At 43.9% G+C, this 128975-nt stretch overlaps 2 protein-coding genes across 10 annotated transcripts; one reads left to right on the top strand and one right to left on the bottom strand.

Moving 5' to 3' along the window:
• Window positions 1-8469: 8469 nt before the first annotated feature.
• LOC148515003 (uncharacterized) lies at window positions 8470-76370 on the bottom strand. Of its 9 annotated transcripts, none has more exons than XR_015879439.1 (5): window positions 76072-76370; window positions 67128-67181; window positions 44732-44898; window positions 17912-18556; window positions 8470-8906 (listed from the first exon to the last, which is right to left on the bottom strand). XR_015879439.1 is itself a non-coding variant. In XM_088480715.1 (4 exons), the coding sequence occupies exons 1-4, from the start codon at window positions 76179-76181 to the stop codon at window positions 8848-8850; spliced, it is 390 nt and encodes a 129-aa protein (XP_088336841.1). In that variant the 5' UTR covers window positions 76182-76366; the 3' UTR covers window positions 8470-8847. The 9 variants fall into 9 exon arrangements, 6 of the variants coding, with proteins under 6 accessions (XP_088336841.1, XP_088336840.1, XP_088336843.1 ...); XR_015879440.1 differs by lacking the exons at window positions 8470-8906; window positions 17912-18556 and adding exons at window positions 35215-35300; window positions 36118-36206; XR_015879441.1 differs by lacking the exons at window positions 17912-18556; window positions 76072-76370 and adding an exon at window positions 75903-76027.
• LOC148515002 (G protein-activated inward rectifier potassium channel 1-like) lies at window positions 56217-102749 on the top strand. The gene is made up of 3 exons (XM_088480710.1): window positions 56217-57100; window positions 93711-93927; window positions 101994-102749. The coding sequence occupies exons 1-3, from the start codon at window positions 56435-56437 to the stop codon at window positions 102593-102595; spliced, it is 1485 nt and encodes a 494-aa protein (XP_088336836.1). The 5' UTR covers window positions 56217-56434; the 3' UTR covers window positions 102596-102749.
• Window positions 102750-128975: the final 26226 nt, after the last annotated feature.

Genomic DNA, 128975 nt, shown 5'->3' with positions numbered 1-128975 from the left:
GTCTATGTGGAATTTCAATGATATGAATACAACTAGCCATGCTCGCCGTTCCGAAACAACTACACGCAACCACATTTGCGGAAACATGCAATTGCTAGTCTAAGCAATTGCATCACTCATAGGGAAAATGATTTATAAACAATTTAGATTGATTTATTTGACTGATATTTCATTTATCTTTAACAATACTTATATATTGTTTTCCAAATATTTTATTGGTGAACTACATATTACATACAAGCATATGTATCGAAATATAAAAAATACATATACAGAGCAAAAACCTTAATAATTAGATACAAGAACATGTTCAAAAAACTGTAATAAAAACATTCAAATGGAGTGAGAGAACCACATGCGATCCACTACACCATGCAGAAGCATATACAGTATATCTCAAAAGGTATTGTATCTGGTGGAATAAAAAGTTATAACTTAAAACGGAGGACGACCAGAAGAGGGCGTTTCTAAATTATACTATGAGGGTAACATCACCACCTTACGGAGAATCTCCTTCACAGACAAAGAAAGAGTACATATATATGGTAACCAGATTGTGAAAAACTTTTCGGCTTTCTTTTCTTTATTTATTGACATTTAAAAACCAGTCCATATGAAATAAATAAGAAATGCGTGGCATTAGCAGGGTTAAGGTCAGGGTGTCTGAGGAAATCCATTGGGAAAGAACTGTTTTTTCCCCACTGCAGCAATCTTAGCCAATAAAATACGCTGCCCTAGGGAAGGTCTAGACTGTCGGGAAGTCAAATAAATATCCCATAGGGCCCATTCGGAGATATAATAAAGGACATACCCAGAGCATCTTTAATTTACACTTCAACAAGGGTCCAAAAGTTTGTGACTTCAGGGCAACTCAACATACAATGGTAAAGGTCTGCTTCAGGTGCGTGACACTTGAAGAAAGCAGAATCAGTCGTGATGCCCATCAAGCAACGTAATTTGGGGGTAATGTAAGCTTGGCGTAATAGCTTATAATGCATTTCTGCATAAGAAGCAGAAATAAGAGTTTTATTGAGACGCATAAAGGCAGCAAGTATAATTTCAAGAGATATGGTTGGGAAATCGTTTGTCCATCTGGACATACCTGTCTGTATTTTGTCTATCTTGATTGTACGTTTAATATGTTAATACAACAATGAGGTAGAGCAACCCCTCCCGGAGCAGCGACGCAGCACACCATCCAGCACATGCGTTCTATCGGCAACCGACAATTTAGAAAGTAACTTGGTCACATAACTGTGATTTTGAAAATATACAAACAAAGGGACAGGAAGAAAGGGAAGCATTTCTTCCAAACGTTCAGCTGTCTCAAGTTAGGGTACACAAGTACAAAACCTACCAGCCATATCACATCACAACAAACACGGAAAGATTACAAAATCAAGGAGGTCATCACGTGCGACAGTGAAAATGTCATATACCTGTTAGAGTGCCCGTGTGGCCTCCAGTATGTAGGTCGCACCATAAGAAGCCTAAAAACTAGAGTAAATGAACACATAAGGAACATTGTCAAAGGATATGACAATCATAGTGTGTCAGAGCATTTCAAGAATCAACATGGATGTAATTTAATTTTGTAGGAATAGAGAAGGTACAATACGGATCGAGGGGAGGTAGGTGGATATTTGACCTACACACTTTAAACCCTGAAGGTCTAAACATTGACCCATAAAGGAAAATAAATATTAAAATAAGGGACACATAGTGACCGAAGCAACTGCTCCATTAAAATTAAGAGTTTAAGTCATCTAGGAGTTTTGCTATGTGATGATGACACGTGGCACCCTATTAATCAGTTCCATGCAATACAATCACACGAATGAACCCTTAATATTCTATCTACTCTAGCTCAATTTTGGCAGAAGAGTTTTTACATATCCATCCATAAGGGGGTCAAATACAAAGAATATCAAGTTTTTTACATGTAAGGTAGTCATTTGATTTAAATATAACTAATTTGATACATAATGAATATGGTACAAAAAAACAAAGAAATGTGTTTCACGATAGAGAGCAATCATACATCATTGTGTATATAGTCAAAACATGATGTTGCTGCACAAGTAATAGCTATATATCAGCATTCAAATGTAAGTGGGGAACATTCACTGTGTATATCAATCAGTATATTATCACAATATGGTGCATAGATACCATATGCAATCGGGGTACATTCATTGTACATATCAATCAGCACATTATCATAATATTGCGTACAGACAACTACAACACAGCTGTTCCCTTTGCATGAGATCGGACAGAGGATTGAACTGTATGGCTATGGATTTCATAAACCTAACAAAGATGGCCGTTGCCATGAATAAAAACAATATCACCGTGTCACGTCTGAAACTGGAGAAGAGGACGTGGTGGGCCTCAGTTGGGGAAAGAAACGGAGACGAGGGGCCTGGATGTACGTTCTCCTCATCAACAGGTCTTGAGTGTTGGCGAGACCTGGGCAAAGGTGCGGAGTCTAACCCACAGGATGGTGTTCGCCAGTGACCCCCCCAATTGGGATGTGGGCTTAGCTGCACCCCGTGAGCAGGTCACGGTCCTTTGACCAGGTACCCAAGCCCTGCAGGGATAGAGACACTACACCCGTGGCCCAGCGAGGATATGCCTGTTAGGCACAACACAGTCCCTGAAAATACTGTATAGACAACAACTTGACACGAGGATCAAAAACGTCAATAAGGCTTTCAAAGTGGGAAGCGACTCACGGTTACTTGAGACGTCACCAGAGATAGAAGGCACATGGGTAGAGGTGGTAAATGTTGTAGCACGGATGTCCACGGGAGACGTGAGGCACACAGGTGGGGATGATCACACTGCTGCACGGGTATTCACCAGAGACGTAAAGGCACACAGGTAAAGGTAGTAACACTGCTGCACGGGTATTCACCAGAGATGTTAAGGCACACAGGTAAAGGTGGTAACACTGCTGCACGGGTATTCACCAGAGACGTAAAGGCACACAGGTAAAGGTAGTAACACTGCTGCACGGGTATTCACCAGAGATGTTAAGGCACACAGGTAAAGGTGGTATCACTACTGCTGTACGGATGAATAGGAACCTGGACCGGGAACTCACTAAGGCACGCTAGGAGACAACCGTTGTTCAGGCAATTTCCCATAACCTGTGGGACAGTTTTATACCCAGGGGAACCCTTAGACAGGTGCACAGCATCAGCTGGAAACGAGCCAATCAGGAGGAAGGATCCAGTCACATGGGCCAACTGTCATGGCGGTGCCCATGTCCGGATTTGAGATGCCGGACACCATCCCTCCAGGAAGCCACAGCAAGCAGGGAGAATCCTCAGCTTCTCCCCCGCCGTCGCGCAGGCCGACCGACCACCCAGGAAGACAGGGGAAGCCAGCAGTGCGGTAAGCGGGCGCCTATCCCCGGCTGAGCCCTGACACACCGACACTAGAGGACAAATTTCAATGTACAATTAACATAGCGCTAGAGCTGGAAAGGGATATGTCTAGTCTACTATCACGAGCACCCGCCAGTACGAGCATCCGCAAATAGACGGAGGGCTCGGCATCATGTGACCAGCATCCACGTCACTGAATACACGCTAAGAGCGCAACCCGGAAGTGCGGCCGGCTGTGGACCGCGGTCCGATTAGTGGACCTGACAGTGAGTATAAAAACTTTAACCATTGTAGCCACACTCCATTTGCCCTTGAAAAAGTCCCATTTTTGTGGGATGAAACACGTTGGGTCACACCTGTCATTCACACAGGACTATACTTTTATTGACCTATCCAATTGTACTATTGGCACGCAATAACAGCAGCTATCCATGTTTTATACCTTTGTCAATTAGAATAAAGGAGTTTATAATACAGTATACACTCTGCCTGTGTATTCTATATACACACACCTTCTTAATATACAATACATCAGCCCCCACATCTGCAAGCACACCGAGGGAGTGCAGACGGATTACAGACTGAGGACCAGCAGAACAGTATTCCACTGCGGACCAGCAGAACAGCATTTGGTAAGTCACTTACACCTACGTACTTTCTGCAATCATAGTGTCCACAAAACATCCTGATTCTGCACCCATTATTCCCGAGGTAATCGTGAAGATTGATGCAAACCAACCCACTTAAGAAGTCACAACCCATAGAGGACTATGGGCCTTATTCAGACCCGGTCGCGAGTGCTGAGGGCTCACAACCGGGTCGATGTTTGCCCACTGGGTATGCACACATCGGAGCCGGCTCCGACGTGCGCATGCGCGAGACCCGGCTAGCGACGGGCGCTCCGTTGCTACAGGTCTCGCATCAAAGGGGCGAGCTGTCGAAGGTGATTGACAGCTCGCCCCGTTTGGGAGGCGGGCAGGGGGGGTGGCTGGCCAAATGGAGGCGTTCCCGACGGAACGCTTGCCGTTTGGGGGCGGCCCCACTGACATCAGCAATGATGGGGGGGGCGTTCCTTCCTCCTAGCTGGTGGTGCTGGTGGCGTCACGTGACCGGGATTTCCGGACGCCTACCCGGAAGCGAAGGAGGAACGCAGGCCAGCGGTCCCCAGCACCACCAGCTAGGAGGAAGGAACGGTCCCCCCCTGCGACTAACCCACAGAAGGAAAGCTGTGGCCAGACTGAACCAGCCAACATCCAGGCAGCCCAGTGTGCCCAACGATCCGGCCTCATCAGGCATGTCGTTTGCAGCCCACACTGCAGGGAAGCCGGCATACCACCCCAGCTGACAACAATCCAGCGCCCCATCCGAATAAGGCATACCGGAACTGTGGCTATCTGCAAAGGTACTTGATCCACTTCTGCCGAGACTGATTCACACTCTGTTCTCCCCCCTGTTCTGTTTCTACCTCACTCTCCAAGCTATCCAAATTATTGTGCATTAACAGCCACTACCATCATCTATAGTAACTATTCCTGGCCACGTTTCTTCAACCTTTTAACAATTTTTTTCTATATCCGATCTGTGGCCCTGATTCAGAGCCGGACGCTCTGACCAGAGCGCTCGCTCTGAATCAGGGCCATCCTATTTAAATGTGGAGCGGCCTTTTGGATGCTCGCATAGCTGTGGGTTACCACCCACAGCATATGCGAGCGTCCATGATGATGGTCGCGATGGTCAAGACCATCGCGACCATCGGGCTTGCGATGAGACCCTGCGGTAGGGTCTCGCTGCCGCAAGCCCTGGAGTGATTTGGGCTCTATCAGAGCCAAAATCACTCCCACTGACATCACTAGTGATGTCAGTGGGGCCGGACCCAGATGGTAGGCGTTCCCATGGGAACGCCTCCGTCTGGCAGCCACGCCCCCGGCACCAAAGGGGGCGTGCTGTCAGTCACCATCGACAGCACACCACCTTTGGTGCAAGACCTGGAGCGACCCTTGGCTGTCGCTGTCCGAGTCTCGCGCATTTGCACGACGGAGCTCCCTCCATCGTGCGCATGCGCATTGGGGTAACATCGACCCGCTTGCGAGCGTCCTGCGCTCGCGAGCGGGTCTGAATGAGACCCAGTGCACCTTATTGGATCGTACATATCCCTTGTTTTTCGCCACCAACCACTGACTTCATTATTATATACGCATGCCAACTAACTATAACAGCACTGCGGGACGCCGCACTCTGCCGTCTACTGCCGGTCAGGCATTTATATTCTTGTTAATACTTTATTCTGACCTACTCCAGCTGTACCATTCAGAATGTATTCACTTGTATGTTTGTATATTTGTGTGTAACACTGTGACTTTATTCTATGACACTTAAAAGTCACATACCAGTTTGATCTATAGACACACAAGCATGAAATACACCATCCAGGGGTTGAGCGCAGTAACCACTCCCTTCTATCATTAATATACAACTAGCTACACTAATCCAACAATCACTAACAATTACACACAAATCACATCTACAAACCATAGAGCGCTCAATACCCATCCAATTTGTTCATGGGAAAGCATTTTAAGTGTCTTTTGATCCAGAAGTTGATGAACCAAATGGATGCCTCTAAGATTCCATACATGTAATACATGCGAAATAGGGATAGAGCCCCTGGAAGCCCTGTACAATGGAGTAAAGAAAGAAAAACTGTTATGAGCTGAGACACCCATCTTGGAGCGAGATAGTCGCCATGTTGCACAAGTGGTAGTAAGTAAGAAATTATTAGCAACAGAAGATGGGCATGTTGTGGGTCTCATATGTAGGAGACTGGGAAGTGGAATATCTGGACAAAAAGCTTGCTCTATGCCAGTATTAGCAAATTCATTAGTATCTTGCAGCCTAAAGAGTAACGATAATTTGCTGCCACAACATAACTTCTAATACAAGGGACATTAATACCTACCAATTCTTTAGGTTGGCTAAGTTTAAATAAAGATATTCTGGGGGGTTTTCCTGACCAAATGAATCTACTAATAGCTTTAGCCAAAATTTTGAAATCAGAATCAGTTAACATTAAAGGGAGCATTTGAATAAAATACAATGACCTTGGGAAATAAATCATTTTATTAAATGACATCTGCCTATATAAGAGAGTGGTAAGTGTTTCCAAGCTTGAAAATCAACAATACTTGTGCTTAAAAGCTTAAAAGGCCTATCAGAATGGAAATATTTGTTCTCATGAAAAACTTTTTTCTCTGTGCACAGCAAACATTGATTGAAGTACAGTAGGCAAGGCTTAGGTTGATATAACTAATTACAAAGAGGAATAACCTGTATTAAGGTGCTTAGAAAATCGAAATATCTTAAATATGATTCACTATGCAAACTTTTAAGGAGCATACACTCTAGAATATATGCTCCCTGAGCGGTATCGTCTAGTGTGTCCCTGGCAGGGTGTGCTCAATGTCGTTCATGACATTGAGCACACCCGCTAAATGATATCATTAACAATATCGTTCAGCGCCTTGCTCTCTCCCCTATTTCCCAACATGCAGCAACCTGACAATATCGTCAGGTTGGCCTGCATGTTTTCCAGATGCACGATTAAAATGATGACCTGCGGGAACGCGCATCGTTGGTCGTTATCGTTCATCGTTTAGGTGAAAAAATAGATGATAAATTTAACGACAGAATGATAACGATATTTTTATTGTTCAGTCGTCCACTTTAATCGCCCAGTGTGTATGCACCTTTACTTTGTACAGTATTTGTGAATGTAACTAGCAGCTTTTTCATGTACAGCTGGCCATACACTCATAAACAATTGTTGCAATAACATTTTTTTTCTGAAACAATCAGATTAAGTCCACAATATAGCTAAACCTCTGTTTCATGATTAGAATACTGCAATAATAACAGTTGATCATAATTCAGTTAATAAAAGAGAATGGAATCCCAGGGTAGGAACTAATATTAATAGACCATGGGTAGCTTGAAACGTTACAGAGAGGTATTGTGCACATAACAAAGACATTTATAGAAACAAATTGTAATAATCACAATTAGAGGTCAGAAAGGCCAGGGTCAGGAGTTCAGAGTAGGCCGTCCTACATCATACACGTGAAAACAAAAATGGACAGTAAGCCACGAAATGGGTCAGTACCAGGAGTCGATGCAGACATAAACAGGACACAGGCACAACAAAGAATATTGGAGAAGAATCTGTCAGGAATAATACAAAGATCGGGAATAAAAAAAATACCTAGCAACAAAAGCACTACTGACAACCAAGTTTCAGAACTATACTGAGACGAGCTGGGGTTGATAGGAGCAGTATAGAAAGACAGACTAACAAGATCGATAAAACAGACAGAGCTCAGAGGGAGACAGAGACAAGCAATACAAGAACAGAAGGCACAGGACCAAAGGCTAGGACCAAGAATAAAAAGAAGAAAGTGTCAAGTACAGATCAAAATATCCATATTATGCCTGGAGAACAGGGAAAATTATCTATGAACATACAGTATAATAACAAGCTTTATATACTCCTGCCTATTTCTGGGCACTTACTAGGATTATTTAATGGGGCTGTTGGGTCTCCAGTACTAGGCCTCCATCTCAAAACAAAACAGGCCCATCAGCCTTCCATACCTCCCAATTGTGAAGTTTAAATCAAGACTCACCAGAGGGGCATGGCCTCGCAGCAAGGGGCGTAGCCTTTTGGGAAATGACAAACCCACAAGCCACATCCCCTGTTTTTGTTATGCTGGGGGCATGGCCAGTACTCGGGGAGCTGCTAGGCATGCCCCTAGTCCCTCTCTCTTTACTAAATAGATGATGTGTGCGTTAGGGTGGCTCTTATTTTAAGACTTTCTGATTATAAGTCTCTCACCCACTCATGTAGATTCTTTTCATTAGAAAATGATGTGTACCAAAATTCATTATGATCTGACCACTTTTACTACAGTATGTGCTCAAGCTATAAATGTGCATTTTGAATTAGAAATGGGTTATGCTGTAGAGTCCATACCCTGTAATAGCCAACAGAGCCATAGTGACTTAAATAAAGGTAAAGTCTTTAATAAACATTTATTAGAATGCGAAAGCTAAAGTACAGAACATATTTCACAAAGTAACATTGTTAATAATTGTTGCCCCTTTCTCTAATGGGTGAATCTGTACATCAGAGCTTGTGGTAGACGATTCCCGGATGACGTCCTTTTCATATAGGCTCTTCTCAGTTTTTGATTTCTCTATCCTTACAATTGTTGATTTACTCGTTCTTTCTGTAGCCTCTTCTTTTTTGGCAAGTACTTTATCTACTCCTATCATTGCACCTTGTCTCCCTTTCCCTCTTTGGTCTGTAAAAAACTCCTTGTCCTCTGTAATCGTCATCACCTCACACTTGTTTCTTGTTGAAGGTGATGCACTAGTTGCCATTATGACAGTTACACTTCTGCTAATAATGATGATAACCTGCTGTAGTAATCTTAGACTGTTGTACTGATATCTTCAAACCTGTGAAAAGAGAGAAACAAAAAGCATGTGATCACACCTTAAACATAAGGCAATCAAAGACAAATTTTACACATATAACTTTCTAACTAAATGAAACAAAATAGGACCATGAGACTTGAAATTCCAGACACTCTTATTTTTTCCACTATAAAAGGGATACCCGCACGCAGGGGGGGGTTCTGAGTACCCAGAACCCCCCCCCCCCTGCCTGCCGATCAATGGCATAGCACTGTCGGTTTCAGTAAGTGTAGTGGGGACCACAGTGAGTGCTACACAGTAACAAACACACCGACGCTGGCGCAGGGTAGTACACTCGTACTACTCGGCGGCGGTGTGTTGTTTTAGCAGCCAATGAGAGTCAGACAGACTCTCATTGGCTGCTGCATCACGGAGGGAGCTGGGCTGGAGCTCACTCATGAGCTCTGCCTTCCGGCTCCCGCAGTGGGTGATGGGAGAGACGTCATAACGTCTCTTCCATAGTGCCGAGCGGCAGGACAGAGGAGCGGACAGTGGCAGGTGTCTTGTGTTATAGTGTATATGTAAGGGGCACTGCATAGGGCAGACCACTACTGCAGCCACTGTATAAGGGGCACAATTGGGGGCACTGCATAGGGGGACCACTACTGGGGCACTGCAGAGGGGGACCACTACTAGGGGCACTGTATAAGGGGCATTGCACAGGGGGGACCACTACACTGTATAAGGGGAACTACTGGGGGCACTGCATAGGGACAACCACTACTGGGGGCACTGCATAGGGGAGACCACTACTGGGGGCACTGCATAGGGGGGACCACTACTGGGAGCACTGTATAAGGGGCACTACTGGGGGCACTGCATAGGGGAGACCACTACTGAGGGCACTGTATAAGATGCACTCATGGGGGCTTTGTATAAGGGGCACTACAGAGGGCACTGCATAGGGGGACCACAACTGGGGGCACTGTATATGGGGCACTACTGGGGGGACTGTATAAGGGGCACTACTGGGGGCACTGTACAAGGGGTGCACTGAGGGCATTGCATAGGGAGACCACTACAGGGGGCACTGTATAAGGAGCACTACTGGGGGGAGGGGGGTCTTTAATAAATTATGCTGTCTGTATTTATTTGCCTGCTGCATTCATGTTTTTTAGTGATAGAGGTGTGTGTGTCAGTCAGTTTGTGTGTACCCCGTCATAGGCTGAGTGGTATATATTACTGTAGTGGTCCTAAATCCTGTGTAAGCTGTATATATATATATATATATATATTTGTGGCTAGATGCTTTTCCATTGGTTCTGTAACCAAGGATATGGCAACCCCCCTTTCAAAATCCTGAGTTAACCACTGTAAGGACCACCCTAGCGTGCATGCTAAGCAGGGCAGAGGGTGATGGGGGAATCCCAACACCCCTCACTCTCACTCATTCATCAATTAATTAATTAGATAGTAAAAATGTACACAAACAATATGGTGACAGAATAAGTGGAAAAGAAATGAGGCTCTAAGTAATGCTTATGACTTTATTTTGATTTATATGCCTTTCATTAAAGCATGTCCGACGCACTTCCAGCTACTTCTGGTTTGCTTTTCTGCATGTCTTTAAATCAATTTTATATTTTATTTTCCTTCATTAGTCTGTAGTGCATGAATATATTAGTTCAAAAGAGATCAGTTCAACAGTGACACCTACCGTGTGCTCTGTAAATCATATCTACTCTGCAGTATGTTGTCCTGAAATGTACTCCATCACAAACAGTATCTTGCCAAGTAAAACATCTATCTGAGGTTAATACAAATGATATTTCTTGCACAGTATTTTGAAATTCCAGTAACCAAACAGCACATGAAGAACAGATAGTACAGTGCATTTATCTTATGCTCCAATAGCAGTTGACAAAATAAAGTAAACTTTTATAACATTGTGTCTAACTCTTGTTTTAGAGAAGTGCAGTGAGCCCCATTAATCAATCCCTGAATGTGCTGCGTTCATCTAGGGAGCTCTGACAGACACTTCTCTCTGATTGCTTGTTAGCAGTGTCTTGAAGAAGTATAACCATGAAAGTGCATCCAGCAACAGCTTTATTTATACAGTACCATGTTGCATTTGGTGGCACTGGTGAACTGCGCAGGTAGTGAATACTTACCTTAGGGACGATCAGGATTTTCACCCATGTCGGGCAGCCGCTGTCGGGAGGTACACAGGTACAGAGTAGGCACAAAGGGAATTGCTTCCTGAAGTGTTACAATGGGAGACCAGAAGAAAGATCCACAGAGGAGTAAGACGTTCTGCCGGCACTGGAGGAGAGTGGTGTTCGGGCTGACTGCACGGAGTGCAGATACTGGAGCACCGTTGGTATAGGAAGTGGACTCAGAGATATTACTAGAGTGGAGATGTACTGAGTATCCGGTGTGAAGAATCCAGATGCACCGGAGAATGGTTCAGCAATAGTACTCAATAGTGTGTACTGAGTACACAACATGGGAATCCAGATGTACCGGAGAGTGGTTCAGTAATTGTACACAATAGTGTGTACTGAGTACACAACATGCAACTCCAGACGCACCAGAGAGTGGTCCAGTAATTGTACTCAATAAAGTGTACTGAGTACACAGTGTGAATCCCAACGCACCGGAGAGTGGTACCGAGATGGTAATAGAAACAACTTGAGAGCAAGGAACAGCAACCTGGAATAGAATGACAACTAGCATACACTGGAAGTGACCACGTTGCACAGGCAACTTCCTGGTGTCCAAAGCCTACTTATATACCCTAAGGTAGCAGTTCATAGGAGTTCAGTGCCAGCTGACCGAGACTACGCTACCATTGGTTGAAGGAACAATCAGGTGATGAAGACTATCATGGCTGCACCCATGACAGGCAACCTCAGTAGCTAAGTCACAGAGCCGCACATGGAAGTCCAAGGGCACCTAAGGCAAAATCCTCAGCGCGTCACCCGCCGCCACACCTGACGTCTGACCGCACGAGAAGTCAGGGGGAAGCCGGTACTGGGGTGAGTAAAGGCCGATCCTAGGCCGAACCCTGACACATTGCTTATAGTACTACAGTTATGTCTTCTTACTCAGTGCCCACTGGTGCCTTAGGGTCTATTACCCTTCTCAATGGGAATGCCAACTGTTCATCTACTGTATTACTTTTTCCCAGTGTACAGTAGGACAAAGAGGAGACCCAAGGTACTGAGAAGCTATACTCACTATAATGAGCTAATTTAGAAGGCCCATGCAGAGTGGGCACTCTCTTGCAGAGGTTCAGGGCTTTTTTTTTTTTTTAGTTTATTACAGCTGTTTTAGAAAATCATGTAACAATAACACTGTTTTCCAGAATACGATACTAGAGCAAAACAGACTGTCCCTGAATGTAGGGAGACAGAGACTCCCTGAAATAGTAGTGATCTCCCTAACTCCCAAAAGAGTCTAGCAATCTCCCTATGTACGTGCTGGGTGTGTGCAACACAGTGATAATGTCTTCACTCTCCGCCCACAATGGAAGGTACACTAGGGAAGATCATTGAGGATGTGTGCTACAAGAAAATGGCCACTGCTCTTTAGCATACTGATAGCTACATAAGTGGCTGTGTGCATAAGGATGTGTGATGAATAGCATGAACCTGGTGGACGGCATAGAGTTAAAGGGGGTTATTTAACCCCTTTGCTGCCCTTCTCTCCCCTGTGCTGCAGTAATTTTTCCACATTTGCGCTCCAAACATTCCATCATCAATATCACTGATTTTCATGCAGTACCCACATAAATTATACTTTGGTTGTTTTTTTCAGAAGACTTTTTTATGTTTAGAAAATATCTTTAATCTTTTTACTTATTCTAATACATAAAATAAAATGTAATTAAAATGTGGTAAAAAAAAGTGCTTTTTTATTGAAATTTCAATTCAGTGAACCAGAAGCAATTGTTTTATAAATAAACACTGCAAATAAATACTTTGTAGTTCTTGCTTCTGCATTAAGGGCCTGATTCACTACGGATTGCTATTGCAACCGCATGCGCAGATTGGTCGATGGGGCCTTCTGCGCATGTGTATGCATCGCAGTGCGCATGTGCGCGTTAGCATTGCGATCACCCACGCAGAAGGAAAGCCAGCACAGAGTGATGGGAGGTCAGCGTTTGGAGGTGGAGATGGGGAAGTGGTTGGAGAAAAGCATGCATGAGTTTCCAGCCGTTGCTTGGCCACGGCGACGGCATACGCAACTTGAGTACTTACTACTTGTGACGAAGTTAGCAATTTCTGAGTAAGGTCAGACCTGCTGTAATTCTGCGCGAGGGGCCGATGTTACCCGATGTTCCCGATGTATATGCAGGACTGCAAGGTATTATGGATCTGAGGTAGTGGGCGTCTCTATGCTGGCTGTGCGACGCTTTGCAATTGCATTCAGTAGCATATTTTTGCAGCAGACCTGCATGCGTTATCACAGCTGCGGTAACGATCCGTAGTGAATCAGGCCCTTAGTCACCATTCTAAAATTGCAACCAGTGTAGGTTTTCACACACAAAAAAAACTTTTTTTTTTGGTGTGCAAATTTTCAGTCTTAATTTAAATGCTAACCTTGTGTAGGAATATGACAGCCTAACAAGTCCTACCATTAAATGAGCGGACCCTTTTTTATTTGACACAATGGGCCTGATTCTGAGTCTGATGCAAATCCAAATGCAGATGGACCCCACAGATATCTGCAAACATTACCATGTACCACAGACTAAGGGCCTGATTCAGACCTGCTCGCGAGCGGGTCGATGTTGGCCCAGTGCGTATGCGCACGAGGGAGCCGGCTCCATCGTGCGCATGCGCGAGACCCGGATAGCGACGGGCAAGCCGTCGCTATAGGTCTCGCTACAAAGGGGGCATGCTGTCGATGGTGAATGACAGCATGCCCCCTTTGGTGGGCGTGCCGGGGGCGTGGCTGTCCAGATGGAGGCGTTCCCATGGGAACGTCTACCGTCTGGGGCCGGCCCCACTGACATCACAAGTGATGTCAGTGGGAGTGCTTTCGGCTCTGATAGAGTCGAAAGCACTCCAAGGCTTGCGGCAGATGAGACCCTACCACAAGGGTCTCGTCGCAAGCCCGATGGTCGCGATGGTCTTGACCATCGCGACCATCTTTTTGGCCGCTCGCTATAGCTGTGGGTCACCCACAGCTATACGAGCAGCCAGGAGGCCGCTCTAAAATCAGGAAGGACAGCCCTGATTCAGAGCGAGCACTCTGTCAGAGCGTCCGGCTCTGAATCAGGGCCTAAGTTTGAATGTGCGGACAGATGCTCTGTCTGTTGATAGAGCACTCTTACTGTGAACTGGACGTTTCTGGGCGGGGACCATGCAATCGCACGATAGTTATCCATCTTGTGGGAGTATCGTGGTGCAGGTAAGCCGCCTTTCATGCTCGTACACAGCATCTGGAAGTAGATGGGATTTATGTTTCAGATTTATCTTTTGGGTGCAGATGGAAAAATACTGTAGATGGATGGATAATCGGAATAGACAGGTGGATACTCGCATTGGTATAAGATAGAAAGCAGGCTGCCGTAGCCGGATGGAAAAGCGCCTGCAGACGCAGAACCACTGGGGGAGATCTGAGTGTTAGATGCCCCATGTGTGAAATGTTTTTGTTTTTTTTGTGTATGTGCTATTTAAGTCATTGTTTGGTGATCACCAGATAATAACTACTAAGGGGACACATGATGAGGAGACTCCCCTCTGTCAAACAAAGATGCGCGGGTCAGATAAGGCACAATGTACCCTCACTCACATGTATGGAAAACAGTATATCTCTATAGCACTGGATGATATAGTCTAGTGAATGCAGGTGATCATCAGTCAAAAGCTGCCATGGGGCCACATGATGAGGGTTACCCCATGTGTACAGCAGCAATTATGGGTCGTGCCCTCCTGCCCATGTATAGAAATGTGTCTTCCCTAGTGCAGAGTAATATTGTCTGGTGATCATCATAATATAGCTACTAGGGCCCACGTCATTTGAAAGAGGGGTCTCCCCTATATCGAATGTGAGTGCTACCTTTGTTATATGTGCAATTAAGGGGATTATGGGGGCACATATGCCCTCTCACCCATGTATAAAAAACTTTTGTTTTCTGTAGCACATGGTAACAATAATAAATACTAAGGGTTTCCATGATTTGAAGAGGGGTCAGCACGTACACTTGCTTTCGGGACTGACGTAACAGTACATCGAGCGGCTGAACGTTAAGTGTGTATACTTACCTGAATCAGCTGCTCAGCCAGTCGGCTTTCAAGTCGTCCTGAGTGTGTACCCAGCTTTAAACTAATGGTGGGATGTACTAAGGGAGAGAAATGCGTTAAGAAACCCGAAAATGCAGTTTTCATGGGCTTTACCACATTTCTCATATGTGTTCTGGTTCTTCATGCTGGTGGCGTTACCCAATAGAAGCCTTTGGGCTTGTTTTCGGGATGCCCCCTGGGTTCCCCCTGCTGCACTCTTTCTTCTACGCATGTGCAGAAGGACACCATAGGGACTTTTAGGTGTTAAACCTGGAAGTTCCGCTATCCGAGGCTATTGCAAAGAACAGTTCTTATCGGGAGAGCTGTCCTTTGCGAGTTAAATCACATTTCTAAGTACATACAGAGATAATTAACTCTGTTATGTACCTGATCAGAGGCGGGATGTACCGCATTACAGATACAATGCTTAGTACATCCAGCCCTAAGTGAACATTCCCATTTATAGCCCAGTTACACCTACACGATCACAAGTGTAAATGGGTATGAGATACGTACAACTCTGCATTGCTCATAGTTGCATAGGTTTGGTTCTAGAGAATGCACAGTGCGAAAAATATGCACTATATGCTTGGCAAACGGATTTGTATTGAACTCTGCTTTGACAACATCATGTTTCTTTTCATTAAAATTCCTCCGTTCTGGAGCGTCTTTCCTCTTAGCATCAACAATTTTAATACTAGTCTTCCTGAAATCTCACTTTCACACTGTGTTTGGTTTGATCAGCAGCCTGCAGGGACATTTCAGGAACTACACAGCAGTGACAGCACTATTTGTATCACATTTCAAAATGTTTCAAATGTATCATTGACTGTATTCGCTTTAATAATATTATTACAAATGCTGCATAATCTGCACAGAAACGTTCCTCACGGTGATGGATTTACAAACCTGTTCTGTACATCTGTTGTCTATAATTGCCCATATTTGGGACACTCCTATGCGCAAATAACAATTGCAGATCAAATAATCTACCGTAAATCTGAATCATCTGATGGTATTTTTTCTGCATTTTTAATTAACGCTAAATGTGCTCCATATGGGAATGGGTATGAAAGACCGGCAGCTGAATAGCCGGTTAAAATCCTGAAGCCGGAAGCCAGAACGCTGAAGATCCCGACGGGTGGCAAGTATACTATCCCTACCCCTCTCCCCCCCTAACCCTCCCTCTCTGGTGCCTAACCCTAACTCCCCCCCCCCCCCCAGTGCCTAACCCTAACCTCCCCGCAGTGGTGCCTAACCCTAACCACCCCCTTACCACACTCTAAACCTAACCCTCCTGGGTGGGTGACTAAGTCTAAGCCCCCCCCTCCCCCCCGGGGTACTACAATACTTACCGGGGTTCAGACGTTCGGGATTCTGGCATTTGGGATGCCGACGCTGGTATCCTGATCCCCTTCGGCATATCGACGTCAGCATTTTGCCAAACGGCAGAATTCCGGCGGCGGTATTTCGGCAGCCGGCATGCAATCCGTTGCCAATTTAACTATGGCCCTGATTCAGAGCCGGACGCTCTGACCAGAGCGCTCGCTCTGAATCAGGGCCCACCTCCATTAAAATGGAGCGTCCTCCTGGACGCTCGTATAGCTGTGGGTCACCACCCACAGCATATACGAGCATCCAACAAGATGGTCGCGATGGTCTTGACCATCGCGACCATCGGACTTGCGAGTGAAACCCTGTGGTCGGGTTTCTCAACCGCAAGCCCTGGAGTGATTTTGGCTCTATCAGAGCCAAAATCACTCCCACTGACATCACTAGTGATGTCAGTGGGGCCGGCTTCAGACTGTAGGCGTTCCCATAGGAACACCTCCGTCTGGCAGGCACGCTCCCGGCACGCCCACCAAAGGGGGCGTGCTGTCAGTCACCATCGACAGCACGCCCCCTTTGGTAAGACACTCCAAGCGAAGGAAAGTCCTTCGCTCGCCGGGTCTCGCGCATGCGCACGACGGAGCTCCCTCCGTCGTGCGCATGCGCAGTGGGGAACATCGACCCACTTGCGAGCGCACTGCCGCTTGCGAGTGGGTCTGAATGACCCCCTATATCCCTTCCATATGTAGTCACAAAGAGAAATTTCTTTCCTGAATGTTCTGACCTTACATAACAGTTCATACTGCCTACTACTTTTTTGGAGATATGTAAGTTACTAGTACACCATCTAACACAGTTCTTCATTACTGACTTCTGAACAACCATAGTCATAGATAATAAATAAACCTGATTAGAGAATAACAGCTACTATACAGTGCTGAAAGATATTGCAGACCTATTGCTTGAGATCTAGGGCCTGAATCGGAAGCAAGGTGACTGGTGATGTATCACAAAAAGAAAAAGTTGAGTGGCGCTTATCAGTAAGCAGCTTTTAAAAGGAGAGTGTTAATCTCCTCAATAGTAAAACAATAGTAAAAACAAATAACAGCGCTAATAGGGGCATATATGGTCTCTAAAGTGGGATCTGAGAAATTCACCCTATATATAATAAAAACTATATATGGATACACATGGCTTGTTTATAAAACATTTAATAGACACATTAATATCTTATCACCTCCTATAAGGGGAGTAGTGATATATACATGCAAATAAAACAAATTGTAAAAGAAGGTTGCTGATAATCAGTGTATCAGCTGACTGTGGTGTCCCACCCTTTGATGGAAATCCCTGTGGGGGAAATATGCATAGGAAGTTTGAGTACCAGTATAATGTCCAGCAATATTATATAGATAGAGATGTTACCATTCCTGGTTACGTTAGCAAGGTGTCCTCACAATAGGCGTATCCTCATGTAATGGAGGTAATCCAGTGATGTCTCTAATCAGAGAGGTGGCTGGTCCGGGTCTGTTGGTAGTAATTCCAAACACTCTTTATCCTTATGTGGATACAAATGGGTAGGGAAATCAGCAACCAAGGCTCAACGCGTTTCCGTGTGGAAGGAGCCCACACCTTCTTCAGGAGCAAAGAAGAAGGTGAAGCAAGTAATTCCCCTGTAATCCTCCCTGGCCACCATATTGAGGACACAGACTGTCCATCCACTCAAACAGCATCTGGTGAGTTACAAACAATATTTTGATGTTTTAAGTGTAGAAACATAATTCATTCTGAAATTACACCTTTTGTTACAATTATATAATTGCAAATGAGTACAATGTTTAAACCAAATACAGCATTCAGTAAATGGTAAAGCCAATAACAAATACGGATCACTGTTTATTAATGTCAAATATGTGTATTTTGGTACAGATGTCTGTACTTATTGCAAATAAAGGCCATGGTAACATATCATTGTCTATTTCAATCCTCAGCTGCACCGCAGAGGAAAAAGGCTCCTGCCAAAAGGTGACGTCCACAAGGTGGTGGTGAATATGATGATGCTGGTGAGTTCTAAACAAATTGAAGTGATAGAAAAGTACAATCAGACCAGGCATGTACAATACTTCAACATTTCTGCCAATAACATTGTGACATTTAGGGCAACTTCCGTTTACTAATCTAAACATGTCAAAGGCAATACAGTTAGCGAACCTTTCACCATTCGCAATTATGCTCGTGGAACACTGGTATGTAAACTTGCCACTAAAGGCACCCTTATCCTCCTGTATCTTCACCATGCTTCAACTCAGGTAACTACATGAAATTTACTTAGTCACTATTGAAACCAACTGTGTACAAGCATGGAGATCCTCAAAACCTAACTTGTACAGGGCAACAGATTACTAGGGACAATGTAGTTTAGAATGAACAAGCATCATTACTTACATGTACTTTCCTCTTTTCAGGCCCTTCACAAGCTAATCTACAAACACCATCACCAATCGTCATAGATGATTCAGGGGCACATCATCCTCGCGGAAATATAACAAAACAAAATACCTTGCGCTAAATGAGGCACCTGTAATAGCTGATTCAAGTATCTCTAGCAGCCAACAGCACAAGACACGTGGAGAATGCCAATCTCCACACACAAGAAAATTTAACAAAAAGAATTGTGTAGTGCTTAGCGGAGCTCAGAAATACAAGAACTCAATCTACCAAAAAATGAATTATAATTTTTAATAATTAATAGTTAGAATCATAAATTAAAATGAAAAATTGTCAATTCATCCACATTATAAATGGCTCCCGGGAGTACATATATTGGATACAATGTAAAATTTAAACATTACACAACAGAAAATAGAAACAATTAAATCTTCCACAGTTGTAATAATAGCACTGTCTGGATAATAGTTATAATGATACTATGTAGAAGAGCTCAAAATGAACAAAGTAGCAAATAACTTGTTGTCAGTCCAGAAGCATGTATCTAAAAAGCCAGCCTTTTCTTATTGTTCCATAAGCGCTGAACACAGTAGAAAAACACAAAAGTGCACGAGTTGTTATCCTCTAGTAAGTCTCTGGACTCTTAATGCTTGAAATCGGTTGCTGAGATGGTATACTCACAATTATGAGATGTAAATAACTGGTGTCCCCATAGATTACTGTCCTGAAATATCGGGTAAAAGATTGTGAACCCACAGCGGGCTGAAGCTGCTCCATTGGCTCACGCTGCCGATGTAGCGCACTAGGAGAGTGGAGAGCAAAAGGAGCAGCACCCATTGACACAGGTAATGTACCGCTCCAATAGTTGTCTGTATTGACAGGCAGCGGACCTGCTGCATAAACGCCGACGGCAGATGGAAGATCCAGCAGTGGGAGCACTGTGAAGGGGAGTCTCACCTGAGGCCAGCCAATCACACAGCAGCTGATGGACTGGAGCAAGAGTACAGTGTTCCGGCTGTTTGGCGGCAGCAAATAACAACTCAAGCCAACCTAGGCAAGACCTCCAGAAAAGCAGTAAATCCACAATGGTGAATCCCAAGTGGGACGTCAATCCAAAAGGCAGTAGGGGAACACTTGCACAGTGCAGCGGAAACCAGCACCTGTAACTTCAACGCGTTTCTCCGTATGACACGGCTTTCTCAAGAAGCAGGTGCACATCATCATCGCGGTGGTACTGTAGATCCGGCAGAGACTGCAGAGAACACAGCTGAAGACAACATTGAGGAGCCAGAAGACTGGCAGCAACCACAGCCCACACCCAAACCTTCACCCATCCCAACTGTGGAAGAAATGTCACACTTTTTGGATCCCTTCAGGAAGATGCAGGTCAAGTTCATGATGGTGCGAACCACACAACTTGCATGCATCACAACGCAGTTGCGCAAAATTGCCCTCACAAATCGTGTAGTACAAGGTACCCCAGCCAGAATGGCAACAAATCTAGATCAGCGTATGTCCAACCTGACCAAGGCTATTTGGGCTCAAACAAAAAAGTGCATCTGGCCCAAAGAGAAACATTGGTTGCTCCAACTACATCTGCTACTAGCAGCCAAACGGTATTCAGTCAGGAAGCCGACCACCGGCTTCCCGACTGTGCAATCCCGACAGGGGACTAATGATAGGTGTCAAAATTCCAACACCTATCATCATCCCTATGCCGGGAGCCCAACGTCTGGCATACCGAATGAAGGTAAGACGGGCGCGGACAGCTGTGGGGGGAGGGTTAGGTTAGGGGCTCCCGGGGGGGGACTTAGGGTTAGGCACCCCCCCGGGAGGGTTAGAGTTAGGCTAGGGGAAGGGGGGGTAGGGTTAGGCACCCCGGGTGGGAGCTTAGGGTTAGGCACCACCCCCAGAGATGGTTAGGTTTAGACTGCGGGGACAGGGGGTTAGGGTTAGGCTCTAGAGGGGGAAGTTAGAGTTAGGCACCCCTAAGGGACGGTTAGGGTTAGGTTGGAGAGGGTTAGGTTACTTAGTTTACTTACCTGTAGGGATCTTCACTGCTTCCGGTCTTCCGATGTTGGGATTTGAACCGCCGGACCCCCAGCCAGACAACAACCCCACCAGCTTCATCTCCCAACAGTCCCTCAAGGCACAGTGTTAGAACACGTGGTGGTCTGTCTAAAGGGCCAGGTAGGGGTAGAGACAGTACACACTCCAAAAAAACACTAGTACTTAAACATGTTGAAAAATACATATTATTTAGAATTTTTGTTGAGTTCAGTAAAATATTTGGCAAAAAGGCCTATTATCTGTGATGTTTATACTACTAACATACAGTAACGTGTTTATATAGTATGAAATAACTTTTTGTATGTGCGCTGCCGTCAGTTTTGTAAAGGAAGAAATGTACAGTATATACTTTTTTAAATTAATGAAAATGTGGAGGGCGGGATTATAAGTCCCTCTATCTCCCCCAAACTCTGGTGTCTACAAAGATGGGGGAACCCTAGTTTCAAAGAGGAGAGTCCTTATAAAATATGTGACCCCGAAAAGTTTTTATCTGGTGACCACTGTGATCACCAGGCAAAAGTCACTTTATCAAATCATAGATTCCAAAGATGGGGGATATCTACCCCAATCTGGCATCCATAAATTCAGGGGCACTCAAAGAGGGAGTCTCTTCTTTCAAATGATGTGGCCTCCTAGTAGCTATATTTATATGCTTTTGTTTATAGTATACAAATTTAATGTTGTGTGTATTATTAAACTTGCAAAAAATATATATTTAATTTTTAAAATGAAATGGATAAAGATTTCATACAACAAAGAAACACAGACATTTTTTTCCACAAAGATCTGTACATTTTTTTCAGGTTCATCAATAAACAACAAAATGAATTATGCCATATGAAACTGTTAAGGATCCTACTTAATAAAGGCAACCGATTCCAAAAACCTAAAAATTAATGCTTGGTGATTGTCTTACAAACAGACATGATCATAAAGTGCCTAATGGCAGGTCACTGAGGAGCACTGTTATACAATGTAATCAGAGGCAGTCAGGGGCAGCATAGGGCCCAATTTAAAATGTACATTAGAATATTATATTAATGGTCCTCCAAAACATGAAAAAAAGACCCTTTCTGAGAACACCCAAGTATTCGAGATAATAGAATCCAAGCAGGTATCTTTTAGGTATGATATTTGCAATGAAAGGTGCACTTTATCTGCCATTGTTATAATGTAGGTGGCTAGTACAGTATGTTGTCAATGTCAGCAGTCCTCATTTTTGGAGTATAGTCATTATTTCTAGCAGCCAGTTGTGACAGCTCAGATAATGTTGATGACCCATGCCAAATCAGTAATAAGAAATACATTGGTTTATTGCTTCTAACCCTTAACAACCTTGTATAGCTTACTTAACTTAAACTAATAAATAACGACACAGACAACAAGAGCTTGGCTAAAAAAGGTCACAGCTTTCATTTATAATGAATTAACCTAACCAGGGTGGCAAAGAGACGCTGCAGACTCAGTTCTAGCTTTTACTTTGCTCAAATACTCGGGGAACGACTGACACGTCCCCCCTCTAGACGCACTAACGCTGCGAGGGTCCCACTTCCCTCCTGGGCCAATCCGAGGCGCTTCCGTACCAAAAAGCGCCCGGGTCCCCCCGTGCGGAGCAGGACAAATTCGCCAGGTTCATCGAGGGCAAGTGCCCCCACAACGTATCTTACGCCACATAAAGCCACTGAGCTGCAGCGTACTCCCGCCAAAGCCAGACTCCAAAGGAAACTGGCCCGCCACCCAACACGACCTAGCCCAAAACAAGAATTCCTAAATAAAGAAACTGAATCCAAGTCATCAAGATGCCCTCAATCAGGATTGAAAAATACAGAGTTAAATCTCCAACTAAAAGCTATGACTCACAACCAAGCCACCCAGTGACTCTGCATGACAGTCTTCTGACACATTCACCTTCTTCTTCGTCCTGTCTAATGCACCATGCTTATACACCACTCTCCAAGTCAAACTATGCACCAGCCAGATCATACATCCTCCCATTTGTCCGTAAGCCCAACAAAACCTCTCACCACGAACGATCATCCCGCACCTTTCTGCTGTCGCACATTGTTCCCTGACGGGCAACCCTCCTAGTCAGGCACATCCTATTTAGTCACCGAGGACACAAGAAAACCAAGCACGAAAATCTACATCAAACCGCGCACATCATTCACAACCCAATTGTCAATGCTGCAATCCCAGTGAGCAACAAAGTTCCGTACCATGAGTATCGCACCAAACCCAAACCATCCCGACACAACTTTAAGGAAACACATAGCAACTAAATAGCAGGGATGCATAAGAGGGGAAACAAATAACCCGAGTGAAGGGGAAAAACTAAAAAACCTACCCGTGAACCAAATTGGGCCGGATCAAGGCTCCCGGGAGGAAAAATAAAAAAATCCCTTCACCACCCCCCAATTGTTGAATGCTAGTCGTTCAACGATTGGTTGGTAAACAACGTTTCAGGTTGTCGCCAGGTGCGCAACTCATTCTAGTTGCAACTGAACATGTCTCATAGGCAGCCATTTGCACGCCCTAAACTCTGCAGGAAATGCCACCGCAATCGCTGCGCCAATTAGAAGAAATTAAGTACTAAAAACTGAAGCATAGAAACTGCCCCAATCAAAACTATGACCAAAAAACCGCAGAAAACTAAAATGTAGTGCGTAGGATAAAATTGGCCTGTACACCACCCTCGTGCTCTAAGTGAACTGAAGAAATGCAGGGTAAGATTGGCATGTAAACTCTCCTTACATTCACTAGCAGGACGCCCAACTGTAATGCACCGCGAGGCGTACCGGGCAAATGAACCTCTGTATGTTGAGAAAAAGAAACTATCCACCCCCACCTGCATGGTCTGAACTGCCCAATGAACTTGCAAAGCACCACTAATCTCCTGAAAGACAATATCTTAAACCAAATCCCTAACGAAACTAAACACTCCAAAATTGCCACTGGAAAGTTCAAATGTAAAAGCGAGGCCTAATACCCTCCTTGTAAACTCTCCTTGTGTTCACCAGCAGGGCGCCACATCTGTAATGCACCGCAAGGCGTACCGGGCAAATGAACCTATGGATGTTAAGAAAAGGAAACTATCCACCCCCACCTTTATGGTCTGAACTGCCCAATAAAAACTTGCAAAGCACCACTAATCCCTGAAAAACAATGGGCCTGATTCAGAGCCGTTCGCTATTTGCGGTCGTTCGTTCAAAAACAAGGGGTGGCTATTCAAATGATCCGTTCGCAAATTGTAGTCTGTTCACGCCTCTAAGTCTGAATGAGCGAGCAAAACATACGCTCGTTTATTTGTTAAAAACGCCCCCTGGCCGCTCGCATCCTACGTCATGTCCGCTATTTATTAGATTAATCGAGTACATCGACCAGCGTATGAACTGCTCGCTATTCTTGTGGTTGGTGTTTGCTACCACAAATTTGCGAGCAGTTCTGGCTATAAAATAACCCAGTGACGTGGTCAATGACGCTGCTGAATTAATTATGCACACCCATAATACGCCCGTTTTGACCTTTAAGCACGCCTGCGTTTGGATCTCCACTCCCCATTTTCAAGCACCTTCCCCTGTTACCACCCACATACGCCTCATTCGGTCACTCAAAATAGCAGGCACTCGCTATATAGCGTACAAACGATTTTTGGCCGCACTGACTGGTTCGCGCATGCGTACTAAAAACCGTACGCATGCGCAGATGTGCAAACATCGCTCGGAACGAGCGTACTGCCGCTAACGAGCGGCTCTGAATGAGGGCCAATATCTTTAAACAAAAACCCCGACGAAATGAAACACTCCAAAATAGCAGTTGGAAAGTTCCAATGCAAAAGCGAAGCCTCACACCCGTCAGAAAGTCACCAGCCCGTAACCACAAGCAACGCATAAAAAACCGTACATCAAAAAACCGCCGGGAGACGACGCGAACGGGGAAACCATTCACCCAACATGTCATAACTGACTGGGTATGTACATGAATACCTTCAAGCCAACAATAGATGAGCTCCCCGCCGGCGCCGCCACCGCAGAGGCTTTGGAGCCACTCCGCTATGAATGGCTCCAAACAAAGAAGTAAAGGCAATATTGAAAAACTTACCCTCCGTAGATGGCTGAGCCTATAAGCTCGCCAAAATTGCCAGGCAGACGATTACCTCCTTGGTATCATTGGGACAAGAAAACGAAGCTCAACTTGTATGTAGAAATTATTATTATTATTACTACCAGTTATTTATATAGTGCACACATATTCCGCAGCGCTTTACGAGAAGATCTGGAAATTCACATCAGTAATATAATATTCTGTAACTAAACGAACAAAACTAAATGACAACGCAAACGCAACGAGTTTCGGTCATAGATGGCATGAACTGCACCCTATTGAGTAGATTAGAAAATAATTAAACCTCAGATGAACTAACCAGCAAATTTGGCCATGAAAATTGGGAACGGCTCCAACAGCAACAATTACTCGAAAAACCTGCATCGTAAAACATGCTGAAAAATTTCCCTAAAACCGAAAAAAAAAAAAAAAAAACCTGGCCAGCCAGCCTTATTGGTAAACAAATTGCAGCAAAAATTGCCGCTGAAGTACAAATTAGTTCACCGTCAAATTGAACAAGAAACTTGACCAACAACGAAATGCTTGTTCAAACTGTGTAAACCTATAAATCCGCCACCTTTAAGCAAACAACTTACAAACCCCGTACATAATTATTATTTATTTATTTTATTTATTTATTTTTAAAATGTTTCCACTGAGGCTCAAAACCTTAAATGTCTAGTGTGATATGTGATCCATTTCCCACTACGCTACAAAAACCTACCAAACAACCATAACCGACAATCTTGACTATCTCCTTCTCCAACCTACCAACAGGACACAAAACCTACAATCATATCACGCGCAACTGGAACACCCAAAACACGGAAAAAAGGTGACTGCCCCCCAAGAGGAGGTCCAAACAGACGTCACTCCTTCCCGCGCCCATGAAGAGAATTCAATATGGACGATGCGCTACACCGACCTGGTCAGTGCCGTCCTGAACATGCGAAAATAAGAAAAATGGATTTCCCGAAATAGGTGCCGGAAACCGCACCGCCCGAAGGCAAACATTATTTACAAATTCACCTGCATACCACTTAAACCCCATGCATTGAAACCGAATACATGGAGGAAAAACAAACACAGGAAGATATCAGACCAAGGTGGAAACCGAACCCACAATCTCTTCGCTGGGAGGGAGGAACGCTAACCACTGCACTACCTGTGCTGCACAGAGCAAAACAGCCAAACAAAATGGTGACTGAGCCCAACTAGCTCCCTTGGAGCTAACCCCTGAGTCGGGAGGTAAACCCACCTATACCCGTAGGCTATCCTTGGACAGGAGCCACCCCCGCAAGTGCGGCATGAGGGCAAACGAGAGCCCAACCTACAACACATCGAGGATCATAACTCGCGAAAAATATGCCTTAATAAACCAGGATTACCCCGTTCCGAAGAGGTAATGCGGAGGCAGTCCCGTGACCAAGGAGAGTCGACGTTGCTGTTTTTTCCGCCCGCATTGGGCATCAAAAACACCCCATACCAAATTTCTGGACTAGACAAACATGTAACGACAACACAGATGTATAATAAATCCACCCATGCACTCTGTCCGCCAAATAGCCGATGGCAAAGGGGAGCATGACCCAATTTATTATATTCACAAAAATTGCGACACTCGCCTATGCCGTCTGATTTCACCCTATGACATCCCAAAATTGAACAAGAAAAATCAGCAAATCAACTTCTGAGGATCCTTATTCGCTGCAGCGCAAAACACACAGCAAAAGCTGAATTGACACAATGTACAGTACCCTTGTTTCCTAACCACTATAACTGCGTCATAAACCTCACTGTAATTATCACCTAAACCCCTTGTCTAACCGCTGCGCAACCCTCCTGTCAATCTTACGCGGGCGAGCAAACGGTAGATGAGAAACAACAAATGTCATAACAAAATTTGTGACACAATCATACTCGCCAGCACCAGGTGGACCCAGAACCTCCTCTACAATGCTTCTGCGAGGTGCCATCTTCGACGTTTTAACGTGGCGGAGCCACCATGTTGACCGACATAACCGTCTCAAAACGCACGGGATCACCAGCCACCGCAATGGAACAGCAACTGCATCATCTTGAGAAGCCAACAGAGCCAGGCCGACCTGTAACTAAAGGAGAAAGGTGAGGAGGAAAAGGGGGGTGCAAGCACCGGAGGGGAGGTGGGGACAGGCGTGAAGGCAGAGAGGGTGCATGGGACCACCAGGGGTGGAAAATTAATGGGTAGAGAGGAATTTGGAGTGCTGGAAGCAGAGACATAGAAGAGAGGTCGAGGAGCCGTGCTAGGAAAATATTATAAGGAGGCATGGATGAAGGGGCAAAGAAAGATAGCCAGAGGAAGGAAGGACAGTGATAATAAGAAAAACTGGGGGGGGGGGGGGGTGAAGCAAGGGAAAATGAACCTGCGGCTGGGGGTGGGGGAATGGGGAAGCAGTAAAAAGAAGACAGGAGGTGTGGGAGATAGGGGGCAGAGGGCAAGAGGAGGCAGAACGGCAGGGGCAGGCAGTGGGCAGAAGCTGCAAGGCCAGCTGCGAGAAAAAAAAATAAAATAAAAAGAATAATAATATTAAAGATGGATGCTGGGCTGAAATCCCACTACCAAGGTGGGACTCAAAATGGCCACCATGGGAAATGGCCGCCGGGCCTGCAGCGCGGACAGGGGCAATGCATAGCTGCAGATGAAACAATGGGACACCCCCCAGCGCGGTGGACACGGCGCGGGGGAGGTGAGTTGGAGAGTGAAGAGCCGCACTCGCGGCAGTGTGGCCGGAAAAACCGGCAGGTGGCGCGGGAGCGGTGACCCCCGCCAGTGAAGTGGAGGCTGGAGGGCAGGCAGGAACGCCAGCGGGAGGAGTGGATACGGGAGCTCCCGCTGGCGCATAGAGGGACTAGCGCCGCCGGTGACTGGGCACCAACGGGAGGTGCTCACCCCACTGGTGGGTAAGGTGAAATGGGGACCGGAGGGCAGTAACCGGCTCCCCAGTGGGAGGAGCGGAAGCTCCCGCTGGTGCCAAAACTGCATGTGCTGCCGGGGCTGGGAACAAGCAGGAGGCGCGGGAGCGCACACCCCCTAAGAAGCGGTGAAGGAAAAAGGGGGGGTATGAAAAGAACAAAGGAGCGCCAGCGGGAGGCGCGAAAGCGGGAGCTCCCGCTGGCGCGGTTAAGCGCTAGTCTGCTGCGGGAAGGGCTGGGGACCTACAGCCACGAGGGAGCCACGAGCAAGTGGTGGTGGAGGGGGGGGGGCGCATGGTGCCGGGGCTGAGTGGTACCATATGATCAATAAGCCCAAATGCAGGGGGGGGCAGAATGGAATGAACGGGCTATACGGGGAAAGAAGGAAGGGAGGGGGGGGGGCAGGACAGCCTGAACAGGGGATAAATGTAAAAGAGAGGCACCAGTGGGAATATATATACCAGGGGGGGAATGAAAGGATAAAACTGGAATGGAAAGGTAGTGCACAGAAAAAGGGAAAAACTACTCAGCCTGATAGTGTAGCCTGATAGTGTTTCAAAGATCCAGGAGCCAAGAGGCTGTCCATGCTCACACAGCCCATTATATACTGATCATCTGACCACTCCTTCAAGCAATATCATTGGCTCACCCAACCAGCTGACCAGACAGCCTTATAATCTGCCCAGTAACAAGGCTGTCATCAACAGCCATACAGCAAAAAACATAGTATTCTTAGTTATACTCACGCTTATTCCGTCTTCGTATACTATACTCTGCAAAGTTAGAACGTATGGTTAGAAGCCATTGGCAACAGAACGATTTTAGGGGGGGCAACATAAAATAGTTCTGGTGCCAGTGCCACCCCCTCTCCCCTCCCTCTTACCTGTGCAGCAGAAGTGGACTGTCAGGGGCTGTGTTTTATAGCAATAGGCTGCACCGCCGCTCCCTGGTGCCTAACCCTAACCTCCCCCTGGTGCCTAAATCTAACCCTCCTCCTAGTGCCTAACCCTAACCCCTAACGATAACCATCTCCCTAACCCCGATACTTACCTTCGTGATTCCAGCAGTCAGGATGCCAGTGACGGGATTCTGACAGGTGTTGTGATTCCGGCGCCAGCATTCTGACCGCCAGATTCGCCTCCCTCTGTACTTTAACCACATCCCAATGGGCACAGGGTCATATTTTGTGGGTGTTATTAATTTTAATAAAAAAACAGTTTGTTGGGTAAAAAATTTATTTACTTGTTACTACACTTACCATATGTAGATGACAAAAGATATACAGTATAGCAGCACTTCAGATGGCTAGATGTAAGTTTCTCCCATAATGTCAACAAATTTTAGATAAATTATTAGAACCATAACTTTGTTACATATCACCATTTTTAGACTTTGTTTTGCACAAACTTACATGTGAAGTCCTGGTGTATGATACTCTCATGAGCCTCATTCCCCCTCTATACTGACCACATCCTGAGGTGTTAAAGGGTCAGCTGGCTCCTCGCTGAATGCCTCTATGTCCCCAAGATCAGATGTATCTTGTCCCAGGGCAATGTTGTGGAGCATACAGCAGGCATTAACGGGTTGGGTATGAAATACTGATGGCTTAAAAGCCGCCGGTTCAAATCCTGAAACGGGAAGCCCGATAGCATAAAATTCCAACGCCGGCTGGTAAATATAGTTAATCCTCCCCTCTCCACCCCAAACCCTCCCTTTGGAGTGCCTAACTCTAAGACTCAGGGGATGGTGCCTAACCCTAATCCCCCCTTCCCCTAGCCTAACCCTCCCGGTGGGGGTGCCTATCCCTAAGTCCCCACGGGGTGCCTAAACCTAACCCTCCCCCCTGCGACTAACATGATAGGTGTCGTTATTTAGACGACTATCTTTAGTCCCATGCCGGACTTTCAGTGTCAGGATTCTGGTGGTTGGCATTCCAGCCCCCGGCATTCTGACTACATCCCGGCATTAACAATGTCACCAACTTTCTTTGGCTTATAAAACAGAATATCCAGACAGTAGAACCTACTCTTCAAAAGGCCAGATGTGCACTCTATAACCTTCCTGTTGGCAATGTGAGCATCATTGTATTTATGCTGAGCCAAGCCACATGGTCTCGGCAGAGGTGTCATGAGCCAGGTTTGACACCCATATATATACATACAGTTTAAATATGATACTGGTCATACCTGGGATGTTTAAGGTTGAACATGAAGGAACAGTACCAATTAATTTGGAAGCTAGTTCAAACACAATCACAGGAAGACTATTTTGGATTTGCAAACATGGGCCCTCATTCAGAGCCGTACGCTCTGAGCAGAGCGCACGCTCTGAATGAGGGCTGGGCTCCATTTTCATGGAGCGTCCTCCTGGACGCTCGTATAGCTGTGGGTCACCACCCACAGGCTATACGAGCGTGCATTGTGATGGTCGCGATGGTCGAGACCATCGCGACCATCGAATTTGCGAGCCGGAGCCTGCGGTTGAGGTTTTCAACCGCAAGCTCCGGAGTGATTTTGGCTCTATCAGAGCCAAAATCACTCCCACTGACATCACTAGTGATGTCAGTGGGCCGGCTTCTGACGGGAGGCGTTCCCGTGGGAACGCCCCCGTCAGGGAGGCACGCCCCCGGCACGCCCACCAAAGGGGGCGTGCTGTCAATCAACATTGACAGCACGCCCCCTTTGATCGGACACAACGAGCGAAGGACTTTCCTTCGCTCGTCGCGTCTGGCACATGCGCACAACGGAGCTCCCTCCGTCGTGCGCATGCTCAGTCCATAACATCAACCCACTTGCGAGCGGACAGCCGCTCGCGAGTGGGTCTGAATCAGGCCCATGGTTCCCAACAGAGATTCAGAAAATATTTACAAAAATACTTTATATTTTGAGCAGATGTCTGGTTCACTTTAAGAACATGCTCATTAGGGGGCCTGCAGTCACAAATTATCACACACCTGCAACAGCAGAATTGCTAGTGGGAACAGCAAATACTAAATATCTAGTAGCCAGCCCTCCAGCATCCGTCCACATTCAAACTTCTCCCACAGGGTTGATTGGGGCAGGATATAGGTTCATGACAAGACCTGGATAACCTGTAACTACACTAAGAATTCGGAGGTGAACATCACAGACCACCTGTACACTGGAAGAGTGGTAGTGATGCCTATTGACATACACTTCCCCCCTCAAGAGTGGTGCTCTGGTCCCAATGTGGGTACAATCTATGGCTCCCAGTACATTAGGGAATCCGGAGAGCCTATAGCAGGCTATCTTGAGGTCCTGCCACTCTGTTTCATGACTGGGGAATGAGATATATGTACACCATATTTTGTTCAAAGCACAGAGCACTTGAGTTAAATGGCTGGAAAAAGTGGCCTGGAAAATGTCCAACACCCTAGAGCTCACAGACTTAACAGAGGGCCTGATTCAGAGCCGGACGCTCTGACAAGAGCGCTCGCTCTGAATCAGGGCCCTCCTACCTAAAATTGGAGCGGCCTCCTGGCCGCTCGCATAGCTGTGGGTGACCACCCACAGCTTATGCGAGCGGCCAAAAAGATGGTCGCGATAGTCAAGACCATTGCGACCATCAGGCTTGCGACGAGACCCTGCGGTAGGGTCTCGCTGCCGCAAGCCCAGGAGTGCTTTTGGCTCTATCAGAGCCAAAAGCACTCCCACTGACATCACTAGTGATGTCAGTGGGGCCGGCTCCAGACGGAAGGCGTTCCCATGGGAACGCCTCCGTCTGAGCAGCAACGGCCCAGGCTGTCAATCACCATCGACAGCACGCCCCCTTTGGTGCGAGACCCATAACAATGGATTGGCCGTCGCTATGCGGGTCTCGCGCATGCGCACGACGGAGCTCCCTCTGTCGTGTGCATGCGCACTAGGGCACCATCGACCCACTTGCGACTCCTCAGCGCTCGCAAGCGGGTCTGAATCAGGCCCAGAGGCGCTCGCAAAAAGCGAGTGCTCGCTCTGAATCAGGGCGGGCGCTTGTTTCTTTAGTTGCGGCCTCTTGGCCACTCGCATAGCTGTGGATTACCACCCACAGCTTATGCGAGCGACCAGGTGATGGTCGCAATGGTCAAGACCATCGCAACCATCGGGCTATGCGACGAGACCCTTGCGGTAGGGTCTCATTGCCGCAAGCCCCAGTGGACTTCCTGCTCTAATAGAGCAGGAATTCCACCTACTGACATCACGAGTGATGTCAGTAGGGCCGCCCACAAACGGCAGGCGTTCCTGCAGGAACGCCTCCGTTTGCCCAGCCACCCCCCGCCCCGCCTTCCAAACGAGGCGAGCTGTCGATCAACATCGACAGCTACCCCTTTTGGATGCGAACGCCGGAGCGAGTGCTTTTTGCACTCGCTCCAGGGCTCACGTGCGCACCGCCTAACAATCGACCCGCTTGCGAGCGCATAGGGCTTGCGAGCGGGTCTGAATCAGGCCCAGAGCCTGTTGCAAAAAAGTGCAGGGCACACAATAATTTATGTAAACCAGACACTGCATAGTTACTGCCAGACAGCGGTTCTATATCCTCTTGCACCTGCTCATATAAGTTCAGAAGGTTTGTACAGTTCAGCCTAAAAAGCTGCAAATCTTTCTGATCTGACAGGGAGTCCAGGCCCATCCGCAATCCATAGGTTTGTCTGGCACGTACCTACTCTAATAGGGCTCTATATCTGGTGATGCTCCTGCGTTCTCCTCCTGCACTGCTCCTCAATAGTGAGGAGCCCAGACATGTACATCCCATAGGAATTCAGAAAATTTGCCATTGCTACACCCACACAGGTGACATGGTGGAAGTAGGCTTGGTTTATATAGTGTAAATGGGCATCTTGTGTGGTAATAGGTCTCAGACGGTGAGTAACATTAAACATTAAACTGGCATAAAATCGCTATCCTGGAATCAGTCTATTGTTTTGTGAGTTTGTTTCTGCGAGTTCTGTGCGACTTGATGACACGCAGCCTATTACATCCGAGAGATGTATATCTAACATGGAAAACACCTGGAAGGCGTTATTGTCCGGTGAGAGAAGGGTTGATGTGAGTTTAGTGCGAGTTTGCATGTTCTCATAGTCTATTACATTGGTCGAAAGCAAACACGCCCGTAACTCGCAAAACAAACTCGCATTTCTTAGAAATCTGGACCCTAATATATTTACCCCCCTGTCTGGAACCTACTTCTGAGGGTACCAAGGTAGACTCTTTATGTAACAATTTCACTTTCAACTTAGTTGATGCACAAAAGTGGCTTTTTCCTTAATTAAAAAATCTATTTCAAGATTTGTTTATTAGTTTATTTGTTATATTACACATAATGTGAATCAACCCAGCTGAATAAGGCACAAGCATTTAGGAGAGACAAGAAAAGTCCATACAGCACTGAGGGCCTGATTCAGTAAGGAACGCAAATGTGAGCACGCACTCGGCCGATGAATTTGCACTGCGCAAGCATTGTACTGCGCATGCGCGAACCAACCAGTGCGATCAAGAAAGGGTACGCAGAGTAGATGCAGCGTGCACGCAGACCCCTCTAATGATGATTGACAAGTAGTGCCATTTGTGGGCGGTGACGGGGTGTGGTCGTGCGAACGCAGGCGTGCCAGTGCGTTTCAGTGCCGCTGCAGCGGTGTGCATAAATTAGCCATTACAAGACCCTACGCAGCCTGAGCTCTCACTGCGTGCAGGAGATGTAGCAAAGTCTGCGGAAGGGTCAGTGCAACCACTAATTGTGCGTATGGTTTTGATGGTTTGCGATGTTACCGATGTTTCCGCTGTCTTGCGGACTACTCAGGCTGTGAGTAAGGGGAGGTGTGCGGCATTATGCATTGCTGGGTGTCTGCATCTTGTGCTGCGGTTGCCGTGCATATGCACTGATTAGCATATACACACAGCGGCCAAGTGCGTGCGTGCGTGCGTGCGCACATTTGCGTTCCTTGCTGAATCAGGCCCTGAATGCAGAGTGGAGGAGTCAGTTATGATTGATGCTGAGGTTACTGGTTTAGAGGTTTATAATGGAGTTGATGATGAAGTATTGGAGTTAAAGATAACACAGGAAGGAAGGGTTAGTGGTGACTGAGGATTGGGAGTTGGGGGTTAACACAGATGATGCGGATGTTGATGACTATTTCAATGGATGGTTAATTATTATGATTATAATGATGGGGTTGTGGTAATGGGATTCATTAACTCTAAACATAGCTATGACCTACAATTTCAATAAGGGTATATAGACTTTTTATATCCTCTATAGTTAATGGTACTAATTACACGCATCAGAGAAATGTCTGTGATTTGTACCTGTCAGCACTATATACACAGATATGTTGTACATGCAGGACACGAGTGTACATTAGTCTGCACTACAAATCAGACAGTATACACAGATATTTATTCATGTCTTGCATCACCTCTTTTAATTAAACAGTTACAAATGTTATTCTAAAAATTCAAATTCATTTTTATTATGCTATATATTTTTTAATGCCTATGCATGATACATCAAGTACCTAACAACAGTGCTTCAGTCCTCACGTACCTCACATCAATAATGGAGAAAGTTCTAATTGAGAATCTATTGCAACCAGTTGAAATGAGATGTGGTCATAATACCGACAGCGGGGATTCCAGCGGTCAGAATGTCGGTGCTAGAATCCTGACAACTGTCAGAATCCTGGCACCAGCATCCTGAAGGGGGCATCCCGAAGGGAGAGGGTTAGGGTTAGACACTAGGCGGCAGGTTAGGGTTAGGCACAAATGGGGAAAGGTTAGGCTTACGGTACGGGGAGGGGAAGGTTAGGTTTAGGCACTAGGGGGGTAGGGTTAGGGGTAAGGAGAGGGGGAGGGTTTGGATACTAACAGACAGGTATTCTAACGCTGTCGGGATGCCGGTGTCGGGTTTCTGACCGCCAGGATCCCGAGCACCGGCATCCCATACCCAACCTGTTGAAACAACCAATAGACAAACAAAGTGCAATGCCAGGCGCTTAAACCATAAACAAAAAATGATTATAATACCACCACGTGAAGAAATAAAGTTGTTTGTTACCTTGTTATGGGAAAATATCCACAATGTCACAAGGAAGACAGTTGATTTAATTTCTCATATATATATATATATATATATATATATATATATATATATGGTTCCTCTTTTTGTGTCCACACTGGCAATGAATGAGTATACTTCACTGGTTCCACTTGAATCTAAAAGAGAAGCATGTAACCCCTATCGTCCAAACCTCATGGTATAGGAGTAAGGGGAATACAGCAAAACAAAGACCTTAAGTAAAAGGTGAATGCACTCCAATGTAACAAGGTAAAAAATCATGTACAACTCTCTCCCCAGTCCGGATTGAATGGGCTACAGGCTCATCTACCCCGAGTCCAGATAGTTGTTGATAGGGCCAAGGTTGCAGAATCCCGGGAATAGCACCCACCAACTGGAGGCCTCCAAAGAAACCCACGCCGCTGGTCAGAGTCTACAAAAAAGGCTTCCACGTTTCTGACATATACATGTCCTGCCTCAGGAGCAGTTGAAACAAGAAAATCAATGGGCATCAAGCATAATAGTAACCATTGGAGTGCTATACGTAAATACATGTTTGTTTTGTTTATTTAAATATTTCTCTTTCCAAAGGTAATCTGTATCAATCTTTCATAGTCATAATTTAAATGAAGAAATACTGTACTCCCGCTATGGTGCGTCTATCTTCTTTCCTAATACAAAGAAGACACACTAATTCCCCAAATGCCATCCACGTCTTGCCTCAAAAAGCTTCCTTGTGTAAAGCAGTCGGTAAGCTGCTGGCAGATGTACGTTATTAGTCTACATTGTTATCAAGGTGTAGCTGAAATGATTGCTGCAAACTGCAGGGAAATTGCTATTTTAATTGACTGTGTTTTCTGCTACTACAGCAGAATGTTTAAATGACATTATCAGGCGTATACAATAAATATGTCTTCAGGCTCTTTTTTTTTTTTTTTTTTTTAAGGATTGTTTTTTTTACTTCTGTGACTGTAAAATTAGCTTTGAAGCAGATGTTTGAAGACAAGTACCTTAATTTAATACATAATTTTATTTCCTTATTTCCTTAGCTGCTAGGAAAATGTACATGATGTTCATGACAGAATTTCTCATTCAACAGCTGCCAAAGAAAACAGAATAAAGATAACACAAACAGAGACAACAATCTTAAATATTCACATAACCAAATCTCCTTTAGTCTTAAATAACACACCATTGCTCGCCTCACTTGGGCTAACGCTTGTGCTCCCGTAGTATCTGTGACATACATGTATCCAATCCTGAAGATATTATTAATACACGTATCTGTAGTAATTTTTGGAAAGGGTGGAAAACAACATCAAATGCATTTTTATGAGCATATATTTAGAAAATGAACGAGAAATAAACTTTCAATTTACTTTATCAGTCATGTATACCTCAGATAACACGTACTACACCATTTTAGTGCTATATTTTGCATGAGTTTGCACTGTACATGCTCAGTAAATTAATGCAAATGTACTATTGCAACCCTGCAAAGCATCTGGAATGCAGAGCACTGTACAACAGAAGAGGCAGAACGTGGAAGGAAAAGGACATTCTCACACAGTAAGAGCACAGTAAGGGCGTGATACTTACCACATATGTAGGCAGATGCAGCTGCTAGTAGGTATACAGTACCTTTTGCAGGCACCTGAAGCTGGTGCATAAATCCATGATGATGATGAGTAGGAGGAGCAGGAGTCCTATCATGCCCTGATATTAATAGACCATGGCCAAGCATGTGGAAATGCAACCACTCCCCATTGTTAATACCAAGATCCTCTTTACATACTGCTCCACCTCTTGATGGCATACTGATGGCGTGCCCCTACCTAAAAGTACTACTATCACTAGTACTCACATCCTTAGCTTGTAGTGGCAAAATGTGGGGGATGAAAAATGTGTGTTTTCTGCCATGACAGGCTGGGCTGGGGACTCTATGGGTGGTATACTATTAGCCCCAAACATTATTTGGGCACAAATGTATCCCCCGAGGCTATCCAATTAGCCCCGAAGTCTGGGCCAACACCGGCACTTATCAGGGATTTTTTTTCGGGACCAGATGTGTCCCAAAAATTATCCCCGAAAAGTACAGTTTTTTGCCAGCGCAAAGGCAAACACACATGGGTTAGTGTATTTTTCACAAATCCTATGTGATTTCAGGCAAATTATCCAATTTGTTTGCCAAAAACCAATAGGATAAGGTGAAAAAAAATCTGCAAAAAACAGGGATTATCGGTGAAAAATCCCAGTTTTTCACCCTGAAAATATATTGCGGCTTTGAAAACCTACATTTAAAGTGATGATTTTGAATGGCCTTTAAAAGCATGATGATTTGCTTAATAGCTTTTTATGATGCTTTACTCAAATGCATTCCTTTAAACCTCTGTGCTGAGATGGATGAATCTGAAGCGTCTGTGCAACTTTGCATATAGGAATATATACACTAATTTTACCCATGCTTTTTTTGGGTGTAATATACTCAGATTTTGTATCATCAGCCCCGTAATGTGTTTGGGTCAAAGATGCAAAAGACATATCCAGGCAAATCAGCTGCCAACATGGGCGTTGGAATGTGGGAGGGGGCAAGGGGGCGGCTCGCCCCCCCAAAACATCTCAAAGGAGCGATGGCCGCAGACGGTCAGGGGCTGTGCTTTGTAGTAATAGGCTGCATAGCCTCTGCACCGCATGGAGGAGGAGGTGTAATGTGCGATCTTTAAGTTACAACACCGCACATTATATCTCCTCCTCTGTGTGGTGCAGGGGCGGTGCAGCCTATTACTATAAAACACAGCCCCTGACAGTCTGCTTCTGCTGCACAGGTAAGAGGGGGGGAGGGGAGGTGGCACCAGAACTATTTTATGTTGCCCCCCCTAAAATCGTTCTGTTGCCAATGGTTGCTAACCATACGTTCTAACTTTGCAGAGTATTACTGATTTGGCATGGGTCATCAACATTATCTGAGCTGTCACAACTGGCTGCTAGAAATAATGACTATACTCCAAAAATTAGGACTGCTGACATTGACAACATACTGTACTAGTCACCTACATAATTACAATGGCAGATAAAGTGCACCTTTCATTGCAAATATCATACCTAAAAGATACCTGCATGGATTCTAGTATCTCGAATGCTTGGGTGTTCTCAGAAAGGGTCTTTCTTTCATGTTTTGGAGGACCATTAATATAATTTTCTAAAGTACATTTTAAATTGGGCCCTATGCTGCCCCTGACTGCCTCTGATTACATTGTATAACAGTGCTCCTCAGTGACCTGCCATTAGGCACTTTATGATCATGTCTGTTTGTAAGACAATCACCAAGCATTAATTTTTAGGTTTTTGGAATTGGTTGCCTTTATTAAGTAGGATCCTTAACAGTTTCATATGGCATAATTCATTTTGTTGTTTATTGATGAACCTGAAAAAAATGTACAGATGTTTGTGGAAAAAAATGTCTGTGTTTCTTTGTTGTATGAAATCTTTATCCATATAATTTTAAAAATTAAATATATATTTTTTGCAAGTGTAATAATACACACAACATTAAATTTGTATACTATAAACAAAAGCATATAAATATAGCTACTAGGAGGCCACATCATTTGAAAGAAGAGACTCCCTCTTTGAGTGCCCCTGAATTTATGGATGCCAGATTGGGGTAGATATCCCCCATCTTTGGAATCTATGATTTGATAAAGTGACTTTTGCCTGGTGATCACACTGGTCACCAGGTAATAACTTTTTGGGGTCACATATTTTATAAGGACTCTCCTCTTTGAAACTAGGGGTCCCCCATCTTTGTAGACACCAGAGTTTGGGGGAGATAGAGGGACTTATAATCCCGCCCTCCACATTTTCATTAATTTAAAAAAGTATATACTGTACATTTCTTCCTTTACAAAACTGACAGTGGCGCACATACATAAGTGCCGACACAGAACACCCCACTTGAAGACAGTCCCCACGGTCATCCTGGCCCAGCAGCGGAGTTCTGGCAGTCATTCTGAGTAAGCTTAGGCTGAATAATATGGCTGCCCGATGGTGATTTGATGCTGCGTTTTTTGACGCAGCACTTGGATCTGCAATGCCAGCGGTTGGCAACTTCAGACGCCTCCTGCGGTATTAGCACTTATTCGCATTAAACTGCTGCATCCAAAGACGTGAATAGCGTACAATTCTGAATCAGGCCTATAGCTGATAAATCTAGTGCCTGGTTTACTAGAACTCTTTCTGACTTGAATTCTTACAATAAAGGCTTCTTTTTCACAGATGTTATTACGTTATTAGATGAGGAATGTAAGAATGGAGACTGAGTAATCTATATGTTTTCTGAGAATGGGTAATGATCAATTAGAGAAAGCAGATGGAATGCTATCTGTCAGTTATTAATCATACTCAATAACTGACTTTCTGAAAGTCAAGTATACATTGCAGTGTCAACATTGTGGGAGTTTATAGTAGAGGATTTACTGAGCGACAACCTAGTTGTTGACAGTTTTGTAGATATTAGATGGGTTTAATGGACATTTCATCAGAGCATTAATTACTTTTCAACTGTGCAATGAATTTACCCATACCTGCCAAGAGTCTAAGGGGGTCATTCAGACCCGCTCGCGAGCGCAGGATGCTCGCAAGCGGGTCGATGTTCCCCCACTGCGCATGCGCACGACGGAGGGAGCTCCGTCGTGCGCATGCGCGAGACCCGGCGAGCGACGGGCTCTCCATCGCTCCGGGTCTCGCACCAAAGGGGGCGTGCTGTCGATGTTGATTGACAGCACACCCCCTTTGGTGGGCATGCCGGGGGCGTGCCTGCCAGACGGAGGCGTTCCCATGGGAACGCCTACCGTCTGAAGCCGGCCCCACTGACATCACTAGTGATGTCAGTGGGAGTGATATTGGCTCTGATAGAGCCAAAATCACTCCTGGGCTTGCGGCAGCGAGACCCTACCGCAGGGTCTCGTCGCAAGCCCGATGGTCGCGATGGTCTTTTTGGCCGCTCGCATATGCTGTGGGTGGTCACCCACAGCTATGCGAGCGGCCAGGAGGCCGCTCCATTTTCAGGTAGGAGGGTACTGATTCAGAGCGAGCGCTCTGGTCAGAGCGTTCAACTCTGAATCAGGCCCTAAGTTCACAGGATGCACAGTTACTAATTTTCAAGGAAAGTTTCAATTTTTGTCCCTTAAAATTAGGGGTGAGCGGGTTCGGTTTTACTCGGATCTTTAAACGGCATTTTATTGGCTATCGCGTATCATGTGTTTTGGATAGCCATTATAATAAATCCGAATTTGCGGTAAAGTGTCGATAAGAACCGAGTAAATCCGAGTAAAACCGAGCCTGCACATCCCTACTTAAAATGTTCTTATATATCAATATTGATTATATAAAATTTCACTTTTCTGCATGTTAGCTGCAAATCTTCTCACTTACTCTATTCTCTAGGATACAGGATAAAAGTTAAAAGTATGTTATATTATTTAGTGAAGAGGTGTATTTAATATACAGTTTTTATTTTTAACAATCAAATTCAGTAAAAGAGACTTGATGACAATTGCTGTGCTTGAAGATCTAAGAAGAAGGTGTCATGCATGATGTACCTGGGGTGCAGCCTGCTGGAAGAGCTTTGGTCTTAGCTGTAATAGGCATGCCTTGTATGGTTGAATAGATTGTATTTACATAAGTCCCTTGGTCTACTTCCAAAAGGGAATGTTGCCAATTATGACTACTAACCAAAGAACAGCAGAGCAATAATTAAATGAAGTCTCAAGTGTCATTGCAAAGTGCTAAACTTTTTGGTTTTGAATTTTGGACCTGATTCATTACTGATCACAACTGCAATTACGTCTGCAGATGGCCGACTGTTGCACTCTGCGCTTGCATCGCAGTGCGCCTGTGCGAAGGTCTCACTGTGCGACTGCATTGACTATGCAGACCCATCGCGGAGTGATTGACAGGAAGTGACCATTTGGGGGTTGTGACAGGGGGGGGTGGTCGGTGATATGCAGACGTGCCAGTGTGTTTGAACGCCATTACAGGGGCATGCATAAATTAGCCATTGCGATGCCTTACGCAGGTTGGGCTTTCACTGCGTGTGATGAGGTTAGCAATTTCTGAGTAAGGTCAGACCTGTTGTAAGTGTGCGTGAGGCTCCGATGGTACTCGATGTTACCGATGGTGTTGCAGACTTGCAAAGTATTACGGATGTGTGTAAGGTGAAGTGGGCGTCCTTATGTTAGGCTGCAACGGCATTGCGATAGCAATCATTACCATATTTTCGCAGTGGGACTGTGTGCGTAATCGCAGCTGTGATCGCAATAACGATCCGTAATGAATCAGGCCCTTTGTGTTTTTTGAAGAAACTGTTGTACACAAAATAATACTAAACAGCTCAGCAGAACAAAGAAATTGCTGTGGTCTTCGCTGTTTAGGATAACATGTAAGAAAGTGTAAGATAATGTATTTAGATTTAGGGGCTGATTCTGAGTCGCAGCCGCGGAAGCCTGATTTACTACCTTATGCTAAGTAAAGGTCCTATAGTCCTAATGCAGTCTTCATGCTTCTGCAAGCGGGAAGTCGCCGCAACCGCCATCACGTGTGTCAGCACTTGCACCAGCGTGATGCTATGTGCAAGAGATTGGTCAGAAACAGGCTTCCCTTCCCCATACACACAACTTAGAATTGCACAGAGATTTTGATACTTGCCTACGATACTCCCTCAAGTAAGGGCAGTTCCTTGCGCTCTTATTATCACCGTTCAGCTGCCGCCCTGAAACACCTAATTTCACGGAAAGACAGATCCGGCCATGTTCCAATAGAGTTGGGTGGGATAATAATAATATTATAGCATGACATCTGGAAAGCCTCATCTCCCCTATTTCTTGATTTCTGTCAATTGTTTTTTAAGTTTAAGGGTCAAAAGAGCTCATCCATTTATATAGCATTCAGGGGCAAAATTTGGGGTGTCCACATTCAAAATGTCATCATTCACAAAGTTGACAACGGAATGTAGACGTGGTCTGAATGTCAACATTTATGGTGTCAACATGGTCACAATGTATACATTTGACCTACAGATTAAATAAGTGCAGACCCTAAAGAATTTCAGAATTCCGATATAATTTTTCTGTTTTGGACAATTTCAATACTTATAATAATTGTTTTAATTCATTCAGGTTGCCTGAAAGTTTTCCCATTCTGCATGTTGTCTCCATCCCTGATGAAGCATCCTGACTGTATGGGAAACATGTTTTCATGTGATACCATCCCTGTTGAGAACATTCAGATCTTACCTTCATAGCGCTGGGCCGCCATGTACTTCCAACATCTCTCTAGACTGAATTATTATTGTTTTTGTTTAGATGGCTAACTTTACATTTCTTATATATAATTAGTCATTAGGTATCAGGGGCTGGATGGCAACTTTTACCTTGGGGGGCAAATGCGTGCAACCGGCCCTAACTTTTCTATCTGCAGTGGAAAACTGGGCTGTAATAGGCAATATCACATAGATAAAGTTCAGTGAGGGCGTGTTGATGGCACTGCGGGCCACAGAGTTGGTCGTAGTCTTAAATATGCCATATGACTGTCAAACAGGCAGAGGCATTTAAGGGTTTGCGTGTGACTACGCAGGACCCGTTCTGCACACTTGCAGAATGGCTCCTGCGCACACTCAGATTCCCGATGATTGGAAATCTGCGATCAGCACTGAACTTGCTTTCACTGCTGAATCAGGCCATAAATCCTCTATATGAATTACCTTTCATATGTGTCTGTGAAATTAACCTCAACTTCATCTTTTTTAATAGAATAATAAACAGCCAAACTTTAGAGGCTTATTTTATTTTAATACAAGTGATCAGCCTACATTTTATTATAGTTACATTAATTGTCCTACAAATTATTTCATTCAGCTCCTGATAAAAAGATCTTTTCATTATCTCAATTTGGAGAAACATAGTAGATGTCCCCTTAGCAAACCAAAGTGTTAGTTACATTTAATACAAAGGAAATATAATTAACATATGTTGTGTACTAAGGGCCTGATTCAGTACGGATCGCAAGTCTGCAATCGCATGCACCCGGCCGCTGCGAAAATATACATATTCACTGCCACCGCACCATAATACGAAAACGCCCAGTACTTCATAAAGATGCTCCCTTACCTCACATCCATAATAATGTGCAAGATAGCGAAAACATAGGTACAATCGAGAACCATTGGACCAATACGCAGAATAGTGGTTGACCTGACCCTCCCGCAGGAATTGCTAAACTTCCTGCATGCAGTGAGTAATCAGGCTGTGTATGGGTTTGCTGTGGATAATTTATGCACGCCCCTGCAATGCTCGGAATCACAGCAGGGTCTGGCATTGCGTGCATGTCTGAATCAGGCCCTTAGTTAGTACTATACAGGGACAGCAGGAATAGTGAGTAAAACTACTGATAGTACTGATATGGTTATGTAATGCATGTACAGTATGCATGGTATTGATTATACGCGGCTGCTTAATCGGAAGCAATTGTGCTGTGAAAATATGCTAATGTTTGCAAACACTCAGCCAGCATAGAGAAGCCCACTACCGCTTTCTCACATCCGTAACACCTCGCAGTCCTGCATATACATCGGTAACATCGAGTAACACCGGCCCATTATGCACAATTACAGCAGCCCTAACCTGTCTTAAATATTGCAAGTCTCGTCGCACACAGTGAGTACTCAAGCTGCGTACTGTATGCCGTCGCAGTGGCTAATTTATGCACGCCCATGTAACAGCGTTCAAATGTACTGGCACGCCAGCATTTCTCCGACCACTCCCCCATTACCACCCCCAAACGCTAACGTCCCGTCACTCATTCTGCAATGGATGCCTGTCTGCGTGCGTAATCGCAGTATGATCACAATGTTGTTCTGTGGACACCACTTCGGTGCATGCACAGTACGCACCATCAGCCGATCTGCGTGGGATCCTCATTAGGACATCACTAAAATGTTAGATTTCGACCGCCACCAGCATCGATTAGTCGGCAATGTGTAGTCCAACTGCAGCAGCCGCGAGCAGTCTCACACTGTGGCCCAGTACAAGCTGGGTGCTGAGCTGCTGTGAAGGAGAAGGGGCGGTGCCAGACCCGGGCCCCTCTAGCAAGCTCGGGCACGGGTAAACTGTACCCGCCCTCCCCCCTCTCGGCGCCCATGGGGAGGGGGTGGCATTCCATATTCATATTTGAAGAAAGTGATATATTTAAAGAGCATATTTTTTATCACTCATTTATGATAAAGTCATGATAAACTTAAAGAGCAACATAGTGTAGAAATAGATCAGATACACCTCCAGTGCCACACACACACACATACATACACACATTATATATATATATATATATATATATATATATGTTGGGGGGCAGACTGACACTCTGCTTCAAACATACATTGGCCCTGGGTGCCCTCTGTGCAAAAATGGTCAGTTGAAGAAAAAACAGTGGCACTCCAAGTATGATTGTAGAATAGCAAAGTTTTAGTTAGGCATGTACATCACCGACGTTTCAGAGCCGACACACTCTTTTTTCAAGGTGTACAGACAAAGACAAATAAGCAAACATACAATGAACAAGGGTGCTTACCTATATAGGAGCTTACATCCTCTGAGCTACCTGGAGCCGGAGTCGTGCTGGGCGTGCTGTCCGGGCGACGAACGGGAGTTCCACAACGATGATGTCGCGGAGCCAACGGGTCGCTATGGTAACCCGATTGGTTGCCGGAGCTATCTCCCCAGCTCCAAGGTAGGCCACTGTAAAACACAATAGATAGAAGAGTCAATCAATCGAATACAGTGAGATAGGAACAGAAGCATGGATGACACTAAATAACTAATGATCACAGCAAACTACAATGAAGACCCAACATGGCTAGAGGATCAAGAGGGTGTCAATAAGATAACGGACGTTCACCTCTCACTATAACAGAACATGACCTGCAAAGAGGTGGTAAACACATGTAGTGTGCTAAGGAAATGACAATAATGGATGAGTCAGGATGATCTCACAGAACTGGCATAGTAATATGTAACAAATTGTTGGAAGTAAAGGTTCTCTGAATAATAGAGAATGCACCACAAAAAGGTCTAACCAATACTAGCTGAAAACATTCCAGTTAAGTTTTTCATTGAGGCCGTTGGGTGAAAGAGTGTCCAGTAAGTACATCCATTTAGCTTCTAGTTTTAACAACTTACTACTCCTGTCTCCACCTCTGGGGGATCCTGGGATATGGTCAATGATGATATGTTTCACAGATGGTAAAGTGTGACCAAGGGCCTGATTCAGAGCCGCTCGTAAGCGGCAGTACGCTCGTTCCGAGCGATGTTCGCCCATCTGCGCATGCGTACGGTTTTTAACATGCATGCGCGAACCAGTCAGTGAGGCCGAAAATTGTTTGTTCGCTATATAGCGAATGCCTGCTATTTTGAGTCGTATGTGGGTGGTAACAGGGGAAGGTGCTTGAAAACGGGGAGTGGAGATCAGAACGCAAGCGTGCTTAAAGGTCAAAGCGGGCGTTTTATGGGTGTGCATAATGAATACAGCAGCGTCATTGACCACGTCACTTGGTTGTTTTATAGTCAGAACTGCTCGCAATATAGTGGTAGGAAAAACCAACCACCAGAATAGCGAGCAGTTCATACGCTGTTCGATGTACTCGATTAATCTAATAAATAGCGGACATGACGTATGATGCGAGCGGCCAGGGGGCGTATTTTTCAAATAAACGTCCGCATGTTTTGTTCGCTCGTTCAGACATTGAGGCGTCAACAGACCGCAATGAGCTAACGGTTCATTTGAATAGCCACCCCCTTTTTCTGTACGAGCGAGCTCTAATAGCGTCCGGCTCTGAATCAGGCCCCAAGTTCCATAAAATGTCTTCCTACGGGTTGATTAGAGTTCTTATTCAGCAATGCTTGTTTAATGGATGAACGGTGTACTGCCATGCATTCCCATAGAGATCTTGTCGTTTTCCCTACGTAGTAGTATCCGCATGGACAAATGATAACATATACAATGTAGGTTGTTGTGCAACTCAACATATGCTTGATGTCACAGCTAATATCTTTGTGAGGATGTTTAAATGAGGACCCTGTTATCATGTTCTTGCAAGTGGTGCAATGCAGGCATTTATAGCACCCTGGTTTTTTTATAGAAAATGGGAAGCCATCAAAGGTGGTTCCGATAGTTTTGTAATATCCGTGCGGATCAGCATGTCTCTAATGTTCCTTCCACGGGTGAAACAGGCCATTGGAGTTTTGTTTCTGAAACAAGGTAGGTCTTCGTCTGAACCGACTATGGGCTACAAAGCTTTGCTGGCTCTTTGCACCACTGAACTAGCATATTATATATATATATATATATATATATATATATATATATATATATATATATATATAAGATCGAGACCGGCACTCACTGTATGATCCACAAAAACCGGGGTGCTACAGCCATAAACAACGACTAGACAAACGACTAGACACTGAGTCATATTAATGTCTAGTCGTTTACGGGGCAAGAACCTTCCTGGCCTGGCAGGCCTGTCTCCAGGTTCTACACCCTCAGTCTTAGGTACATTCCACCGCCCAGCACCCTTCTCCCATGGAACAGTCTTACCAGTGTCTGTGGGAGTTCGCCGGTGCGCCATCGGGACTCGGTGGGGCATACTCACCAGCTCCTCAGCCACCACGTACCTCTCCACCAGCTCGACCAACTGGTCCGCGGACTTAGGGTCTGCATGGCTCACCCACTTGCGCAGAGTCACAGGTAATGATCGCAGGTACCGGTCCATCACGACCCTTTCCACGATCTGTGGTCCCGTCAGCGTCTCGGGCTGTAGCCATTTTGAGGACAGATGGACGAGGTCATGCATCTGTGAACGCGGAGGCTTGTCCCTATGGAACTCCCAGCGGTGGACCCGTTGGGCACGAACAAAGGTGGTGACTCCCAAGCGAGTTAGGATCTCCTGTTTTAGTTTTTTATAGTCCTTGGCATCAGCCAGGCATAAGTCGAAATAGGCCTTTTGTGGCTCCCCAGACAAAAAAGGTGCCACCAGACTTGCCCACTGCTCCTTGGGCCAACTCTCCCTTTCGGCCGTTCTTTCAAACGCGGTGAGATAGGCCTCCACATCATCGCCCGAAGTCATCTTTTGGAGGAAGTGACTGGCTCGTACGGAGTGAGTGGGGGTGGGAGGACCAGTAGCAACATCTCTGGGCCGGGCGAGCAGGTGCTGTACCACCTCTTTTATGGCCTGGCAGGTTTTCTCGATGGCGACATGTTGTTGCCTCTGGGCTGTCTTCAAGGCCAACAGTTGCACCCTGGTGGATTCCTGCTGAGCTCTGGTAGATTCCTGCTGAAGTTTGTTTGTCTCCTGCTGAGCTGCTGTAGCTTGGAGCAAGGCCTTAATAATGTCCTCCATTTTGTCCTGGGGTGTAGGTTGGAAGCTGAACCTTGCCTCTCTGAGCATTGGCTGACGCCTCCTCTATGGGACTCCAAGGACACAGCGTTATTTCCACACTTACAAATTGGGTGTCTGTCCCTTTAATTTTTAAATGGAAAGTTTTCCTCTTGCTGCAACTTCAGTGTGTGTTCTTGCCCGCATTCTCCACCATATTGTGACACAGTTAGGTTAGGGGGTCCCTCTCCTGGGTAGAGGACTCCTTCCTTACACAGACACACAGCAGCAGGGAAGCAGCACACCAGTCTGGATGCAAGTACAAGCTGGTCGGCGCCAGTCTTTATTGTACAATGTCAGAAATATAAAGAAAACATAAATGTAAATCCTAGCCCTGTCGGGGCACTAACTTCACAGGTAGTTCCCTCACTACCAGAACCTGGCAGGGCCTAATGCCCTCGCCAGCAACAAAAGCACAGCACAACACTCACAGTTAGGTTTCCAAGAGTCTCTGAGCAAACTCCCTGCCTGCTCTCCCAGGTGAGACACTCAGCCTTATCCAAACTAGGCTTATATTGGCCATTCTCAGGTGGAAACCCTAACAAGCCTGTTGCCAGGCTGCGAGAACCAAAACCTGCAGTGGCCATGGGTGGAGCCCTCCCCTCCTCTCACCCACAACCCCCAGGTCCCAAACTGGCTTTTCAAAAAGCCGAAACTCAAGCCTGCTACACTGCAGACTTTCTCCTGGGGGTTTAAAACACATAAGACAGGAATCTGGGACAAATGTACCTGCCACAGACCACTTTACCAATGATCCTATCACATATCCCCCCCCTTTGTTTCGACCTGTGGGGCGGAACAACTGAAGCCCCCAAACAATGAACGCGTGACAACGCGTCAGCATTGGCCAGCTGGCTTCCTGGCCTGTGTTCCACTGAAAATTTAAAAGTTTGTAACGCCAAGAACCATCTCGTAATTCTCGCATTACTGTCCTTATTTTCGGAAACTCAAGCCTGCTACACTGCAGACTTTCTCCTGGGGGTTTAAAACACATAAGACAGGAATCTGGGACAAATGTACCTGCCACAGACCACTTTACCAATGATCCTATCACAATATATAATATTATCTTGCCTCTGGGCAACTAGGATGAAGTTACAGCACTGGCAGGGTAGATAGTGCAGACTAGACTACCCAAAACTGCATTGCCCAGTCTGAATGGGTGAGCGGATGAACACCAGTGACAGTCCATAGTCTATTATAAACACACAAGCAGATGGATGAGCTCAGATCTTTGGCACAGTAAAGTATAGCACAATATAGCTACCTGCAATGCTCAATATATTTTGACAAATGTTTCAGTTTATTTTTTACTTAGAAAAAAATAAACATATAATGATCTCTATTTTATATATAATGGGAAATTTATGTGTAGATAAACTGATATTATTCTAACTTTAAAAACATTTATTGTGCAGTTTGACTTATTTAGTAAAGTGCTACAAAAGATGTTTAATCCTTTATTGTCTCCTTTAAACTTATAAATTATTATTTCCTGCATTTTTCACTTGTGTTCCTTTTTTATTTTATTTAAAGCTTGAATCATGCTGAGCCTCCTCCTATAAATAATCTGCTGTAAATGTAAAAATGGATAAAAAAATGCTAATTATTAATAAATTATGTACTCGTTAGGTGAGTTTTGTTTTTTTAACATGTAATTAGATATAGGACTTTTTATGGTTCATTTGTATGGTGCAATGTGACTTTATATACGCTTTGTCATAGTGCTGCTCAAAAGGCAACCTGTGGCACTCCAGCTGCTGTGGAACTACACCTCCCAGCATTACCCTGCCATAGTTTTGATGTTAATTCATGCTAAAACTGTGGAAGAGCATGCTGGGATATGTAGTTTCACAGCAGCTGGAATGCCAAAGGTTGCCTACACATGTGTCATATGTAAAACAGATTATATTATTAAATTATTTTTATGTTAACAGGTGATAACTTTTGCATTAACGACTTAAAACAATTTTTTCTCCCAAAAATGTTTCTGTAGTATAGTGGTATATTACTATCTTTTGGCTCTTTAAAAAACCCCACAGTGACTTGAATGGACTAAGGAGCTCATTCAGACCCCCTCGCTAGATGTGTTCGCTCGCTCCCTGCGTATGTAAATCCAGCGCACACCCAGTAAAGCAGGCAATCGCACGACAAGACATTAGAATGCCTACTATGTCTTGGCATGCGATCACTTAGTGTATGCAGACGCCCACCAGCCATTCTTAAGATTCCCACTTGCGCACGTCATTTCGTGGAAATGCTTGAAAACATTGGTACATCGAGCACCATCAGATGCGATCGCAGCGCTTGAGGTTGACTATACCGTGCTGCAAGCACTGAAACGGCATTGAAACACTCAGGCACACCTGCGTTTGCATGTCCACTCCCCCGTTTCCAGTGGCGAGCCCCTGTCACCACCCACAAATGGCCTCTCCTGTCACTCACTCTGCTGGGCAGTCTATGCGCAGCGAGCGAACGCATCCCGATCTCTCACACTGGTTTGCACACGTGCATTGCGATGCGTAGGCATGCGCAGAAAGCTACTATCGGCCAGCTACGTGCATTCGCATCATAGCGAGCGGGTCTGAATCAGCTCCTTAGCCTCACAGCTTCCACAGAATTAGTCCATCTCCATCAGAGTGCAATTGATTGGCTGTCGGCTATGACATACTGTAGGCTTGCACCTGCCCATTAACACATTCTGCACCAGTGAGGCTTAGGGCCTGATTCAGACCCGCTCGTGACCGCTGAACGCTTGCAAGCTGGTCAATATTGGCCCAGTTTGCATGCGCACGATGGAGACGGCTCCGTCGTGCGCATGCGCGAGACCCGGATAGCGACGGGCAAGCCGTCGCTCTGGGTGTCGCTACAAAGGGGACGTGCTGTCGATGTTGAGTGACAGCACGCCCCCTTTGGTGGGCGTGCCGGGGGCGTGGCTGCCCAGACGGAGGCGTTCCCATGGGAACGCCTACCATCTAGGGCCGGCCCCACTGACATCACAAGTGATGTCAGTGGGTGGACTTCTTGCTCTGTAAGAGCAAGAAGTCCACTGGGACTTGCGGCAACGAGACCCTACCACAAGGGTCTCGTCGCAAGTCCGATGGTCGCGATGGTCTTGGCCGATGGCCGCTCTAAAAATACAATAGGTGGGCACTGATTCAGAGCGAGCGCTCTGAAAGAGCGTCCGGCTCCGAATCAGGCCCTTAGTCTGCTCGACTCGCTGTGAGTTTTCTTTTATTTTTTTGTGGGTTTTTTTTGTTTCTAAACCACTGAAAAAAAAAAAAGCACAGACATTTTGTACATGAAGTACTGTTTAGGGATAAATTCAGGACCATGGACAGCTACACCTTACAGACAGTAAATTGTCTATCTGTATACTGGTGTCTGTTTATTAATATGTTGCAATAAAGCATGTGCAATCTTATTAGATTTCAGCAGTAAAGTAAACAGAATGGGAGCAAACACAGCATGGGAAGTAAGCAGCATGAGAGCACACTCAGCATGGGAAGTAAGCAGCATGGGAGCACACTCAGCGTGGTAAGTAAGCAGCGTGAGAGCACACTCAGCATGGGAAGTAAGCAGAATGGGAGCACACTCAGCATGGGAAGTTAGCAGCATAAGAGTACACTCAGCAAGGGAAGTAAGCAGCATGAGAGCACACTCAGCATGGGATGTAAGCAGAATCGGAGCACACTCAGCATGGGAAGTAAGCAGAATGGGAACACACTCAGCATGGGAAGTAAGCAGAATGAGATCACACTCAGCATGGGAAGTAAGCAGCATGAGAGCACACTCAGCATGGTAAGTAAGCAGCATGAGAGCACACTCAGCATGGGAAGTAAGCAGCATGGGAGCACACTCAGCATGGTAAGTAAGCAGCATGAGAGCACACTCAGCATGGGAAGTAAGCAGAATCGGAGCACACTCAGCATGGGAAGTAAGCAGAATCAGAGCACACTCAGCATGGGAAGTAAGCAGAATGGGAGCATACTCAGCATGGGAAGTAAGCAGAATGGGAGCATACTCAGTATGGGAAGTAAGCAGCATGAGAGCACACTCAGCATGGGAAGTAAGCAGAATTGGAGCACACTCAGCATGGGAAGTAAGCAGAATCGGAGCACACTCAGCATGGGAAGTAAGCAGAATCGGAGCACACTCAGCATGGGAAGTAAGCAGAATCGGATCATACTCAGCATGGGAAGTAAGCAGAATCGGATCATACTCAGCATGGGAAGTAAGCAGAATCGGATCATACTCAGCATGGGAAGTAAGCAGAATCAGAGCACACTCAGCATGGGAAGTAAGCAGAATCAGAGCACACTCAGCATGGGAAGTAAGCAGAATCAGAGCACACTCAGCATGGGAAGTAGAGCTGCATCTGGGGATGCTGGAGAGCATTAGATTATGCAATATTCTATGTCACACTATTAGTTACTGACACCTCAGTTCATTACATGTCTGCTTTTTTTAAAATTGTTTATTCCAAAAACCATGCCTTTCAAAGAACGGCAAAACAAATGTGTTCTGCCTATGAGTCATGTCATTTCCATATTCATACATTGAAAACAAATTTAGTCAAAAATTAGTTAGTTCAGAGAAGTTGGTTGTCATTTAAAGTCAATGAAACTTGCAGGGATTAGGCCTTGATGTTTCACATGTCAAAATGTCATATTTTTTAACTTTAATTTGATTCTCTGTTCATTGTTTTAAATGTGATAGATAGATAGATAGATAGATAGATAGATAGATAGATAGATTTAGGTTGGTTAAATATGTAGCATTTGGGTAACAAATCCTGTTTTGATTACAAAAACTTAACTGCCCCAATCTATCCCCCCCCACCCCTATATACAGTAACACTTCAGTAACATGTGTTACTTTTGTTTACATCATGTTAGGTGGGTGCCTTGTACCTCTGTACTTCACATGTTTGTCATGTGTCATTTACACCAGAAATATCCAATTACAGGTTTACAAAATCTGTTTCTTTTTCTCAAGATCTGACACAATCATAGTGACAAGGAAGTAAGTGGGAACTTTCTCAGATACAATGCAAATCATTAGTGTGCAAAAGCCGGTTTAGTGGAAGTTGTGCAGAAGGACTGGCAGAATTTCCAGTGTATTTGGGACAACTCCCATTGTGTGAGACATTCACACCAACCTTCTCTGTTAATATTATTGCTACATGTGTAGTTTACCTCAAAATGTACCTGTTGTATAATTTCAGAAGACTTTAAGATTAGAGATGAGCAGTTCGGTTCTATTCGGTTATGTTCGGATCTAAATGAACAGCTTTCCAACAATTAACAGGATCTGTCTTTTTGCTTTACTGCCCGTGCCTCTAACCCCTACACTCCCACGTTCCCTTTGGAACTCCCTGTTCTGTACAGTCCGAGAGGCCTCATCCTTGGAACTATTAAAAAAAAAAAAACAGACTTAACATTCATCTGTTTACCCAAGCCTTTGATTAATGCACATCCATCTGTCAAGAACTCAGTACTTGTCTTCCACTGTTCTATCACTCTCTTCATTTTATATTTATATCCCATGCTTCTGTATTCATTATCATTTGAAATTTTTGCTCAAAAACAAAGCTTACAATTACCTACTTAGGGAAGCACCATTTGCCACACAAAGAATCACTAGAAATATTATATTTTAAGTTGTATAAGGTTTTACTTTATTTGAAGCCAAAAATAAATCCTAGGAATGATTTTATTTCATTAGCAAACTTCAGGACACATAATGTTTGATGAGTGTAAAGCTGGGTACACACTGACAGATATATTGGCCGATCAATTGATTGGCCAATGTATCTGCTGCCTGTCGGGCAGTGTGTACCCGCGATATGTTGGTGAACATCGGCGTTCACCGACATATCGCATTGGCTGTACTGCACAGCTGAAGGACAGATATGTCTGAAGACATACCTGTCCATCGGCAGGTGTTTACGGGCAGTCGGCAGACTGCCCGTACAAACACAGTGGCTGCCGCGAGGAGGGGGGCGGGACACGCCCCCGCCTGCCGGGACACGCCCCCTGGTTGCCAGGACCTGCGGGCAGGCACAGATGATAGTTGTTCAGTGTGTACGAACAACCATCATCTGCAGATATATCTGTATAGTGTGTACCCACCTTAAGGCAGTCATTATATGTCTAGGATCCTGGCAGAGTCTCCCCAGGCCATGCACAGAAAGTGCATTCAGTAACAAATAATGACTTGCCTTAATTTGGTGTTGCAAGTACTTTCTATTGTGAGTAACAGGACGAGATAAAGTCAGAGCAAACTTTTGAAACCCTGCAGAGCACTCCATCCTGAGCCACAAATGTACAGTATGTGCTTTCATGTAAAATAACAAATGTAGTATTAAGTCATAGAATAGCAGTTTCCTCAATGTGCCAGTACACTGTGTTGCTTGCATTTACCACATGAAGCATGTACAAAGTGCATTGCAAATGTGGGTAAACACTGTCAATAACTGCCTGTATTTCTATGTACCACAGTAAACCAGGGACGTGCAGAGTTTTGACTATAAAAATTATTAGGATAATACAAACATGATATTTATAACTTATAAATATTTCCTTTGTATTGTTTTGATAAGTTTTATGGGCAAAACTCACCAAAATTGCAGCACCTCCTGGAAATACAAAGAGAGACGAGAGATGAGGCAATAAGAGCACAGCCTCAACTCTGATAGCTCAAACACTGCCTGGACCTGGGGGCTGGGCCACAAAGCAGCCAGTAAAACAGAGATGGAGGCATGCCTCACTGTGAGGGGGCGTACCTTGAGCTCTGATGGACACCTCTGATGATCAGGTGACCAGTCGAGGAAGTACTTAGGCATCGGAGACCTAACCATCGGAGCTCAGCAGCAGCACTGAGGAGGGAAGATGCAGACAGAGGAAATACACAAAGAAGAAACAGGTGAGGAGTGTCTGCTGTGGACAACAGGACACTGTGGTCTTGTAAATCACTGTGTAACAGGATAGGTGGTTTACCTGCAAACACCAGCAGCTGGCAACTCATCACTATGTAGGGACTGGCACCTTCTGCGTAAAGCTGGATGTTAGCAGCCATCGATGTTTCCTGATTCAATGGAAATACTCGTTCCATCGAATACCGGGAATTCGATGGTTGCCAGCCATTGGACGCAGCTTTCTGATGTCCATCCGATGGTTGGCTGTGAGAATAGATGCCGTGCGTATCATCTATTCTCTGTGTAGGGGGAGCCTGGGGGCAGCTCAGCATCTCAGAGAGTGCTGGGCACGACACCACAGTGACGCAGACGGGGGAGCCGTGAGGTTCCGTCCCTTTCACACAGGCTCTACCCCCTTTTCATGTGAAAGTATAACCATTGCGATGGTTTTACTATCGAATCGTGGCTAGGTGCAATCGCATTGCATGACTCACTACACACATATATGAACAAAATATATGTATTCCTGTCACATTGATTTGCAGAATTGCTTAATAGGAAAAGGGTTTTAGGTTAGCATCTTAAGATAACTTTCATTTACTGGCTTGTACAAGTATATACTGTACTGTATCCTCCTGTAGCTTTTACTAAACATATTGCTTTATCTTTCTGGCTTTCTTCTGTAAATTTCAGCCATTCCTTTAAAGGAACAGGCAGCGCAATTTATTTTTAACATAATGGGATATGGTACAAAGCTATTCCTTGGGTACAACTACATACAATGCGGAGAACGCAACAGAGTTGTGTCAATGGAGATGTAAAACAATCAACTGTGATAATATAAAGACATGGCTGAAAATGCACAGACCGAAGCTAGACTGACAAAGCAATGTATTTTGTAGGAGTTGCCAGACAGCATGAACATATTAATGTCCTTTGAAGGTGGAAAACCTCCTTTAAGATAAGGTAACCAGATTTACCATACTACAATAATAGCTTCACGGAAAGCCAGAAAGATTTTTGTCTTTGGCCACAATTTGGGGGCTTTCTGGCTGGAGTATCTGGACCATTAAATAACCTGGCTGCTGTGTAAATTCCATATTGCTTCTGTGTTCTTACATATGTTTTATTCATTGATCACTGTATCTGTATGTCCCACAGCCAGTCTTGTTTGGCACATTTATGACTCAGTATTACATGACAACAATTTAAATTTGATGCACATGAATTTATGTCTGTTTTCTTTAAAATATCTATCAAATATGAGGTGCAGTAAAACGTGTATGTGTGTACTTACAGTATATCAATGTACATATTATTAAACACGCGCACACACACATATTTTTATTAATGCTATTTATAATCTAAATAATTGAATACAGTACTGTTAAATTTTTAGAATAGTACATACAGATGGGCAGAAAACAATACTATACATTGTTAGAAACAATCTAAGTTGGACAACATACAGTATCTGTGTAATGAAACAATTGTCCTGTATTGTGTTTTAAAGGTTTTTTACAGTCATTCTTTCCAGATACATTCACACAGATATCTGTATCTACAGCACCACCTAGTGGATCACTATATACATATTTGATTACTTTTTCCATACTGGAATTCCAATGATTGGCTTCAGGCAAGCACACAGAACACGTCCACATTGCGCTCTCTTGAGCAGGCTGTGAACAGTATCCTCCTATTCCATGCACACATTCAGAGCTCTCAGCTAAAGGGATAAGCAACCAGCCTGACTAAACAGGGCGATTCATACAAAGATTTCTCAGAACTCTGTGCCCAGTTGCTGAATGACAACAGTTCTAGAGATGCAGACAAATAAGAATTATATGCAGGGTTGACAGAAAAAAAAAACTTTCAAGCGGACACTAACAGTTTGACCCCAGGAAAATAAAAAAAGATGTCGGCATTGAGAAGGAAATTTGGTGAAGAATACCACGTCGTAACAACTACAGTGGGAGGTGGATTCTTTCCTTCTGTTAAAAGAAAAAGGCAGAGGTTTGTAGACAAGAATGGACGTTGTAACGTTCAGCATGGGAATCTAGGAGGAGAGTCCAGTAGATACTTGTCGGACCTCTTCACCACCTTGGTGGACCTCAAATGGAGATGGAACCTGTTAATATTTATTTTAACGTACACTGTGGCTTGGCTCGTGATGGCTTCAATGTGGTGGATTATTGCCTACATCCGAGGTGACATAAATAGGGTTCACGATGATAATTACACTCCATGTGTTGCCAATGTCTACAACTTCCCATCTGCGTTCCTCTTCTTTATAGAGACAGAGGCTACTATTGGGTATGGTTTCAGGTACATCACAGAGAAGTGCCCTGAAGGGATCATACTCTTTTTGTTTCAGTCCTTGCTGGGATCTATTGTTGATGCATTCCTCATAGGCTGTATGTTTATAAAGATGTCACAGCCAAAGAAGAGAGCAGAGACTCTAATGTTCAGCCACAATGCTGTCATCTCCCAGCGTGATGGCAAATTGTGTTTGATGTTCAGAGTAGGTAACTTAAGGAATAGCCATATGGTCTCCGCTCAGATTCGATGCAAGCTTATAAAGGTAAGAACACATTTACTGTATTGCTATTTAAACAGAATTGGTATCATTTTGATCAAACTAACTCCCTAGTTCCTGACTTTCTAAACATGACATTATCTGTGGGTAATATGTTCTTATTCACTATGAATTATTTTATATCTGCTGAGTTCTTGCTTTACATTATAGTAAAATTTGCAGCTAATTACCCAACAAGTATATAAAATTTTAATATTTTAGTATATTAGCTCATTCTGTGCTATGTGGACAGTTTTATAGTACAGCATTCTCAGGGGAGATAATACAGATTTATAACACGTCATTATGTCGAACTAATTCAGAAATCAAATTATGAGATTGTTTTTTTTAGTGTTAGTTCATATCAAGTGGTAAACTGAGTATGCATATCCAGGAGTGCTGCAGCTATGTGGGATTTATATATATATATATTTTTATATAGATTTGGTATTTTGCATAAAATTAGATATAATGTCACTATACTATGCAATTCTGTGTGGCTCATTTTGGGCACAATGATATATTATTTACAAATGGATGATCACATCTCTGGGGCTCTTTTTTATGTTGTGGACTCTTGTGCATTGGGATAGAATTATCTCATATAGGGTTGAGATGTACACTTGTGCTTGTGGGCATATCTCACACATGCTTCCCAGGACCAGGACCCCTCTTATTTCTGTCTGGATGATTATAGATTGTAGAGCTCAGAATGGTGCAGACGCTCTGCCCAGCCCCCATCACACACAATAGTTTAACATAGTTGGACATTAAAATAAAATAATTTGTCTATGTAACAGGGGGTAACAGGCGGTGGGGCAGTGGCAACTGTCTGCACTATTAGGCTTCATGCTTTCTATAGTAATCCAGCTTGAATAACTATGGAATCTCTTCAAAGCAGAAATAAGGGCTCACGTCATGAGGACCTATTATCATACAGGTAGAAAAACGGGCAAAAGTGAATGTCTCAATTATAAATTGGTGTGGTATACATTCATGCCAAGTTATTGTATAATATACTTTTATAATAATGCTACATACGATATTATGTTAATCTATGCAGCTCATTCATTACAAGATGAACAATGTACTTTAATGTTATTACATGGTTGTCATCCATTAAGCAGTTAATTATATTACCTTAAAAAAATGATCTAGCGCCGTCTTACTGTTTAGAGCCCACTATTTACAGTGTTTTATCCATGTAAAGATAAAGCCGTTCTACTCCAGGCAGTGTTTATTTGACTACAACGTATCGTGTATACTTGTGTTCATTAGTCACACAGTGGATTATTATAAGGTGTTACCTATCCATGCCCATAGGCATGCACAGAAGCGGCACAGGGGGTGCCACAACAGGACTCCCCTAGCCTCCCATCCCCACCCCACCCGGTCATGGACAACTCTCCTCCCCCCAGGACATAGACTATTCACTTGGGCGACCTGGGCGGTGAGTAGTGCATATCCACAAGAGGGAAGGGGGAGGGGGTAGTCCATGACACGGTGGGTGAGAGGTCTGTTTGAGGCACCCCCTATGCTGGTTTCTGCGCATGTCCATGCCATCAACTACTCCTTGTGACTACTCTTTCAACAACCTTACTCTAGGTCACTACCTGAGTTACACAGTTTAATTAAGTTTGGAATCATCAGCAATATACAGGCTCACATATCATGTGTGACTGTGACAGGTTCTGCGCCTCCTGCTGCCACACCTCTGTAAATGATCAGGTCATTACAATCTTGAACCTAAATTTTGCACTACAGTGGACACTTTCAATTACTATTTTTTGTGTTCATTTCATTATCACATATGAAGATAATTAGAGGGGTAAAAGAGGAAAGAGCCAATTTGGAGAGAGGAGAATATTTTTATTTTCTAAAAAGGTGACCTATTCTAGAACAACCCTCCCATCTATGTAGGTCACTACAAAATTACCCCCTTTGGCAGTTAGATGGGTGTTCTTAAAGTTGCAGGTGCAATCTGGGGAAGTCCATATAGAAAAACACACCAAGACTGCATGTTCATTCTTAGGTGGGGATCTTGGAGACCCCCAATAGGCACCTTTGATAGAAGACAAAAATTAAGCTTTCAGGGCAAGCAGAATAGTCCAAATGACTATACAGACCATGCCAGAAAGGAGGAAGTACATAAATAAGGCACATGGCCAGTTTGGGAGTGATGGTCAAAAAATGAGGTGTTCATTCCCCTCACACTGCCTGTCATGGCGGGTTTAATCTGATTGTTAGCTCCTGCTCTCCTTTTTTGAAAGCCGCTTCCAGATCCATACAATGTTTGTTTTTGGTCTAAGATGGATAAAAAAAAAATTGTATTTAGTGATGCAAAATATTAAAGATGTATCCCACTTGTACGTACATGAGCTTCAATTAGGACTTTTTTAGCAATTGTTCAGCCAAATCATTGGACAGCTAGCCTCACTTAGTAGTGCTGGGTGTATCCTGTGCTTAAAAATCATAAAACTACATACATTACATACATCTTTTTGTTTTTAATACTATCCTTTCTAATAAATACCAATTTTGACCTTTTTCTAAACAACCATAACTGAATCTCTGACTGTTGACAGCATTAATTTCCACAATACATATATATCCCCATGTAAGTGTCAATCACCTACTTGTATATATATAAATCTTATTCTGTGTCTATTGACAACTATACAGCTCCACTTTACTTTAGCTTGTCATACAATGCAAGATAGTCGAGCAGCCAACCAGATGACTGGTTTGAGTAATTATCTTTCAGTAAAATACAAAGGGCCTGATTCAGAGCCGTTCGCTATTTGCGGTTGTTCGTTCAAAAACAAGGGGTGGCTATTCAAATGATCCGTTCGCAAATTGCAGTCTGTTCACACCTCTAAGTCTGAACGAGCGAGCAAAACATACGCTCGTTTATTTGTTACAAACGCCCCCTGGCCGCTCGCACCATATGTCATGTCCGCTATTTATTAGATTAATCGAGTACATCGACCAGCGTATGAACTGCTCGCTATTCTTGTGGTTGGTTTTTGCTACCACAATCTTGCGAGCAGTTCTGGCTATAAAATAACCCAGTGACGTGGTCAATGACGCTGCTGTATTAATTATGCACACCCATAAAACGCCAGTTTTGACCTTTAAGCACGCCTGCGTTCTGATCTCCACTCCCCGTTTTCAAGCACCTTCCCCTGTTACCACCCACATACGCCTCATTCTGTCACTCAAAATAGCAGGCATTCGCTATATTGCGAGCACATGAATTTCGGCCGCACTGACTGGTTCGCGCATGCGTATAACGATCCGTACGCATGCGCAGATGTGCGAACATCGCTCGGAACGAGCGTACTGCCGCTAGCGAGTGGCTCTGAATGAGGGCCAAAGACTGCAGCGCTAGAGAATAAAAAATATTGCAACTTTATATATAATCACATATAGAAAATGACATACATTGTAAAAACATGAATAATTAAAAGAGCAATATATATAGAGCAGTGAGGTAGTATAATGCCCTGAGACACTAGTCAATAGTGATTGAGCTCATAGCACTGGTGAATGGTGCACTGGTGCAAGTCCAGCATTGAATAGACTGAGTACAATTACCCGCTTTTAAGAAATGTTCCAAGGATAACCTTCATTAGCGATGGTCCCACACTGAGGAAAGTCCAACGCAGAGGAACAAAACCTTGTGGTGGTAGATGCTCAAAGTCCAAATACCATGGAATATATCCAGATAAAGCCAGTGCTCGGTTGTGTTGTAATCCAATAGTAAGTGTCCAAATGGTATCAGGGTATGCAGACTTGTACCAAGTGCACCATTCACCAGTGCTTTGAGCTCATTCAGTATTGACTAGTGTCTCAGGGCATTATACTACCTCACTGCCTGCTCTATATATATTGCTCTTTTAATTATTTATGTTTTTACAATGTATGTAATTTTCTATATGTGATTATATATAAAGTTGCGATATTTTATATTATCTAGTGCTGCATTCTTTGTATTTTTCTATTTGTTCAGAGACTGACTATCTCTAATCTGCAGCTGCTTGGAGCAGCAATTCATGACAGCGCCCTTCTATAACCCTTTATAGTCCAATTCACTAATTATCTTTCAGTGCATGGAACTGAATGATAAATGTATGTATCATTTGGAATTCAAACCTGTCCGATTCACCTGACCATTGTTCAGCAGACTCTAGGTAGTGAATGGAAATCACCTCCACAAATCGTGCAATGTATGGAGTCGCTCTGAATATCGTGTGGTCGTTCCTCCCCTCTTCCATATCAGCTGTTCAGAGGTCTATGTCCAGCTTTATTCTGCAAGTTGGATGTAACTCTCAGGGGTGTATTTACTAAAGCATGGGTTTTTAGAAGTGGAGATGTTGTCCATAGCAACCAATCAGATTCTAGCTATTATCTTCTAGGAAGTGCTAGATAAATGATAAGTACAGCAGAATCTGATTGGTTGCTATGGGCAACATCTCCACTTCTAAAAGTCTCTGGTTCTGTGTGCTGAGTAAGTTATGATGAATTGTCAGTGAGTATTTAGTCTACAGGTGAATTTGCCTGTCTCCATAGTGTAATCCTTTAAAAGCTTTTGTTCAACAGCAAAATAACCCAACAATGGGCCTGATTCAGCAAGGAACGCAGTTGCTTATACACACGGAATCAGCCGATTGTTACATTCTGCGCATGCACGAACCAGTCATTGCGATCGGGACAGCAATCGCAGTGACTATGAAGACCCATCTCAGAGTGATTGACAGGAAGTGCCGTTTGTGGGTGGTGATGGAGGGTTGTCGGCAGAACGCAGGCGTGCCAGTGTGTTTTATGCTGTTGCATGGGCGTGCATAAATTGTCCACTACAATTCCCTACGCAGCTTGAAGCCTCATAGCGTGCGCTGAAATGAGCAATTCCTGAGTAAGGTCTGACCTGCCTTAACTGTGTGTATGAATCCGATGGTACTCGACTGCACCGATGTTTTCGCAGTCTTGCCAAACATTATGGATGTCCGTGTAGGTGAAGTGGGCGTCCTTATGTAGCGGTGCGGCTGCATTGCAATCACTAGGGATTTGCATATATTCGTAGGAAAACTACATGCGTACGCTATATTACAATCCTTGCTGAATCAGGCCCAATGTTAGTTGAAAATCCAAAACTGTGTTAGCTAATTAGTTCCTCTCTTAAGTTTTTTTTAACCTGATAATTATTTTTGACCAAGATAAAAAATAAATATGCTTCCTCTAAAGAAGACACCAAACAATTTTTTTTTTTTTTAAATTGTACTCAAAATAGCAAGGTTTATTAAATAACACTGTATGAAATATTGTATGTAGGTGTTTGATTTAAAACTGAATTGTTAGCAGCATGCATAAAGAAATTGACTTTAATGGCTCTTCTGCTTGAGCAGAGAACACGCTTTCAGTGAGAGCTGCCTTTCAGTCTAGCATGACAAATTTTTATGCAAATGACGAATGAAGCTACATTTGAGTAAAAATGTTGGTATTCCCAATGGACTATGGGCCTGATTCAGAGCCACTCGTAAGCGGCCGCTTGTTCGCTCCGAGCGATGTTTGCCCAACTGCGCATGCGTACGGATCGTAATACGCATGCGCGAACCAGTCAGTGCGGTCGAAATTCATGTGCTCGAAAAATAGCGAATGCCTGAAAATTTGAGTGACAGAAAGAGGCGTATGTGGGTGGTAACAGGGGAAGGTGCTTGAAAACGGGGAGTGGAGATCCGAACGCAGGCGTGCTTAAAGGTCAAAACGGGCATTTTATGGGTGTACATAATTAAAACAGCAGCGTCATTGACAACGTCACTGGGTTATTTTATAGCCAGAACTGCTCGCAAGATTGTGGTAGGAAAAACCAACCACAAGAATAGCGATGAAGTTCATACCCTGGTCGATGTAATCGATTAATCTAATAAATAGCGGACATGACGTAGGATGCGAGCGGCCAGGGGGCGTATTTTTCAAAAAAACGACCGCAAGTTTTGTTCGCTCGTTCAGACCTAGAGGCGTGAACAGACCGCAAAGAGCGAACGGTTCATTTGAATAGCCACCCCTATTTTCTGGACAAGCGAGTGCTAATTGCGTCCGGCTCTGAATCAGGCCCTTTGTCTCAAAGTATTGATTACAAAGTTTGATATCAAACTCGGTGCTTTGTCACGCTGTTATGTGAAACGTTCAAGATATTTTAAAACACTTCTGAGCTTTCTCAAATCTATAACATGCTAAAGCTCTTGTGGGCCTCTCAGAAGAAACACTTGTGAATGCTTCTTTGCGCAGGGATGTTGAGGGAGGGATTATGTAGTGGGCAATGATGATGCTTAGGAGGGGGGTGAATGGGTTTGAGGATTGATGTGGAGCATAGAGAATTGACTTGAGAGGGGACACAGGAGTGAAATAAAGAAGAGGCTTGAGGTGGGGATAGATATGGATTACGATGTGTCTAGAAGGGGGTGTAATGTCTGTAAGAGGGGATGAACTCACTGTAAAGAGTGGGGGGAGGGTTGGTATATGGTCTGCAAATTATTATTGTATATTACAGTATATAAAAATATTTTAAAGTGCTTCTTGCACATACAGTGGAACTGTATCAAAATGCAATCCTTATGCTGGCCATACACGCTGCAATTATCGGGACGATCCGCCCGATATCGGCGGATCGCCGCGATAATTGTAGCGTGGGGGGGCGACCGAGGGTTAAATATTGCTCGGTTGGGCATGCTGGATTGTCCAGCATGCCCGTCCGATGCGATATTTACCCGGTAACTGTCGGCCGCATCGGGCAGTGTATGCTCAGCGCGGCCGACAGACAGACATTTCCTGTGTTCCTTCCTACGGAAGGAACAGGGAAATGTCTCCTCCCCCGGGGGCGGAGCGCAGATGTCGGGCTATACACTGTAAGATTTCTCTCACAGTGTATGCCGCGGACATCTGCGGCTGGCAGCCGGCCAGATAAAATGTCTGTCGGTCTGACAGACATTTTATCTTGCCGTGTATGCCCAGCATTATACAGATCAGAAACTTGAACATCAAAGCTGTCCTGTCTACCAACCTTAAGTATCCCTAAGCACAAAAACAAATCTTCTAAGCTACAAAAATGAATTGATGACCAAATGTGTCCTGAGAAAGTCTTCTGTTTTATTCCATAAAACCTGGGCATTTTGTATTTGATCTGCACTCTCTCACATTTCTGGAATATAGTTCTTAATCCATCCAAAATTCCAAATGCCCTTTTAGCACTAAGTTTTACACCACCCTTAGGGCCTGATTCAGACCCGCTCGCTAGATGCCCTCGCACGCAGCCAAAGTATGCAAATCCCGCGATCACATGGGAAGGCATTAGCACGCCCACTATGTCTTGGCGTGCGATCGTGGTATGTCATTAGACGCTCACTTTCCCTTACTGTTACACGTCATCTCCAGGAAGTGAATGCAACAATAGGTAACATCGGATCCAATACGCAGCACTTGTGGCTGACCATACCCTACCGCAAGCACTGCAAGTGCTTCATTGTGTAATTCAGCCATGTGACATGTATTATGACGCTGCTTCTTAATTATGCACGCCTCTAAAATGGCATTAAGATGCTCAGACACGCCTGCGTTCACACCACCACACCCCCGTTTCCATCGACCATCCCCAGTCACTACCCACAAATGGCTCGTCCTGTCACTCATTCTGACGAGGTGGCTATGTGCTGCGAACGAATGCTTTCCGATCGCATGGACTAGTTCGCGCACGTGCACTGCGTCTTATACGCATGCGCACATTGCAAACATCAGCAGGCTACGTGTGAACACAGCCTAGCGGACGGATCTGAATCAGGCCCTTATTTCCCTATACTATGCAATGTCTGGAAGACTGCTGAATTTCAGGCAGTTCTCTTGGATGCCTGAGAGAGTAGAAAACTCTCCTGGACCCATTCCACGTCCCCAGAGAAGTGTGCAGAGCAGGGTTGTAATTAGACAATTTGCTGAAAATCGCATCATTATAACCTTTCTCCCCACTGTGCAATGCTATGAACTGTGCAGAGCTGGTCTGCTATAGTGGTGTCACCCCCTTGGATGGTGTGACCGAGTGACGAACAGCGCTTATAGCTGGTGCATGCCACTGTGCCAGGCAGAGGCGTTTCTAGAGAGGAGGGGGCCCATGTGCAGTCTCCAACACAGGCCCCCTCCTCTCAGTACGGCGGCCGGCAGCGCACTGAGCTGTGTGGAGTTATAGACTCTGGGCACTAGAGTGTGCCCAGAGTCTATAGAAGTATGCGCAGGTCACCAGGAAAATTGGCGCGGTGGACATTTTCCCTGTACTGCGTATGCGCAAACGGCGGGAAAATGGCTGTGGCGGCCATTTTCCAGTCGTTTTTACAGCGCCGGACCCCTGCGCCGACGTGAGACTCCGGAGAGGTAAGTAATACTATGGGTGCAGGTTGTGCTGTGCGGGGCACACCCTGCACCCATTATAGCATTATAGATACTTCCCTGGTACCTGGAGAGAAGCAGATGGCTGCCCAGCAGCTCCCGGAGCACTGGGCAAGTCCCAAGCGTGACAAGAAAGGGTGTCACGCCCTCAAAACGACATGCATCAGGGCGTGGCTTTGTTAGCATGATGGACACTTACCTTTCATGAGCGCGCACGTCTTCTGAGTGCATGTAGATTCATAGGAGAGGAATACAGCGCACTGGTTGTCACCAACCCCAGTGATGCCACTGGGGGAGCTGCTGGCCGGATCTCAGTGCAGCTCACTCATCATTCAATGACATCGAGTCAGCTGTGCCTGTGTTCCTAGCACAGCAGTGCAGGACAACGGGGGCGGGATCTACAATGATCCCTCTTTCAGCAGAAGAGTGGAGGAAAGCCTCTTCAAATGCCATCTGAAGATAGTGTGGCACCCCACCAACACCCTGTGTTCCTACCCACGCTGATGTGCCTCTATGGAAATGTAAAATATTAATGTGACTCCTGCCATTGTCTAATATAGGGCATGATTTAACTGGTTTCATTAAGGTTCAGGGACTGTTTGCACTGCCCCCTCAGTGGTGGTGGACATCAGGGGACCAGTGAGTACTGTAGCAGGCTCAAGGATTTGACCTAGAGAAAAATGGCAGTTGCTGTGAGCAGTTGGTGAGGTAGCTGGACAGGAGAAGGGGCTGCGCTGCCTTGATGCTTACCTGAGGTCTGCGGCCATACTCCGGGACGAGCAGCGGAGGTCTCTGAGGCGGGGAACATCCAATGGGACTAAGCTGTGTTATATGGGGAGGTTCTGAGAACAATCAGCATAAGAGAGGTGTGTCGGACGACCCCCAAGGGAGTGCCTCAAGCGGAGCTGCAGAAATATAGAGACTGAGCTTTTAAAGGAGCCAAAGGTTGAGAGCTGATACTGGAGGGGTAAGAAAGCTGCTGCAACTTCCCAAATAGACACTCAGTGACATTGGCGCTTATTAACTGGAGGCCTACAGTTGTCCACCGCTACATATGCACAGCTGTTCCTGCAGAGATCAGCGTGGGGTTTATAGACTGCATCATAATAGTAAGAGTAACCCCCTGATACCGCATATTGGAGGGTAGGTACAACAGTTACCAGCAGTGTTAGGGGGACACTTCAGTGCCAGCACCTGTAATACTATGAGTATGAAGTAAGGTTGCTAAGCAGAGAAGGAACTGACTGTAATACCAACACCATCACAGCAGGATCATTTACAGAGGATTACAGTATTGCATTAAATACAGACAAGTACTGTAGCTGGAGCAGTTTAAGAACTATTCTTCATTTCCCGGGCAACGAAGGGTGCACCCTATTAACTATTTCAGCGCTGAACTAGCAGTGTATGAGACATGTAAAGTGCAGTAGTGTGAGGAAAACATTTTCCTAAAAAGGTGTATAGAAAAACAAGTTTGCAATTGTATTCTTGATGTAAACTTATCCGTTTATCATACTCACGTAAGGTTTTTTGTATATATTTTAGAGATGTTAAGGGAATTGCAAAATCAGTCATTTGTTAATTGCCACTAGAGCATACTTACCCATTTATAGTTTGCAGATTCGAAGTCCAGAGTTCGCTAGTGATCTGCAGGTTCCTGAAAAAATAAAATAAAACAAGAGTGTTAATGTGTGTGTTACTGTCTACTGAAATGCATTGTTGATATATGCCAAGTGTTTCTTTGTTCTTGCAAAGTATAATAAACATAAGAAAGGATTCACTATTGCCATCTTTACTGCTATACTATATTGTATGATTACATTGTGAATAAACCCATAGTATAGGGTATCACAATAGCTTTAGTTTAGAAGAGCTGCCTCTAAAAAAAATGTTTACAATTGAAGCATGGTAAATCTGGACTGATCAAAATTCCCTCTAGAGGTATGGGAAAAGTCATTAGCAATAGGAAGGGATGCAAATTTTAGGGCATGGAGGAGATTTTGGTGAAATACCTTTTGATACATTTAAGTGATACTAAAATAATGTGGAAAAAGTGTGAAAACATCTGTTTTCGCATTATTTTAATAAAACAATTATTGATAATATGTCCCTATACAGCATCATGGGTCTCATTTATGATGTGTGCTTGATACAAAGAAGAAAATGCAGCTAGATTGCCGGCACCCTGCACATTGGAGATCCCCCACACTCAACCCTCCACAAACTGGAAATTTGCCTAGGCTTGCAGTGAGGTCAAAATATATGTAAAGGTAGTCACTGCACAACTGTTAACATCACATCTAAGGGTTTATTTATGAAGTGTCGGGTTGTAAAACCCGACACTTTTGTTCGTGTTTCTGCCCGATAATTAAAAGGGCAGTACTTTTACTAACAAGACACGGCTGGTAAACGCTCTCCCCTTTTAATTATCGGGCAGAAACACGAACAGAAGTGTCGGGTAGTACAACCCAACAATTCGTAAGTAAACTCCCAAAACTCCACGTTCCTACTAGTTTAGTCCTACCCCTTTCAGGAAAGTACCATTTTAATTTTTATCTTAAAATACTACTTAGTTTAGCTTCAATCAATAATTAGATTGAGAGAACAACACCTGTTTTTATTACACGTAGCACCTTTGTGTGTTTGAAGATTTGGTTTACACAGATCTAAGTGTGCTTAACCACTGTAGTCCACCTAAAAGGCACAAGATTAATCACATTAAACGTATAGGATGAGATCAGAGGATTTATTTACTAAGTGTCGGGTTGTAAATCCCAACACTTTTGTTCGTGTTCATGCCTGGTATTTAAAACGGCAGTGCCAGCTAGTAAAATCACTGCACTTTTAAATATCAGGCATGAACACAAACAAAAGTGTTGGATTAGTGAATAAACCTAATCTCTGCCAGATGGTGTAAAATGAAAGTAATTTTGAGCATGGTATTAGCCCAAAGAAATGTTTTCACTCTGTCCAACTTATTCCCAACTTTTTCTACTGTACATCACCAATTAGTTGCATGGCACTATCAAAGATGGTTTAGTGTTCAACTTTGGGAAGAATAGAAAGAATGTATACATGTTAAAAGTAACACATTTCAGTTATACCCCTTTGACATGGGAATGCCGGGTCGCACTTATTGCCGGGTCGATGACGTCACCACCATCACGTGCCGAAGAGATCATCTCCAAGTGCCGGCTCTTCCTATGCAGTGAACAGGACCTGTGTCGCATAGACCCAGGTTACCCATTCACACTGCACCGCGAGCCTGCTCTTTACCAGGGTTGAAATGCTGGGTAGCTCGACCCGGCTTATTTCAACCTGGCCCTTTCACACTGCACAATAATCTGGGTTGTTGCCCATTCACATGCAATAACCTGGGTTACTGCAGTAAGTGTGAAAGGGGTATTACAGAATAATATGGGGTATATTCAATTGGCCACTTGATTTTTACAGTAAAAATGACTGCAGACATCGCAACTAATTTTTCATTACCGCAGGTATGCGCACTCCTGATACCCACTGTATCCAATTTAATAAAATTGGTCGCAAAGTTTTTACCGCAATAACCCACTGGGGAGAAAAAAAAAGTGTTGGCAGTGATAAAAAAAATACCTCTCTGATGCCCGGTCTCTGCCCCAGAGCAAAGCACCATACCCCTACAGCCTGGGAAGGTCTCACCCTGCTAGGGGTCTGTCTCTGGCTGCAGCCCCCCTGGCAGGTGGATGTTATTGGCTCAGTTCCCAAGGATGGGCTCATGCTTCTTCCTTCCTTCCATGGTTAGGCAGCAAGTAAATCCTTCAGAACAGCCAGAAGCAGGGTTGTACCTGGGCAACATGCATGTCTCACACAAGTGCTGCAGCGCTGCTCTGCGATCTAATTATTGGACCAATCAGGCTAATTAAAAACTTGCAATTGCCTAATTAGTAATTAGAGGGGGGTGACCAGGGGTTGTGAAGAAAGTCTCGACAATTTTTTCTTAAAATAACGATTTTAAGAAAAATTAGACTTGCTCTGAAGCTGGTAGAAAAAAGCTGCAGTAATTTCTATAGAAATTACAGTGTCTTATTTTCTCTGCTGTCATTGCGTTTATTTCTTTTTTAAATATTGCCCGTAATTGAAAATGCCCTTATGATTCTGTTGAACCAGTTCTAGACTGAAGAGTATTTTGGCCCTGTAAGCTCACCTACTTCTCTGCCCATGTAAATTATTAATGATGAATAGATAGTTGCCCCACAAAGGCTGTTGTGTAAAACATAGCCACTAGCTTCCAGGTTTTTTTTTTTTTTACAGTACTGTAAAAAGAACCCGAAAAGACACTACATTGGAATTCAATAGTAAATGCAAAAACAAATGATTGACACACAAATATGTAATGAGCAATAATTCACAGTATATAAAAACTGTTATAAAATAACTAGTTATATAAAACTAACAAATATATAAAACAGGAAAGGAGGTGATGCAGCACATGCAATTCGTTACAACTAACACATTTGGAAGAAATCAACACATTTTAATGCTACCCTTGATTAAGAATGTAATATATTCTAGTCACGTTTGCTTTTAACAATTATAGTGCACGTTGCATTACTTGCCCAGATTGTATGCAATCTGGGGAAAACAAAATTAAAGCACAGCATCATATAAAACTGTGTGTGTGCTGACGAGGGGACAAATCCGTGTAGGGTTTCTTTTATATAATACACAACAAGCCATATTTTTATACCACTTGACTTGTGCACTGCAGACCTAGGAGCAGAGTTGTTCAATCGTTCCCTGGTCAGGGAAAGATTGGAGTTGGAAATGTGTATATCTGTCAGTCTATTCTCCTGTTCACTCAACTATTAATTTCATGTCCCTAGTTCAGTCCACCACTGCAGAGACTGTCTGATCTCAATGTAAGAAGCTCTGAGACAGCCTCCCATTGCAGAAGACGATTACAGATTCAGTAAAATACCATTTTAATTCATTGTGCCTGTTTCTATAAGATGAAAAAAAATCACTATCCCAAAAATAGAAAGTATTGCATGGAAAATAATAATATTGTTATGTGTATACATACATGTTTGTATGTGTATATATATGAGTATGTAGTCAAAATATATTTACCAGCATGTCGATATGGTTTGATTGTCAACATTCATTATGTCGACTTAGATGTTGATGGTCAAAAAGTCAACATTAACAATATCAACATTGACATAATGTTGACATTGTAAATGTTGACAGGCACAATTTCGACAGCTCATGTTTGTGTTAGGTCTAGGCTGCTGTTAGGGTTAGGCTGCAGTTAACGTTTTTATGCATTTGGGCCAAAACCTAAGTCAACATGACGACTATCTACATTATGTACCAACACCAATATATGTATGTGCGTATATATGCATGTGTATCTATTTATCTATTAGAGATGTGCACAGATCCCCATATTTTTATTTTGGTTCTAAAACTTCATCGTGTTTTGGTTATTCATTTCTTTAAAAATTTATAAAAATAGCTAAAATCATGTAATTTGGACCTTTGTTCCTACAGTATTATTAACATCAATAACATTAATTTCCAGTCAGTATTGACCACCTCACAGCTCACAATATTGTTTTCACCAATATTGGCCAAATGCTGCTGCAAGCAGGCTGGCTAAACAAGGGGCATATCTATAATGGGTGCAGGCTGCACCAATATTATCTAAAACTTACCTCTCTGTGGTCCCACGTCGGGGGTCTCAGCGCTGCTCAAGACGCATGAAAAAAAATTTCCGGCGTTTTGCGTTTGCATACTGAGGAAATCACTAGGAAAATGGCGGCCGCGCCATTTCCCCGGCGTTCTGCGCATGCGCAGTAGACTCTGGGCACACTCTAGTGCCCAGATTCTACTGATGCTGTGGTGGCCGGCCAGCCGTGTCAGTCAGCTGCTGGCTGCCGGGGAGAGAGGAGGGGGCACCGGATGGGGAATGCACACGGCACCCTTCCTCTCTTAAGACATCCCTGGAATAAACTAAGCGACAGAGCAGCTGCACAAACACTTGGCAGTTTAAAAGAGTATACAGATATATCCTTCCTCGTCTATAGTCCTTGTGTTATGAATCGCGTTACACAAGGCGCATGAGAGCCGTCGGCTCCCACTTGACTCAGCCAGCATCGGGCATCTTTTCACCGCAAATGTGTCTTATTCTCAATGGGATGTGAATAAGACACACAAGCAGACTACACTAATTACAATAATATACGGCATGTGTGTGTTCTGTGTGCGACCGAGTCTGTAAAATCATCACAATGAAACGGGGTGTGGAAAACAGCCACTGACACTGTAACGTAGCATTTCCTTTACAGATACAGCTGCAGTCACACACAAAACATACACATGCCACATATCAAATTGCATCTTTGGCGAAAAGACACACAAAAAAATGCTTGGCATGACTAAACTCACACGGGACTAGGAGCTGTTTAATGTGATGCAGCAACAATGACGTGGGACACATTTGTAGTATATCTAAGAATCATAGTGGTACTGCAGTGGAAGAGAGGATGGCAGTTTAATAAACTATACGACTCTATAGAATGTTTTCATTAATCATGAACTAATATCCTAAAAGTAAAAGCCTAGTAGAAAATATAACATATTACCAGCACACTTCTCCAGAGCCGCTAGTTTAGATGCTGCTAGTAAGTTGTAACAGCTAAATAGTTACATTTAAAAACAAAAATGCCCCCACAAATCAATAACCATCCCTGGACCTCTGAGCCTTGTCTGGTATTAGATAATAGGGGGAAAAAAGGCATGGGGTTCCCACTATTTTGCAATAACCAGCCGAGGGATAACGCTAAAGCAGGGAGACAGACAGCTAGGTGTCCTCCTGCCATAGCATTAACCAGCCCCAGACTGGTCAGCCCAGGGCTGGAATCCTTTGGAAAGTCAGAATCCCAAAAACATGGGGTCCCCCCTCCCAAGGGACAAACAGCCCTGGGATTAAAGAGCCGCACCCCTGGTGGTGGTGGGTGCAGGGATAATAATGATTAAATAGTTAATAATATTGTTCTTTATAGCCTGCAAGTCACTGCAAACCTGCCTCGGGACACACACATCCCTCTTTCACCAATTTATTACAAAATTCAGCGATCACAACATATTGGTTCCAAGTACCATACCGACACTTGGCAAAATAAAAAGAATTCCTGAGGACTGGCCTGTTGCACACCTGCAGCACAGTCTGACCGGGTTACTCTTGGTCACTCCATAGAAATGATCCATAGAAATGAATAGGAAAGCGCTGATTGGCCAAACAGTGCTTCCCCATTCATTTCAATAGCAGTGTCCACTAGTGACCTGTCATTTCACGTTGGCATTGTACAGTGCCTGCCCATGGGGTTCCGCTCGGTTTGTTATTTTACAAGACCATTGGTTGCCTACTTGGAATGAAGAGGAGGTCTTCAAGGAGGATGCGGTGAGCATCCTGACAAGTATGATGCCGTCTGCTGGAACCCCGGCATCAGAATCCCGAATGCTGAGACAACACTGGCGCCGAAATCCCGACATGATTCGGGATGCTGACGTCGGGATCCCGGCAGACGGCACCATGATCGTAAGGACACTGCGGAAAGGTTAGTATCAGCCGTGGGGATGACGACTTAGGTTAGGCACCCCGGGGGGTGTTAGAGTTAGGCTGCGGGAGGGGGGAGGTTAGGGTCTGGGCAGGGGGAGTTAGGTTCAGGCACCACCTGGGGGGTTTAGGGTTAGGCACTAAGGGGGGGGGGGGTTAGAGTTAGGCACTAAGGGGGGAGGGTTAGGTTTAGGAACTTACCGGAGGGGTTAGGGTGCAGGGTAGGGAGGGTTAGTATTAGGGTACAGGAAAGGAGGGTTAGGAGGTAAAAATGACAGGGGAACAGTACTCACTGTTCCCCTATCGGGATTTAAACCTTCGAGATGCCACTGTCAGTGTACTGACAGCCGGCATCCCGTCCATCTGTATTTCATACCAATTCTCTTCAAGGATTTGGTAAACATGAATTGGTTTTGGAAGCTGTTTTTCAATAACAGATTACAACATGCGATGTGCGAGCACTGTAGTTATTTTAAGATTTTATTTTCCATATGGACTACAGGTACCAGCAGGCCCTTAATGTCTGGGCATGCTGGTACTTGTCGTTCAACAAGTGCCATCACGCATATAATGAAGAATATTAGTACCTTTTTTTTAACGTTAACTCCACACCCACCAACCCTGGGCTACTGGCTGTTCCTTGATGGTGAGACCCCATTTTATTTTTGGGATCTTGTCTTTCCAGGAATTTCAGCCTAGGGCTGACCAGTTTAGTGTGTCTCCCTCCTATAGTGTCAGACCTGCTCCCACACCAGGACTGTTTCAGCCTGCTCCTGGTTATTGGAAAATAGGGGGAACCCCACACCATTCCCCCCCTCTTTTCCAGTACCAGACCAGACTCCAAGGTCTAGGGCTGGTTATGGATTTGGGGGGAACCCCATGCATTTTAAAGTTAACAATTTCTTACATTTTTAACACACAACAAAGCCTGCACCGTTTACGATCTGTGCAGTGCTTTCACATTGCCCACAAAGGCGGAGCTGCTTCAGGGAGGATTAGGAAGTAGAATATGACAGGGAGGGACTTATATGCAATCTAAAATATGCTACATCCGACATTTTCAGGATTATGACTTTTTGCCTCATTTTGAGATCCAAATTCGCTGGGGTTCGGCTTGACTCGGAACCCCCAAGTTCAGGTGTGGTTGATTTTCAACAAAACCTCATATATATATATATATGTTCACCAAACAGAACATATGAAGTCCATTGGGGATATCAGCACAAGGTCAAGGCATATAGGGATATCAATATTGCAGTATGCCCAAAGGGAGTAATACATTTCAGCCAGACATGAAAGGCTATGCAGTATACTCATCCATGTAATGTATAAGGTCACAAATCCCCATGCAGCATTGCACATCCGACAGCAGCCGTTTCGGTGTTAACCTAAAACCTTCATCATGGGCATAGCAATAACAACCTTCACCCCAAGCTAAATACCTGCACGCTAAACTATAATCAGACTCACCTTTTACCATGCATGACACCTGCCCGCACCATGGCGGAAGTGCGCCCCCGGGACCACTTGTCAACCCGAAGTGCCAAAGTTGTTGCCCGGCAACAGTAAACAATCTGACGTCAGGTCATGTGATGCCTGTACGCAAATAGCGGGCATAGTGTGTCAGGCTCCTTAGTAGACATGGAAACTATAAACAAACCTCATACCACGTGGTGTCCATCAATAAGGTGGACAAAGCGTGGAATTTAATAGCGCTATTCAAAGATCTGCTATCACAACAAATATAGATAAAACTATGGAAGACCTCAATAAACACCGATTAATAAGTATGTGTTTCTTTATAGTAGCATGCAGGTATAAGCACACAATAATCAATATACAAATGGATCATAGCAGAAGATGTAATAGGTACAAAAAAATTAAAATTAAAAATTACATAAAATACAACAGTCAAAAAAATCAATATGCAAGAATCTATATATAATAAGACCACCATCAGATTAACACCGTGAGCTCTAGACAATCATAAAAAGCTATTTAATGATAATGCCTCATTAAGACCACACGGATCTACTTATGAGAGGTGGAGATCGCAATAAACTTTTACTCCAAAGGGAATGTCTATGAATCAATCGATTTAATACAGTAGCTCTGTGTGGTCTTAATGAGGCATTATCATTAAATTGCTTTTTATGATTGTCTAGAGCTCGCGGTGTTCATCTGATGGTGGTCTTATTATATTATTGTGTGCTTATACCTGAATGCTACTATATAGACACAGCGGTTGCAACGCTGGGAGAGGGGAGCCTGTGTCAACTAGCTTCTATTAACTAGTTTTGGCAAATGGGAGCTAGTTGACACAGGAGTCTGGGGGACAGGCTAATCCTTCGCGGCTGTGATACCCCAAGACCCAGCTGATCCCCGGAGAGATTACCGTTGACTGACCGGAAGCAGCATTTGCATATACACAAAATGTTATTGTGTTTTCCAGCTCCCCTCTGGTAGTTTTAATCTACGCTGCAGCCCCAGCGGAGCAACCACCACTGGTTAACCATAGATAGGGATTATGATTAAATATTTGTAATGATATATTATTCCACAAATATGTATTAAATGTGTGTACTTATACATAAATGGTGGTGTGGACTAGAATATGCTAGAACATTCTGGTTATCTGGGACGGATTTGAGCCAGTGCTACAGGCTGTGCACATGGAGACTGATAAAAAAAAATAAAAAATCTGTCAATTGGCCTGAGGTAACAACTGAGACATGAGGGAGCCTTATATACTCCCTTAAATATGCGGGAGTCAGGTACCTGATGTAGAGAGACAGAGCCCGTGCTCTCTAAAGTGGATGGGTATGGCGGCTGACACAGGAGGGGGAATGAGGAGAAGCGGCGAGTGGCGGCAATTGAGTGGGGGATCAGAGCAGCTATCTGCTCCCTTTAAGGAGAGAGAGAGATAGAGAGGGTTGAGAGATCTTACCTGAGGGGAGGAGTTCGGAGCAGAGAGAGTGCTGGAGACTGTGGTCGGAAAGGAGTAGGGGGAGCTGCAGTAGCACTTCCAAAGAGGGATTTAGGAGGAGCAGAAGCCATCAGGAGAGGTCTGTAGAATTACAATGCACTGCAGTCATACGGTAAGCTACCAGGAACATTACATATAGTACATCTCTGCATTATTTCATAAAGAGGCATAGACTTAAATATATCTCTTCTTAAAGTTCTCTCCAAATGAGACTTTAGAAGCCACAGCAATAGTGATAGTAAGGAACTGCTAAATTAGAATATAATACTGCCAAGTAGTTCCAATATTAGGATATACCTCCAGAAAAGGAGGACTCAGTTGTACACCGCTGATCAAGATAGCGCTGACACCCAAATCAACACCACCCCACCCATGGGCTGACTTGTCCTGTGGTGGTGGTGGTTTGGGATACCCCCACTCACCCGCTGCCTTACTCAGCATAGCAAGTGGTTAATAGATGCTGTTCACATGCTCGGGGTATCTATGCACTGGAGAGAGGGACGTTGGGCATGCCCAGCAGCTACTGGAGCGCTGGGCATGCCCCCAGGATGACCAAAACAGGGTTGAGACTCGCCTGTACTGCATTTCCCGTGAGACCATGCCCATTTTCATGAGGTCACGCCCCATTTCCTGGGCGAGCACAAATGCCCCTTTTCACATTTAACAAAAATTGTGAGGTATGTAAGGGGTCATGAATATATTAAGCATCCAATAATAACTATATATACATTATATAACCAGTAGGACACAGAACTGAGCTTTCTAAACACACACATTGTCCCACATGTTAATATGCCTATCTCTTCTTGCTGGCAGCGGCTTTCTGGTCTCCGCGGTCAAGTGCACGGACTGAGCGCTCAGATCCACGCATACAGTAGACTTGGTAGGAGAATCTGCTGCCACTGGACATGCGCAGCAGCAGATTCATTTCGCCCCTCATACTTTGCTTCATTATACTGTATGTTGTGACCGCAGCTCTAATAAAACCTTTATAGATGGAGAAAACTTCATGTCACAGGGGGCTTCTGTTTTCTGCTTCAATCAACGTTGGAGCCTTTATATGTGTAAGAAGCAGCATATTCAAGTGCTAAAATAATTTCTGCTATTGTGAACATCCCAATGATCTTATTGCCATGATCATAAACAACCACATGAAGGTGATCTGACCCTACAGAAATGCACTTTGAAATGCTAAAGTGAATACTGTATGTTTTCTGAGAAATACACATCTTGTAACATTTAGGAGCCAGATGGCAAAAGTTTTTAAATTATTAGGGGTAGATGTACTAAGCCTTGGAGAGAGATAAAGTGGGGAGAGAGCGAAAGTACCAACTAATTAGCTACTTTTTTCTAACACAGCCTGTAAAGTAACAGTTAGGAGCTGATTGGTTGGTACTTTATATCTCTCCACTTTACCTCTCCCTACAAGGCTTAGTACATCTCCCCCATAGAATGATTTTTTACTTCTTGAATGTTTTTAAGATTTATCAGACAACACAGTCTTTTAATTGGTGAAAAAAATATATGTATATATTTTTACATGTTAATTGAAAAATACATAATTTTTTATTAATATATATTTTTTTTCTGCAACATGCTTTGTGTCATACATCTACAGTACTTGTCTGTTGGAGAAGTCATCGAACCTTTTGTCTGAACAAACAATAGAATAGATGAGCTCCCTTCTGGATGTCTGCCTTACATGGGACTATTCAATACTGCATCGCGCAATGCTCGGCTGCACACATAGCTGCCTAATATGGAAGGCTGTACATTGCCGCTTTTCTGCTAAATTCTATTGAGTGTGAGGACAAATTTGTGATGTTTATAGCCATGACGTGACGTTTACAAACGGCACATCGTGACTGGCGCGCAAAATAGAATAAGCACTAAAGTATTCATTCAAACAGAACTTGTCAGGCAGCCCATATAGCAACCTAATACATTCTAGAAACATTTAACCCTCTTTGAAAATATTCTCTTAATATTTATCTATCATATGGGCTACATTCGACCACCACATGTAATATAGCAGGAAAATAATATAAAGTACAATATTTTGCATATTATATTATCATGCAGCTTAAAAGCAAATGTACAAATGGCCAATGGCTGCAAAGTGAAGTTTGAATTGAATGGGGGCATATAATAGGTTAACACATTCATGATTAGAAGTGGTATGTACCATAATGGTACAATTATTATTCTGCATCAGCTTTCTTTGCCAGAAATAATAATATGCAGAAGATCTAGGGATTTAATTTGGTAGCATTATACATGGGGAGAATTCAATTAGATGCAAGGTTTACCACTCGGGGAAAGGCTCTGTGTTTCACACCCGGAGCTATTCAATTAATCGCCATTTTCCCCGCACCGTAAACCATGACTTAACACACGCTAGCCCATAAATTCTGCGCACAGTGCTGGAATCTATGGGTTTCTCTGCGCATTAATATGCAGAGAAAAATCCTCCCTCTTAGGCTTAGTGCATGGGATTCCCGCAGCTAACTGAATCAGGCAGCACATTCAATTATCTGTGGGATAAACCCAACGCCTCATTGAATCACCCCCTATATATTATATATTTTTTATTTTATGAACAAAACAACCAATAAGCTGTCATTTATCTAGCACAGTCTTTGAAAGGACAGTTAGAAGATGGTCGGTTGCTTTGGGCAACGTCTCCACTTTTTCTCTCTCCAAGGCTTGAGACATCTCTCCCAGGGAAGAAAAATACAGATTTCCTGAATTAGTGGATCTCTGGAAAGGTATCCCATAATTGCATCAATTAGTTCTTCCAAGTATCAGGGTTTATCAGACGGAGGTGTAACTAGGGTTGCTGGTGCCTAAGGCAAACTGAAAAATGGCGCCTCCTGGCAGCTGTTTCAAACGGTCCATTTGTATTCCTATATTAGTTCTCAACAACACTGGAAACACAAATTCAGGGAATTGCGAGAGCAATGCAAAACATCAATACGTCAGTGCATACTGCGACCCCCAAGTGAGTTATACCCATTTTTTACCCTACTGTATTTAAAATTTTATTTATGTAGTATCCCCTTCTAGTATGTGATACTGTGAAAGACATTCTATTTATCACTTTCTTCCACTGTGAGACATTCTCCAGGTGGTCCAGGTACCCCGTTGAATTTGTACTATCCCTCAATAACATATGAACTGATTAATAAATATACATTTTTCCAATACATTGGATGGACATTCCTATGTTATGTTATATATGTTAGTCCATCATCAAGCCTCGATTTGAGAGACTGAAGTTTCAAGAATTGATTCAACCCAGATCATTCCTAAGGTGCAATGTTCTAAGCAATATCTCTGTCAGACCACAGAGCCACCTGTCAGCATCCACCCATCCCTGGGTCAGGTTCTAAAACCCCTCTTCTTCTCAGCTGCAGATCCGGACACCTGCCCTGTGCATGACCCCACTCTCTTCTTTCTCAATACAACACTGCACAAGGCCCTATGGTCTCAGCTCTGGATATACACAACAAAATGTGGAAAAAAAGTGACAGAAACATGCCCAAAGGGGGACAAAGAAATAACAGACACCCACAATGCGAATACAAACAAACACAAAGAGGATGGGACAAAGATAGACACACACAAAAAGAGAAGACAGATGCACAGAGGGTGAGAGAGACCGGCACAGACATGAATGGGAAAGTGAATTGCTCAGAAGTGATGATAAGGGAGGTGGAAAGACACCGCACAGACAGGGAAGGTGAGGCCCACATAGACAGGAAGAAAGAGCCACGCAGACAAAGGACAAAGGCTGGCAATGACAGAGGGAAGGGCAAAGTAACCAACACAGATAGAAGGGGATTAACACTGGAGAAGGAAAGCAGAGAGTCCAGTGCTGACAAGGCAAGGGAAGAGAGTCCATCACAGACAGGGGCAGAGAGACTGGTATTGACAGGAGACTGTGTGCCTGGTCCAGAAAAAAAAATATTGAACTAGTGGGTAATCCAGAGTAAGACCAAGGCCCCACTGTGTCCCAGGCAACACACTGATCCGGGTCCCATTGTAGGTGCTCCTACACCCTCTACACTACAATGTGTGTGAGTATATTCCACAAAAACTTGCCACTGCCTGTCTTCACTCCAATCCACTAATCTCCCCTGGACAGCTGGCCCACAGAACTCCCAGACTGGCAAAGGACCGACAACTTGTGCTACATATAAACAACACATATTATTGTTCGCATAAGCAACCTTTGCCTATACAGGCACCACTACTAAAATTCAACATCACCTCCTCTACCTGTATGGATCCAATGCCCCACATACATATTTACAGGTGCAAAACACCACAGGTACAAATTCTAACCTGAAACCACCACACCCACACCCCTCACAACACCACTACACACCCCAGACAATTTTCATATATCCCTCCAGATATCACCAACCTCTAACAATATCAACACACCCATACTCCATCCACAGACAACAATATATATCTCCACAGGTAACATCCAACACACTCCTGCCCCACAACAGCACTAATATACCCCCCAAATAACACCAATCATAAACTCCACCATCAGATACCTCTACAACAAAAGCAGCATCACAAAGGATTAATTCTTGTAAAAAAAAAAAAATTCTTCCAGTGCAGTTCTTTGACTTCACTATCCCTTTGTTCTATTACAAAAAACTACTTTCAAAATGTACATTGGTGCAAAAGGACCCCAACAGTGGAAGAACTGGCCCAACTCATCCAAGCAAGTTCAATCCAAGCCACCAAAAAAAAGCAAAAAAAAAATTCTATAAATTATGTACCATCAAATACTCTGTAGCTGAAATGCTATGCTTCAACAGCATAATATCAAATATACCCAAACAATAAACATGCACTTATGGAATATTGCTCTCTCTCTGGTGTCCCTCCCCCATTCTTGCCACTCTCCCTCCCTCTCCGACTCCGTCCATAAACTCTATTGAGTCCCCAAGGTTGCCAATACAACAGTTGGTATGGTGAGGTTAGCCTCCTGGGTGTTGGCTGCCAATGGAGGAAGTGCAGACCCCAGTAAGCCACCAGCAGAGCGGCGAAGGAAGGAGAGCTCCTAACTCCGCCGCTGGGAAGGCAGGCAGCAGAACACACAATGCAAGCCAGGAGGTGTGGTAGGAGGATGCAGTCACTGTTTCAACACTCCTCTACCAATGACACAGCCATGAAAGGATGACCTGCTCAGCACCTGCTGCAGTCCTGCACCGCCCCTTCCTTCACATGGGCATCGAAACGAGGGGGAGGGCAAGGGGGCAGCTCGCCTCCTCCCCAAACATTTGAAAAGCACGGCAGCCGCGGTCGGTCAGGGGCTGTGCTTTAAAGCAATATGTTGCATGGCCACTGCACCGCATGGAGGAGGAGGTGTAATGTGCGGTCTTTAAGTTAAAACACCAAACATTACACTTCTCCTGCGTGCACAGAGGTTGTGCAGCCTATTGCTATAAAGCACAGCCCCTGATCGTCCACAGACGTCCCTGTGTGGTGTATGTGCCCAGGTAAGAGGGACAAACTGTGCCCCCACGTCAGCGCCCCCTATGTATAGGCGCCAAGGGCACCTGCCCTGCTTGCCCCAAACTTGTTACGCCACTGTTTTCAGATAAGCGGACATATTGTTTTTATTTTTTACTTTATGTACTATTCATTAATGCACAGCATTTTTGTATGCTTTGTGTATGACTGTGGAGCTAGGAAGCAATCTGACAGAAGGTGTTCAGGGTTACAGGTGGTCAAGGCAGAAAGCCTTTAATATTTTTTCCTGAGAGGGAAAATGTATTTTAGATGTTTCTTGTGAGGGACAATGTGTGTGTGTTGTTTTCACCATGGGGCAAATGTGTGTGTTTACTTTCACGAGGTGGACAATGTGTGTGTTTTTTTATTATAAATAATAATAATAATAAATGTATTAATTATGTATATAGATAGAAAAATATAGGGGTGCCAAAATTAAATTATATCTTGCCCCCCCAACCTAAAAATGTTCTGGTGCCCCTGTACACAAATATCCAATACCCCTTCCCTTGGTATGGGATGTATCCCAACCACCTAATACCGGCATCCCAACGGTATTAGGGTTAGGGGGAGGATTAAGAATAAGGGTTAGGGTTAGACACTAAGGGGAGAGTTATACTGCCAGGGGGGAGGGGTAATGTTCGGCTGCGGGGGGGCTAGGCTGCGGGAAAGGTGGGTTAGGGGGAGTGTTAGGAGACTCGCCTTATTGGGTTGGGATTCTGACTGTCGGCATGCCTCTGTCGGAATTCAGACCACCAGGATCCCGTACCTAAGCCCTTGGTACGTATGGCACATGTACTGTAATTCTCAGTACACACCCTTATTCTCTGTGGACTGTATACAGTATTTACTCTCTTCATTTGCTTACTAGCGTAATTTGTGGTATCAGTTATTATATATGGACACCTATACATAACCACTTCACAGGATCTGTATAAGGACACTGAATGCCTGAGTCTTTTCTGTATGTGTGAAGAGCTACACTGTATAATGTAAAACACATTATATTAGAATCACAAATGGCTCAATACAGTGTCAAATTGTTATCATCCAGGCTGTAAGCAAGCAGGTAAATGAAGCGTGGTGTCTCTGGACCATTTGATCAGCTCTGTAATAGCCAGATGGGCGACTGTAATTTATAAAACTGTTACCATTATGGGGAATCGTAATAGACTATGTACTTAGAAACATAATAAATTTTTGTGGGGAACCCCATTAACTAAAACTGTCCAGCATGCTGTCTGTACTATTATTTAGGGATTATTGTAGAGGATGGTGGTGATACTCTATCTTGCTGATCTATTGCAAAGTCAGAATATTTGTAAATGGCTTGTTTTCTCCAATATAACAGAAATTCCCTGTACAGAATTAACACTGGTGTATTCATACAGGGCCATAACCAGCAATGTAATAGCGAGCACAACTAATATGTTATGCTTTATCATTTACAATTTCCCCTAGAAGACTTGGCTACATATGTAGATGTAACTGATGAAGAAAGGAAACAGGATACACCAAATTCCACATTTATAGATATGTTATAGTGGAGTGTGATATGTACATCTCCTGGATTGTCAGAACTGATCTCTTTACATGGAAAATGGTGCCCTACTTTACAGTCACTGTGCATCGTTTCACAGCATCAGCAGCAGGATCACTGATTTTCATGACAGCTCAAATTTAATACAATGCAGTAATAAAGGCAGTGACAGCTCAGTAAAAGTTGCATTCCTTATGTAAGCCATATAGACCTCTAACAGTTTTTTTCTTTAAATGTGATCATTTTTTTTAGATCTATTTTAAACAATACATATGGTCCTGTCACCTAACATTGGTCAGTTACAGCCGCATCCTTCACAACAATCACAGTTTGCAAATGTTATAACCAAATCTACACAAAAACATATACAAATACAAAAAAGGGGAAGGAAGACAAGGATATTGAGGGGGGAGTTGTCACATATAGTAAAATTACATAACTTGTAGCACTATTAATAATTAGCTAGATCACAATTATGAACGTACTGGTTATTATTTTATCTACAGTACTCTAGGTACAGTAGGAAGGACAGTGAGACACTCCATCTGTACCAGGCTCAATCAAATACAGTATACAGTTTGTTCCATATGTCCTGTACAAAACACTCATTCTACAGTATGCTGTTTCATTTACCCACTCCGTCTATTTCCTGATGGAAGGTGTGGTATGTGTCATCCACTTCCTGGCTATTAACACCATAGCTATCATTAGCAGATTATTATAAATAGGGGAGTATCACTATAGACAATGTTCAATAAATGTAATCCAAGCAGACAGACAATAGGTGAGGTTAGTTGGATGGGACCAGAGCCGGCCCTAGCCCATTTGGTGCCCTAGGCAAAATTTATACTGTTGCCCCCTAACAACTACCCATACGGAGCTGAACAGCCCCTCAGGAAAACAAAACAGGTGGCCCTCCTTATGGCCACGGGCCTAGTGCCCGCCTTCTTTATTCAATAGTGACCTGGGCCTAGTACCCAGGTCACTTACACCTAATAGGGCAATAACTCCCTCTAGGGCCTAATGCCCCTATGAATTCCTGTCTAACCTCTATACCCTAAAGTCGCTATTTAGCGTTGCGTATGCATATGAAATAATCGCTTTCCAGACTTTGAGTGTGGTTCCAAAGCACAAAAGTTATTATTCACATAAAAGCATATAGTTACACGCCTTGATCTATAATACAATTAGTGCAAAGGTTATAAAACTTGCAAGATACAGTCGATACATACGCATGCGCTCTGGATCCAGATTTCCCGGCATCAACTATGAAACCTCCGCCAACAGAAAGAAAAGATGACTAACTACCAGATCTGGAGTGCTTACATATGTACCCTTGCAGAGATAGGCAATACAATAGAGCAAGTTGGCATAATCCCATTGGTCCTTCTTCCTGGTTCTTCAGTTACAATACAGTTCATAGGTCAGTTTGTATTCTAATAGTTCAGCCCTCCAACAGCTCTTTGTGTGGGTTTTCCAGCCGAACAACAAGTCTAAACTGGCTAATAAACATTACATTACGGAGTACATTTCAATACCTATCTCCCTATGATCCATAATTCGCAGACGCATGTTGCGATCTCCTTGCCGATGGAACCGGAAATCTGCAAATAAACAGTGGTTTAGAATAGCACCAAACATGGTCTGCTTATCATGTACTAAACCCTAGATATCAAAATACCTGCATTTCACAATAGATTTGATAACGTATAAAACCTTTAATATTAAACTTAATGCTAGGGAACCTTTTTGTGTAAGTATGCAATGTGCCAGTGTAGGGATATTGCGTATAGTCACTAATAAGTGTGGTGCGTTTTATGTGTAGAGTGCTTTGCTAAACAGCACAACTGTGTGCTGTGCGTCTTGTATATTATATATATGATTTAATGTGCATTTGGGGTATGGTAGGACTTTTAACAATATGCGGTAGCAATGTAGTCGCACGGTGCTAATAATAGCATATTAGCATCGCACACAATGGTTTCATGCTGACGACGCAAGATGGTGTCGTCAGGGGCAACATAAAATGGTGTCGTGCAGATTTTCATTTTACAATTTAGGTCTCAGCCAACAGTGCCCCCACGTGCCTAGTGCCCGACAACCCTGGTGGTCTAGGGAGGGGGTATATGGTAGGCCTCATGGAGGGCCTACCTGCTCCATTGGAATAGGCTGTGGGGGGGAGCTTCATTGGCTCTTTTACCTTCCACCCCCGCAGTCCTCTCCGCCTGTCTTCCTTCTTGATCACAGCGTCTTCTGGCTTCTTCCACGGCAGCCAGAACTCTTGCCGTGACGCTCTCTTCGGGAGGTCTTCACTCCTCCCTCTCTGGTGTCGTACTGCCTTTTCCTGCTCAGCGGCGTCTGATGCAAGACGCCGCGAGTGGGTGGGGCTATGACGCGGCGAGCCGCGATTGGCTCGTCGCGTCTGCCTCCTATTGGCTGCTGGCCTGCGAGCCGGGTTTGGCTCATGGCCAGAGCCAAACACCTGCAGTGGCCGACACTGTACCAAGGCTACAAGAGTGAAGGGCTATAGTAAGCCCGCACCCGGAGCCAAGTCCTGCCCGACGATTGACCGGTGCCAAGTCCTACCTGCCGCCTATGCTTCCCCGGCGCAGGGAGCAGAAATAGCATCCCAGCGCCGGACGCTGATGTGTCCCGTAGGGTACACATCTCCTCCTGCTGTGCCAATGGTGGGATCAACCACTTGATCCCAGCACGGCTTTCCACACGGCAGCGGCAGCAGCAGGGAAGGCGTGAGGGGCATACAGTGCCAGTGGGGAAAGGGGGAACTGTGGCAGAGCCCAGGAATGCCCGTAGGCATTCCAGTCGCCCCTAGGCATTTGCTTATTATGCCTATGCTTAGGGCCGGCTCTGGATGGGACACCTGTTATTCCTGCAATTTCTTACCTTCTCACTTGGGAATAGTGACGGACAAACCATGAAGTACACAGGAAGTAAAGACAAACATAATAGACTTAAAGCAGTAGTAAAAATAATGCATTAGATGTAGTCATAATAAGTAAAGTATATTAATGAAAAGATAGATGAACTAGTTAGCTCCTCCCCCTGGGCTCCAGCATAATGTCAACAAGACATGGATTAAGGCCCTCATTCAGAGCCGTACGCTCTGAGCAGAGCGCACGCTCTGAATGAGGGCCGGGCTCCATGAAAATGGAGCGTCCTCCTGGACGCTCGTATAGCTGTGGGTCACCACCCACAGGCTATACGAGCGTGCATTGTGATGGCCGCGATGGTCGTGACCATCGCGACCATCGAAATTGCGAGCCGGAGCCTGCGGTTGAGGTTTTCAACCGCAAGCTCCGGAGTGATTTTGGCTCTATCAGAGCCAAAATCACTCCCACTGACATCACTAGTGATGTCAGTGGGCCGGCTTCTGACGGGAGGCGTTCCCGTGGGAACGCCCCCGTCAGGGAGGCACACCCCCGGCACGCCCACCAAAGGGGGCGTGCTGTCAATCAACATTGACAACACGCCCCCTTTGATCGGACACAACGAGCGAAGGACTTTCCTTCGCTCGTCGCGTCTGGCGCATGCGCACGACGGAGCTCCCTCCGTCGTGCGCATGCTCAGTCCATAACATCGACCCACTTGCGAGCGGACAGCCGCTCGCGAGTGGGTCTGAATCAGGCCCTAAGTAGTCAAATATCTGACATGATTGCACTGAGAGATCAACTGAATGCTCCCATGAAAGCAAATATGCACATATAACATTCAACCTGTGATGCCTCCATGTGCAGAACTCTTGAAGTAAAATGTGCGGACATTGCCCAAAATAAATATGTGAATAAATGTCATATTTCCTCACATATGCAAAGCTGTGGGTTGAGATGCATATGTTGTCAGTGCAGAATGTTCCAGATGTACAAGTCATCACCTTCAGTGTGCACATACAGTACACCTGACCTATACTAACTAAGGGCCTGATTCAGAGCCGGACGCTATTTGCGCTCGCTCGTCCAGAAAATAGGGGTGGCTATTCAAATGAACCGTTCGCTGTTTGCGGTCTGTTGACGCCTCTAGGTCTGAACGAGCGAACAAAACTTGCGGTCGTTTTTTTGGAAACTACGCCCCCTGGCCGCTCGCATCCTACGTCATGTCCGCTATTTATTAGATTAATCGAGTACATCGAACAGGGTATGAACTGCTCGCTATTTCTGTGGTTGGTTTTTGCTACCACAATTTTGCGATCAGCTCTGGCTTAAAAAAAACCCAGTGACGTGGTCAATGACGCTGCTGTTTTAAATATGCACACCCATAAAACGCCCGTTTTGACCTTTAAGCACGCCTGCGATCGGATCTCCACTCCCCGTTTTCAAGCACCTTCCCCTGTTACCACCCACATACGCCTCATTCTGTCACTCAAATTAGCAGGCATTCGCTATTTTGCGAGCACATGAATTTCGGCCGCAATGACTGGTTCGCACATGCGTATAACGATCCGTACGCATGCGCAGTTGGGCAAACATCGCTCGGAGCGAACGAGCTGCCGCTTACGAGTGGCTCTGAATCAGGCCCTAAGTGCCTAACATGCATATATACATTTGAGTTGGGTACACACATGAGGGGATACTGGGAACACATCAGAAAGAGGTAATGAACGACAGAACAATACCTTGTTCCGTCCTTCATTACCTGCACCGGGCCGCTTGCAATATCGTCTAGTTGGACGTGCAGCACGGCACAGCACTGAACAATGTCACAATCGGCTGCGGGAGCGCGCATATTGGCCGTACACACTGAATGATGCGGCCGGTATTTTGTTTCCGATTCAGACGGAAACTGCATATCGTACTGACATCGTCTCAGTGTGTACCCGGCTTTACTTACTTACTGGTCTGCATGGTCTTGAACACACCACTGAACTCGACCTACTTGACAATGCCTCTTCCCAAAGTACTGCCTCTTTGGTCGAATGGGTGAATGTATCCAAACTGTGTACTACCGTACGCTGCATTCAGGGGTGCTTCTAGAGAGGAGGGGGCCTATGTGCGGTCTCCGTCACGGGCCCCCTCCATCCAGCGGCCGGCAGCACACTCTACGGTGCGCGCCCAGCGCCTCACTTATATACTCTGGGCACTAGAGTGTGCCCAGAGTCTATAGCGCATGCGCTGGTCACTGGGAAAATGGCCGTGGTGGCCATTTTCCCTGTACTTTTTTGACAGCACAGACACCGGCGCCAACGTGGGACTCCAGAGAGGTAAGTATAATATGGGTGCAGGATGTGCGGTGCAGGCCCCCCCTGGACCCAGGGGCCTGTGTGCCCCGCATCCATTATAAATACGCCCCTGTCTGCATTGTTTTAGTTGGATATTTTAATGTTCTCAGCATAAGCAGGGAAAACTCACACAAGATATTATACAAAAATGAATATAAGTTTAATTCTGCATCAGCCCCACTAAGTTTTAACTTTAATATTTCTATGGTCTGTAGCTGCAAAGGAACCGCAAACCATCACCCCTCCACCACAGTTCTTGTTGGTTGGTAGGAGGTTCTTGTGGGGAAATCCCATGTTTTGGTTTTCATCATGGTACTGTACATGAAGACCAATCAACTTATCTTTGGTCTGAAAGTATTGTGTTCTGTTCAGCTGAGTCTTTGAAAACCTATGACATACTGCAAGTTTTTCTTTTTTAGATAAACTTTCTATGAAATATATACTTTTTTTTTTTTTTACAGTCACAAACTTTTAGCTTGGCAAGAGGCCTGGATGTAGAGTTTTTCATTCTGTGAGACTATACAGGGGGATATGTACTAAGCCATGGAGAGAGATATAGTACTAACCAACTGTTATTTTTGAGACAGAGCCTGTTAAGTGACAGGTAGGAGCTGATTGGTTGGTACTTTATGTTTCTCCAATTTATTACTCTCCAATGCTTAGTACATTTTCCAGATAGTTTGATTTTTAAGTGAATTTGTAGGGATGCTCATTCCTAGGAAGATTGACAATAGTCTTCAGCGGATGGTCAAGACCATCGCGACCATCGGGCTTGCGATGAGACCCTTGTGGTAGGGTCTCGTTGCCGCAAGCCCAAGAGTGCTTTCGGCTCTAACAGAGCCGAAAGCACTCCCACTGACATCACCTGTGATGTCAGTGTGGCCGGCCCCAGACGGTAGGTGTTCCCATGGGAACGCCTCCTTCTGGGCAGCCACGCCCCTGGCCCGCCCACCAAAGGGGGCGTGCTGTCACTCAACATCAACAGCATGCCCCCTTTGGTACGAGACCCGAAGCGACGGTTTGCCCGTCGCTATCCGGGTCTCGCGCAAGCTCACAACTGAGCCGGCTCCGTCATGCGCATGCACACTGGGCCACCATCGACCCGCTTGCGAGCGCATAGCGCTCGCAAGTGGGTCTGAATCAGGCCCAGAGTTCCCTCTTTTGCCAGGTCACTCCACATTGCCTGGTATGACAGCTGCACTGAGAATAGCTATAAACGTGCTAGCAATAAGTAGATGATAAGACTGTGTCAATGCCATTATTTAACATTACGTCACGCTAATATAAATATAAGTTTTAGGTTTATAAATGGCAGCTACAAACATAAAGTGAATTTGTGTCCACCAGGCAATTGCTTATATATCACAGCAACTTCCACCTCCTGACACAGGACTCTTGACACGAGCCATAACCCCTTTAGCACTTGTTTAAAGGGGGTGTGACCTTCATTCAGTATTTAGAATACATCAGTAAGCTTAGTTTACCGCTGTTTGTGACTGTACCACTTACGCCATATTTAGATGGCATTAGCAGTATTGTCCCTCCGTAACCGGCAATGGGGATCCAGCAAAGCCTTCCAGGCTTTGCAGAGTCCCAGCTGGGTTGAAGTACAATGCACATGCACAGATCAAAGTCATGCAAGCGCATTTGTCATTATCCCATTGCCAGCAACACAGCAGAGGGCATCGTCAACAGGCCTTTGCCAGACAAATAAGCATTGCTAAATGCTGGTGGCATACTGTATTCATTAATATCACTGTTATACTTATTAAAATATACGGCCGGCATTTAGTATCAGTGTTAAATGGAGCCCATATTTTGGTAAACGTTAGTGCTTCATGTGGCTTTTTTTACTTTTTCTCAAACAGCACAACCAATGATTTATGATAGCCATTAGCCACAATACTGGAGGGGATGCAGTTGAGATCCCGGCGGTCGGGATGCCGGCGCTCAGAATGCCGGTACCGGATTCCCAACAGTCAGAATCCCAGCGCCAGCATCCCGACGGTAAATATTGGGGTTAGGGGGAGGGTTAGGCACTAGGGGGAGGGTTAGGGTTAGGCTACTTACTGACAGGTGTCAGTAACCTAGCCCTGTCGGCATCCCGTACCTAACCCACTGGAGGTCTGCCTATATATCAGACAACAGACTGGGAACTGATTGTTTACATTAGTCATTAGAATGGGCTCTGTATTATACAACTACCTCCAGAATGAACTCTGGTCTCGATTCAGAACCGCTCGATAGATGTGTACGCTCGCTCCCAGCGTATGCAAATTCGGCTAAGTGACGGCAAGGCAGGCGATCGCACGGCAAGGCATTAGCACGCCCACTATGTCTTGGTGTGCGATTGCTTTGTATATGCGCCAGCCTGTCTTAAGATGCCTACTTGTGCACGTCCTCTCCAGGAAGTGTATACAACCATCGGTACGATCGTGTACCATCTCATGCATTCGCAGCACTTGAGATTGACTATACCCTATCACAAGTACTGCGAGCACTTCAGTGTAAAATTCGACCAGGTGACGTGTACTATGACGCTGCCTGTTAATTATGCACGAAACAGCATTAAGACGCTCAGGCACGCCTGCATTCACAACTCCACCCCCCCCCCCCTCGTTTCGAGTGGCCTGCCCCTGTTAGCACCCACAAACTGCTTGTCCTGTCACTCATTCAGCTGGGCTGTCTATGCTCGGCGAGCGTACGCTTCCCGATCGCTTGGACTAGTAAGCACACTGCGATGCATACACACATTGCGAACCATCGCCAGCTACGAGCAAACGCTTCCTAGCGAGCGGCTCTGAATCAGGTCCTCTGTTTTCTATTACATTTCCCAGAATGCACTGTTTTGCATATTAACTAACAGTTTTGACAAGTAACCAACCAAACTCCGCTGTTTTATAACATCCTCCAGAATGAGTTTTGCAGGAATGAGAGACATGATGATGCCCTCTTTCTCAGGTTGTAGAGGGCACCAGGATTTCTAATAGCGGCTTCAGCTAGAACACATGTATTGCATAATCAAACAGTAACTTTGGAATATAAAAAGAAAAGTGTCTGTGCCAGTATAAATACAAAATATTCCCAAAAGCTGTTAAAATTAACAATTTAATTTCTCAGTTTCAATTAATATGCAGTTAAAAATATAAATTTTTATATTACTGAATGTAATATAAAAATGTAACGAAATCTTTAGCCTACATCAGCAGCCTCATACATACTCAATAAATGCAATAATTGAAAACCGTATATGTCCAAATATAAAAGGGATTAAAGGCCTGATACAGCAAGGATCGCAGCTGCGATTGCAATAGTGATTATGCACGCAGTCTCACTGCGAAAATATGCTAATTCATTGCTATCGCTATGCTGTCGCAGCACTACATAAGGATGCCCACCTTATCTTACACACATCCGTAATGTTTAGCAAGACCGCGAAACCATCGGTAACAACAAGTACCATCGCAGCCTCACGCACACTTGCACAAGCTCTGACCTTACTCAGAAATTGCTAACCTCGTCGCACGCTGTGAGTACTCAAGCTGCATATGGCATCGCAGTAGATCATTTATGCATGCACATTCAGCGGCGTTTAAACGCACTGGCACTGCCTGCATTTCACGGACCACCACCCTGTCACCTCCCACAAATGGCACTTTCTGTCAATAGCTCTACGATTGGTCTCCATAGTCACTGCTCGCAGTGACTGGTTCGCGTATGTGCACTGTGATGAATACGTATGCACAGAACGCAACAATCGGCCAATTCCATGCGTAATCGCAGTTGCGATCCTTGCTGAATCAGGCCCCAAGTCCTTATTATAAGGTATATTTATATCATGCGGCAGAATAAAATAATAAAGCGATGAGAGCCACCAGTCCACTGTATGAGGTATAGAGCGTACAGCGTTGTGACCATATATTAGCGTGCTGTTTAGTGGAGCGTTGTTACCATATATTAGTGTGCTGTTTAGTGGAGCGTTGTGACCATATATTAGCGTGCTGTTTAGTGGAGCGTTGTTACCATATATTAGCGCACCATTTGATGCACAGCAAAACTCCTCTCCAGTGGCCAGGTCTCCTCTCAACTGCACTCGCTATTCAGCCGCTCCAGACTGTGTCATGCATGGGGTGATATGTACTATTGCCTGGCTGCAATACAGTTTCTCCTCAATTGAGGGTATTACCGCTCAGAGGGCCTAATTCAGCAAGGAACGCAGATACAAACACGCATGCAATCGGTAGATGTTTGTACTCTGCGCATGCATCGCAGTGCGCATACTAGCAATTGTGATGGGAACTGCGATTGCAGAGGCTACGCAGACTCAGAGCACAGTGATTGACAGGAAGTGCCATTTGTGGGTGGTGATGGGGGGGTGGTCTGGCGAATGCCGGCGTGCCAGTGCATTTCAACGCCGTTGTCGGGGGGTGCATAAATTAGCCACTGTGTGGCCATAAGCAGCCATTTCACTGATAGCGTGCATGGCTGGTAGCAATTTTTCAGTAAGGTCAGGGTTTGTGCAAGTGTGTTTATTGGTCTGATGTTACTCATGTTACAGATTATTTCGCTATGTTCCCCTAGTATACGGATTTGAGTAAGGGGAAGTGGGCGTCCTTATGTCTGGCTGCGATTACAATGTGAATGCAAACATTTAAATAGCACCGCTGATATTAGCAACTGCAGTGCGTGCGTAGCTGGTAGCAATTTCTGAGTAAGGTCAGGGCTTGTGCAAGTGTGCATATGGGTCCGATGTTACCGATGGTTTCGCTATGTTGCCCTAGTATACGGATGTGAATAAGGGTAAGTCCTTATGTCTGGCTGTGATCACAATGTGAATGCAAACATTTAAATAGCCCTGCTGATATTAGCAACTGCGGTGCGTGCATATACTGTAAGCAGAATAGCAATCCGTAGTGAATCAGGCCCACAGTCCACAGCCTGATAAAGTGCACAATAAGATAATAGGATGTTAGAAGCTGCAGTGATCAGTCTAATTAGACTCCCTTGACGCATTTCTCCCCTCTCACAGGGGTTTTAAAAATATTTAGCAGCAACTTTGGAATGTTGCATCGTAGAGCAAATGTTAATCTAAGGTTATATGTTTTGTACTTTGAATCTTTATGAAACATACAAGCAGTTTACACCACTTGTAAATGTAACTGCTAATAATGTAAATACCATTCTGTAAAAGTCTATGAGGTATTTGTACAACTGTAAAGTTTATAATAAGTTTAAACAGTTAAACAGTTTTAACCAATTTTTCTATTTCATATTTCTATTGTTTCTTAGTCCAGGCAGACTCCAGAAGGTGAATTCCTACCGCTAGACCAACGTGAGCTGGATGTTGGATTTGGCACTGGAGCAGACCAGCTGTTCTTAGTTTCTCCGTTAACTATCTGCCATGAGATCAACCGTAGGAGTCCATTCTTTGATCTGTCACAGAAGTCTCTGAGGAGCGAGCAGTTTGAGATTGTTGTCATTCTGGAAGGGATTGTTGAAACTACAGGTAAGAATTAGAAGAACATCAACATATTTCCATTGATATGCTCAAACATGTTTAAAACAAGTCTACACCAAATTATTGTGTTTAGTAAATAATGTACCACAATCGGGCATAGCAATAATAAGTGAAATGCATTAATGACATGCTCTTAACAGAATCTACTTATATATTATGTAGAGGTTAATAGACTAAATTTAAAAAATTGTGATTCAAACAACAATAACGTATTTTATTTTCAACTTCTATACAGTTCTCAGATCAGTTTGTTAGTGACAGCACATGATATGTATGTACAGGTAGAGCACAATTATGTAGACAAAGGGAGCAACTGAAAGCTTGTCACACAACTCACTCTAAACTGGACGCACTACCATTGTAATCAAATTGAATGGGCAGGGTAAGTAAGGCATGATATTGCACGTTACCAACAGTTTGGGTCAAACTATACCGAATGTCCAGCAATTGTGCAGAAAAACAGTAAAATATATTATACCATAGCTACAAACCATTCCTAGGTGTTTACAGCAATGTATTTCCAAGGTGCTTCTGAAAAAAAAAAATCCTCAAACCTGTCATATAATTAATCAGCTGCAGCTCTAATTAAACCTCTTGTGAAGCTGCGCAGATAAACTCTAGAAATGCAGCATAAGTGTAATATCACAAGGTTAAAAAACAAATACTGTTTCAAAAAATATAGATACAATAAACTGTTGATTATGTTATTTTGAAGTAATCTATAAGAAATAGTTGATATATTGCTCTATAATAAAAATGCACTTGTAGAAAAAAAGTACAAATACACCGGTGTATTGCTAAATATGAGATCTCATAATAAGGGATACACTGGGGGAGATGTATTATAGCGGCACTTAACATCTCATCGGCCGGAGCAGGGGATTGATAACTCCTCCCTCCGACGATCCCCGCTAGACACCACAGCGCGCTGTGTCTCAGTCCTGGCCGGCTCCACTGAGCATGCGCGGGATCTCGCAAGTATTGCAGCTCTGGAACCGGCAGCCACCGCAGCAGGGACAGCCCTGTGACAGAGCATCGCCAGGCTGTAGCTGTCGATAGCGATAGCTGCAGCGGGTGGAACGGTCAGGCGAACTGACCGTTCATACATGGCCCAGGCTATTGGCACTGCTATCTTGTAGATAGCAGCGCCAATAATGACAATAATGACAGCGCCCTGTCATTTACCACCCGGACCCCCAATCATACATGGGGGAGAAGCGGTATCAGCGCACATAATGTGTGTTGATGCCGCTTCGGCGTATAATACATCTCCCCCAATGTATATGTGATTCAATAATAAAAACAAAGTACCAAACACCAGCCTTGAGATTCTGTAGTAATAGTCACTTGTGAGAAAAATATACATATAATCCTCTTTATATATGTTGTTCACTGGAAAAGAGGATATATTGCAACGTGAAATGCTGTATAAAAGACAGAAACCAGGGTTATCCTGAAAAGATGCACCAGTAAGTATTAACAGAACTCCTTTTGTATTCTCAAGTCCCGGGATGCTCAAATAGATGGTATAATTAGAATGTATATGTATAATTATCCACAGTCATAACCACGGCAACTGCCGGGTACTAACTCACGCTTCTTCAATGGAAAGCTGCAGCTCTTTGTGAGCGGGCCGCTCATCCGAGCGTCCTCGGGTTGTGCAGGGAGCGGTCCTTCTGTAAGTGGCTGTATGGGACCCGGTCAGGCTCGTAATGGAGTCAAATGAAAGTGGGTTCGCTTGGTAAGTGAGAACCAGTAGGTAGAGTCCTTAAAGGCTGGCCGGTCCCAAATTTAAATTTTCTCAACAAATTCAACAGTCTATCGTTAAGATTGTTGTCCATTAAAAAAGCCTAATAATTGTATTATCTGCGCTAATTGGGATGAAAAGAAGACCTGACTGAAAATAAAACACAATATAATTTATCAAAATATAAAAGGAAATTTAATATCCTGAAACAACAATATGACCGGTCATAGAATATCACATATAAGGCAATAATATTATTAACTACAGAAAATTAATATAAGCTAAATAAATCAATAATACACTACAATGTATAATAAAACCTAAAGGAGGTGGATCCTGAAAAACCTGGTATTACCAGTATAACGATTGTATTGTGTGATATTTGGAGAATGTAATTTCACATCAATTGATGCAATATATTTGAAGTCCCGTAGCTAGTTCAATAGAACTCAATCAAGGTTCTGTTGACATCCGTAATAGCAATGCTGGCTTTGAGGTATAATCATATGCTGTACACACAATATATGGACAAGAGGAGACAAAGGGAGGCACTTCTCCAAACGGAGGTACCAGGCATCAACTTTCTGTCAGATAAGTACAGTCCTGTAACTCACGTGTTGTGCCCAGCCTCAACCTTAACTGCAACAATGTGTCAGCTCTGCAGTACAATGTTTCCAGGGCTCCACAATAGTCAGGTGTGCACGATCTTGTAGATCTCCTGATGTGCCCAGTTTCCACTGGCACAGTGGCAACGTGTCCAGCCGCACAATAAAGCAGCCAAATCTCCGGGTCTCCATAGCAAACAGCAAGTGTCAGCGAGTATACACAGTGAGTCCAGTAGTTAGCTCTGACATGTTTCGCACCACAGCATGGAAGCATTTTCACTCTGAAAAACAGAGTATGATTATACCTCAAAGCCAGCATTGCTATTACGGATGTCCACAGAACTTCACAGAACCTTGATTGAGTTCTATCGAACTAGCTACAGGACTTCAAATATATTGCTTCAATTGATGTAAATTAGCATCACTCAATACACTTATACTGGTAATACCAGGTTTTTTAGGATCCACCTCCTTTAGGTTTTATTATACATTGTAGTGTATTATTGATTTATTTAGCTTATATTAATTTTCTTAATTAATTAGTTAATAATATTATTGTCTTATATGTGATATTCTATGACCGGTCATATTGTTGTTTCAGGATATTAAATTTCCTTTTATATTTTGATAAATTATATTGTGTTTTATTTTCAGTCAGGTCTTCTTTTCATCCCAATTAGCGCAGATAATACAATTATTAGTTTTGTGTTTCACCTGTTTTTCAGGTATATATTGTGCCTTCACAAGCACATATCGTTTTCTGCTGCTGTATTCAATTTATTCTATATGTACATTCTTATTTCTTATTACTGTTTAAATTAATTATTTTTATGTTTATTAGTGCTTGGGTATTTTTTGTTTCCATTAAAAAAGGCTTCCTTTATAGTGGCTTAGTTTTGAATTTTCTTATAAAATAAATTTTTTTCATTATAAAACTTTAAGATAATTACCTTCAGTTTCTAACATGACCAATTTCTGTAATTTTCAGAAACATCAAAAGATATTCGAGTCTAATCTTCAGCCAACAATTAGCATTTATTTTCTTGTAACAGTAACCAAGATAAAACATTTTCGTTTAATACTGTGCAAATGTCAATGTACTATAATTAAAGACATAATATTCCATACAGTCCTTTGTACTTGTGGATGAACTCTCTACATAGAGAGACGCTAGTTGTATTATATACATATATATATATATACTTTTGAAAAAAGAGCGCACTCACCAGAGCTTGTAAAAAGAAAAGGAGGGATTTATTCCAATAGTTACATCATATGAAGATACGAAGATGTGACGTTTCAGTCTAGATAAGACTGTCTTCAGGCAAAGACAACCCGTCCACTGACTGTATAACCACCACAGTGCTAATCCACTGCTATATATACCCTAACCACTTGCCAGAAGTACCCACAGCTGATTGCACAGGAAGTGACATCACAAGCCTGTCTCAATGTTCCACTGATTAAACATCTAAATAGCGTCACTACCTGTTTACATGCACTCGTGGCTGGCAATGTAGGAAACCTGAGTCTGTCACCAAGGCAACAAAGCTAACAAGCAATCAGGGCCAGCTGGCCTAGTGGGAATCATGGTGACCAGATGAGCAGCAATCTGACTCAGCAGTGCACATACCACTTCCTGACCATAGTTAATCAGCATCACATCGTCATGGCAATAAATAGGTGCCATGGTTTACAAAATGCTTGCAAAAATAACAGCATAAATAGGGATAGCTGCAAAAATCAGCTGTGGGTACTTCTGGCAAGTGGTTAGGTATATATAGCAGTGGATTGTCACTTTGATGGTTATACAGTCAGTGGACTGGTTGTCTTTGCCTGAAGAAGGTCTTATCATATATATATATATATATATATATATATATATACACAGATACAGTTAGGTGCATAAATATTGGGACATTGACAGAATTGTCATATATTGGCCTCTATTCACCACCACAATGGCTTTGAAATGAAACAAACAAGATGTGCTTTAACTGCAGACTTTCAGATTTAATTTGAGGGCAATTACATCCAAATCAGGTGAACAGTGTAGGAATTACAACGGTTTCTATATGTACCTCCAACTTTTTAAGGGGTCAAAAGTAATGGGACAAACTAAACAATCCTACATCTAACTTTCACTTTTTAATACTTTGTTGCAAATCCTTTGCAGGCAATTACAGCCTGAAGTCTGGAACGCATAGACATCACCAGACGCTGGGTTTCATCCCTGGTGATGCTCTGCCAGGCCTCTACTGCAAATGTCTTCAGTTCCTGCTTGTTCTTTGGGTATTTTCCCTTCAGTTTTGTCTTCATCAAGTGAAATGCATCTCGGATTCAGGTCAGGGGATTGACTTGGCCATTGCATAACATTCCACTTTTTAGCCTTAAAAAACTCTTTGGTTGCTTTTGCAGTATGCTTCGGGTCATTGTCCATCTGCACTGTGAAGCGCCGTACAAATGAGTTCTGAATATGAGCATATAATATTGCCCGAAACACTTCAGAATTAATTCTGCTGCTTTTGTCAGCAGTCACATCATCAATCATCAAGGGAACCAGTTCCATTGGCAGCCATACATGCCCACGCCATGACACTACCACCACCATGCTTCACTGATGAGGTGGTATGTTTTGGATCATGAGCAGTTCCTTTCCTTCTCCATACTCTTCTCTTCCCATCACTCTGGTCCAAGTTGATCTTTGTCTCATCTGTCCATAGGATGTTGTTCCAGAACTGTAATGGCTTTTTTAGATGTTGTTTGGCAAACTCTAATCTGGTCTTCCTGTTTTTGTGGCTCACCAATGATTTACATCTTGTGGTGAACCCTCTATATTCACTCTTGTGAAGTCTTCTCTTGATTGTTGACTTTGACACATATACAATTACCTCCTGGAGAGTGTTCTTGATTTGGCCAACTGTTGTGAAGGGGTTTTTCTTCACCAGGGAAATAATTCTTCTGTCATCCACCACAGTTGTTTTCCGTGGTCTTCCAGGTCTTTTGGTGTTGCGGAGCTCTCCGGTGCGTTCTTTCTTTATAAGAATGTTCCAAACAGTTGATTTGGCCACACCTAATGTTTTTGCTATCTCTCTGATGGGTTTGTTTAGATTTTCAGCCTAATGATGGCTTGCTTCACTGATAGTGACAGCTCTTTGGATCTCATATTGAGAGTCGACAGCAACTGATTCCAAATGCAAATGTCACACCTAGAATCAACTCCAGACCTTTTACCTGCTTAATTGATAATGAAATAATGAGGGAATAGCCCACACCTGTCCATGAAATAGCTTTTGAGTTGATAGTCCCATTACTTTTGGCCCCTTAAAAAGTGGGAGGCACATATAGAAACCGTTGTAATTCCTACACCGTCCACCTGATTTGGATGTAGTTACCCTCAAATTAAATCTGAAAGTCTGCAGTTAAAGCACATCTTGTTTGTTTCATTCAAAGCCATTGTGGTGGTGAATAGAGACCAAAATATGAAAATTTTGTCAATGTCCCAATATTTATGCACCCGACTGTATATACATATATACACACACACACATATATATACACATATACACACACATATATATATATATATATATATATATATATACATATACACATATACAGTGGCGGATTCTACCTAGGGGCTGCACACAGGAAGCCTGCTCTGTGCTGATAGCTGGCTTTAATGTTCCTCTAGGGGCTGTTATACTACAATTGCGCATGCGCGTTTCTTTTTTTCCCCTGAGCCCGGCTTTTGAGCTTGCCACTATGTGTGTGTGTATATATATATATATATATATATATATATATATATATATATATATATATACTCTGAGCAGAACTGGCGGCACTCAGGGATTTTTCAAGAAAGACAGCAAACAGCGATAATTCAGTCAAGTCGACGTTTCAATACATGAGTATTTTCATCAGGACACAATGTAATACAGAAGACACTGACCCTAAATAGTGCTCCCCAACACCAGCTGTTCCATGTGCTTGCTGACCACATCCAGCCAGAGACACTCTGGAAGACACAAAGTGGATTTTTTTTAAATAAATATATATATATATATATATATATATATATATATATATATATATATATATATATAAGATTATATTATATATACTTTTCAAAGATCAGACCAACTTTCAGCAGAAACAGTGCTTTTTTTATTCTATTTGACTCTGCTACCTAATGCATAGCCATTATAGATCTGCACTTTATCTAATAGGCCGTAATGAAAGCCCATTTTATCCTATTATTGTAGCAAAGGATTGGGTTTTGTTACAGTCTTCCTTGTAAACTGATGAGTTATTAAATGGAATGAACATTTTTACACATTTTAAACTTTATCAGCTGTAAAATAACATTTTACTGCCAATGCAATGAACTAAACACACATATATCAGCATGCTCATGGCTTATTAATGACCCTTTTTATATATATGTGACAGCATATTAAATGCAGATTCCATAAAGGATTTATTAAATAACTTTTAAGATAAAGAATACAATAACAATTCACACACGATATAATGAATGATGTATAAAAGCAGGGCCGCTGAAAGGGGGGGGGAGCAGGTACCAATTACCCAGGCCCAGGCTTGCTGGAGGGGCCGCCCCCCCTTCCCTCTTACATCACAGCAGCCCAGTACACATGCTGTGTGCTGGGGTGCAGTGGGACACAGCAGTCTCTTATGCCTGTGGAGGGGAGCAATCACACTGATCGCACCATTTCACTGGCGATCTGCACATGCGCTGTAGACTCTGGGCACACTGGTGAGAGGAGGGGGCCTGTGATGGGGGATGCAATCCAATGTAGAAGTGATATTTGCTGTGTCCACACTTATATCATAACAATCGTTGATGTAACAATATCCTTCAAGTGTTAAAATATCTCAGTCCTTAGAATGTAATTAGTAATTTAGTTGTAATGCCTGTTTATAGAACTCCATTAGGATATTAAGCATACAAATTGTTAGTACTGTATATCTCCACTTTGGGAGACCTGAATGTTCCCCTGCGTGTTGATCAGGAGAGAGGGAGAGAGAGGCTTAATCTCCAGCTGGAGACTATGTGCGGCTGTGTGTCCAACAGCCCAGCATGCATCTGTCTCTCCAGAGTTCCACAATATAGGCAGGCAGGCGTCACAGGGATATTCCAAGAGGTCCAAACCTTTATTTAATAAGATACTTGAGAAGCACCTTCTTTAACAACCTAAATGATTTGATTTATAGAAATGTTTTACTAAACAATAAGTTTATTACTTGTCTATAGAGAATATATGTGAATTTGAAGTTAATTTGTTTGACCGGTCAATCGATTGTTAATAATAATAAATTTGTTTATAGGTAATTTTCAATTAGTGTGTTTCTTCCATGCCAACCTTCTCTTGTATTACTAGCGCAGAAGTTATTAGTAGATTTTTGTGTTACACCTGATTTCTTGGTGTTGTTTATGTGCATACACAAGCAGATTATTATTTTGCTGCTCTAATTGCATATCTTGTATTCTTAGCAATTGTTATTACCTTTGATTATTAGCGCCAGGCTTGTTGTGTTTGGTTGATACTCAATTTACTTTCACGGTTAGAATTCAATAAAGTTACATTGATATATATATATATATATATATATATATATATATATAGACTATATTTTGGAATTTTGAAGCATCTAATAAGATATTGCTTATTTAACAGGAATGACATGCCAGGCGAGAACATCTTACACAGAAGATGAAGTACTTTGGGGACACAGATTTCTTCCTGTCATGTCCCTAGAAGAAGGCTTCTTTCGAGTGGATTACTCCCAGTTCCATGCTACATTTGAAGTCCCTACTCCATACTATAGTGTAAAGGAACAAGAGGAGAAATTACTCCCCAGCTCCCCTCTAAACTCTCTCTGCAGTGCTAAATATAACAGGGACAGAGTTTGCTCCTTAGACTACCTCAATGTGTTTGAAGTGGGCAGCAGTTTACTTCCTAATAAGCTTCAAAAACTCAGTCGGGGCAATGACAATGTCCAGAGAAAACTACTAAGAATGTGTGGCAATAGCGTAGAGAGAGCTTGTAGTACTGGAGATCTCCCATTGAAAGTCCAAAGGATCACAGTTTCTACATGTGCAGACAGTGAGGAAAGCACACCGCTGAAATATTTCAAGGTCAAACCTGAGTGTATGACACAGTCTACTGGAGACCTTCAGCTGCAGAAGAAAACACAGGGAATGTTAACTCTGGGGACAATGCTAGATAGTAATCTTCCTGCAAAGCTGAGAAAAATGAATTCTGGCTGCATCAGCTAATATGTAAGAGGAACATGCTGGTTCCTATGTGGAATAATAAATGGCCTTAAACTTTGTGACGATAAGAGACATTCACTGTTCTTCTACATTTTTGTCATAAAACATTGTTTTCAACATTAAAACATGCATTTAAAAACTTTTGCCTTTTCAGTAATGCATTAAAAATATTTACGTCCCAGCAGGTCACAGTTAAGCTGAAGTCGACTATAGATAAGTGTCTTATTGCTGGACAGTAAGTGCAGGGGGTGCAGCTGCTACGGGGCCCGGCCTCCCCCTGCACCCAGTTACACAGCCAGCAAGCGGGCGTTCATCTCCTGAGCCCCGTGAGTGGCTTTTCATTTCTTAGCAATATGCTACTGCAGGGCAGCATATCTGCTGTCCTGGCTGCCTCCGTTTCTTCTCACTGATGCTGGGAGGAGGTGTGGCTGTGCTGAGCATGCTTGGACATCCCTGGACTATGGCTATGAATGGTTCACTGTGAGAGGAAATTTTGCTCTGGGGCCCACATAAGTCTAGCTATGCCCATGATAGAGCCTATACGGTACATCAGGTGCACATCTAGGTGAATGCATGCTTTCTGGTCTTTGGAGACATCTCTACAAACTAGATGTGCACCAAGGTTTGCAGGGAATCTGAGATGTACTGTGCAAAAGTAATGTCACATTAAAGCTCTACCTCCAACCGCTTTAAAACAACCCCTGAGGGAATAATGCTTGAAGTGAGCTTAAAATGGAATGTTCGAAATATGTCCTATTAAATGTATAGGACAAGATAAATGTTTATCAGTTTAGTGCTAAGAAACACATCTAAACTTGCATCCTCTATACACATTTATCCAATTTTAATAATTGTGCTCTGAAAAATTGAATGTAGTGTATGTACTGATCTGTAATAAAAGGTGCACCTACTCCATATTTTCCAAATAACTTGGTCACTACCAAAAACAAAACAGTGCAACTACCTGCTTCTCTACAAATGTTGCTATGCTGCTATATAGCCCTATGTGCTTTGGTGATCTGCTACCTCCACCTTGGTGGTTTTCCTCCTTGTAAATGAGGCCCAGTTCCATAACAAAATCCACCAGCTTTGAATGCACTATCACCAACACTGTTACTCAGAGTTCACACTTTTACAATCCTCAACATTTCTTCTTTGTTACCCTGCACTCAAAACTATATTATGGGTATAGTATATACTATACTACTGTTATGGGTGACAGAAAAACTTACCTTGGGTACACATTAAGCGATCCCTCGTGCAATATATTGTTGTGAAGTGAATCTGAACGATATATATTGCACAGTGTGTACGCCCAATGGCGTATTCATGTTGGTCGTTCATTGCATCTTCCCATCTGATGTGCTGCACGTCAGTTGGGATGATGTAATGAACAACACCATGCTGCTAAGTATTGCATGGAATGGGACATCGTACACAGCATCGTGCAGTGTGTGCGGATGGCATAATGTATCGTTCCATCGTGTCGTCCCGTCACTGGGTACACACATCGTGTAATGTGTACCAAGCCTTACATGTGTCATCGTAGCCACACCCCTGCTTTACAATGCAGGTAATCTTGGAATTGTAAAGTAGGGAGTGAAGTCATGATGACTTGATTGTGGCGTCCCCTCTACCGCGCCATGCACCCCCAAACCCCCCCCCGCCATGCCAAAGTGACTGCCCCTTTCTGGGGGGAGCAGCCGGAAAGTCGGCAACTATACATTATACATTATGTATTGTATTGATTAATTAAGCAAATATCATCAATTAATCTCTTATGAGGACAATATTAATTTATTAGGGGGCAATATTAATGTTTTCCCCCGTTGTCTTAATACATGTTTATTGTCCCCAATTAACAATAAATTAATTTTGCTCCTTTTAATATAATTATTTTATGTGAAACCATCACCAAACCTGTGGTCTAGTAATGTGTCTCCTTGTTAGTTTAGGTTAGGGATTGATGTTTTTATATTTTATCTTTTTATATTTCTTTTTAGTTTGACTTTGCAAAACAATTTAAATAAGTATCTCCTCTTAGAAACAAGGAGTTTTGCTAGGACACCATGTGGCTGAAATCTATAATTTTTCAGGGCCATCCTATAAACACTATTACTAGCAAATCTTATGCCCGCCAGTGCACCTCCAGGTTCCTGAAGAAGGCTGTTCCCTCCATTCACATTGTATATCACAAACTATCAGTTTGGTTTCACAGTGCATGCGCGCCTGCTCAGCCTTGTAACATCTTGCCTGTTGACATCACTGGATTCTAGCCTACATAAGTAGATGTAGCCCAGCACACATAATTGTTGCAAGTGTTTCTTGTGTCTAAGCCCCTGTCTAGTATTGCTCTCATGTTACCAGACCTAGATATTGTTCTCTGACCACACTTCTTGGATCTCCCTAGTCTGTTGTTGTGCTATGGTGTGTTGCTTCTGGCTGTTAAGTACATCTCTAGATCTCCTCTATCTATTGCTATACGCTGGCCACACAGTGACAGATATATTGGCCGATCAATTGAGTGTGTAACAACGATATATGTCTGTGAACAGCGTCGTTCACAGACGTTTCGCATTGGCTGTGCTGCACAGCCGATGGACAGATATGTCTGCAGACCATACATACACACACAGTGGCAGCCGTGGGGAGGGGTACAGGGCACGTCCCTGACACGCCCACCAGGTCCCGCCCCCCCGGCTGTTGGGACACGGGGGCACAAGCAGATGATGGCCGTTCAATGTGTATGAACGACCATCATCTGCACATATATCTGTTAGGTGTGTACCCACTATTACTCTTGCTTATTGATTTTTTTGTGTACCAACCTCAGGCTAGACTGTTAATGCCTCTCTCTAAGGCAACTGCATTCCTGCTGCCAGTCAGTTGGATCCAGTTCCCAGATTATCAGGTACTAATTCCAATACTTTGTGGCAACATGCATAGCCATAGACAAGAACACACAACACTCTCTCACACGGAATCGGTATGGAATCCTGGCTGCCGCATGGCCGGCAGTTCGATTCCCGGCAGCGGCAGCCCGACAGATCAGCAGAGCCCATCAGCGGAAGCCCGACAGCGCTGGAAATCCCGACCGTCCCTAAGGTAAGTATAAACTAACCTAACCCCCTAACCCTCCTTAGGGGTGCCTAACCCTAACCTCCCCCCAAGTGCCTAACCCTAATCCCCCCTCTAAGTGCCTAACCCTAACCCCCCCGCTGCCTAAACCTAAGTCTCCCGGGGGGGTGCCTAACCCTAAGTCCCCCCCGGGGTGCCTAACCCCAACCCTCCCTCCCCCTAGCCTAACTCTAACCCTCCCGGGGGGTGCCTAAACCTAACCCTCCCCCCCCGCGGCTGTCCGCTCGCGGCGCCCGGCATCCCTTCGATCAGGATGCCGGGCGCCTGTCTCCCGGCGGCGGGGAAATGACAGGCGTCTAGATATAGATGCCCAGCATTTCACCCTCGCCGGGATATGACAGTCGGGAAGCCGGCTGCCGGTATTAAGGCAGCCGGTGTCCCGATTGTATACCCTCTCACACAGGGCCGGATTAAGGTTTGTGGGGACCCATGGGCAACAAATGTGTGGGGGCCCCTATGAAAAAAAGTTGAATATATATATATATATATATATATATATATATATACACACACACACATACAGAGACATCGGCTACCTGCCTGATGTATGTGTGTGTGTATATATATATATATATTTTAAACCAATGAAAGATTAATCAGCGCCTCCTGGATATAATCTATACACTAATGGAATAATCCTAATCAATAGCACTCTCCCCTTAACTACTGGGTGTCAGCTATAAACAAGAGATATGGGCATAGCAGTGGTATACTGCTATTGCATAGAAAGATTTTGAACAGTGTGCTAATAATAATAATAATGAAAGTGCTTATCTTATTTAAAATTTCCCAGCAAGTTCATGTAGGGCAGGACTGGAGCTTCAGTCCTGCCCTAAATAAGATAAGCACTTGGCACTTTACTCTTATTTTTTCCAAATTTCCCTTTGCAAAAAAATGTATTTATTTTTTTAAAAATGCTTTTAAATAATTCTCCATGAATTTTTAGGAGATTATATATATGAATTCACTATATCTTGTCCCTTATCCCTTGTGTTTTATATATATGTTTTTCAGTTTAATAAATTTTGTACCCCCCCTTTTTTTATATTGAATGTTCACTTCTTATCTAATAATTTAAATGGAGATCTAGTAAGCACTTTATTATTGCACAAGTCACTTTTCACTATTTACTTCCTTTAGACGGTATCTTCTGAATAATTTTTTGCATAAGCATTTCATATTTATTGACACTGACACTTTATAGATTTAATATAATTTTATTTCCTACTTTCATTATTAATATTATTATTAGCACTATTGTCGCTGTTTATCAAGCTCACTGTTCAAAATATATATATATATATATATATATATACATATATACACATATATATATAGTGTAATCCCAGACAGACTCCCATATATCCAGACACAATTCAATATTAAAAAAAGTAAAAAAATGGCAATCACTTACCCACACAGTGGAGCTTGATGTGCTGCATTGGTGAAGCTTGCTGCTGCTTGCTGTCATTGTCCGTGCTCAGCGGCGGTCAGCTTAGATTTGCGCTGTGGCGCCTGTTCCTCCCGGACCCTTCCTGCTCCTCAAGCACGACATCAGGAGTCAGAACACATGGGGAAGTAGCAACATTGTGTGCAATTACTTCATTCACATGTGCGTCACTGGACGGGGTTAGCGGAGGAGGTGGGTGACCAGACGGGGGTTAGCGGAGGAGGTGGGTGACTCGCTCAGTTTATAATTAACCACCTCGAGGCCCGGCATCGGTGTACCCCCCTGTCGCCGGGCTTGTGTGTGTGGAGTCCCGGGACGAACGCCCCTGTTGCCCTGCCTATAATCCGGCCCTGCTCTCACAGACACTGCGAGACCAGAACATAGACTCTTCCCAAATAATTTATGTTGCCTCTGTGCTGATTTCTATTCTGACAAACATTCTTCCAAAATGTGGGTTATTATTTGTACAGATACATTACTATTTAATTTATTTTAGGTTTTAAATAAACGAGTACGCAGTTACTGTGTAATTATTTGTGAATTGCCTGCAAAATTATACATTGAGTCGAAGAAAAAGCACACATTAAGTGTGTTTGTCTTAGCTCAGCATGTACAATATTAAGGTCACTGAGCCAAACATCACAATGCAACAGAAAGTACACCACATGCTGATTGTTCTGCATCTGCACCCGACTGTGTAAAATGGTATGCTACAGAAAAATAGAGGAAATATTTTTTTTTTTTAACTATACAGTTGTAAAGCTAGAGGTTCTGGAATACCATCTACGTAGCCTGAGGCCATCCTAGCACACCTGTACACCTTCATTTCTTAGTATATAATGCAGGCTCAAGCTGTAAGGATACAGATTAAAGATGGGTACTTGTCAATAGGAACAGGAAATTAGATGTATAATAATCTCTACGGCAAATCAATGATAACTTATTTGCCAAGAGTTTCCCTGAAGAGCGTCCCAATACACTGTAGGTACACTCTCAGGACTCGGACTGCCAGGCCGCAACGGAGGTCCGGGGCAGCTGCGCTCCACCTGTCCAGATTCCGACGCACTTTCCTGCATGCCCGCTCTCCCCGCAGCTGTGAGTGGCATCTACCGCATGGAACATGTTAACGCTGCCAGACCATCGCAACCATCGGGGCTTGCGACGAGACCCTAAGGTTGGGTCTCGGCAGCCGCAAGCCCCAGGGAGCTTCCTGCTCTGATCGAGCAGGAAGCTCCCCACTGACATCACTGCTGATGTCAGTGCGGCCGCCCACAATACGGGAGGCGTTCCTTAAGGAACGCCTCCGTTTGTGAAACCACCCCCCGCCCCGCCTACAAAACAGGCCGCGCTGTCAATCAACATCGACAGCCGGCCCTTTTGTAGTGAGCTCCGGAGCGAGAGAGTTTCTCTCTCACCCCGGGGCTTGTGCACGCGCAGTGCGGCTGCTGCACGTTTGCAGGGCCTAACCATCGACCCGGTTGCGAGCTCTCAGTGCTTGCGACCGGGTCTGAATGAGACCCTCTGTCTTTTACCTGGGCTCCACCCCGTGTTCCAGCATACAGTCTTCAGCCTCTGGTATCATACGCAGATCCACGTCTCCTGCATTTATCAGTACTCTCAGTACTTCTGACTATGGATTCCTGCTGTTCTTCCTTGTCTTCAGTTCTATCACCGGGACTAGTACTCTGCTATAACCAATATCTCAAATTATTTTTTGGATCATTAAAGTCTTGTACTTCATTCTGATCATCTCATATCAAGTTCCAGTTTCTATACAGTCTGCCTACGCCTATTTGTTCCTATAACCAGTTCCCCCAGCTCTGTGCCGTCCTATGAGGAAAACACATCTCAGACCTCCTCAGTTTGTGCTGTCGGTTTGGCAGCCAGCAAAGCCTGTTCCATCACAGGAGGCCAATTTCCCTAGAGTCATGACATACACCCTATATGTAACACATGAGCTGAGTTCAAACTCCAATGTGGTTCACAAACTTACATGGTTAGTGTCTCAGCAATTTTATCACTGCATCCCTTCGCCAAAAGTTTTTTATTGGGAAACTCAGCAAAAATAAAAACCAGAAAATTGTTCTTACCTGCCATCCTTAGGTTCAGTTATGTGGTGTTGGACACAGTTGCGCTTCTGTTTACAACTTCTTATTGGTAGCTACCAGCAATGATTTTGTCTTTTGCATCGAGCAGAAAAAGAGGAAACAAAGTCATAAAGTGGGGAGGAGAAGAAGACAGGGGCAGTGAGAGTGGACAATAGTTTGCAGGATTAAATGGTAAAGAAGGAGGATGAACAGATGGGATTGGGGGACAATTGGAGACATACATACAAAGGGGAGACAACATAGAGGCCCACATGGGGAGACAGAGACAAAGGTAAATATACAATATTGGAGACAAATTGAATGAATGACACACCCACAAAGTATGGGATACATATGGAGGGGAATAAAGTCAGTGGGGGGCACAGGCCCAGCAACAAAATCTAGGGAATGTTAAACTGATGTTTTTGGGGTCCCCCACATTCCACCTCTGTAGATAAATATTTGAAGTAAGGAAAATACAAAGTTTCTGGAGGCTAAAATACAAACATGAATTGAATTACTCACTGCACATTGCAAATTATGAGAAATTATAAAAAGCAAAATTATTATATTATATACCATACAGTGCTCCAGCTCTTATTGTATGATTCACAGTGCCCTTCATTCACATTGTACGCCACACAGTACCCCCTGTTCACATTATATGCAACACTGTGCTCCCTGATCACACCGTATGCCATATTGTGTGCCACAATGTACCCCCAGTTCACATTAAAAGGCCACATTATGCATCCAGTTCAAACTTTATGCCATAGTGTGACCCCAGTTCCCATTGTATGCCATACTGTGTCCCCAGTTAACACTAAAATGCCACACTGAGCTATGCCACACTGTTCCCCTAGTTCACACTGTATGCCACATTGTGCCCCCAGTTCATATTGTATGCCTCACTGTGCCCCTGTTCACATCATATGCCACACTATACCCCCAGTTCATATTGTATGCAACACTGTGCCCCCCAAGTTTATATTGTGTGCCATACTGTGCCCCCAATTAACATTATATGCCACACTGTGCCCCCAGTACACATTCTATGCCAGACTGTGCCCCTGTTTCACATTGTATGCCACACTTTGTCCACAGTTCACATTATATGCCACAATGTGCCCCCAGTTAACACTGTATGCCACACTGTGCACCCAGCTCCCATTGTATGACATAATGTGCCTGAAGTTCACAACATTTATATACCAAATGTCAGCCTCAGAGAGTGCACAAATAGCGCAACCTCAGTAAGCTACATATACATTTCTAAATGCACCAATACAGTGCTTTAAAGAAATGAGCACCTACCCGAGGATATTGAGGACCTAGAGATACTGGAGCACCAGAATGTTGCTATTGTATGATGGTTTTGTCTGTCACAATAGTCAGAGCTAGCTCCCGTTCACACAGGTGTCCTCATCCGACCCTCATCTCTCAGCCATACAGACAAGCTAATATGCAGTTACAATATGCAGTTGTTCTTGTTGATATGTGTGTGCTATTTTGTGATGGTATGCAGGGTTAAATAGCAATACCAGCAAAATTGTATACACCAAACAGTCCAGGTACTCAGAGCTGCTAACAGAAATCTTGGGGCCTGGTACACTGACATCAATGGGCCCCTCACCACCCTGCAAATAAATGTATATCTATATACAGTCTATATATATACACATATATTATCTATTTATATCCATACACACATATATATATATATATATATTAGGGGTGAGCGGGTTCGGTTCTACTCGGTTCCGTTCGCATTTAAAAACCGAATCTTATTGGCTATCCAAAACTCGTGACAGCTGATACCCAATAAGATTCGGTTTTTAAATCCGAACGGAACTGAGTAGAACCGAATCCGCTCACCCCTAATCTAATATATATATATATATATATATATATATATTAGGGATGTGCAGGCTCGGATAGGTTCGAGTTTGCACGTGGAGTTCGGATTTTTCCCTCCAAAAAAACGGAACTCAGAAAGAGGCAAAACGTCATCTTACATGGACGAACATCATCATTCCTGGACAAAAGTCCAGGAATGATGATGTTCGTCCATGTAATTTCAAAAGTCCAGGAATGATGATGTTCGTCCATGTAAGATGACGTTTTGCCTCTTTCTGAGTTCCGTTTTTTTGGAGGGAAAAATCCGAACTCCACGTGCAAACTCGAACCTATCCGAGCCTGCACATCCCTAATATATATATATATATATACCCATTCACAAAATTAAGTACATATAAGCTGGCATTTAACTTATCACACAGTCTGTTGTGCAGGCTTAGGCTGATAAGCTGCCCAGTCACTGTCAATCACTCTGGGCTGACACATGGGTGGGACTGCTCGCCAGGGAGGGTGTCTGTAGAGGGAGAGGTGGTGCTGCAGGCCTGCAGCTTGATGTTGACGGTGCTGTGCTATCATAGTGCTCAGTGGCCAGCAATTAATTACTGCTCGTCTGCAATGCAGTGCAGTACAGTACAGTGCTTCTTTCTTAAGTTTACCGGGCCTCAGTGGCGGAGAGGGGTCGGCACCCAGCGCATTGCCGCAACGTTATTATTATGCACTTCAGTAACATTACGGACTGGACCAAGTCAAGTGAATACCTAGGGGGTGTAGGGGCAGCTTAATCTTTTTTTTTTTGCTTACTTGCACCAAATGAGCAGCCGACCCGGACTGCTCAATTCATAAAGCAAAGGACAGCTCTTGCGATATGAGCTGCCCCGACGCCGAGTGAGGGGGTCTACCTGGGACTCTGTCCCCTCCGAGCTCCAGGAACTTCCTGCTGGTGACCTGTGCAGGAAGTCCCGGCTCCTCCTCCTCCTCTCTGCACCTGGAAGAGGAGGAGAAGGAGGCGGAGGACCCAGGAGGAGCACGGGCCGGCGACCAGGAGACTATTGTGAGTGGGGGCCAGTGCTGGCCATCTGCGGGGTGGTGAGACTGCAGCGAAGCATCAGGTGCAGGATGCGGTTAGCATCCCATAGGCTTCTATAGGGTAACGCATCGATAATAGGGCAGCCGGGGCTTAGTACATATGAAAATGCGTTAAAAACCCAGAAAACTTGGTTTTTACCATATTTTTCCTTTAGTACATCCCGGCCTTTATCTGGATGGAGCAGAGCTTGAGCGGAACATACAGAGCACCAGCCGGTGATGTACGTTGGTAGCGGAGCAAGTATAGGCAGGACACGCAGTATACACATACCAATATGCAGGAAAATGTTGCAGGTTCTTTGGAGCTAAGTGGAACACGTCTGTGTCCAGTTGTCGCGCTCATACACAATAATAAGATGGCGCCGCGCAGAAGACCAGACAGCAGCCCACTTTGTAAAGGAGAATTCTTCATCCAAGGAGCATTCATGGAGGCAGCGCAGTAGCTCACTCCATAATTCAATGCTTTTAGGGAAGGAAGAGGCAGGGAAAGAATGAGAGGGAAAGTATCTTTATTTGGCACCAAAATAATTAGCTAGCTGATAGGTGGAGAAGCCAATTACCGGGAGCCAGACATCAGTGTTTGTCAAAGGTTCTCCACTAGGAGTTCTAGGTCCGAAGACGCTGCCCTCTGGTGATGGTGGGTAGCGGGCCCCTAAGTAGCCGAGGCCCCATAGAAGCTCAGGGTCTGGTATATGTGCCCTCTTGTTGCTGGGCTTGGGTGAGCAGGGGAATAGAGGGGACACTATTTACTTTGAATTCAACATTTTACCAAGACTCTATGGAGAAAGCCATGCGGAGGAAGAAAGGGAAGTGGAAGTGGGGATGGATATGTGGACGCACAGGCACACACTAATAAGTAGAGCAGCCTGTGTAATTGGTTATTCTAAGGCTACATGTAGCGCATGTACAGCCTAAAGCATTTGATTGTGAGCAGAATAAGCACCTGCAGGCTGCAGCACTCCTGTGAGTTCACAAAAAGTGCCTCATGGTGCACAGTTTAAGAGTCATTGCTCATATAATATATAATTAAAGTAATTACAAAAATATTGCAAACTCATTATGCTTATTAGCATTGCAAGGACCTGTTGCTTTTAAGTACTGTAGATAACTACATTACAGGGCACACATTTAACAGCCTGCCACCTCCAAATGTCATGCCACCTTGCTCCTTAAAGTATCTCAACATAAAAAACAAACACACTTAGATGATGACAGAAGTGCGTAGCTGCAGTGTTTAATGACAACAACTAAAAGTGCCTCCTGAGACTCGCCTATTCTCCATCAGATTATCCCCTACAAGCATAATCTGCTTTATGAGAAAAAAAAGAACAGAGTTGTAAAGTATTTTACACCCCACATTACACTAACATGTTGATTTAGATGTTCATTATAACACTGCGTCTAATTGGGAACAGCTAACATACTTGTTTTTTTAATTTGTAGTGTCTATTATCTTTATAACATTGAAGAAATTGCTTGAATGTATAAAAACAATCTCAAATAAAAATATTAAATTCATTTTTTTCCTCAGGTTACAAGGTTTGTAGATATTAATGCCCTTCAGAGTCAGTCATATCCAGAATCATAAAATGTGATCACAAATCCATTAGCATCTTTACGACTAATTCAGAATTAGGGCAGGAAACATCAAGCATCGTATTTTGAATGTGATGCATCCCGCCACTGATTACATGCATAGCGGCGTTTAGTAGAGCCATATGCATGTAGATTTAAAGGACAGCTCTACCGATAAAAGCTGTCCTACTGTATGCGGTGTGGGGACTTCTGGGTTATTGACCATAGAGTCCATCTGCGCATGCCCAGCTGTGGGGGACCCTGGGAGGGATTCTATTGGATCCCTCTCTGGCAGGGGCATTTCTTGAGAGGAGGGGGCCCGTGTGCAGTCTCCCACACTAGAGTGTGCCCAGAGTCTATAGTGTATGCACAGGTCACCGGGAAAATGGCCGCGGTGGCCATTTTCCAGTCGTTTTACAGCGCTGGAACCCCGCGCCGACGTGGGACTTCGGAGAGGTAAGTAATATTATGGGTGCAGGGTGTGCGGTGCGGGGCCCCCCTGGACCCAGGGGCCAGTGTTCCCCGCACACCCTGCACTCATTATAGATACGCTCCTGCTCTCTGGGAAGTCTCCGAAAAAAAGCCCATAGGCTTCTATTGGGTAACGCCATCCAAGTACCAGGAAGTTATGCTTTGGTGCATATTGGAAATGCAATCAAACCTCTGAAAACTGTTTTTTGGAGGTTTGCCCACATTTTTGGTATTCCTCAGTCACTTCGTCAAATATCGAGCTGCAACTCCTCCCCCATGCTTGAGGCTCTCTCTCTTGTTTTCCCTGGCTGAGATGAGACTGGATTGTGACTAGAGGCGTGCTTTTGCAAAAAGTGTAAAATAAAAGTACACAATGCAACTGCATTACAGCTAAAGGGTGAATAGAGCACACGATAGACAGAGAGGAATGGATCCTGTAACATGTGCTTAGTACATATGCATATAAAAATCTTTTTCATTTTAATAACAACACGTTCAATTATATGTGCAGGAGTCTGCATCCACAATTGAGTCAGAAGTATTATTTTGTTGTGTAAAACGATTGTGAATTGCAAGGTAATATCACTTTTAGAACACTGCTGCATCAGTTTTAGAGGTTTTGCATATACAGTATGGGTGTGATTTCACCGTTTGCGATCAATCACACAAAGGGCCTGATTCAGCAAGGATCGCAACAGCTAATACGCACGCAATCGGCCGATTGTTGCGTACAGCGCATGTGTATGCATCACAGTGCAAGTGCGCGAACCAGTCACTGCGATCAGGACTGCAGTGACTACACAAAGCCATCGCAAAGTGACTGACAGGAAGTGCCGTTTGTGGGAGTTGACAGGGGGGTGGTCGGCAAAACGCAGGCGTGCCAGTGCATTTGAACGCCATTGCATGGGCGTGCATAAATTATCCACTGTGATGCCATACGCAGCTTGAGTACTCATAGTGTGCAAAGAGGCTAGCAATTTCTGAGTAAGGTCAGACCTTGTGCAAGTGTGCGTGAGGCTGCGATGGTACTCAATGTTACTGATGGTTTTGCAGTCTTTCTAATGCTACGTACACACGGTATCGTTATCGTTCACATAGCCGTGTTTCTGGCACCCTCAAACAACCAAACGATTTGTCGATGTGTGGGCACGAATGATCGATATAGATATCGACTATCGCCCGTGCATGCAGGCCAACATGGTCGATATGCAGGACAATCAGACAACGATCGTCTGATCGTTGTCTGATCGTTAAGTCGCTCCGTGTGTACAGAGTTTAAGGATTAAGGATGTGTGTAAGATAAAGTGGGCGTCCTTATGTTGTGCTGCGGCGGCATAGCGATAACACTGGATTAGCATACTATCGCAGTGAGACTGTGTGCGTAATCGCTATTGCAATCGCAGTTGTGATCAGTAATGAATCAGACCCACAGTTAACGCTCAACTTTACACAGAGCACATGCATGTCAATCCCCTCTAGAGGGCTACATTTTAGTTGCACTCTGCATTTGCAGACCCACTCCATCCCCTAACTATACTTTGCAGCGACAACACGTCCACTGTAGCTCTCAATTCTTGCAACTTCACCACCATTCCAACTCTGCTCTTAACCTACACACACATACATATAGTGGCGGGCTGGGCTGGGGGGCAGGGTGTCATGTGCCCCCCGGGCCGCAGCATCATGTGGGCTGCGGGCACTCTGTGTCACTGTGACACAGACTGCACCGCGTGTGTAGCGCTGACCGGACGGAGTTCGGTCAGCGCTACACAGCACAAACACACAGCCGCCGGAGCCGGCAGCTGTGTGTTTGCTTTAGCAGCTGATGAGAGTCAGACAGACTCTCATCGCCTGCTGCTCCCACTGCCAGAGCCGGACATCTTCCGGCTCCCGCAGTGGGTAATGGGAGTGACGCGTCACTCCCATGACGCGGCACTCCCATAATGCAAAGCGGCGGACGGAGGAGCTGATCTCGGCGGCGGGACCAGGAGCGGGTGTCAGGTAAGTGTTGTTTTTTTTTATATTATGTGTGTCTACTGCGGGGGGGCTGGCACTATAAGGAGGAGACCACTACTGGGGGCACTACAAAGGGGGGGACTACTACTACTGGGGGCACTACAAGGGGGGGGACTACTACTACTGGGGGCACTACAAGGGGGGACTACTACTACTGGGGGCACTACAAGGGGGGGACTACTACTACTGTGGGCACTACAAGGGGGGGGACTACTACTACTGGGGGCACTACAAGGGGGGGACTACTACTACTGGGGGCACTACAGGGGGGGACTACTACTGGGGGCACTACAAGGGGGGGTACTACTACTCCGGGGGGACTACTACTAGGGGACTACTACTAGGGGCACTACATAGGGGGGAGGGGACTACCACTGGGTGCACTACATCGAGGGACCACTGCTGGGGGCTCTATATAAAGGGCAATAGTGGGGGTACTGCATAGGGGGAAGACTACAACTGGGGCCACTATTTAAGGGGCACTGCATAAGGGTTACAACTACTGGGGGCACTATATAAGGGGCTTCCTACTGGGGGCACAAGGGGCACTGCATAGGGGGGATCACTACTGGGGGCACTACTCGAGGCCTGCATAAGGGTGTCCTCTCCTGAGGGGGGGGCGCCGTAGCACGCACGTTCTTTCGGGCACCCTGGCTGCACGCTACTCCTCTGCCAGGGCCGCCTGCATGCATTTGCCCCCCAGGCTAAAAGTTGCCAGCCAGCCCCTGCATACATACACACACACACACATATTTGACACTGAAAAAAGATCCGATTTGGGAAAATTTGGTCATGCGCATTCTAAAAAATGAAGACTAGAAACACAAAACCCAATCTCAAATAGCATTTCATTCAGGCTAAGTTTTTATTCATTTATAGTTGGTTCAATAAGTTGTAATAGCTAGAAAATGTAAACTAAAAGTAAACTTTGGCTGGGTAAAATGTCTTTTGGGGCCATCCAAGGTGAATTAATTCATGCCCTGCACTGTGTTTACTGTTCGCAAGAGATCTCTATAGGGCTGACGCAAAGTGCTCAAAATGGGCATAAATTACTCAGATTTTTTTAGTTTTTGAATTGACCTGGTCCTGCAAGTTGGACCCTGATTGTGCATTCCTTTGCTTTATTTTTTTATATATTTTTTTTTTATTTCTTTATACTTTATTTCGTTATCCCCTATTCCCCCCCCCTCCTAACTTTCCAATTTCCTCCCACCACCCTCTCCTAATGTATTCATGTTAATCTGTTTTGTCCCTTATATTTACTTGGTTTTTAATAAAATCATAAAAACTTTTAATTATAATTGTTATCATTTAATATTTGTACACACACCACCCAGCCACATTATCCTCAGAAGGTGAGCGCAAGCTAGTATATATTCTTATTCTGTTTATCTGGGAGACTGGTGACCTCTCTAGCATTAGCGGCTCCCGTTTAGGCTCTTATGTTCCAGATAAGCGCACTGCTAATTTTATTTCTTTACTCTGAATTAAAGTGCAGATAATAAATAATGGCATATTTCCACCCATGTGCAGAGCCAACACATCTCGAGACATGTCCGGATCTGAATCGGATGCAACTAGTTTACGCCAAGTTATCATCAACATATATTTGCCAACTTGTAGCATGAGCAAGGATAAGCCACCTAACAGGTGTATATGGTTGTTTCAGCAGATGTACATGAGACACATTTGCATAAACACACCCTTACCGTACTCATCGTTCATCAGACCACCCCTTCCGTCCCTCCATATCACCTCTATAGTTGTAAGGAGCTGCAGGTGACAGAAATAAAGAGATCTGCAATCGTGCATATATCAATAAGTTAACAAAAGTTCTAGCTATTTCAAATATATTACATTATTAAGATATTATTGTATTAAGATCAATATCATACCGTCACATTACACATATATTATTAATGTCAAATATTGGCTTAACTTGCACAATAGGTACACATCATTAACATAGGTACTATCTTCACAACTAGTCCGGGGTGACATTGGGCAGTGATGAGGGACATGTTACGATGCCGTTGCCGACATTTCTATGCTGTTGCAATGGCAACTCACACCATTTGCCACTAATTGGATTGAGTCCTAGGTTTGTTATAATAGAAAGTAGGGCCCCTGCTAATATATAAGAATGAATATTCTAATATTACTCATTGGTGAATAATAAATAAAATAAATATATCAAATATTCTGTCTGTTGCTTTTTATTAGGCTTCCTCAAGAGTAGATATGTTATATCTCAAATGTCTTTCTGACATTTTCTGTTCAATAAACGAGTGTACAATTCATCCATTGTTTGAACAAATCAATATTACTGCAATTCCATCTCAGGTACAGTAGATGAACGGACACTATGGTGTACTATCAGGTGAAAATCAATATGGAATTTTGTAGAGATTTTTCTAAATATAGTCGTTTAAATGTCAGTTTTCCAAATATGGAAGTCAACAAAAAATCCAAGTTCTATCAGGAACACGTGCTATGAAAGTATGAAAGGCTTGCTGACATTAGATGTACAAGTCACATACAGTGGCGTGACAGTTTTTTGCCCCTTGCTGATTTCATCTATTTTTGCATATTTGTCACACTTGTTTCAGATCTTCTAAAAAAAAAAAATTGAATATAAGACTAATTTAATTAGCCCCGTTAATTTAATGGGGGTGAAAAAGGGTGGTAGCATCGGGCTTTAACACCTGGGGCTATTCAATTCCAGACCCTTTTTCACCTAAGCACCTTTATAATGCCTATTAAATTAACGTGTTAATGGACGTTAACATATAGAATCCGTGATAAGTTCACGGACCTATTGCTAACAGGGTTGTGGCTCCCGTTAACACGCTCTTTAACAGGGATTTCTTTTCGGGTCTGGTCCACGGGCTCCAAAGTTAAGAAACTGGTAAATTCTTTAACCGGTTGTATCCAAGCTAATATAGTAAGGCTCTTAAATGTCCACCACAAAATATTTTTCTAGTGTAATTTAATGCTTGTAGTAGTACCCTATAATTCCTAGGGAGCACTACTTCTTCTTCTACTACATCAACCTTACATCAGTTTATGCAGTTCTTGAGAAGCTAACTGTGATATTTTTCAAAACACCCTGCCGATATTGTTGGATAGGTGACATTCTCAAACTGCATGAAAAAAACAAAAACAAAACAAAACAAATGAATACATTTTTTTTTAACCATTTATATTCTTGGTCAAATGCAGTTATATAGTATTAAATGAACCACAGTGATCATGGTTCTTTACCGCCACTGGAAATACGTAGCTATGATCTACACTAGTTCCGAGAGTGCCTTGCAGTGCGGACCCTGAGGTCCAGGCGGGCACAAAATGGGGCCACGGATGGCGAACTTACTTCCAGCCGGCAGGGCCGTGGCCACCAGGACCCATAGCCGCCGCCCAGCCTCAGCTCCCTTGTAGCCTGGCCTGGGCAGCTCTGAGGTCTTCCAGGTGGCTCAGCTGCGACCCGGGCTGGGCATGACCTTTAAGTCAGCAACATGGCTGCATGATGTCATAGGTCACATTGCCACACGTCTTCCCTGCCCGTCAGGCAGTCTGCGCCGCTGTGGTGGTGAGGAGTTCAGGTGATGGAGGATAAGGAATTGGGGCTGGCGGCAAAGGAAGGTGATGGGGGCTGGGGACGGAAGAAAGTGATAGGGGCTGGGGACAGAGGAAGGTGATGGGGCAGAAGGTAACGGGCTAGGTGCAGAGGAAGGCGATGGGGCCTGGGGATGGAGGAAGGTGAAGGGGACAGAGGAAGGTGATGGGGGCTAGGGGCAGGTGATAGGGGCGGGGGTCAGAGGAAGGTGATGGGGTTGGGGACAGAGGAAGGAGATGGGGGCAAAGGAAGATGAAGGGGGCTAGGGAAAGAAGAAGGTGATGAGGGCTGGAGATGGAGGAAGGTGAAGGGGCAGAGGAAGGTTATGGGGGGCTTCTGGACTGAGGATGGTGATGACAGGCTGAATTTGAGGAAGGTGATGAGGGGCTGAGGACTGAGGATGGCTGGCTGCAGACACCATCCCTCCTACCCCTGAGTCATCCACAGCAGTGTCACGAAGAAGACCTTGCAAGAGACGGAAGACAAGAACTACAGCCTGCATCATCAGTGACAGAGACAGGGCCCCGAGATTTCTGTTTCCGGCCCTACTCGGCACAACAATCAGTCTTACACCGATCACAGACTCTGGATAACCTGGAGAGAATCCCCAGCAACCGGCCATCAGGTAACTTTATGCTACCTACATATTTCTGACTGGGATACCCGCTAATCACGAGATTCAGACCATGTCAACATTCTCATGCCGATATGATGAATGTAAAAATTCGAACTGACCTACAGTTAGGTCTATTTGTATGTAAATGGCATGAAGTGAACATTTTGTTTTAAAGCACTGAAAAAAAAAATTAGTATAACATTTTTTGCCTAATAAACTTTATACCACTCTGGGACCAGGTGCAGTATTAGAAGATTAATATCTCCTCATAGAGGTATATACGGAAACCATAAAAGCCTCTCATCTACGGAAACCTTAAAAGCCTCTCATCAACCCTTTCATAAGGCTTAGTGCACTCACTCTGTTTTACAACCCACATAAAATCAGTACAAAGGAACCCACTGTATAATACATTTGCCTCATAAGTATAACTAATTGGTGCCTGTAGAAGGGAACAGGGGTTGTAGGGGTCTGTCGAAATCTAAGAGCCGCCAGAACACCCATATCACAGCCACTCTAAGGACCAAATCCAATCAGCCGAGAATTTTTTCTATTCAGTTAGAAGTCCGCATTAATGGGTTTTAATGGGAGCAATCACTGCATTTAGTTCACACCATTAGGTAAGTGAAAAGTATGTAAAATTACTTATTTTAAGGCAACACTGTGCACTACACCTGGAATACCCCTCCCAATGAATAATAATACATTCAGAGATTTTTAAATAGGAAAATAGGGCCAATAAAGACAGAATTTTTCATGTCATTTTCTCTGGCAAGCACAATAATGGGTTAAATGTGTTGTATAGATAGGAAAAGTATTTTTCCAAAACTTATATATTCACACTTTAAAATCACAACAGAGAAATTTATACCCCCAAAATATTCTACACACTTTTGTTTGCTGAAATACGCTCGGTATCATTTTTCATCATTCTTAAAAAATATATAAATATTAAACATTTTACACCATTTAACTGCCTCCAATACTTTGCTTATGGCTACTAACATGCTCATTTCTGCTCTGCTATGTTATTTGACACATTTTCAGGGTTCAGGATTCTTTCCCCACTTTTCATGCACTTCATCCAGGTCATTCACTGTAGAATTAACGTGTGTCTTTGCTGTGATGGCCACGAATTGCCGTTTACAAATGAATGGTGCTTGGTGAAAATAACCCGGTTAGATGATGATAATGTAAGCTGCGACATCCCACTAACAATGTTAAAGCATCCTTCCTCTCTATGGGCTTCATTCAGACCCACTCGCAAGCGGCTGTCCGCTCGCAAGTGGGTCGATGGTGTGCACTGCGCATGCGCACGACGGAGGGAGCTCCGTCGTGCGCATGCGCCAGTCGCGACGAGCGAAGGACTTTCCTTCGCTCGTTGTGTCTGATCAAAGGGGGCGTGCTGTCGATGTTGATTGACAGCACGCCCCCTTTGGTGGGCGTGCCGGGGGCGTGCCTGCCAGACGGAGGCGTTCCCAAGGGAACGCCTACCGTCAGAAGCCGGCCCCACTGACATCACTAGTGATGTCAGTGGGAGTGATTTTGGCTCTGATAGAGCCAAAATCACTCCAGGGCTTGTGGTTGAAAACCCCGACCACAGGCTTCTGGTCGCACTGGCGATGGTCGCGATGGTCAAGACCATCGCGACCATCATCCTGCACGCTCGTATGTGCTGTGGGTGGTGACCCACAGCTATACGAGTGTCCAGGAGGACGCTCCATTTTTATGGAGGACGGCCCTCATTCAGAGCGAGCGCTCTGCTCAGAGCGTCCGGCTCTGAATGAGGGCCTATGTTTGTAAAATGTTTAATGGAAACACAGAGGGGCAGCTCTATATACATATACACATTTGGAGGAGCGAAAAAACAATTAAAAAAAGAAAGATTTAGTTGGCCTAATAAGCAGTTAGGCATACTTTTATCAGTGTTTGAAATAATATTTAGGGCTATAATCTGTCTTTTTAATTGTCTAATATTTATTCCTAAACACTTGAAATTGAATACAAAACTGATTAAAGGGATTTTTTATTTGGTCTGTTTCCAAGGACTTATTTCCATCTGCCAGATAAATAAAAGTTTGTTATTTGCACATAGCGGCTGTGGAATTGTTTTCTGCAATTTTTTGTCCATTATACAACATTTTTGTTTGACTTTCATAATGTGGTCAATGGTTGACCAAGGTGAAATGTGAAGAATGCAACTTCAGCAGCCAGAAACTTGCAGCTCCTGAAGCCATAGATTTGCTGGAAACAGAGACTCTGTAACCAGTACACATTGAAGAGTTTGGGGGTTGCTCGAGATGAACAGTTTCCAGGATGTTTTTCTAAAAGCCTATGTTCTACATATCTTCTCTCTTCACTCCATAACCATGTCCCCTTTTGTATCATGGCCATTTAGATAATAGCTGTGCTAACATCTAATACTTTCAGTGAGATACCTTTTATTAAGTTAAAAAATTTGATTTCGCTTTAGAATTACCTGATAGTTTACAATACACATTCCTTTTATTCAGTTGGTACAAGGTTTTGAATATTAATCAGAGGCTTGACTCACTGTATTGCCTCGAAGGACCAGAAAAATAAAATACAATATTTTCTACATTTAAAGCGAGTTAGTGGCACTTCTATCCTTGCCAGTAAGGTTATCTTTTAATAAAAGATTGAAAATCTTTCTTGATTTGTTTTTTATTTGTTTGTGATTGGAGTTTTTACCATTTACAACTGCTAGTTTCAGAGCAGATGTGTATGTTTTCATTTTGTTAAACTTTTAATATATTAAAAGAGCAATACTTTTACTAGCTGTGTCTTGCTAGTAAAAAAAACATTGCCCTTTTAAATATCGGGCATAAACACAATCAGAAGCGTCGGGTTGGTCCGTACAGTAAATAAACCTCTTACTGATCTTAGTTTAAAACTCCCAGTTTCATAAGGTGTATATTACATCCCCTAATCTTGGATAAAAGAGTACATAGCTAAGGAACATGTTATTTCGGCCACTAAGTCCCACTATTACCCATAAGAAAGTGGAAGAAAGTCAAGCTCCTATGCGGCACCATCTTCCCAGAGGCATCTTCGGGTAGATGGCACTGCGCAGTGGCTGCATAGACTCTGGCACTGTGCCAGAGCCTTTGCGCTCTAGTGTGCATGCCACATCTTCCCAAATATCACTGGGAAGATGGTGCCGGGGAGAAGGAGGGACCCACTTGCCAGAGCAAGATACAGTAAGATGTCTGTTTGGGAGGGGGGAGCTGCAGATGGGCCCCTCAGGCATTAATACACCCCTGCTACAGATGGTACAGAAAAATTCTACAAAATAGTAATGCCTGTGTTCATGTTTGGTCTTAAAGTAATTTATAATTAATATTTTACAGTGCATTCATCAAAAGAACAGGTAGCAATTTAATTATGTAAGAAAACATCATCTATGAAAATAGTAAACCACTTCCCCCGTAGTCCATGGGAAAAAAAGCTGGCTATAGCTATAAGAAAAGCATGTAAAGAATAGCAAAAGAATTCCCAAGAATGCAGCTCTTGGGAAAAACAAAGATAAGAGTTCTAAGACTTGGGGGTAAATTTACTAACAATCGAGACAGGTCGAGATAACCATCTCGGGTGATTTATTAATTTTTTTCCTGCTTGCAAATTTACTAAAGGCAATAGTCGGGTGATTTAGAGAGAGATTTCTCTCATCTCACTCATAAAACTCGGTTGCGATAGCAATCTCGAATCGCATCAACATCGGGCCAAATCGGAAGTACTTTTCACCTAAAACATACATCTCTCAAACTTACCAAGAAACAGGATGACAAGCTCGGGTGAGATAGGAGCAAACTCTCTGTCCAAATAACTTTTCATTCTCTCAACCCCCTGAGCTGTGAGATGGTCAGAAACATACACAAATCATTGTGATTTGTGTATGTTTATTTCTGTAAATGGTTAAAATAGGGTTCATTTTCTACAAAAAATGATGTGAGGTCCTCCCCCAAAAGACTAACCAGCCCCGGACTTGCCAGCCAGTCCTGGTTCTTAAAATTACAGGGAAAAAAATGTGTAGGGTTCCACTGTAATTTAAGAACCAGCACCAGGCAGCAGGGACAGAGCTGGTTTTAAATATAGGGAGAAAAAAATTGGCATGAGGTTACCCCTATATTTAAAACCAGCTCCAGACCCTTTCTAGCGGGGGACTGATGTCACAGCCAGGGGTGCCCTTTCACCGGGCCCCCCAGCCGCAGCATCAGCCCAGACCGCTAGTCAGCCTAGGCCAGGGATCCCTGGGGAGTTGGGGACCCCTCCAATAAAGGGGTCCCCCTTTCCAGGGCACCCCTGTCTTAGGCTGATAGCCTGGGGCTATCCCCGGCACCTTAGAGTGGTGTGTGCCGGGTTGATAGTGTTAGTGTGTAGTGTAAATTAAATGGTTAAATATTGTCTTTAGTTGTGGAACTGCACATACCAGCAAGTCTCCCCCGCATGCTGGTATTTGGAGAACCACAAATACCAGCATGTGGGGCATTACGAGCCCACTGATACTTGTAGTTCCGCAATATGAAAAGACACGACATACACCGTGAAAGTAAAATTTTATTATAACATACATGCACACTCACACTCACTATCACACATACTCACCTAGTATCTGAAGTAATCCATAGGGGTACCTATAAAAAAAATTCATACTCCCCTCACCTATGCGTAGTTCATGTCCTCTTCTCCAAGTAGGCATCCATGGGGTTAAAACAAAAAAATGGGTACTCCCGAATCCAAGCCGGACTGAGTAAAGGTATGTGTTTCCACATAGCTTTACTCCGCGCGAATGACCGGGGCACACGCGTGCCCCGTCATTGAAGGAGCCGCCAGCCAATCAGAGGGCATCTCCGTCGGAGCAGCTCGCTGATTGGCTGTGTGCAGTCAGCGTGTCTCCTCATAGACTTCAAGTAACCTTGTGGTTACATCAGTGATACAATGTAGCGGTTCCCACCATAGACTTCAATGGAGATTTCTCTCCATTGAAGTCTATGGGGGAGACAGTCTGACCGCACACAGCCAATCAGCAAGCTGCTTCGACGGAGATGTCCGCTGATTGGCTGGTGGCTACTTCAGTGACCGCATGCTGGTATTTGTGGCCTGCTGGTTATTTTACACTACACACTAACACTATCAACCCGGCACCCACCTAGGGTGCTGGGGATAGCCCTGGGCTATTAGCCTAGGACAGGGGTGCCCTGGAGAGGTCCCTAACTCCTCAGGGATCCCTGGCCTGGGCTGACTAGCGGTCATGGCTGATGCTGCGGCTGAGGGCCCAGTGAAAGGGCACTCCTGGCTGTGGCATCAGTCCCCCACTAGAAAGGGTCTGGAGCTGGTTTTAAATATACAGGGAACCTCATGCCATTTTTTTCTCCCTATATTTAAAACAGGTCTGCCCCTGCTGCCTGGTGCTGGTTCTTAAATTAAAGTGGAACCCTACACATTTTTTTCCCTGAAATTTTAAGAACCAGGACTGGCTGGCAAGTCCGGGGCTGGTTAAGCTTTAGGGGGGGGAACCTCACATCATTTTTTAAAATAACATTTAACCCTTTTTTACAGGTATTAACACACAAGCAGCAAGCACATATCTCACTGATATGTGCTGGCTGCTAGCTCGGGAGAGATTTGCAGAGAGAAAACATTGCAATCTCGGGTGAGTAATCTCCTGCAAAACGAGATACTCAGGAGAGATAATTTGTTCTGCTTCACCATCAGCAAACTCGTTTAGCCTCAAATCGCCTGTTGGTAAATTTGGAATAAAAAAAGTGATTCAATCACCCGAGTTTTGGCGAGTTCCAGCGAGATTAATCTCCTTGAAAATTGGGACCATCTCGAATTTAGTAAATTTACCCCTTTAACTGAGATTACATACAGTAGCAAACAAATTAATTGTAACAACATTTTTGTATTTTGCAGATTTTTTGCTCAATCAAAAAAATAAATATATTTATATATTATTAATTAATATGATCACCCATAGCTGTGATTACTTGTTTTAAATTAATTTTCTCTAATTTTCTTGTGTTTAGTTGTAGGAACTTTTAGCTTTGGTCATCTTCCCACCTCTAGAAATCTGCAACGTAATGTTGAAGAATTTGCTTGTTTATCTGGACAAATAGGGTTTTCTAATCAATAGTTTGCCGTGCTATTTAATGTTTCGGTGACACAGATCCAATTTCATTGTGAGGGGTAAAATTACTAAAGTAATATAATATCAGAATATCATCTCCCTAGCGCACCTGGAAAAGCAGCTAATGTTAAAACACGTGGGTCACTTTAAAAACCCCAAATAAAGTGTGTATAACCAATCACCGCTCAACTAATAAATAAAGGGATAAAAAATTGGAATAAATAAAATTAGTTACTTTCTCTCTCTTGATAGCGCACTTCAGTATATTTCATGTACACATAAAAGAGAAAAACAGAAACATACGGGTAAATTTACTAAAGTGAGAGTTTTTAGAAGTGAGTTTTAGAAGAGATGTTGCCCATAGCAACCAATCAGATTCTACTTAACATTTAATTAGCACCTTCTAGAAGATAATAGCTAGAATCTGATTGGTTGCTATGAGCAACATCTCTTCTAAAACTCACTTCTAAAAACTATCACTTTAGTAAATTTACCCCATAGTGTGATACTGTATATAGATCGAGATATCAATTTATTAGGTCCACAATGACCATACACAAAACATTGTCATGTGACATAAACAGTCAATATAAAATAAGCATAAATAGCAAAGGCAACAAGGAAGGCCTAAAGACCTGTGTACCAGATAATGGTAGAATTTCAGGGTTGGGCTGCACTGTGGACATTCCGAATTCATCCACAGTGTCCTACAAGCAATATTGGCAACAGGTATAGGTTCTTCTTGTGGCCAAAGTCTGCAGTACTTGTCTAAGTCGAATAATTGCATGCGACTGCAATTCAACTGTTATCGGACGATTTGGTCGTCCGCTGCCCGATTTATGTTGGTACAATCCACGATGTAACATTGCGTGCGCACGCACCCAGTGTGTGCACGTATCCACACATTCGCACAACACTAAATAGTGAATAATATACAACACTCTCACACTGACAAACACAATATTCATGCAGGGTTTAGTTAGTAACAAGAAACAGCTTCTGTATGCATGTCTGAGAAAAGTAATTAAAAAACAATACACCAGGATACTGTGAGTGTTTTAGATATAAATTGGGAAGCCCCGCATAGACAAGTATGGCTGTGGCAACTGAAATATAACCCAGACATTGATATGCACAATTGAATTTGTCTGAATTAATAATGGTCAGAGGTTTTGCTTACCAGACGCAGTGGCAACGACAATCAGCTGGGGGTCCCCACCCTGCTTGAAAGTGAACCTAGCTGCTTGTAACACCTTGCATTAAAGTTTTAAAAATATGTTAGTAAGGGATAAGAATATATATACATATATAAAATCCATCATAAATAGACTTACATGTATAAAACACACACACATAGACTCACATGCATAAACACCGCACATTACGCACAGTTGCGCTGTTTATCCTAAGCACTCTACAAATAAACGCACTACGCATATTAGCAACTTTATGCAATATTCTCTTACACTTACACAAATTACATAAAAAGTTTCTGCAGTAATAAAGGTTATTACCCAAAGTGTTATTTATATTTGCAATGATGTGAAGTGCATGTTATAGGATATTTATGGTTTAGTACATAATAAGTAGATCATGTTTGGTGCCATTCTGATCCGCTGTGTATTTGCAGATCTACAGTTCTATCGGTGGGGAAATCGCTACAAGCATCTGCAAGTTATGAACTATAGGGAATTAGGTGATAGAATGTACAATGTATGAAGTGTTCATTGCTTAGTTATGTGGCAGGAAAAAGTACACAAAGAGCCACTGGGAGGCTGAACTTCTCAAGTACAAACAGACCAATGAACTATGTTGTAACAGAAGACCAAAGAAGAAGAACCAATGAAACAATACCAGCTCATGTCCATTGTATTGCCAATTCCTGGAAGAGTATATATGTGCGCTCTCTGACCCCAGTCTTGAGTCTTCTTGCTGTGCTGTTGATGGAGGTTTCTTGCTGATGCCGGTATCTGGGACCAGAGCGCGTGCGTATATAACAACTGTACCTTGGGTCTGTATGATTTATTTGCGCTAATTGTCTTTAGATCACAGCGTGTAACTATCTGTAATTTTCTTGAATAATAACTTTTGTGCGTTGGACCACAAGTGCCAAAGTCTGAGAGCATTTATTGGGGTGTGCGACTGGTCATAGCGCTACTTAGCACCATCTATGTTTAGAGGTTTATAAGCAGGATTGTACCAAGGTTTAATCAGGATATAACAGTTGGGGGCTCGCAGTGTAAATCACGCTATCTGATACACGGTAACACTCAGTCAGTTGTCTCTCAGCAAAAGGGTGGAGGCGCCATAACAGGAGACG

Source organism: Taudactylus pleione, unplaced genomic scaffold (assembly GCF_031769625.1).
Source record: "Taudactylus pleione unplaced genomic scaffold, aTauple2 ptg000256l, whole genome shotgun sequence".
NCBI lineage: Eukaryota > Metazoa > Chordata > Amphibia > Anura > Myobatrachidae > Taudactylus > Taudactylus pleione.
The sequence above is the reverse complement of the archived record's forward strand: the minus strand, read 5'-3'. Positions and strand labels throughout refer to the sequence as shown.

Coding starts and splice junctions, on each gene's coding strand:
- LOC148515003 (XM_088480714.1), bottom strand. CDS start 76,181: ATGGCTTCTGCTCCTCCTAAATCCCTCTTTGGAAGTGCTACTGCAGCT. Junction 67,182..76,071: donor CTCCGAACTCCTCCCCTCAG/GTAAGATCTCTC, acceptor TTATTTTTTCAG/GAACCTGCAGATCACTAGCG. Junction 44,899..67,127: donor AATCTGCAAACTATAAATGG/GTAAGTATGCTC, acceptor TGTGTTTTACAG/TGGCCTACCTTGGAGCTGGG.
- LOC148515002 (XM_088480710.1), top strand. CDS start 56,435: ATGTCGGCATTGAGAAGGAAATTTGGTGAAGAATACCACGTCGTAACA. Junction 57,101..93,710: donor TTCGATGCAAGCTTATAAAG/GTAAGAACACAT, acceptor ATTGTTTCTTAG/TCCAGGCAGACTCCAGAAGG. Junction 93,928..101,993: donor AGGGATTGTTGAAACTACAG/GTAAGAATTAGA, acceptor CTTATTTAACAG/GAATGACATGCCAGGCGAGA.